We start from the raw sequence: 144,179 nt of genomic DNA on the forward strand, positions 1-144,179 counted from the left end.
CCATTTTACCACTTATTGAAAAGAGAAGAAAAAAAAAATTCTTCTCCTCTCACTAGGAGTTTTCCTTCTCACCTAGGGTGAGCCACCTTTCTTCACCACGACTCTTCCTTGTGGTTTTGTCTTTCTTTTTCTCTTTCTTCCTCCATTTTCTTTCTTCTACACCTCACTAGTCTTTGAAGGTACTAGACCAAGGGGCTGAAATCTCGAGCACTGAGATGGACATCGATGTTATTGATTGATTGTACTGGATTAAGTTAACTTTAGAGGAAGGCAAAGTTATCGTTGTAAGGCCAGACAGAAGGAATAAAACCCTAGAAGAGTGCTCCCTTAGCCTTCTCAGAAAATTCTTAGCACCACGTCCACTAAACCTGAGATTTGCCAAGAACCTCCTTCGATCAGTATGGAAGATGGGACTGAACCTAAAGATAATCGAGGTTGGTGACGGTTTGCTTCAGTTTAAGTTTGCATTGGAGAGCCAGGTATCATGGGTCATGAATAACGGACCCTGGAGCTTTGATAATAGGGTCTTGGTACTAAAGTGATGGGAACGGGGCATGACGGCACGGTTAGTCACTTTCACTGACTTGCCTATTTGGGTACAAATCTGGGGTCTGCCTTTTGATCTCATCAATGTAGAGGCGGGCTTGAAGATTAGAAATAGTTTGGGTCAAGTTGTCGAAGTCGAGGCACTTACTAGGGACCAAGCGCGCTTTCTCCGAGTCCGTGTGGTGACTCCATTGGACAAATCGATTCATAGAGGCAGCTTGATAGTCAACCCTGAGGGAGATAAGACCTGGATCGCGTTTCGATATGAGCGGCTGTGTGGGTTATGTTTCAAGTGTGGTAAAATCAGTCATGAGGCCAAAGAATGCAATGTCCAGGTTACCGAGGGGGAAGAACTACCCTATGGGGATTGGTTGAAAGCTGGGTTCCAACAGAGAGCTTCAGGAGACAGAAAATCGGACTGGGAATGACCTAACGGACACACCTTTTGCTTCAACTGGGGAGACCAATGATGATAGGGTCCCACCAAATAGCCACAAAGCCGTTGGGGTTTCGACGAACACCGACCAACACGTAGCATTGATCGAGGATAATGCTTCTTTTTATACAAATGATATCTTGGCAGATTTTTTGGCCATCACACGATTTTTGCAAGAGAATATGACTGAGCGGGATTCACAAGATCCCATTCCTACTGCACTGAAAGTTGACGTTACACCAAAGGAAACTAGCTCCACACTAGGGCCCGTAGACATAGGAAGAGTTATCAGTGAGATGACAGCTACGCATAGTGGCCTATTTAGTGTACCTATTTCTTACATGCAACCAGCTATAGACCCCATAGGATCGGATGGGACGATGCATGACAAAGGGAACTGTGCACCCATTACAAATTCCACATACACAAGAGGTATCCTATGCAAAAGATAGTAAGAAGGATAAGGGGAAAAAGCCTCTAAGGCCCATAACTATTTCCAGGCACACTAATGACTTGAACCATGATGTGATTGGCGTAAAAAGAGGAAGGCTAGAAACTGAATGTAGCACAGAGGTGGTAAGCACCAAGGAACCCAGAAAACGTCCTTGGTCTGAGGGACATGATTCGGACAAAATTGCATCAACGGTGGAGGCTGGTGGCCAGCCCCGCCGAGCACAATGATCATGATAAGCTGGAACTGCCGAGGGCTTGGGAACCAACTTGCAGTTAATGCCCTTACCTTTTTGGTAAAAGAGAAAGTGCCCAAACAAAGCAATTTGTTGAGGAGATGAAACACATTCAAGCTGACCTACGCTACCCTTCCATGTTGGCGGATTCGAGTGAAGGTCGAAGTGGTGGGCTAGCAATGCTCTGGACAGCTGAAACGAACTAACATATTCAAACCTACTCCCCTAACCATATTGATGCTCTTATTTTTTATAACAGTAGCACACCCTTAAGGTTGACTGGATTCTATAGTCAACCCGAATAGCATAGGCGGCACGAGACATGGCGGCTTTTACGCCACCTTTCTTCTAGATTCTCAGTCCCATGTTTATTTGTGGGGAATTACAATGAAATCTTGGTGTCCGAAGAAAAACAAGGTCGTATCCCAAAGCCCCTACACCTTATGCTTGACTTTCGGGAAGCTTTATCTGACTATTCTTTGATCGACTTAGGCTTTCAGGGTGAACTTTCACACATGGAGTAATGGACGGGAAAGTGACAACTTTGTTCAAGCATGCTTAGATTGGGCTTGTGCCATATTGGAATGGAGAGAACAGTTCCCACATGCTAAAGTCACGCATCTACACTCTTTTTACTCTGATCATGTCCCAATTATGGTTAGCACTCACAACCCAAGTACACTTACAAGAAAGAAGAAAATCTCACACAAGTTTGACGAAATGGGTGACCCACCCAGCATGTGAAACCACCATCCATGAGGCATGGGTGGGGTCAGTATGTGAGGGGAGCCCAATGTTTCAACATTTTGAAAAGATTAAGCAGTGTAGATAAGCCTTGGTGCGGTGAAGTCGTACCGCTTTTGGGAATGCTAAGGAGAGGCTCCAAGATAAGCATAAGCTTTTGGAAGAACTGGCCAACCAGAATAAGGTAGAGAACAATGAGGCCATTCGGGGTATACGGGCTGATATAAACTCATTACTGTACCATGAGGAGGTGGCATGGAGACAATGATCACAATCCATTTGGCTTCCTCTGACTGATAAGAGCACCAAATTCTTTCATCAACAGGCAAGCCAACAGAGACGAAAGAATCACATTGCTGGGACCTTTAATGCCAACGATGAGTGGTGTACCACGAATGATGAAATTGTAGATGCAACGAAGCAGTACTCCAAAGCCTTGTTTACTTCGGCTGAACCAACTAACATGGAGGCTGTTTTAGACCCCGTAAACAAGCTAGTAACCCTAGACATGAACCACCATGTAACGTCCCAGTCACAAAAAAAAAAAAAAAAAAAAAAAAAAAAGTAGAAAAGTCAGATTTTTATGGGTCTCACGTGCTCCCACCTACCCCACCCTTCCCCACCACTCATTTTTCACTCTATCTCTTTCTTTGACCAGCCAAAGCTCCTCACCTCACATTTCTTTCTTTTTCTTCTTTTTCATTTTCTGTCTAACACTCCTCTCTACTGCCTCACACTCTCCCACCAGTACCTCTATGCCACCATCTCCACCATCATTTTTTTGGCAATGTCACCAGAAAATCCTTAGGAACCTCTAAGCACCTTCACATCTTTTATTTGAGGTAAATATTTCTAGTCTTTTTGGTGGGTTTATATGATTTTACTTGAGGTTCTTTAGTCTAAGCTTTGATAATGATATCCATGTGATTTTTGAGCATTGGAAATGATATTTATGTGTTTATATAAATGAGTTTTGTATTGGTGGAATTATTTGATGAATGGGTTTATGGTTTGTGTTAATGATGACCATCTAAGGTTTATTTATGGTGGAAAATTTAGGGGTTTTGAGTTATAACATGCGATGGTTGGTAAATCTAATTTTTCCATTGCTATTGGGTTTATTTGAAGTTAGTTAAAGTTCTAAATTTCTTGTCTTGGAGGATATTTTGATTTTGCCTGCATGGGTCTCTTGATGATGTTGTGTAAATTTTATGGAAGCTAGTCATAATGTTGGAGATGATATTGAATGGGTTAACTTTATAAATTGGAGTCTATGCCTTGTGAATTAATTTGTTGAGAAACTTTGGAAGTGGAATATGTTATCGATGAGGTTAAATACTAGGCTTGCCTAATTAAGTGCTTATTTGGCAATTCCTAAATTGTAGCTAGATACAATTTCAAGCTCTATGCTTATTGTGATAGGTTTACTTGAAATTGTTTAGGTTCTAGCTAATCTCCTTAGAGCTTGGAGAATTAGGTTTTGCGGTTGCGAGGTAAGTAGCTTTTTAATAGGATTTTTGAAAAATAAACATGTTGCATAAATGATGTTTTTGGGTTATACACACTTTTGGAAACTACCTATGAAAATTATATTTTCCTAAAACTACTGTGTCATAACCTTAATATATGTATGATTATATATGAAAATGCATCATATTTGGTATTGTATTTTGGGAAATGCATGAATTGTTGATATGAAAAAAATGAGCATCTTTTATTTAATCTTTGATAAGGAAATCATGGATTTTATGGTATATTATAAAATTTGAAGATGTTTATCTTGTCTTGTTATGTGGGAAATTGATAGAAAATCTCTTGACAAGAATGAAGTTGATCACCCGATTTGGTTTCCGTAAACTTTGTGACAATGGAATCAAATCCAAGTCAATGCCTTTTCACTTTATATAATGCGTTCTTCCCTGCTGTCCATGGGAGGAAGAGGTTCCTTGATTGTGTGTGGGTGAGGCTGCTGCCCATGGGGCCAAGAGACCACATACAAGAGAGGTCTTATTTGATACACTCTCTCTGCTGCCCATGGGGGGAGAGAAAAACCTTGAGGATATGGGTGAGGCTACTGTCCATAGGGCCAAGAGTCTGCATACCAGAGAGGACAATATTATACCAGTTGTGAATGGGTGGATCCCCTGACCGGTTTATGTGGTAGTGTGGTATATTTGTGATAATTTACCTTATGTTAGATATTATGGCTTTGGAAATTATATTATTAGTGCCACAAATTATAGTATATAGTTTCAAGGTATTTACTTTGAGAAACTTTGTGTTTCATTATTTAATCATTCTTGTCATATTATTATTATTGAAAATGAAACTTGCATTTTCCCCCAGCCCCATTAATTATGCTACTTATTGGGCGTTAGCTCATCCCACCTTCTAACAGTTTTTTAGAATTATTAGCTATACCTTGGGTATGGAGCTTACTTCTTTGTTGATGATTAGAGTACTATGTTAAATTTGGAGACTCTTGTTGTAAATGGTTGGTGACTCGATCTTGCTATATTCAACGAGACCTTAATTAATTCTATTGGAGGTGGATTGCTTGAGGTTTGTTAGCCTTTGGCATGGTAGGCCTAGACTTGATGTTAAGGTCTTTATTCTTGATAAGATTGTGACTTTTTGTAATTTAATCAGAGTTTTGTAATATATTCATGTATTATGTGGTGGCACATGATTTTTAGTTATTATTCGTAAATGTGTTATAGTGCTCTGACTTATAATATGGAGATTTTAGTATGATTATATATTCTTATCCTGTGGAAAAGAAAGGAAAATAAAAATCTCCTATAGTTTTTTTTTTGCCAAAAAGGAAAAATCTACAGGTACCCTTAGGATGTTTTTCTCATGCTTTGGACCTTTTTGGGCTTGGGGCGTGACACACCAACTCTTACAACCATACACACCGGAGGAAATAAAGCGAGCTTTGTTCCAAAATGCATTCATCCAAGTCACCGGGCCCTGATGGTATGTCCCCGTTCTTTTTTCAAAAATATTGGCATATTGTAGGGAATGATGTGGTTAGGGCTGTCCTTTCTGTTCTGAACTCTAGCCACCTCCTACACAAGATGAACTATACCCACATTATTCTTATCCCCAAGAAGAAGGAGCCGCAATACATCTCAGATTATCGCCCCATCAACTTAGGCAATGTGATATCACGGTTATTTTCAAAAGTTTTGGCTAATCATATCAAATTAATATTGCCTAATATTATCTCCGATGCTCAAAGTGTCTTGCCTAATCACTGATAATACCACTGTAGTGTTTGAGTTGTTACACAAGATAAGAAATAAGAGGAAAGGGAAGCGAGGTCAAATGGTGGTGAAGTTGGATAGTAGCAAAGCCTACGATCAGGTTGAGTGGCTGTTTTTAAGAAATATGATGACTAAACTCGGCTTTGATAATACATGGATACAGCTGGCTATGGAAATGGTTTGCACCACTTCTTACTCGATCCTCATCAATGGAGAGCCTCGTGGTCTGGTCAAACCCACTCGTGGAATCTAGCAAGGCGATCCCCTCTCGCCATATTTGTTCCTTCTATGTGCTGAAGGCTTGTCCGCAATGCTTCGTAAGGTTGAAGCGAATCGGTCTTTTAAAGGAGTTTTATCTTGTCAGCATGGAGTGACCATTTCTCATTTGCTCTTTGTCGACGATAGCCTACTGTTCTATCAAGCCATGGTTCAAGAGTGCCAAGTGTTGCTCAACATACTATCACAATATGAATCGGCCTCTGGAAAAGCCATTAACCTGCAGAAAACGTTGTTGTTGTATTTTTTTTTTTTTTTTTTTTCAGTCGTAACACAAGACAAGACACGCGAGACTCAATAAAAAACTTTCTTGGAGCCAGAATCATGACTGATTACGAGAAGTATCTAGGCTTGCCAATGGTTGGGGGTAGAACTAAGACAACCACCTTTAGGGAAATCCAAGAACGTGTTACTAAGAGAGTATTAGGGTGGAAGGAGAAATTCATCTCCAAGGCTGGCCATGAGATACTTATAAAGTTAGTTGTGCAGTCTATACCGACTTACTCCATGAGCTTATTCAGGCTTCCAAAAGTAATGTGTGACGCCATCAACTCGACCTTGGCCAGATATTGGTGGGGTTAGAAATGCAATGAGAAAAAGATCTATTAGGTGAGTTGGCAGAAGCTGTGTACGAACAAGAATAGAGGTGGTATGGGGTTTCGAGACATCGATGCCTTTAACCTCTCAATGTTGGCCAAGCAAGCATGGTGACTGATTCATGGCACTCAATCTCTCTTCTATCGAGTGTACAAATCTCGATATTTCCCTAGTAGCACGTTCTTAAGGGCCCCACTAGGCCACAATCCTTCATTCATATGGCAGAGTCTTCTGTCTGCTAGGGACGTGATCGTTGCTAGTTCGAAATGGAAAATAGGCGATGGTGAGTGCATTGGTGTCACTACGCACAAGTGGTTGTCTCATGACCCTATCTTCAACGGTGAACCCGACCCTGAGTTAAAGGTTAGTGACTTGATAGATGTTGACACAAGACAGTGGGATCGAGGTGAGGTCCACGCACTATTCACGGCCAAAACTCGAAATGAGATTCTAGCATTACTTCTCAATGATACACATGCTAGGGACTCCCTTATATGGATGGAGAATAAGTCAAGGACCTTCTCAGTCAAGATCGCTTACCACATAGCGCTCCCGGCTGAAGCAGCAGCAAGTACTGGAGCACTTAAAGGCCCAGACAAACAAGCCAACCTGGAAGAAACTCTAGACACTAAATGTACCCCCAAAAGTCAGAACCTTCATGTGGAGGGCCTGCTCTAACAACCTACCCACTCGAGACAATTTGCGCAGAAGAAAGGTTCACGTTACGGAGGTGTGTAGGTTGTGTCAGCAAAAACCTGAGACAACTAGGCATATCCTGTGGGAGTGTCCCCTTGCCAGGAATGTGTGGGCCTTGGTGAAGGGAAAGATTCAAAAGTGTTCCAATTAGGCTCGCGACTTTTTCTTGCTGTTCGGTTTCATAGTGCAGAGGTTAGACCACCGCGATTTGGAACTTTGGGTAATAGGGGCGTGGGCTATTTGGAATGCCCGAAATAAGGTGTACTTTGAACAAAAACAAACTCATCCAAGGTATATTTTGAGTGGTGCAGAGGGTCTGCTGAATGAGTACCAAAAGTTGATGGCTTCTCGGATTTAAGTTTTTTTATAGGTGCCTTTTCATAGTTACGTTGTTGTAGCTGTAGTCTATGGCCGGATTTAATTTTTTATATAGGTGCCTTTTCCTTAGCTACGTGTGCTGTAGCTTTAGTCTATGGCCAGCTTTTTGTAGCTGGCTTTGGACTTTATAAGTTGTCTACTTTACGTGTATTCAGTTTACTAAAAGTTAAATAAGAATTTCTGACCAGTTATCAAAAAAGAAGAAAGAAAAGAGAAGTTGTGATAAGCAATGTTGATTTCTTTCCTACTAAAAAATTAATAGTTCATGCCAATAACCAAATAGTTACACACTTATACTAATCTTGTTCTATGGAATTTTCCCCCTAATGTGGGTGTCCAGGATTCTTAGATCACTTGACTAATTCCTTTAGATAGTATAGTCCCTATGTCCCAAATACATTATGTAATTAGAGGGATGAATCCCTTGGGGTAACCCAAGGTGTTGTGTGGCTAGCTCGGAGACATGAATTCAAGACCTTTATAAACCATGTGTCGCTAAAAAAGACATCAAACAATAAAATAGGAAGAACCATAAAACTTAACATTTACATCAAATATGTAGTTATATACCTTGCTTATTTATTTTGTAAAATTATCAACCTAACTTGAAACTTAGTACATACCATATATGTGCTCTTTGTGGTTGAAAATTTAATACATTTTTCCTTGAGTTGAATTGAAGTAATAATTTCAGAAAACTAGAACTGGATTTGTCCTCATCAGGCTACAGATGACAGTTAATTATTAGCCACTTTTTTACAAGTAGAATGTTTATCCTTTTTACATTGACTTTTGACTCACAATGCTATTATTTCTGGAAGCTAACCTAAAACTTCAGTGACTAGCACTACAAGAAATCTACCATTTTACCTTGCTTATTTATTTGTAAAACATCACAAAAACCTAAAAAAAGGTTGTTGTAGACACAAATGGTCTACGACTTTTTTGTGATGTTTGAAAACGTTGCAACAGAGCCATCGCTATAGGTCTATTGCAATGTTTTTAAAAACGTCGCCATGTGTAACTCTTTAACAACATTCAAAAACCTTTAGTGACGTTTTTGAAAATGTCACTAAATAATATAACATTTTTGTTTATAATGTAGGAAAATATATTTAGCGACCTTTTTAAAACTTTGCAAATAATTAAGATGTTTCAAAAACGTCACTATAGCATTTGTCCTCTTGCTTTTAGCAACGTTTTAAAACGTCACTATAGGGTTGATTATTTGTGGCGTTTTAAAAATGTCACTAAAGTCTAACTTTAGTTAGATTTTCTATGTAATTGTGAGTTACTAGGTAGAGTTAACCATTTGCAAGATGAGAGCCAAAAAAGAATAGAAAGGGAGAAGGGATTGGGGGCAATGAGAGAGGTGCAACTATAATTTTGTTCATAAGCATTGTAAAGCATGGTTATGAAAATAAAAACTTAAGGAGAGTTATAGACGGGAAACCTCTCCATCCACAATAATGAAGCTCATCCAGTTGCTGAACACAACATTTTTAATATTAATTTAACAAAGTTTGGTCAATCAGATGTCAAGGGGGGAAGTGTTTTTTTTTTTTCTTCAAGTTTGAGATGAAGTGTCATTTCCCCAAATCTTAAGGGAGAGGAATTTTATTACTTCTTTGTTTTTGTCTTTTGTTTTTTATCACACGCTTCTATTTGTTTTGTGTTTTGTGTTTTTGTTTTTATTTAGAGTGATGATAACATTTTTTTATAAAAAAAAAAAAAAAAAAAAAAAAAAAAAAAAAAAACACAATTTTAGTTAGATCCTATTTTCAAAATACACGTTTTCAAAATTCTTATTTCACAAGAAATGTGTATGAAAATGTATAATAAGGAATGCGTAGCACATGCTTCTATTCTCCTTTGGTTTTATATATATATATATATATATATATATATATATTTTTTCACATTTTTTCTCTTTTTATCAAACTTCTATACTTACTAAATAATTAAGTAAATGCTAGGTACAAAAAAACCCTCATGTTTTGTTGGAATAATTTAATTCAATAGGATTAAGTGTCCGTTTAGTATTTTGTAGTTTATGGTAACTTATTTGTTAAATATGAATTAATAAGTATAGTTTTTGATAGTTTTTATGTAAATGTGTGACTAAAAGATAAAATTTGTTTTAATTTTAAAGTTTATGTATTAATTTAATATTACTAAATTATTGTAGGGGTGAAAGGCCTAGGAGTACATATTTACATATGTATTGGGCCAGGGGCCTAATTCGAGAATAGTAAGTAGTCCGAGGACGGGCAGATGCTGTCACAAGGATCCATGTTAGTAGGTAAAAAGGTGAGGTCTGATCATGGTCGCCCATGAGGGCGGTCCGAGGAGGAATGCTACCTTGACTGTGCAAAGTTGAGGTCAGAAGGTGTGGTCTGCCATCAAGAGCAACGTTCTAGATCATTCCATGGATTAGGATAAGTATTAGGAAGGAACAAGACAGAGGAAATCTATGAAATATCCAAAGTTATGGATACCGTTCCGTTCCGGCCAAAATGGCCGGAAAATCTTGTACTGGCAAGCAAAATGGAACGGCAAGCCCCTCTATTCCACCTCGAATGAGATTTCGGCTTGTTCCGGCATGTTTTGGGAGATCCAAGCTGTTTTGGTTGATTTCGGTCGAAATACAAGATTCGGCCGATATGGGTTTGTTGCAGATAAAGTTGAACTTGGATCTTCTGAAGAATCTGAACAAACCAAAATCAATCCACCATTCCTTTGCTCAAAAACATTGTAGTCTTTTGCTTCATATGATGAGTTGTAGTAGCAGTAGCTTTACTAGAGGAATATTATGGCCCACACAGTCAAGCTTAACAATTTTGGATCTCCATCAAAGAGAGGGGGAAAATAAAGAAGGAAGACTGGGAGAGTTAAAGCTTATTAGCCTAGACAAAGTTGCTTGTGTGAGTAGAAGAAATAAAAAGAAATATAGAAAGCTATAATTATGAGTTAGTCAGTGTAGGTAAAGATGAAAAGTGATGTGATGAAGGGTGGAAATCGAGGAATTATAGACAGATATGAAGATATGTGGGGATAGAAAAAATTTATTTAAAAAAAAAAAAGGCTTGTGAGGAAAAAAGTAAGAATAATAAAAAAAATAAAATGTTGGACATAGGGTTGGTTTGGCTTGGGCAGTGTGCTTAGCTGAACTGCCCAGCCTTATTTTAATTTTGTTCTCACTTGGTTGCATTAAAAGAAATAATTAGTATTTTAATTAAGATAATAGTAGCTTAACTGTTAAAGTTAATTAATTAGATTAATTTTAAAATAACAAGTTTTATAGATGTATGAAAATATAAATTTTAATTTTTTTAAAAAGTAATAATATATATATATATATATACTATCTTTAAAAAATCTCGAAACACTCAGAAACGGTACGTCGAAATTGACTAGTACCGAAATATATCATTTCATTAGACAAACTGAAACGGGCTCCAAAACAGTATTCATAATAGTGGAAATATCTAAGGGAAAATTGCTATCACCGCATTAAATACTCTGCAGCTAATTCTCTGGCCGCATTAATGAGGAAGTGATACCTAAACAGTAGTTTTTAGTCTTACAGCTACTACCCAAAGACTTCAGGAAGGTGCTAATGGGACAAAGATCAACACCAACAATCTGATCTGCATGTAAAGGGTAAAGATGAAAGGGGAAGACAGTATAAAATAGAAGAGATACCCTGAGAGAAAGGGATCGGAAAATTAAGAGAGAAACATTGTAGCTATAAGAACTGTACTTGTAATCAACTTCAAGAGATATATACAAAAACTGATCTCCTTAAACTGTGCCGATGACGATTTTTATTAGATACAACCAGTCCATATTTACTTTACTGTCACTTGGATCTACTGTAATTGTTACCAAACTCATTAGAACCTAGTTTTCCGACCCTCTCTCTACAAATTCATTGTATAGGGCTTTTTGGGCCTAGATCCTTTTAACTTTTGGGGTAAGGACTCAAACTGTGACCTTACAATTATGATTTAGCTTCTCTCTACATTAAAAAAGAAAAAAGAAAAAAAAAAAAGGTTCTCTCAAACAAAAATTATGATTTAGCTTGCTTTCTTTCTTTCTTTTTTTTTTTTTTTTTTTTTTTTTTAATTTTAATTTTTATTGTCAAGGCTTTAGCTTGCAATTAGGAGCACCCATGGGCCATGTGGTAGATGATTAGTTAGTTTGGACTAGGCATAGACCAGCCCAATACTTATATAAGAAATCAAGTAGTGCGTCATTTTAATGGACCAAGAAGTGAGATTGTTTGGTTAAAGAAGAGATTGCAGGGCAAAAAGAAGCGTTTATTCACTCTTTTGGTTTGATAGAAGTGAAGTGGACCATATATATGTTTCGACATTAACATTTTCTTAAATGTGATTTTAAAAAAAATGTATTTTCTATAAAGTTATCTTATTTTACATTATTTTAACTTTCTTTAATTAATTTAGTATGAGATTGAGTTGTTTTCCACAAAAATGAAGTTAAGTTCTAGTTTTTTAACACATTTTAAGGGCACAATCAAATATAGGAAAATGAATTAGTTTTCTAGAAAATACTTTTGAAAAAAAAAATTTATTTTTTAGAAAATGTTAATAACGAAACAAACAAAATAGGAGGGAAAGCATGAGGAGGGCCATATTGATTATTTGGAGCTTTGATGTATTTGGTCATTTTAAAAGAAAAATGCTAAAGATATTTTGATATTTTAAAATTTTCAGTGATATTTTAAATAAATATTAACTAATACTAAATTTTGATCTATATTTAATTGTTTATGATATAATGTAATCCAATCTATTCATTGTAAAAAAGAAGAAGAATGAATATGATTTAGAAACTATTACAGAATAATTTTACAAACCCTAGAAATCTCTCCTAAAACCGTCTACTAAAAATATTTATAATAAAAAAAACTAAAACTGTTTTTAAAATCCTAGCAGATGAAAATTAGCCACTTTACCCATGCAACATGCCTTTCATACATGTTGAAATATAATAATGTGCTCTTTTTCAACCATCAAAATTTGAAGAAACCAAATTTTGATCTTATAAATCGTTTGGACAAAGCTTATTTTCACAATAAAAAAAGAATAAATGAGTTTTTTAATGCATAAATATATTTTTATCCAATAAACAAAATAAACTACAAACTTATCCACAATACACAGGCTTTACACGATTTAGTAACAAAATCTATCAGGTTTAGAGGGATCGCCCACATCTGATAATACATCCAAGGGAGAAAGCCAGAAAACAATAAAATCAACCTCCTTAGGAGAAAACAATCACAATAGGTTAGGACTTAGGATATTTCCTATTCTTCAATTTTTGTTACTACTGTATTATTAATTTGTGTTTGTCTTAACTTGGACAGACTAATTCTAGATTTTCCTATATTTTATGTCGTTGTGTCTTTGGCCTGGAAATGCTATCCTTTGTCAAAAGGCTAATGGGTTTGCTAATGTCAACAGACTAAGTTGAGGGATTAAATAAATTGGTAAACTATGTATTTGATATCCATCCTTTACACCAGATTTCAATTTGATATCTAATATTTCAATTATGTCAATTTAGTCCATATCATTATCTCACTACAAAAAAGAGAGCTATAGTGACGTTTTCAAACGCCACTGTAAGTCCTAAAAATGCCGCTATAGGTCCCTTTGGATTGTAGTGGCGTTTTCTATAATGCCACTACAAAACACCACTATTGTACTGTAAATATAGGCCTAAACCCTAAGCGACAATTTTAACGCCACTATTGTACTGTAACTATTGTACTGTAAAATATGCCACTATAGGTTCATACCCTATAACGGCAATTTTGGATGGAAATTGCAACGTTACAAATGGCCAAAATTAAAAATTATTTTCCATTGATGTGACAATAAACTACTTTTTTATTTTAGGCATTTGCTACTACAACAATTTCCATCCAAAGATGATGGTAGTGACTAAATTGACATGACATTGAAATGTTAGAAATCAAATTAACACAATTGAAAATTTAAAGACCAAATTAAAATATGTTGTTAATGATAGAGATCAAATAAATTATTTACCCTTAAATAAAATTAACACAGACTTTTTAAATAAGTTAAAAAAAGCTTGCACAACAGTTTCATTTTTTCTTTTAAATGAATGCATCCGAGTTTTCTTTGTTTTTGGATAACCATGCACTAAGTATGCACAATGCTAGTTTCTTTTGTTCATTATTAGTAAATTAATATTATAGATTGAAATTTGGCATGATTTAAAATGATAAAATCTCTTGTAGTTAAATAAATATATGTACTCCAAAAATTTGTGATCAAAGCAATCCCACCTATTTCAAAAAATAATAAATTTTTTTTTTTTTTGATGTCTTGATCTATAAGAAAAAGTAATTATTATGAAACTAATACCATATATAGTTAATCCTAATTTTTATATATACACAAAAATTAGACTCCTCTCTCTTGAAGTTTGGGGAAATGATATTCTACCCCAAACTCGAAGGGAAAAATAATTTTCCTTCAATTAACATCCGATTGACCAAACTTTATTAAATTAATATCTAAAATGTTGTGTATTAACATGCCCTTCGCTTGAGGGCATGTTTTCAAAATTATCTTACTTCATAATTAAATTCATTGTTTTAAAATTTTAATTATTAAAGTGTATTTAAAAATATTATGTGTGAATTTTACTTAGTATTTTTTTTCTTTTTTCAATGGGTTATGGAAAGATTTGCCATCACAAGTGTTTTGGTACTTGATAAATTTTACATTTTTATTCTAAATTTATCAGTTTTTTTTTTTTTTACTAACTATTGTTAAACTTTTGTATAGAAATTTTTATAAAAATTTAGAATAATTCATTACTAATATAAACTTGTCATTGTTGATTATCATGCCTTATTGTAGTCAATCTATATTAAAAGGACTTTTTGTGTTAAAAAATTCCATATAAACTAATAAATTTTTAATGTAGATTTAAGGTTATCCAGATAGTAACCTTCTTGAAATGTTCAATAAGAAAATCCAACATGCGTCTATATATATATATATATATATATATATATATTATGTCGAGGCCTTCCAAAAAGAAAAAAGAAAATAGCAAAGATTTATATTCAATGTATTACCAAGGTCTAATAAATAAAAAGTATTACCAAGGTTTTTAAATCATAATCGATTTAGTAATTAATTACGATTAAAGTATGAACAAATAAATAAATATATATATATATATATAATTTTTGTTGAGAATCAAAATAGGAATAAATATTTACTTCACTGCATAACATTGAGTCTGAGAATAATGAGTTCATTCTTAGACTTAGGATCACTGGTCAATCTGATCAGTTTCAAGAGACTGAAGTTATATGGAGCAGACAGAGTGCAGAAACTGAACATCAGCAGAATATAGTTGCTAATCTAATCCAACTTTTGGCAAACATAAGGCTTTCGGAGGCAGCCCAACAAAGGCCTCCGCAGCAGCCATGAAGACACTGGTATGGAACTGCAGGGGTCTCGGCAATACCTCTGCAGTTCAGCTCATCTCAAAAATTGCTGAAACTACTAACCCTTTCATCCTATTTCTAATGGAGACAAAGCAGAAGAAAGGAAGGGGAAAGTATTGGACCCATAGGTGGAATTTTGAAAACTTTTGTGAAGTAGAAAGAGTAGGATTATCTGGGGGGCTTTTGTTGTGTTGGAAAAATATCAGTTTGAATGTACTAGAAGCTACAAAAAATTTCATCCACACTAGAATGAAACATCCTACTTTTGGTTTGTGTTATTTTACTTTTGTATATGGCCATCCAAAAACCAGCAAAAGAAAGGCAGTGTGGGACCAACTTGCATCTTTCCAAGAACACATAAATGGCCCTTGGATATGGATTGGTGATTTTAACCAAGTGTTATCCAATGCAGAAAAACAATCCTCAACCTCTCAAAATTGTCCAGGAGCTTCATATTTACATGATTGTCTACGAGACACAGAAATGATACCATTACAATCTATGGGAGTCAAATACACATGGAAAAATAAAAGAGGTGGGGATGCGCTAGTCCTTGAAAAATTAGACAGAGCATTTATTAACAATGTATGGCTGCATACTTTTGAACATTGCACTCTTGAAGCCTGGCCTATCACGGTATCTGATCATGCACCACTAGTCCTAGACATCAACAACATCCCCCTATACAGAAAAAGGCCGTTTAGATTTGAAGCTATGTGGTTATTACACCCACGCTGTAGACAAGTAATCCAGCAGGAATGGCAGAAAAACATCTCGGGTTCCCCTGCTTATATCCTTAAATCCAAACTTTACAATGTCAAGCAGGCTTGCATCAGTTGGAACAGAAATGAATTTGGAAATTTGCACCAGAAACTGTCCAAAATAAAGGAGGAGCTTACGTATATCCAAAATAACAGTGATATTCCAGAAATTGCCCAACAAGAACAACAAAAACAAAAAGAACTCCAACAACTTCTGAATATGGAGGAAGTGTTTTGGGCACAAAAAGTAAGGAAAGATTGGACAAAAAAGGGGGATAGAAATACTAGATACTTTCATGCTATTGTTCGCAAAAGAAGAGCAGCTAATCGCATAACAAGACTTAAGAACCACTCAGATCAATGGATAGATGAGGATCAAAATCTAAGGGATCATATACAACAACATTTTCAAAGTATCTTCCATTCAGAATCAAGGGTAAATACTGCAACTATTATGAAGGTTTTGAATGAGTACACGCTACCAGGACTCTCGCACCTACATCAGCAAATCCTGGATAGAGAATTTAACATAGAAGAGATTAAAAAGGCGGCTTTCCAATTGGGTTCATGGAAAGCCCCAGGCCCTGATGGTATTCCAGCAATGCTTTTCCAGAAATGTTGGGACACAATGGGACAAACAGTGATACAAGCTACATTAAGTTTTCTCAGAACAGGCTACATACTCAAGGAACTAAACAACACGTTTATCACTTTGGTTCCTAAAAGCCTCAACCTAGAGAAAATTAGTGAGTACAGACCAATCAGCTTATGTAATGTGGCCTACAAAATTGCTGCCAAAGTTTTAGCAAATAGACTGAAACTAGTTATTGATGAGCTTATCACTTCTCACCAAAATGCATTTATCAAGGGTAGATTGATCACTGATAATATCATCTTGACTCATGAGTTACTCCACACAATTAAGAGGAAAAAAAAGGGAAGGGTTCGTTTCGCTGCACTAAAGTTGGATTTGAGCAAAGCCTATGATAGACTAAATTGGAATTTTCTTGAAGCCACACTCCAGAAGTTGGGTTTTAGCCAGCACTGGATTCAATTGGTAATGCAATGTGTCACCACAGTAACATACAGCGTTTTAGTCAATGGATCTCCCACAGAAAAATTCAAACCCAACTGTGGTATAAGGCAAGGTGACCCACTATCACCATACCTATTTATTATTTGCACAAATATTCTGTCATGTATGTTGCAGAAATTAGAAGATACAGGTATGCTAAAGGGAGTGGCAATAAACAAAGGAGGGCTTCCTATCTCACATCTCATGTTTGCGGATGACATTATCATCTTTTTCAAAATTGCCATACAGAATACAGACAAGCTCAGCCAAACCATACAAAGCTTTTGTGAAATGTCAGGCCAAAAAATAAATGGCACCAAATCAGTCATGGTGGTCAGTCCTAACTGTGATGATGTTATAAAAGAAGACTTAGTTAGAAAGTTCAAAGTAAATATTGCAGAGAAGATTGGAAAATATCTAGGGGTCCCAGTAGACCCGGGAACGACTAAAAGAGAAATTGGCAACCAAATCATTGATCGGCTCCAAAGTAAACTCCAAACTTGGAAAGGTAAGCTCTTATCACCTGCAGGGAAGCTAACTCTTATTAAATCAGTTATGCAAGCCATGCCAATCTATTCTATGTCGATCCATAGATTATCAAAAGATACCTGCAATAGAATTGACAGAATCATTAGAGATTTTTGGTGGGGAAACAATGCAGAAGTGAGGAAGTTACATACCATAGCTTGGGATACAATCTGCCTACCTAAGGAACTAGGAGGTGTCGGTATTAGGAAGACAGAACAATTTAATCAAGCACTCTTAGCCAAGCAATACTGGAGACTAACCCAGAATCCACAATCACTACTAGCTACTACTCTTAAAGGGAAGTACTTTCCAACAGCTCAAAACCTTTGGGATATGGAACGATGTCCAACCACTGCGTCCCAAATATGGAAAGGAATATGGAGGACAAAAGAAACACTACTGATAGGAGCAAAATGGCAAGTAGGTATGGGGGATGGCATCAAATTACGGGATCCACTATGGTATAGACCTCGGAATGAAACATCATTGGTGGAATATGGACTGGACCAAGGCACAGTTAGAGATCTTATGGATACTGAAACAGGCACTTGGAGGGCTGAAATCATTGCAAATATATATGAAACGAGGGTTGCACGGGAGATTTTAAACACTCCACACTCAAAGTTTGGAGCTCTGGATAAAATTTTATGATTGCAATCACAGAAGGGGACCTACAAAGTAAATGAAGGATACAAACTGATTACTAAGGGACAAGATGGGACAATTAATTATGGTATGAATAAACATGGCTGGAAACACCTTTGGAAACTAAAAATACCGTATAAAATATGTCTGTTCTTATGGAAATTATTACATAATGGGCTACCCACTAGAATGGAGCTCAACAGAAGACAAATTATTGTTAGCACCAATTGTGTAATGTGTGAACAAGAAGATGAAACATTGGACCATCTTTTCCTCAAATGCCCCTTCGCTAGAGCTTTATGGTTTGGCTCGCCACGGAACATTCGTTCTGATACTATCCCCTCTATCCGGCAATGGTTGATAAGCATTCTTGAAAAATATAAGGCAGGTAATGAACAGGAAGATAATGTTCTTACAGATATTAGTGCCACTCTTTGGGTGATTTGGACTTATCGAAATATGGTTCTATTTGAGAATAAAGCTGTTGACATCCAACAAGCCATTTCAAGCACCAGTTACTTCATGACAGAATGGAAAATAGAATTAGATGAATATCTCCAAATTGGTTCAACACCTACGGAAACTACTGGGAACCAGTCTACATGCAGAACTCAGAATTGGCAAGCAATAATTATAGTAGATATAAAAAAGCGTTCGCGCGAAGCGATTTGGAATGGAGGTGCCTTTGTGATCAAAAATCGTTTAGGCCAGTCCGTTCGTAAAGGTTGTTATTCCTGGCATTCCAGCAATGATGAAACCAACTTACTATCCACAATTAGAGAAGCTTTGTATGAGGCGTGGAAACAGGGTTTCAGGGAGGTAATTCTTTTTCTACAATCAAATCACGGAGTAAAGCTAATTCAAACACATTGCTTGACTAGCTTGGAGAATGTCCCGCTCATGGAAGATATTGCAACATTACAAAAGATGTTTAAACATATTCATGTCCAAGTTGCTCCTCTACTAGTGCTCCAAGAAGTTCAGGGATTGGCAGACATGGCGACAGTATGCTTTACAAGGCTCACCTGGATATGATTTGTTTGGTGGTAACAAAAAAAAAATAGGAATAAATATTAAATTTTTATAACATGGTAAAATTAAGTAAAGAAAAAACATTTAAACATCCTTAAAATATATTTTTACAAATTTTTGATACGTCAAGTAAAAGATAATAAGAAAAATAACATGGTACTAAATAAATTTTATATCACACCCCACGAATCACACCCTTCTTCTTTTTTTTTTTTTAAAAATTTTTTTTATATATATTTATCCCTCACCCTTTCGTTTTACTTCAAGACTTCAAACATCATAGTCATAGCGCATGTGGGGATATGATTACCACAATACCACATCAATAAACAGATTTGGTTTCTTTTACTTTTGTTTTTGGCAAAAATACTTTTGTGTGTGTGTGTGTGTGTGTGTGTGTTTGGGGAGAAAAGACGATAAGCAAAAATACATTTTGATACCTCTTAATTTGTGTTTGCTGTCTAGTCCCCAAGTTCAAAATGGTCAATTTACACCATTGATTTTGAGTGTAGACCCAATACATACATACTATTGTTGATGAAAAATTCTTCCAATATAAAAGTGAAAAAACAAAATAATTACTCTTATATACAGACAACGGCGATAACAAAATTGTATGAACCTCCAACCCCCTTACTAAATAGGAATTTTTGAAGAGTGTTATTTTTTGGAACTTGAAGGATTTAACTTTGTCTTAAATATTCCTTTAAAAAATTGTCTCCTTCCATTTGTTTTGACATTAAAATTTTCTAAAATATATCATTGTTCAAAAAGTTTTTTCTTGAAAATATCTCATTTTCCTATGTTTAATAGCAACTTTTATCTCATAAAAAAAATAGCAACTTTAAAATGAGTTGGAAACTATTTTTTGACTTTACTTATTTAGCTTAGGGTAAGATAAAGTCGTTTTTTAGAAAATTTTGCGGAAAAACAATTTTATTTCATGTCAAGCTATATAAAGAAAGTCAAGAGATAAATTTAATTTAAATTATTTTTTTCTGATATTACTAAACATAGAAAAACGCGAAAAATTATCTTCAAATAAGTTTTTCCATTAAAACAAACAAAAATTAACAAAAAAGTTATAAATTCGCCTCCAAATTGGTTTGGAAGAATATCATCTATCCTATTATGTGTTAATTTATAAATTCATCTACATTCCTCATTTTAATTATTGAATTAAAAAAAATTCTATATGTATTGTTTTAAATAAGTCACATAACTCATTAAATAGGTCATTAACTAAAATTACATAGGAATGATTTAAAAAAAAAAAAAAAAAAAACTAACACTTTAATTTGTTGAATTGGTCAACTGTAAGTTTGGAGGTTATAGTTTCATATAAAAAGTAAGATTAATATTATATCCATAATATTTTCATAACAAATTTTACATGTCAGATTATTACTAATAGACAAAAAAAAGTAATTTAAATAGTATATTTAAATTAAAATCAATAACAACATGTTATATTTAAATTTTTACCCAAAAAAAACTTGTGTACATAATGCTTCTTAAAAAAAGTAATGAACAAAAAAGTCATCTATTTCAGTTTATTTTTTATTTTAATTTTTTTTTTTTATGAGAATTGAGATTAAAAGTCATCCATGTAGTGAAATTTGGGGTGTTTCTAATTTACGGGTAAAAAAAAAAAAAAACCGGTCATAAAAAAAAAAGCAAGGAATAAGAAGACAGGAAAAAAAAATGGTAACCATAAAAATCTGTCATTGTAAAAAAAACGGTCAAAATCTGACTCTTACATAAGATTTTCAGACCAAGCAAACGCATCTGAGTCAGACTCAACAACTATTCGTCGAACTCTTTCTTTATCTGCACAACCAGTTCTTAGTTTCATCAGTCTGACAATTAAACTTCTCAGGTTAGAGAACGTATGGTTCATCCAATTTGTTTTGCATTTATGATTTATGTGTTGCATTGGACGATGTTAAATCTTTGCTTGTCTTAAGTTTGTTGGATTAATCACTTGGTTTGACCCACTTCATTTTTCATGGTCTAATTGAAAATTGACGTGAAAATTCGACACGCATATATTTATGTATGTGCTAGCGTTTGTGGGTATTTGTGTTCTGAAAGTCTGCATTTTTGTACATGTGTGTATGGTGATTTGGTGAGTTGTCATGAAGTTTCTGTGATGCAAATTAATCAGATGAATTTTGCTGAGAAATGGGTTATGGGAAAAATCGACATGCATATATGTATGTATGTGTTACTGTTTGTGGGTTTTTGTGTGTCTGAAAATGTGCATTTTTGTTCAAGTTTGTATGGTGATTGGTGAGTTGTCATGAAGTTTCTGTGATGCAGAATAATCAGATGAAATTTTGTTTGGAAATGGTTTATGGATAATTTATGAAGTTAATGGGTTATTGGATAGTATATGATGCTTGTGTGTGTGTGTGTGTGTGTTTTGGTGATTGGTGAGTTTTGATCTGATGAATTTTTCTGTGAAATGGGTTATGAATAGTATGTTTAATGGGTTATTTTGGATAATATATGATGGTTTTGTGGGTGTGTGACTGTAGGTGATTGGTGAGTAATGTAGTTGAATTTTATATGATGCAAAGTAATCAGATGAATTTTGCTATGAAATGGGTTATAATTCTTATGAATATGCAGCATGTGTGTGTGTGTGTGTGTGTGTGAGAGAGAGAGAGAGAGAGAGAGATCTGGTATGAATTTTACAGAAGTTGGAAGTTTTGATGTAGTTGCGATATTATTTTGGTGAATTGAAGGCTTAAAAAAAGTTGTAACCACTACACAAAGCTCCCACTTTTGTGGGATCTGTGAAAGGTGATTGTAGGTTGCCTTATCCTCAACATTATAAAAAATAAAAAAAAAAAAAATCTGTTTTAACACTTATTGTATTGATATATGCATTCATGGGAATGTGTAATTGAGAAACAGAATTGGAATTTATAACCTTTCACTCTTTGTGTAAATATGTTGCTAATGTGATTTCCAGTGCTGCGCATTCGGTATACTTAAATAATGTTGAGCATAACTTCAATTGAGCTCTGTTTATGATGGGTAGTGCGCTGTACAAAATCAAACTAGTTCACACGTATTATAATGATAGTTTAAAGTTTATAACTAGAGGCCATCCACAACTGTTCTGCCTATGAAATATTGTAGTAATTGATTTAGGAAAGAATGTATAATGCTATTTGTGGTTTATGAGACAATGGAGAAAGGAAAAGAGAATTGGAATTTTGTACATATGGGGTTAGAATGTTTTTAAGATTTCTATGTTTATACCCTTGTCTTCTGACTTCTTGGTAACCAAATGGGCTTCAAAAGAATGTGAACTATGTGATGAATTATATAAAATGCAAATGGCCTGATGTGGTTGTTCTTTGTTTAAAACAGGAAAAATGTTTGAGGGGAAGGTGTTGGGAAATGGTCTCGTTGAAGAAGAGAGGGAACTTTCTAAGTCTTCAACTAATAAGGTACTTGGTTATATACTGAGACAGCTTCTCCCTTTTACTTTCTAAGGACTACAATGGAACTTTCTCTATATGTTTGAAAGGTTTAAATGGTGTATACTGTTCTTGAAAAGGTGAAGTGATTTCTGTTTATAGTTGCCAAGCTTCTTAATTAGCTTTTCTGCCTACTTTCTAAACTGCTGCAACATTTAGATGTGTTGTACTCAGCAGTAGAAATTCCTTTCTTGTCTTTCTGCCTTTGGTTGTAAGCTAATGAGTATAGCTTATTCTATATTAGTAATGATGCTAGTTATGTTTATAGAGAGAGAAAACAGCAAACCTTAGGTATTTTTTCCATCATTTTGATTAGTTATTTCACTTTATTATCTGCTATCCATAATTCTGTAAGATTTCAGAACAAATGAGTATAGAATTACCCCTAGGCATGAATACTGTTAAGTAAACAACACTGAAATATACAGCTGGTAGCACATACTTTTAGTAACTTAACATAAAATTTTAACTACATTACAAGAGGCCGGATAATCAATCCCATCCTTTTTGTTGGCAGAGATATGGTTTATCCCATACTTGGCCAATTGTTGAATGATTTTTTTGCATACAATGTTTATATCTACCTTTTCTTTTGATTGGTAAATTACGCATGCTCCCGATGGGTCTTGAAGTTGAGGTAGAGCTCATTGTCTTTGTATTTACTTTTTGCTGCTGCTCCTCTATCCTTTCATCTTCACCTCTCTCTCTCTCTCTCTCTCTCTCTCTCGTTTTGGGGGTGGGGGGGGGGGGGGGATGCTATAAATCATCCACAACAGTGGAAATAACTACATCAACCCTGAAATTTAGGCTTTTAAATATGTGAGTAGCAAGTCATGGCTAAATCAAGTGCTTGGGCATCTACTCCATTGAATGAAGGGATGGGCAATTATAAATAGCAGAAGTAGATACAAGTACAAAACTGTATTTTACGTGGATTTTGCTGTGCAGATTACCATCTCTATCCTTAGTCAGCTTCATAGGGTTCTGGTTTGTCATATGCAATTTTATCCATAAAAGTTCAGCATTTTAGACATCAAAGATGTTTTTGTTGTCTCTGAAAGAGTTGCAAAGGTTCTCTGCAAATCTGTTTAAACCATACTATGGAGGTTTTATTTATTTAGAAATCTTTTATAAGTCACCGTGCAAAGGTTTTTTTATAAGAATTATAGTCTCCAAGCTGCAAATCCTTCTGGGGGATCATAGGTCTGTTCCAATTAATTCAGCTGCAAAATCTAACTGCTATGGGTTATGTTCTAGAGACGTATGTAAAGACATTGTTGCAATAGATAATGCGTTTATGGATGTAATTGGCATGATAGGTGAGCTTTGCCATCAAGTTATCATTTTCTAAGTTGATCTCTGAAATTTTTTTAGCATAATCATTGATGCAGCAGATGACACCACAGTTTTGAAACCTAGAGCATTCAAAGAACTGGAAAAGGGAGAGGTTCAAGGTTTTTAAGGTCGGATTAGGGTTCAACCGAGGTCAAACCATGACAAAATAAAAATTATTAATTCAATTACATAAAATAAATATAATAGATTGTGACATAAAGACACATTCGAGTTCCCACGGGTGCATTTTATCAATTTTTTTCCAAAACACACTCCCCTAAACTGGTTGAAAAAACTGGCTTGACCTCCGGTTTCTGGTGAACCCAGTCGAACCGGCTGGTCCAGCTATGAAAACTATGAATGACACAACTACTTTTAAGATTACAGAAAGTAGTCAAGTATTCTTTTTCAATATTTTGTGATATGACTCTAACTAATGATTTTTTTGAGCTCAATGTTTAAAACCCTTAATTGCTTGTCTAATATTTTTTTCTTTTGTTTGTCTAAGGTTGACCCTGGTAAACCTGCATTACTGACCTGGCATCGAAAGTTAAACAGTGAGGGAAGTGCCCTTTCTGAGTTCACTCTAAGTTTGAAAGAGATAGTTCAGATGGTACGCTTACAGATTTAGATTTAATACCTTTTCTCTTTGGACCATTAAAATCCTTTGCTTCCCTTATTTTATATAATCAAGCACATAGATGTATTAATTGCTTTTTTGAAAGGCCGAAGGACATATACACACACAAACATATACATGCAGATCTGTACATACATACATACATTACACATGCACACATATCTGTTGTGTATGCATGTGCTTATGCTTTCCTTCACAGATATTTTTAACTTGCTTATATTTCTGCATCCTTACCATGGTCTTGCTGATGCATCAGAATCACATGACAAATTCACGACCATTAGGACCTTAGCCCCTTTATTATGGTTTCATGGGTGCCAACTATATTGTTTGTTATATTTGGTAGGCTCCAATAGGATTTCGGCTATGGCGCCATGTCCGAGAAGAGGCTGCTAAAGGAAATGTAACTTTCTTTCCTTTTACCTATCCAGCTTGTATTGGTGCATTGGTTATGGTAAGGGATCCTTGAGCATCTTTCTGTTCTCTTTGCAGGGGGTTACTATCAATCCATTTGCTAAACGCCTTGTAACATCTTGTCATGGCATTCCCTTAGGTGGTATAGGGTATGTGTTCAATCTTAATCACTCATGATAGATGTTTATTACTATATAATGTAACATAAAAGCCATACATATTATACCATCTTTAATACATGTACTAGGCATTTGTGTTTCTAGTAGAAGATATTTATTATTGAACATTATACAACTTTATGTGAAGAAAATGCCAATGAGCTCTTGCTCAAATGGCACCTTCTCCCCTTGTAAAAGTAAGTTTGAGGGTGAGGTTATGGGTTTAAGAGCCACCAAGTGCATTTGTAGTTGACCAATTAAAAAGAATTTTATGTGAAAAAAATGTGAAGCTGAGAATATTTCCTCACATTGTTTGGCATTATCTTTACTGATTATAACCAGCTGAAAACTTTTGGATCTTACCCAAATTATTGTATATTGCTTCTTTTTTGTGAGTTTTAGAACATAATCATCTCTTGTAAAAATATAATGTTCAGCTCAGGAAGCATAGGAAGGAGTTACAGAGGTGAGTTTCAGCGCTGGCAACTATTCCCTAAAATATGTGAAGAGAAACCAGTTTTAGCAAATCAATTTTCGGTAAGTTCAATGAATATATTGTTGAAGCATTTTGTCATTGATATGTTGAAGGTGATATTATAAATATTCCTTTATCTAGGGCTATGTTTTTTCTAGGGTTAGAGACGTTGTGTAGCTGTCAAAATGCAATGCCTGTTTTCCCAATTTAACTAAAGGGGTGATATGTTGAGGCATTCCCTGGCCCTATCTGGTCCATTTATCCTGAAACAGCTATTATCATAATGCTTTTGAGGACAGATTCAACTGTTTAATCTGTTTTTGAACTCTTAAGAAATAGGTTTAAAGTTTTACTTTGTTCAAACTAGAGTGATTTATGCCGCAGAGAGAAAGAGTAAGTTGATTTAAGTTGACGGAACGAAAAGAGATAGAGGAAAACAAAAAATAACATTAATAGAAGTAGTAAAATAGGACACATAAATTAAGGAAGTAACGAAGAGTATGACACCGGATAGAATAGAATGGCAGTAAAGAGTTGTTGTGGTCAGTCTTTACTAGTTTGTTGAGGGTCCATAGGACCATAGGTGATACCAAAATTTTGGAACCAAGGCTTGATTGTTGTCGAAACAAAGAAATTAAAGGAGACTTTTAACACATATCTTTTTTTATGGATCTTTGGTTTGGTATTTAGTTCTGATATCATCATTAAATAAAATGCACATGGCTGATTTGGTCCTAGTTTACACGTTTTACAAAGAAAATATGAAGGATAATGTCATCCATGGCTATGAGAAATTTATACAATTTACAGGATATGTGACCTTAGATGGTGGGAAATGGTCAAAGACTTTCAATGGTTGATCAGAAAATGTTGGGATGAGTCTTTGATGAAAAGCTCATTGAAGCACTTAATGTTACTTAGATAAATTTTTGTTTCTATTTTTTATAGTTAATATTACAGTTGATCTTTCATTGGATGGAAATAAAATGAAGAACGGAACATCTGTTATCATTAGTATCTTTTCATTGGTTATTATCAAGTTTCTGCAAAATTTGGAATACAAATACTTGTGCAGGTTTTTGTTAAGCGCTCAAGTGGTGAAAAATATTCAACAGTGTTGTGTCCAGGGAGCCCAGAGGTGCTTAAGTAAGCAACTATTAACTGCACTGTTAATTTGAATGCTTAAGAAATTCTTGAGAGCTTCATTTCATTTGTGTTTGAACTTATTGAATACTATGTCTTCCACAGAGAAACTGCTGTTTCAGGGATTGGATCTTGGGACTGGAATCTGAATGGAGGAAACTCTACATATCATGCTTTATTCCCAAGGTCATGGACTGTTTATGAGGGTAATCGTTAAGCGGTATACTTCTGAGTCTACAATAATATTTATCAAGGATAATTTGTCTCATGCATCGGTCACCCGTTTCTTTTTAAATCCAGGAGAACCTGATCCGGAACTTAAAATGGTTTGTCGTCAAATTTCACCTGTTATCCCCCATAATTACAAGGAGAGCAGCTTCCCTGTATCAGTTTTTACTTACACGGTAGGAAAGGATCTATTAGATACATGGTTGTCTATTTCAGATATATAGTTAGCCTCAGTATTAAGTTGTGGTTTTAATTTTCTTCAGCTGTACAATTCTGGAAAGACTGCTGCAGATGTTACCTTGCTTTTCACATGGGCAGTATGTCTCCTTTTCCTGTGTTCATCACTTTCAAATTTATGTCCTTTGGTTCCATACTTATGTTAGTTGTATTTCTTTAAAGCTTTTTCCTTCTTGGAGTTACCAAGTATATTTTATGTAGATTCCTGAAAAGAATCTGATGTGCCCGAAGTCATTAAAACTAATGTAAAATCTTCTTGTCAATGCCATTTTAGAATTCTGTTGGGGGGCTTTCTGAATTTTCTGGTCAGCACTTCAATTCAAAAATAATGTAAGAAATTTGTCATTTGCTTGACTTCTTATCTATATATCTTACCTTTTCTTTTATTGATTTTCAAAATCATAATTAGATACATATGCGTGCTTGTGTTTGTTTGTGAAGGATTAGATACTTGTGCCAGCATACGTGTGTGTGAAGATTGCTTATCTATTTTATAGCACGCCAATTGTTTATGCTAACCCATAAGATTATTTATTCTGCTAGGATGAAGGATGGTGTGCATGGTGTACTACTACATCACAAGTACGCTCTTTTCAAATCTTCCCTTTGTTTGATCAGTTCAATCATTATATGGTATATGTTCTGATACTCTCCATGCAATACCCTCACATGCCACAACAGGACTGCAAATGAACGCCCACCTGTGACTTTTGCAATTGCAGCGGAGGAGACTGATGGTGTTCATGTCTCTGAGTGCCCTTACTTTGTGATATCCGGTAAATCTCAGGGTATCACTGCAAAAGACATGTGGCAGGAAATCAAGGAGGTTGGTAGACTTCCCAAATTTTACATGCACATTTCATTAGAAAGGTTCTGGTGAGTGTGGTCAGTTGTCCGTAGGTTTTACTGGCTAGAGACAAGTCTATAGGGCTCTTCTTTTGAAAGTTTCCCTTCCTTACCTAAATAAAAAATAAAATAAAATAAAAGACATCTCATCAGTTTCCTACATTTGCACATTCGTGCGAGGCTTTTAAGTTTTAATCCTAACGTGTATTCACAACTCAAGAAGGATTTTGGTTTCAGCAGATTGTAAACTGATTAATTAATATTGCCTGGCTTTTTCTTGGTGACAGATTGGCTGTCTTATCTTTTTTTTCTTTACCTGAACCAATCATCTTCTTTTCACCTTTTTATCTTAGATTATCATGAGCTTGAAGAAGAATAACATATCTTGATGATTTTGGTTGAGGAAAGTCTGGGAGACTGGGAATCAAGTGGGATTTGACTTTCTTTGAGGTAGCCAGCCTCCAAAGAAAATAGAGGAATTTGTATCAAGTGGGATTATCATGAGCCTAGAGAGAAAATAGAGGAATTTGTATCAATGTTCAATATAAGACCAATTGCATTGCTCCTAGTATTTATACTAGGAATCTTACACAGCAAGTTTCAAGAAAAAAGCTCAAGATTGTCCTTTTAACCAACTACTGAACAACTACTTTGTAACTATTTAGCTATCTTGGCTTTTGTCTTGCACTTTGGTCATATCCACACATGTCCTTAATTGGGTTGGACTAGACTTGTTGCACTTGGTTTGGATAAATTACAATTTCAGTCAAATCTGACAATTGGGTTCGTAGATCAGAAACTATAAGATTTGGCATTATGCCTTAAGAATATGAAACTGTTACTGCCTAAGTGAGATTTGATAAATAACATTGATCTCAAAATCTTAAGTTGGGTGTAGGTGAAGTAATCATTCAACAATTATTTTAAAAAGATTTTTTTTTTCTTTGTGTTTTCGCCTTTGGTAGTTTTGCCTCTCCTGTCCCACTGTCGAAGGGACATTTTCAGTCTTAACGGTTTTTTTTTTGGTTGTTGTTGTTGTTTTTGGGGGGGAGGGTGTTCGGGTACATGGTGATGTTTATATTTTGATGCTGGGAGCACAACCAAAATTATTTTTTATTTAAATTTTTTTTGAAATCTCAGATTTAATTTTTTTGAATTTCATATTTTCTAGAGTTTTACTATTGAATTTTGAATTTAATGTTGTTCATGATTTTATGGAATGTAACTGAGTCGTGATGTACTCCTTGATGCCTATTAAAGAGAGGCTCCAAGAATGGCTTGAAGCATTGAAATTTGAAATAATTTTTTTTTCATTTGAGATGTTTCTCTAAGTTTGTTGTTGATTGCAAGCAACATAGGTGCTGAAGTTAGGCAGATTCTAGGTAGTGAATAGTACAATTTGTCTTTTTTTTTTCCTTCTTTTCCCTTGTCTCTATTTTTCAACCTAGCCATCCGGCATCAAATTTCCTCAAAGGAATCTGACCCATCTTTATTTTTCTTCTGTTATGCATAAAAAGAAAAAGCTTTATCTTCATTTCTCACATAACTTGATATGCGTATTTCTTTTCTAACAGTATGGATCCTTTGACCGCCTTAGTTCCACAGAAACGTCAGTGCCTTCAGAACCAGGATCATCTATTGGGGCAGCCATTGCTGCTTCTCTTACAATTCCATCAAATGCAGTACGTTCTGTAACATTTTCATTGGCATGGGACTGCCCTGAAGTAAACTTTTCGAGTGGAAAAACTTATTACAGGTGGCTAGCCAAAATTTTGTTTGAGAAATATCACATTTTAAAAAGTTATCTATGTATTGAAAATTTTTATCAACAGGCGTTACACTAAATTCTATGGTACCCGTGGGGATGCTGCTGCAAAGATTGCACATGATGCTATTCTTGGTAATGTTCCAGATAGATGATTGCAAAGATTGCACACTAAATTCTATGTGTACATTGATGATTTGTTTCAACTCTAGGATTTTAAAGTTTTACTCCATGTTTGAAACCAAGAATATAAACTATAGTTCAACTCATATGTAATAAAGTTGGCCATAATGCCCATACATTCATAAGATTTTTGATTGCTAGGGAGTGCTAATACACAAAATAAATTGTTCTTATTGTGAAGAAATTGTTACTTCAATGCCCTTATTTTTGTTTTATTCTTTCTGAATATAGAGAATGGCCATTGGGAGTCCCAGATAGATGCATGGCAAAGACCTATTCTTGAAGACAAGAGGCTTCCTGAATGGTGAGTTTTGACGTGTTATTTGTTGTGCATGTATAGTCAGGTTCTAACTTATTCTGATGGTTTTCTACAGGTACCCTATTACTCTCTTCAATGAGCTCTATTATCTTAATTCAGGGGGGACAATTTGGACAGGTATTGTGGAGCTTCTCTTTATGTTTTAGGACAGCATTTTGTGCACATCCTGTTTACATGAGGTTTCCTCTCTATTCTAATAAAGCTTAGCCAACACCAAAGTTTTGGGACTATGACTTGGGTGGTGTTGTATCAAAAACGTTTTTGTGATTGTTGACTCAAGTAAGTAACCATGAGTTAGTTTTTATTTTTGCAGATGGATCACCACCAGTTCATAGTTTAGTAAGCATTGTACAAAAGAAGTTTTCCCTTGATAGTTCCAGGCCAGGTTTGAAAGACATAATTGATGTACCCCATCAAAATGATACCGCTGGTGATATTCTTGAAAGGATGACTTCAGTACTTGATCAAATCCACACCACAACTTCATCAAACTCTGCATTTGGGCCAAATCTTCTTCAGAAAGGAGAAGAAAACATTGGGCAATTCCTTTATTTTGAAGGGATTGAATATCACATGTGGAACACTTACGATGTCCATTTCTACTCATCTTTTGCATTAGTCATGCTTTTTCCAAAACTTGAACTTAGTATCCAAAGAGACTTTGCGGCGGCAGTAATGATGCATGATCCCAGTAAGATGAAACTTTTACACGATGGAGAGTGGGTCGGTAGAAAGGTGCTTGGAGCTGTTCCTCATGATATTGGAAAGAATGACCCATGGTTTGAAGTAAATGCTTATTGCCTTTATAACACTGACAGGTGGAAAGACTTGAATCCAAAATTTGTCCTCCAAGTTTATAGGGATGTGGTTGCCACAGGTGATAAGAATTTTGCACAAGCTGTTTGGCCTTCTGTTTATGTTGCAATGGCTTATATGGAACAATTTGACAAGGATGGAGATGGGATGATTGAGAACGAAGGCTTCCCTGATCAAACTTATGATACATGGTCTGTCACTGGTGTGAGTGCATACAGTGGAGGGTTGTGGGTGGCAGCCTTGCAGGCTGCATCTGCCATGGCACGTGAAGTAGGTGATAAGGCATCTGAGGATTACTTTTGGTTTAAGTTTCAGAAGGCAAAAGCTGTGTATGATAAATTATGGAATGGTTCTTACTTCAATTATGACAGCAGTGGCAGAAGTTCAAGTTCATCCATTCAAGCTGACCAATTAGCTGGACAATGGTATGTTGTGACTGAAGCAATTTTCTAGATATTTTTTTTAATATCATATTCTTTAAGTACATTAAGAATGGTTCTTTCAATTTATGCTTGCATATGCGTGTGCGTGTGCATGTGTGTGTGTGTGTGTGCGTGCGCGCGCGTGTGCATGCGTGTGCTTGCTTATCCAATTTTTGCTTTTAAAATCAGGATAAAATCCTCTGATTTTTCTTATCCAAGGCCAGGGAAAATATCTTTAGCATGTGTACCAAATGGTTTCTAGTATACATTATGCTTACAATAGTCTCCATGTGGGACAATTTCTGGATTTATCTAGAGCCTATGTTATATTTTGTATACAAATACATATACAGGTGCATAACTCCACCTATGTTAGTGCGTTGTGTCATATATTTAGTCACTTTATTATGAATAGAATCCTTACAGACACAACTTGGGGTATCCTCTACTAGCAGCCAACTCCAAAATTTTGGGACTATGGATTTATTGCTGTATTGTGTAAAAAAATAATTTTTGAATTTAAAAAAAAAAAAATGTGGGAGAACTAAAGTGTCCATACTCTTGACCTTAAAATGGTTTTTTTTTTTTTTTTTTTTGGTTAATATATATATTTTTTCTGTACTGTGTCATGTAGGGGCGGAGCTACATGTTAGGGTGGGAAAATTTTTGAAATTTTTCTTTACTATATAGAAGTATTTAATATTTTAATAATTAGCCCTCAAAAATGAGACTTGCCCCCCGCCCCCCCCAACTATTTGAGTTGGTCCAATAATGTTCTTAAAAAAAAATTGTCCAATTTGTCTAGTAGTTATAGAGAACGTATTGTTTCTCAAATTCATTTTTTATGGTAAAATGTGTTATCGTATTTTTTAAAGTTTTGGATCACCTATGTCTTTGAACACTTCATTAATTCAATTGAAATTTTTTTACTCACAACAGTAGACAATTTGGTAACTTATATTGAAAATGAAAATTGTAAGAATTTCACTATGGAAGATGGTGAAAGATTAATTTAATTCTATGAAATATTTAATTTTAAGAATTCATTATGAAAAATATTAACTCTGTAGGTTATTTTCTGGCTCCGCCCCTGGTCATGCATGGTTATTTTATTTCTTTCAGTAACAATGGTGGTGGATTAGAAGTTTCTGCGTATTAACTCTGTAGGTATGCTAGAGCGTGCGGTCTTTTACCAATTGTTGACGAAGACAAGGCCAAAAGTGCACTAGAAAAGGTCTTTAATTACAATGTCTCAAAGTTGAAGAATGGAAGGTGGGGAGCTGTCAATGGGATGTTACCTGATGGAAATGTTGACATGTCATCCATGCAATCAAGAGAAATATGGCCTGGAGTCACATATGCTGTTGCTGCAACAATGATCCACGAAGATATGATTGATATGGCATTTCAGACTGCAGTTGGAGTCTACGAAGCTGCATGGTCTAAAGAAGGACTTGGGTGAGTTAGCTCTTTGTTTGCCTTTTCTTCTAGAATTAGTTTGTTTTATTAACTCAAGCAGCTCAAGATTAATAACCAAAAGCTATTATGACTGTTTGTTGCATCGAACAGAAGTGAACTTTGCTCGTTTCGTTTTCCTTGTTTTTGATAAGGATGCTTGGTTAATCCTATATTCCTATTACTCCTCCCCCTCCTTGCAATATATATATAATTGTCAATCTTGTACAAATTTTCTTGCAAATCTATGTCGTTAACTGTTAGTAGATTCAATAGTTTGCCTAAATCAAATTGATATTTTCTTTGACTTTGTGGCCTGATAAAATCATATTACTTATGCAACTTTATATAACTATATCTTTATTTACAAGAGCCAAAAGCGTGAGGATATTTTCATCAAAAAAGAAGGGATGTGGATGTAGCATGCTATTAGCTTATTTTCTTGATAATATTTCTTTTGGCTTATGAGTTTCATTTTGAACCATTCGTCAGTAATAATTTTAATCCCATTATTCAAAACTAAAGCCCATATGATCTTTTTGATATAAATCGTGCTCTGTGCTGTCACCTTGAGGTCATGACATCTTATGTAGCAAGAAATTAATAGGCAAAAGTATAGAAGGCAAAAAATGAAAGGAAAGAAAAAAAAGAAACCTAAATGGTTGCTTGCACTTCACATCTCTGTTTATTAGAACCATATATTTTTTTTAGTTGCTCAAACCATTAGATCTTTTCTTGATTCTGAAATACAACACAAAACTGGATATTCATGATGTCATTCAAGACACTTTTTGCCCAGTTTATTCTTGGAAGAATTTTTTAGTTAACTGTTGGTTAATTCATTTAGGTGATACCTAAATTTCCTTCTTTTAGATTATTAACAAGTTACCATTTTTTGCACAGTTATTCTTTTCAAACTCCGGAAGCTTGGAACAAGGAGGACCAATACAGATCTTTATGTTACATGCGCCCTTTGGCCATATGGGCCATGCAGTGGGCACTAACGAGACCAAACCTTCTTGACGCAGAGGTGAGACAAGAAGTGAAGGAAGATTCTATGTTTGTGCACCATTACGGGTTCTCAAAAGTTGCTCGCCTTTTAAAGTTGCCTGAAGAGGGAAAGTCTAGAAGTCTTTTACAGGCTTTATATGAGTTCGCCTTGACTAGGGTCGGGATTTAAGTCAGGTTTCCACAACTATCCAGGGGCCTGTAAATCATTCTATTTGATTGTTGTATGTACTATATAGCACCCTGAATCTTAGTTGAGACAGCTATTAGATGTACTAGTAATAGGCCCATGCGATGTGTCGATAATTCTTTAAGCTGCTATGTGAGAAGATTATATAAAATATTCAAAATATTTTTAAGTAATAACATGATAATATGACGAGGTTTATTTTATTTTATTTTTGAGAAGAAGATGAGTTTTATTTTAAATTAATGATGTAATACAAAATTAAGGGGATGGAGAATTTGGACTATAGAATAAACTAGTCGCTAACCCGTGCGATGCACGGAAAAACTATTGAAAATAAGATTTTAAAAAGAGAATTTTATTAATTTTAGTTTATATCAAATATTTATTTATGGTAGTTTAAAATATTATTTTAAATCTTCATTTCATTTTATTTTAGTTGGAATAACTTATATAATTAATTGAAATGCTTATAAATAAGAGATGACATTAATAATATACTATATATAGTTAGTGATTATTCAAGATATCATTCAAATATGACAATTTTTTGGTTTTAAAAAAAGAAAAATATTAATGCATTTAAACACAAAATACTATATTGTCCAATAGATATTACAACTTTAAAACTAAAACATGAGTAGTAATTTTTAATGGATTGGTGTAATAGCACAACTTTTAATAGAAAAAAAAAATTTTGATTTAAAATTTTTTGGAGTATCACTATAGTAAAAATGCCGAAAGGAAGCAAGAAATTCCACTGAAAAATGCTACAAATACATTTGGGTTTTTTTTTTTTTTTTTTCAATGAGCAGGTACATTACTGTTTAGTAGAGTCTTAATACATGGGGGATACTCCTTCATCCAATACATCATTGTCTAGCAAACCCAGCTAGTTCTTTGCTTCAAATGCTATCTTCTCTGTTGGTCCGTTTGTTCAAGGAGCCACAAGAGAAAAATATATTCCTAATAGAAGAACCAACTACCAAGTAGTCTAACATCATTAAGGATGTGGCCAATGCTCAAATTGGTAGGTCCAGCTAACTTGCCTTTGGTTTCGATTTGACCATAATAGCCAACCTCCACCGCAACTAATACAATCAACTGGATTGGTTAAAACAATTATCAAATACTGGGAGTATAAAAATACAATCAACTGGATTGGTTAAAACAATATATCACATACTGGGAATATAAAAATACAAAACTTGGTATTATGTATATGATACTGTTGAAAGATTTAAATATCATTGCAGGCTTCTTGAATTCCACCCATCACAAAAGCCACGGCTTACATCAAATTGGCCTTTGAAATTTTGATCTCCTTCATCCCCGGAACCTGGAAAATCAAATTTCTGGACTAATTGAAAATTTGTAAATATTTCCAACTATCTTTTAACAATGAAATTATTATATCTTTTCAAGAACAAAAAGGAAAACAAAGACCAAACGTTCTATGTAGCAAATTTGAAACCTATCACCAAGAAAAAGAATTAAACCTATTGGAAATTCATTAATTGGTACCAATGCAAGTAATTGGTACGCTAAAATATATTGATGAGTAGATAATGGTGACGATGAGAGAATAAAACTTTATAGGAAAAAAATAATATGAATAAATTACTTGTGTATGCTTTGAAGTTACTACCATATCTATCAAAATTTTGAGGAGAAAAATAGAATGAAATATATTAATAAAAATAATATATAAATTTTATTATTGATGCAACGATTTCTCTAATGTTAAAGTGAAAAAATAATATTCACTCTCACAACAACTCAAAACATTTACTTAATATATTATATCATCCATACCATCTAGCCACCACTTCCATTCCGGGTGATCATCTCTAACCACCCTCTAAAATTTTGTGGTTGCCTATGTTTCCTGCCCAACACAAAATTCTACTCCCCACCTTTAAACAAAACTTCACAACTTCGCAAATAATTCTTGTCACATTTAGAGATCTCAAACCAACAATTTTCATTGTAGAAACCAAAATACACACTCAGTAGTTCCACCACTATAAATTATACAACAAATTGAGCTATAGCAAATATTGGTAACACAAAATCTCATAAAGGATTTAAAAGTATATTCCAAGAGGAAAAAAACAACAAATTTTTAATACAAATAGTTAGAGTCTACCTTTTAATTTGGAGTATGTACATGTTTTCTTAAAGAATATAATCGTGTGAAACTTGAAAGCAAGTTCAAAGAATAGGTGCAACACATAAAAGCCAGTCATTCATTTAAGTTGGAGAAAAAAAATCCATCCTAGTTCAATTGAAAAAGCATAAAAAAAAATGACAGTCATGTTTTTACATCACACAGAAAATGACATTGAGAAATAAGGCCAACAAATACATCTCACCCTGATTAAATCAACAACACATCATCACATTCCCTACTTATCTTCCTTCTTACCACTCTCCATGTATTATGACTTCTAGAACAACAACAAAAAATCACTTACAAATTTTATCAAACGGCTTGTGTACATGTAAGAAAAAAAAAACTTAATGAAAAGAGAGAATTTTAAAAAGAAAAGAGAGTACCATGTTGCAGCAACACCAGCATCTAAGCATTCTATCAAACACATGTTCAGCAATCTCAAACAACTATACTAACCAACCCCAACCTTCAAAAAAAATTCCCACGAAATCCAAAATAGTGGCAGCCCCAACATAACATTCCATAGGCTATCATATAATAAGATCCAGAGATTATAATAATTTATAAAAAGGGAAAACCAATGTAAATGAAGACGACAGTAACACTATATATCAAACCAAAACAAACCCAAAATTGAAATCAAATAGAAGAATCCCAGGAAACAAAAATCCAATAAAAATTGCATAACCAAAAAAAGGGAAAAAGAAAATCCAAACCAATGTAAAATGAAGATGAGAAAAACACTATATATCAACTAAAACAAACCCAGAATTAAAACCAAATAGAAGAATCCCAAGAAACCAAAAATCCAATAAAAATTGCATACAAAAAAAACGGAAAAAGAAAATCTAATTACAAAAATTTTGTGATTCTTCTTTGCCATAGATTTGACAACAAAGTAAGAAGAAGAAAACGTGGAAATCTGCAAAGAAAAAAAAAAAAAAAACTTAAATCCAGAGCAACCCGCAACCCACAACCACAAACCAACAAAAATTCCATGAAAACAAAAACAAAAAAACTTAAATCCAGAGCAACCCACAACCACAAACTAACAAAATTCCATGAACAATTGAAGTGGATAGAAAGAGAGCAATATATAGAAATTAAGGAGAGTAAAAAACATGTTTTAATTACCTCAAAATAAAACATGATGGGCTAGATTGAGCGATGATGGAGAGGCAAAGAGAAATCGATGTAGTGGCGGTGATCCATGGCGGCAGCGGCGGCGGGAGGATTGAGTTTTGGCATATATTAGAAAACAGAGAGGTTTTGGGGTTTAGACGTGAAGGCTGAAGAGGGAGTTGTAACTTGGATTAGGGTTATAATTTGATAATCTATATATATATATATATATATATATATATAACGTTAAGAAGAATTTAAAAAAAAAAAATCGTTAAGAAGAATTAAAAAAAAAAAAAAAAAAAGAAGAAGAGTGACGTGAAAGGATTAGGGTTATAATTGATAATCTATATAAATATATATATATATATATATATAAATATATAACGTTAAGAAGAATTTAAAAAAAAAAAGAAAAAAAAAGAAGAGGTGACGTGAAAGGATTAGGGTTATAATTGATAATCTATATATATATATATATATAATATATAGATTATTTAAGAAGAATTTAAAAAAAAAAAAAAAAAAAAGAGGTGACGTGGAAAATTGTGGAGCTAGCAGAGGCTTCGGTTTTATACATGTAAGAAAAAAAAACCTTAATGAAAAGAGAGAATTTTAAAAAGAAAAGAGAGTACCATGTTGCAGCAACACCAGCATCTAAGCATTCTATCAAACACATGTTCAGCAATCTCAAACAACTATACTAACCAACCCCAACCTTCAAAAAAAATTCCCACGAAATCCAAAATAGTGGCAGCCCCAACATAACATTCCATAGGCTATCATATAATAAGATCCAGACATTATAATAATTTATAAAAAGGGAAAACCAATGTAAATGAAGACGACAGTAACACTATATATCAAACCAAAACAAACCCAAAATTGAAATCAAATAGAAGAATCCCAGGAAACAAAAATCCAATAAAAATTGCATAACCAAAAAAAGGGAAAAAGAAAATCCAAACCAATGTAAAATGAAGATGAGAAAAACACTATATATCAACTAAAACAAACCCAGAATTAAAACCAAATAGAAGAATCCCAAGAAACCAAAAATCCAATAAAAATTGCATACAAAAAAAACGGAAAAAGAAAATCTAATTACAAAAATTTTGTGATTCTTCTTTGCCATAGATTTGACAACAAAGTAAGAAGAAGAAAACGTGGAAATCTGCAAAGAAAAAAAAAAAAAAAACTTAAATCCAGAGCAACCCGCAACCCACAACCACAAACCAACAAAAATTCCATGAAAACAAAAACAAAAAAACTTAAATCCAGAGCAACCCACAACCACAAACTAACAAAATTCCATGAACAATTGAAGTGGATAGAAAGAGAGCAATATATAGAAATTAAGGAGAGTAAAAAACATGTTTTAATTACCTCAAAATAAAACATGATGGGCTAGATTGAGCGATGATGGAGAGGCAAAGAGAAATCGATGTAGTGGCGGTGATCCATGGCGGCAGCGGCGGCGGGAGGATTGAGTTTTGGCATATATTAGAAAACAGAGAGGTTTTGGGGTTTAGACGTGAAGGCTGAAGAGGGAGTTGTAACTTGGATTAGGGTTATAATTTGATAATATATATATATATATAAACGTTAAGAAGAATTTAAAAAAAAAAAAAATCGTTAAGAAGAATTTAAAAAAAAAAAAAAAAAAGAAGAGGTGACGTGAAAGGATTAGGGTTATAATTTGATAATCTATATAAAATATATATATATATATATATAAATATATAACGTTAAGAAGAATTTAAAAAAAAAAAAAAAAAAAAGAAGAAGAGGTGACGTGAAAGGATTAGGGTTATAATTGATAATCTATATATATATATATATATATATAGATTATTTAAGAAGAATTAAAAAAAAAAAAAAAAAAGAGGTGACGTGGAAAATTGTGGAGCTAGCAGAGGTTTCGGTTTTATATATATATATAGATGTCATATAAATTAGAAATTAGTTATCATGTGATGTAACTGTGTAACTAATAAGTTGATTGTTTGTTTAATCATAGTTTTTGTTTTTTCAATGCATTGGAGTTAGTATTAATTTTTTGTAATATCATTCTTAAATTTTTTGTATGATGTCACATTTATATTATTGAAGTATGATAGTGATAGGTAAAACACTTAGTGAAAATAGTAATATTCTATTAAATGAATTTTATTATAATCCAAAATATGTAAAGAGGTAAAGAGTGGTGAGGTGGAAAGTTAAATGAAAAATTATTTTAACAAGGCACCACATGGCAGAATTGTATAATATTTTATATGAGGTTTTTGCTTTCTTATATAAAATATATATATATATATATATATATATATAAAATACGTGTGTGTGTATAAAATTAGTGCACACTTATAAATAATTAATGTGCATTTACTCATTGACATATTTAATGAATTAAAATTTTGACATAAATGCAAACTTTGATGAAGTGGAAACCTAAACAAAAGAGTTTCAAGGAATGTGCTTCTTAATAGAGTTTCATGGTCTCTCACATAAGGTCTGTTTTTTTTTTTTTTTTTGGACAAATAAGGTCTATGTTTTAATTCTTTGATGAGACAGAAACTTAAATGAGAGAGTTCCGAGAAATGTGCAACTTGGTAAAACCTCATGCTTTCTCACATGAGATCTTTGTTGTTACATATATAATATTAATATATATATATATATATATATATTTTTTTTTTTTTTTGATTCATTGATATGTATTATATTACAACTATGGGATCTATTGATTCTCACTGGTTTTATATATGAAAAAGAGCTAGTCACACACTTAACAGTATACCTCAAAAGGACTGGGATTTAAATCAAGTTCCACAACTATGCAGAGGCTTGTAAATTATTCTATTTAAAAATTAAAATCCCATCATTTATAAATTTCCTTGTTTGGCTCTGATATTTGATGATGGGAATTGTAAACAAAATCAAAACTAAAACTGAAAAATTATGTAAAGAGCAACCGTAACTATACCCGTCTTCCCATTCATGTGAGGCTTTGTCCATGTTAATCTTTTTGTGTAATTTCATCATTGTTCTACTTACTGCAATCCCACCTCACTCTCTTACTCATGCATATATGTTAGTCCTCTCCACATATGGAACTGCCACTATGTTCCAATTCAAAGAGATTATATGACACATATTCACCAATCTATATTCTATATGTTACGGTGGACCTTGCGAGCATCAAGCAATGCACCTGATATGCCTGTTTCAAGCTTTATAGACATGTGCCGAATGATCTTCAATGACACATATTCATTTTTTTTTTTTGGCTGGAAGTTATTTTCTACAAAACAAAAAGAGCTTTAGAATATCTTTTGATAGGATCAATTAAAATGTGAGACTGACTCCTTTAATTTTTGAGAAATGCTATGTCCAAAACATTTTTTCAACAAATTTTAGGTGATAAGTTATTATTATTATTATTTTTTTTTGCCAATCAATTACTATTAATAACAACTTATCATTTAAAATTTGTTGTAAAAGTATGATAACATGGCAGTTTTCTTAATTTTGTAATTACATGAAATTGGTATTTGAATTGAGAGGTGAAAAGTGGTCTTTGATTGAGTTACATTGATAGTTACCACTAAATCGCAATCTTATTGAAATTTTCTAACTTTTTTCTACCAAGGAAAAAAAAAAAATGTAATACTAATAACCAACTCAGGCCCATCTCTTTCGGAAATACAAGGACTACCATAACTCTTATCTTTATCTAGAATACCCTTCTTTCCAAAGGCGAAGTACAATATTACCAATCACACATTAAAACAACAGGAATGCCGCATGGCAGTCACCCATTACACCCTTATTCTTGGCATGTCCAAATCAGGTTCCAAAAGTCTAGGACTAGGATCACCAACCGTTTTTTCTTCCACTAAACTACCTCTATATAAGCTCAATCCCCACTTCAAAATTATTATTATCTTTTCCAACGAAAACATTTGTAAACAAACAAAATAACATAGACTCCTGCTGGTGAAAGAAGGGGGTTTACATATATTTATATTTTGCCCTCAGGGCGGTTTTCCGATTAATCGGAAACCGCTCAAAACGTTTGATTTTGTATTTTTATGTTTAAAATTGCAGCAGGGAACAAAGTAAGATTTCAAATCTTAGTGAATTGTGTTTGTGTTGAAGTCATAGAAATTGCATTTTTCTATTTGCTTTATCATAGTGAAAAGCATAACTTTGATATATAAGCTTTTTTGTCTTTTGCTTTTGTTAAATTGTCCTTGTTGTCACATTTCATTCTGGGTATTGGATAAAAGGTTTGATCAACCTGTTTCTTTCTGCTTGTCGTTTTTTGAATCCTCTGAAGATAATTTCTTCACATTTCTTTGTATTTAATTTTAAAGGGGGAAACTTTTTCAAATCTGTATGCATTTTGAAGGACTAAGAGATTCCTGCTTTGAGTTGGGTTTTGGAGCCCAATTCAATAGACACCACAATTTTCCACATCAAATTTCCCAAGAGGGAAATAGCAGAAAAAATGGCCAGAGATTGCCAATGTCAATGTGCCACTCTTCAGCCTGATGAATGGGTGAAGGGCAAGTTGGTTGGATCAGGATCTTTTGGCACTGTCCATTTGGCCATGAACAAGGCCACTGGAGGACTATTTGTTGTGAAGTCCGCGCAGTCTGGGGCTGGACTTAAGGCCCTAGAGAATGAAGCTAAAATCCTCCAGAGTTTGAATTCACAGTATGTTGTCCATTGTATAGGGAGGGATACGTTGAGTGGATCAAATGGTGGACACAAACTCAATGTCTTCATGGAGTACATGGGAGGAGGTAGTTTGTCGGATGTGGCAGAAAAATTTGGAGGGGTGCTAGAAGAGGAGGTGATTCGATTGTATACGAGAGAGATTCTTCATGGACTTAAGTATCTTCATGAGAATGAGATTGTGCATTGTGATATAAAGTGCAAGAATGTACTTTTAGGCTCATCAGGGAATGTCAAATTGGCTGATTTTGGTTGTGCAAAGAGAATCAAGGAAATCAAGGCTAATGACTGTATATCAGGTTTATGGAATTATATTGGTGGGACTCCATTGTGGATGGCTCCTGAAGTTTTGAGAAATGAAGGGCTGGACTTTGCTTCTGATATTTGGTCATTGGGATGCACAGTTATTGAAATGGCAACTGGCAGGCCTCCTTGGAGTGAAGAGATTTCAAATCCAAAAGCTGCAGTTTTGAAGATTGCATGTAGCAATGAGAGACCTCAGTTCCCAACTCAGCTCTCAAAGGATGGTGAGCATTTTTTGGCCAAGTGCTTGGAGAGAGACCCCCAAATAAGGTGGACATCTGTGGAATTGCTTAACCATCCCTTTGTTTCTGGGAATTCAATGAGGATGGATACAAGAAAGGAACATATATGCTCACCAGCAAGTATCTTGGACATTGGAAATTATGATTTGGATGTTTCGGAGAGTTCTAATTTAGATGAGTTCCCCAGCAAAAACCCATTTTCAAGGTGTTGTAGTGAAATCAACGAAACAACAAGAGGAGAGCTGGCAGAAAGTGACTTGGCTTCATCAGAGATTTGGGTTACTGTCAGGTCTGGTGGAAGCTTGTAAAATAGATACCACATTTGGATCAAATGTAGATTTAGAGACAGTGCAAATGTAGACAGAAAAGTTTGAAATGTACATAAGAGAGATATATTTGAATGTACAGCTTACAAGTAGAAAGAGAGAGGTTGTCAATTTTGTGAGTTTTCTTCTTTCTTATTTTTCTTTTCTTTAGAGAACCTTGTTTTCTAAGATCAAATATTTATAATAGATAAGTTAATAAAAAAAATGATGTGTAAAAATTGTGAAACTACCAAAATTTATGTGGCAAAATATTGGAAGGTTAACTAATAGTCAAACATTTTTCAGTTTTGTTTAAAACTCTCCATGTTGCCGAATAGTATTTTTTTTTTTTTTTTTTTTTCAGAAACTGCTGAATAGTAATTGGTTAAAACTCTTCAGTCGGTTTAAAACTCTCATTTTTACATAATAAATAAATTAATAAAAAATTATGTGTAAAATTGTGGGACTATCAAAATTTTTGTGGCAAAATATTAGAAAGTTCTTCGAATATATTATATAGGTATGATATATGATTTTGATTATATTAATGAAATAATATTGAAATTAGTTTTCCTTAAAAAAAAATGTTAAAATTAGTAATGCTACGTATTCAAATTCTTTTACAATATTTTTACAAACTGTTTATGTGACAAATTTTTACTAATTTTTATTTGAATTTACTATTGAAATTATATTTTTACTTATTAATAATCATCCACTACATCACTAGTTTGTAAAAAAAATTTGCAACAATTTTTTTGAGAAAATTTGTAAAAAAGTTTTCAACTTTTAGCATTCTCTTTTTAAAATTACACATATTTCTAAATTACCCCGTACAGGGAATAACCATAATACAAGTTCCATTATACTAAAAAAATAAAAAAATTAAAGAAATAAATTTGGAACACTTGGTGTGAAGCGGTGTAGCACAACTTGATGTTCCAGCCCACTCGAAATCAAAGCCCATGTTTGAGCTTCTCCTTTTTGATTTCATTCACTTCATGTTTTTTGTTTCAGTTTAAGACACAATCCCGTTTCCTTTGTGAACAGGTTCAGTCTCCCACCCACTGTTTCGAGCTTTGCCTCTAGACCCATCTTTAATTAAACGCTTATAACATATCCCTTTGATAAAAATGTACCCTTTTCCCATAACTCCCAAAATTTTATCTCAATGCATCTGTTTTTTCATACTGCACGTTAGGTGTTTGACAAAATGCTTGACTCACAATTTTTTGCATTTCTCTTTGTATAAAAATTATTGACCAATTATCTTTCCTTTCCTCATACCCTTTCCAATGTTATTTATCCGAAGAATGTTATTGGTTTTGGGTTCTAACATTAGTGTACAATTTCTGGGTTTATTGTGAAGCTTTTGGCAATTGTAATTTTTTGGTGATGTTCTTTTGTTTTTTATTTTTCAGGAGGATTTTATTGGAACTGAAATAATTTGTGATTATTAGAAAAGGGTGTTGGGTGATTGAAAACATGTTGAAGCATGTGCTTGGCAAAGTGTGTAACAGAGGGGTTAATGCGTATGGAGGAGACAAATTTAGGCCTTACTTGTATGTTCTCACGAGCGATGTTCATAATGGACAGGTATCTAATATACATGTATTCAATTTGTTTCCTTTTGTTGATTGCTGCCTGTTGTCAACATTGCTCGCACTAAAACTGGCTAAAAGTTGAAAGAAAAGTAATGTATAGATTGATAGTCAAAACTGCTTAATTCGATGTCTCTACTTAGCGTAGTCAAACAGTTGTTCTTTTTTGTGTTGTGGACTGGCACTACTTGTGGCTAGGTGGAATAACAAATGGTTGAAGTGTTAGGAGCACTTATAATGCGTTAGCATTAGTTAATTGGTATCCAATGAAGTTCAGGAACTGCAATGTTGAAACTTTTCAGATACTTAAAATTTAATATAATTGTTTGAGGCTAAACAATTTTATGCATTATGAGCTTAAATATACAGTGAATTCCTATTTAGTTATGTCTGCAGTCACCCCTACTAATTTGTTAATGGTTGATTTTATTTCTTTTCTCAAGGGATAAATTCATGGCCTCGGTCCACCATTAAGCAAAACTAAGAAAGGAATAGAAGGCATTCATAAGAAAGAGAGAAATAGGCACTGTATCAGACACCTCATCAATAAATGATCTATATAGCTGCACAAATGGAGCCTAGAATAGAGCAAAACATATCAGGTCTTTGTATGTTGCATTATTGGAGTTATTAAATTAAAGAAGCGTGGTTGATAGTAGTCATATAGACACTTTTAGGTCTACTTGGGACTTGTAGGGTTACGTTACTTGTATCCTAGCTCCTACTTGTATAAGATATCAAATTCTAAATAGGTTTCCCTCCATTGACTGAAATGATGAATGACAGTTTTGGAAACCACAATTGCTAAGTTGCTCATATTGGCATCATTTGAAGATTTTTCCAAAACTGTCACAATTGTGAAAGAACATTTTTCTAATATTGCACTTTTACAGGTTCATTGTGCACCAAGAAGCTTTTTTGGGGTAGAGGATTTCCTAGATGATGATAATAGCCGGCCATACACTTACCAGAAGGAGAAGAAGTCGAAAAATCCAAACAAGCACGTATCATTCAAACAACGCACTGTAGCGTACATGGAGCCATTTACACTTGATGTGTTCATATCAAAACGCTTTGTGTCAGCCTCACTCACCCACAGGGTGACAAGCAAGCAGGTTGCAGTTGCTGGTACCAACTCTAAGGACATTAAAGCTGCACTCAAGTCCCGATCAGATATACCTGCATGTTTGGCCATTGGTCGGATATTAGCTGATAGGGCAAGAGAGGCTGATGTCTACACTGCTTCCTATACTCCGAGGGATAGGGACAAGTTTGAAGGGAAGATCAGAGCAGTGGTTCAATCCCTTATTGATAATGGGATTGATGTAAAAGTATATCTTGACTAAATTCAGTGTTTTTTGTATGTTAAATAACTTTCATATGGATCCTTGGAAAATGGTGTCTGTAATTCTAGTTTATGACTTATGAAGGCATTATTTCCTTATTCTGCGAATCAAAGAATTGTGGAGTGGCTTGGTTTTCTTTCTCTTGGGGTTGGGTTGTCAGGGTAATGATGAATGCATAAGCTTTGGTTGTTTATTTGTGAGACCCAATTCTCGCTCTCTCACTCGCAGAATTCTATCTTGGTTGCATACCCACATCTAGTGCATATACTCGAGATGTAATGGCTTAATATGAGTAAGCGTTTGGCCCCATCAACTACTTGTTATGGCGGCCAAGATGTCACTGGGCTTTAATGCTTGAAACCTTACACACATACCACACGTGTCTTGACTCTTGATCTTGGTGCAATAAAATAAATTTAAAAAAAAAAAAAAAAAAATCACTATGCAGCTACTATAAATTTAGATCACGATTTCTATCCAAAAAAATTAAAGAGAAAAGTAAAGAATCTCATTGAGATTGAGTGCAACCCAACACTTTGATCCTTTCAGTTTTAAAACTCTCCAGCTTCTCCCTCAAATTTTGGTAATTACCTACACTTACCTCCTCTTAACAAATTGTTAGCCAACTATTTAGCCAAAAATTATTTTCCATATTCTAACCAATAATTTATGAAAATGTCCCATACTGATCTTAATGCATATTAAAATAAGCTCTATTGCTATTAAAATTACTGAGTCACCTGAAATCGTGATATGCATTCTAAAAGAAAGTATGAGGTTGGAGAACGAAATGAATTTCTAAAAAAAAGAGGGGGGGGGGGGGGGGGGGTTAAAAAGGATTAGAAAGGCCATGAAGGAGATGGCAAAACTCTTAAGTACAGTGTCTAAATCATCTAAACCAATGTAGTTACTTTCCACAGTGCATGAAGTCCGAGCCTGATTTTCATGGAAGTTGGTAAGAGAAGAGTTTTAAACCTGACTATTTCTCAGTAAATTGAATAGTTTCAAACCAACTTCTACTCAATAACATGGAGAGTTTTAAACCAAACAGACTTACTATTATATATATACAGCACCACTCTCTATTTGGTTTACCCTCTCTCTCTCTCTCTCTCTCATTTCTGCTATTTTGTTTTTACGAACTCTTCATCCTAAAGCCTCAAAGTAACTCTTCGTGGTTACTTTTGTTTTTCATAATTTTTCTTCTTTAATATTTTGTGTTTGTTCATCTTTTTTAGCATTTTTACTTCCATTACCCATGTGTTTATGTAATATTTTATTAAGAACCAAACTTCTAAACACCATGTTTGATTCTAAAGTTTTTACAAATGGAGTAAATGCTAAAAGAAAGCTAGAGGTAATGGATGCTACCAAAGTATCTTGATTTTTTTTATTCTCATGTTTGACATCTTAGTTTTGTTGGATGACTACTTTGTGCCATAGAATGTTATTTTTGTATCACTCTATTTTTTTTTCCCCATAAAAATCTCAACGGAAATTAGGAAAAAAAACTGGCAAAAATACATTGTTGGTCCCTTAAATTTACATACTAAGTGTTGTTGGATTTTTTTTCAAAAGAATACCAATTTTCAAACAATTTTGTTAGTTAGCATCATTTCCAAACTATTTAGGAAACTAACATCTTGAGCTTTTGAGACTCGAGTTCTCTGTAGCAAATCGAGTATCACAGACTCAATTTCAATGAAAATTCACATGGAAGTCGAGTCTGCAAGACTCGAGTTCCACAAAAGAAATCCCAGAAATCAAAACTTAAAACACACAAACGTACACAAGCAAAAGAGCAAAAAACAGAGAAAGATCAAACCACAAAACCCATGAAGACAAAAAAACAGAGAAAGATCAAACAGAGAAACCCAAAACATGGAGACAAAAAACAGAGAAAGATCAAACCCAGAAACCCGTGAAGACAAAAAACAGAGAGATCTTTCTAACAAAACCCAAACCACGAAGACAAAAATAACAAACCAGAGAGATCAAACCCAAGTGGCAGCGGCAGGGATTGAAATCAAGCTCTTAGGGTCTTTAGGTGGGTTTCTTCATTCTTGTTGTTGATTTTCTCTCTGGGTCTTGATCTATCACCAAAGTTGGCCAAGAAGGTGTACGGTGGCAATGGAGGGTCGTACCACGCTTGGGCTGTGTTTCAAATTTTGATTTTTGGGTTTTCATAGAAATCGAGTTTGTGATACTCAATTCACTATAGTGAACTTGAGTCTCAAATGCTTAAGATGTTAGTTTTCTAAATTGTTTGCGAACGATGCTAACTAACAAAATTGTTTGAAATTTTATGTTATTTTGAAAAAAAAAAAAAAAAAAAAAAAAAAAAAAAAAAAAAAAAGTGCTATTAGTCCCTTAAGTTTCAAATAAGCACTATTGATCTCTTAGGTTTAAAAAATGAGCTCAATTGGTCATTTTGTTAACAACAGTTAGTTTTAGTGCCTACCTGGCTAATGGAGTTATGATGTGGCAAATTTTAAGTGACATAGCATCCAATTTATTATTAAAAAATTAATATCCGATATCTAACTCATTAAAAAACCATTAATCTATTAGAACCCAACCTGATTTGGGTGACCCGCTTAGAAACAAATATTCTCAATTTCAAATGACATTACCCAGATGAGATATCCTTAACAACGCGTCCACCACTTAACTGCCTCCTCCTCCCTTGAGACATATTCCTCTAACATGCAAAGCCACTGGTGCCACATATCTACGTTGAAAAACATATGTTATTTTTTTTTAGCTTTATGAGTTAGCTACTAGCCTAGTAGACTACAAGTGCCAACTTCATTCACGGACTACGTGTTAGTTTGGATACAAACGCGCTTGCATTTGTGCTGGCAACTACGTATTTTGTGTGGGTCCCATGCACTGTTCACGGGACCCGCAAGTACAGATTTCAGCAAATTTTTTTATAAAATTGGGTCCCATGACACTATTCACATATTTAAAAATTATTTTGCTACAGTGTTTTCAGTTTTCAGCAATAAGTGGTATCTAAACAAATTACTTGCTCTTCTATACTGTTCTTTTCATCATTCTCTCATAACCACCACAAAATCGTCAGATATTATAATCAATTAATCATGCTTAGTTTTGATTTTAAAAGTAAAAGTAATATGTAGCTAAGTTGTTCGTCGCACTAGTGGCTATGTATTAGAGAGATGGGTCAAGATGGAGGAGGACGGCAATGAGGGCGGTGGACAAGGGTGTCGTTAGGGATCTCCTTCTCTAGTTTCAGATTTGGGCAATGTCATTTGAAATTAGGAATAGCCATTTCTAAATGGGTCACCCGATTAGATTGGGTTCTCCTACTGGGTTAATAGGTTTTTTTTATGTCATATTTGAATCTTGATTTTTTTAATATTAAATTTGATGACACGTAATTTAAAATTTGACACATCATAATTTTGTTAGCCATGTAGGCAATAAGACTTACAGATGTTATTAGATGGATCAATTGCGCTTATTTTTTAAACTTGAGGGACCAATAAAGCTCAATTCAAACTTAAGGGACTAATTGTGCTCTACAGGTAAATTTTAGGGACCAATAGTGTAGTTTTGCCAGAAAAATTTGTCATTAAGTTGTTGTATTTTGTTGTTTCATATTTTATAAAAGATTAAACATGGTATATACATAAGTAGTATCCTTTTGTTTCATCTTATAAAAAGACACAATATGATTATTTTTTCAAAATATTTATATCTGTTTTTCATAATATAAATATTAAATAGAAAGATATTTAACAATTGTTAACTATTCGAAGTATCACATGGGTTAGCAACTAGTACTATATATAATTGCAGGAGAAAAATCCACAATTCACTCTTGTTATGATATGACATGTGTCTTACTAACGTTTCATTTGTTTCAAAGTAAAATATTTTCAGATATAAAATATTTTTAGTAAAAACATTTTTAAGTGTTTGGTGTGTTTAAACACTTGAAAATGCAAGCACAAATCAGCCACCATCAACCACCACAAACACAGCCACTATCAACCACTAGAAACTCAGCTACCATCAACCACTACAAACCAATCCACCACCATAAACCCAGCCACCATTAACCACTAATCCACCACTATAAACCAAGCAACCACAAAACCTATTAACCAGAATAAATTAATCAAAACAAAACCCATTAACCTCAAAATCAAAACTCATTCATCTTAAAATAAAATCAAAACCCATCAACTAGAAAAGCTCCACCAAGAGTTGCCTGTATGTCAAGTATAGATCTTCAATGCACGAGACCCACCAAGAGTTGTATACATTACGAGAATGAGTTGATAAAAGTTATGCTCTTCAATTTCTCACTATATCAAAAAACAAAAAAAAAAAAAAAAAAACAATTTATGTAGCTCCTTTGAGAACCTCGAGGACTCTGTAGGGGCGGTAGCCCTCCCATGTTAGGTTTTGTTCGACTTATATGTACATCTGCAGTACCTGTATTTCATGTTTATTTTCATAGTAAGTAATATCTCAAACAAATTTCTTGAAAATTTTATTGCCAAAATTAAATGGATTCAGGTTTTTGGTTTTTCTATGTGGTCTTCTAAGGTTGTGAATGATCCCAGGCAGATAGGATTGACACAAAAGATTAACCTCAAGCTCAAGCTGAGCTATGATTATCGATGGCCGTTCAATGTAAAAATCAAAAAACAATGTTTGGGTTTTTTTTTTTTTTTTTAAATGCTATAGTTAAGTTCTTATAATAGTTTTTATTTTTAATTTACCATTTCAGGCCACAAACTGAGAACCCAAATATAGTTGTTATTTTGTTATGCATAATCATTATACTCACCTCACAAAATTGAAAATTAAAGCCAAAATTTAAATCAACACAAAGTCCGTCTCTGAACTGTAGAGGTGGGACAAAAGCTATCAAATTGTAAAGATTAGGATCGATAGAACTTATCAAATCTGGTCCTAATGCTATAATTTGTTTGTAATTTAAACTCTTCTCTATACAAATTAATTCAAGTTCAGATTTCATTTTATTTTCAAATTTTATGACCATGGACTGGACCAACAAAATTAGTGATGCAAGGCTTGCACCAGAGTTAGGCCTCAAATGTGGCAAAGATAGCAGGTGATGAAGAAGAATAGAGAGCTTCTTTTAACAAAGTTGAACCTTGACTTTTGGTATGGATGATGGTGATTTAATTCGGATTTTTAGTCATACTTTGAACTATTTAATTTTTTCTTTAATTAGGCTGAATGTTCAAGGGTTTCATTCTTAACGAAGATGGATGTTAGGTAGGTTTATTAATTTTAAACTAACTAGGTTTAATGGAAGAAATTTTTGTTTGAGGTATTGTAGACACTTCATTTTGTACTCCTTACAATTGGGCGTCTACGCCCATAGGTCTATAATATGATCTTTCATTATTTTATGCATTTATTTAGTAATTGTATGCCAAAAAAAAAAAAAAAATTGTTTAGTTTTTAAATGAAATATGTTATCCATAGAGAATCAACCTAAGATGTTATAATTAAATTTACTTCGATAAATCATTTTATCGTGGATATTATTTTTGCATAAAAATGAATTATTTCTACACCATCTTCTTTTATATAGTGAAATCTATAAAAAATAAATAAATAAACGGTTTATATGATGGAAACAATATTTCTCTCAATTTGTTTTTTGATTTAATTTCTAATGTAGAAGACTCTTGAGGCCAACAAATTATATGCCAAGTTGCCCACTCTCTTCAATGAAGGTAAAAGATAATTTTACACTTTAATTAGCCAAAATAATTAAATAATTATGAATTCATTTAGGCTACATGTATTCATATTCTTAATTATTTATATTCATAATAATTTTTGGTTCTTTTTATTTTCTTCCTGTTAATGATATGTATAATATAATTGAACATAAGATGAGTGTTATAGGTCCATAAAGAATAATTAGAAATTATTTCAAAATAAAAGTATAAAGCATCCGCGCATCACGCGGGACATCAACTAGTTGTTTATAACCGACAGGGTTTAGATTTTTGAAGAATGCTTTTCGATTTTTTTGTTTCTTTTAATTTTTATGGGCTATACCTCTTTTTGTTCATATTTATATCTGTATCATTCATTTAATTAGGTATTGGTAAGTTCTTATCTGAACAGTGTAAGTAGTTATAGCAATCATGCAGGAGAGAATGAGATTTTATCATGTGGTGCTTTGTATGAATAATTTTTCATTTAGCCTTTCACCTCGCCTCATCTTCTTATCATCTCCACTCCCTTTTCTAATTTCTCGAACTCTTCCACTTTTAATTTCATTAATTTCATAAATGAAAAGTTTTTCCCATTCAATATTAATATTAGTTTTTCATGTCATGAAACCTATTATTTTATATATAATGAAAAAAATATATTAGATTCCAAAAAAAAAAAAAGGGAAATCATTAAAGATGATTTCAAAGAAAAAAATAAGGCCATAAAAAGACAAAAACATTGATATTTGCGTAATTCTCCATGCTAAATGTTTGACGTTGACAAAGCATGGTGGTTGCTGCCAATTGTGGTGATGGTTCAGCAACAGAAGGAAAAGAGGATAAAAAAGAGCATACCTACGAAAGTCTAGGAGAAAGATAAACAAAATAAATAAAGAAAATAAGAAATACTAGTGTAAGCTAAAAGTCTTTGTCAACCAAGAAGAATATGAAATTGGCTTTGGTTTTGGGTGTATCTAATCTAAACTTCTTAGCAACACTGTCAAAGCTTGATATGGTGCTTCAACAGAATTTGGAGTTTTTAAAAGGTATGTTTGGGAAAGACACAGCTTTTATAGGTGTTATCAATAGTTTATTTATATTTTTTGAAAGTGGTTAATCTTTGCAAGTTATTGAGGTACTCAGATATATATAAAAGTAAACTTAGGATATGAAATAATAGAATTTTATATTTTTCTGTTCAATTATTGTTATTTTTTAAGTCTCTTCACATGTATATTTAGCTTTACAAAGTAAAAATTATAAACCTTAAATCTTAGAATTTTTTTAAAGAAATACTCCTATAAAAGTTCATGTGCTTTTTTTTTTTTTTAAGACACACTCCTATAAAAAAGAAAAAGAAATAACAAGAAGTTTATATTGAAAATGTCAAAAATTAATAGGCATGTGGTGGCATTTTCAGGATTTAATTAATTATGGTTACTTATGAATATATTATTAATTATGGTTACTTATGAATATATTAGATTGCAATTTTTTTCTTCATTATTTTAGTGACATATAATACATGATCAATTAATTTTCTAAACATTATAACACATATGAGTATTATTAAATAACTAATAATGAACACACACATCACGTGAAACATCCGCTAATTATCTTTATAATCAATGAATCACTTGAAAATCTTAATAAGAAAAAATTCTATAATTTAAGACATAATGATATATGCTGCCTAAGTGGGGGATTGTCTAGTATAAGTTGTGCTAAGCCAAATACCATTTTAACACACCAAAACTTACTTTATCTATTTTTAAAAATCATTGTACAATACACCTTACACCACATCTTCTATTTTAAGATTACATCACATTAAAATTATATAAGCAACCCATTAAAAATTTATTTTACTATGACTCTCTTCTCTCTTCGTTTGAACCCACAACCCATGAAATCAATAAAATTTTATTTCACAGCCCAAATCCACTCCTAAACAATGGCCACCTTGACCAAAACCCATACCCACCTAAATCTAATCAAATTTGTAACAAAATCATTGAAGACGATCTCAAAAACCAACCAAAATCACACAAAAAACAATGAAAATTTACTAAAACCCACAAAATCCTCCAAGAAAAAAAGCCCAGACAACTGAAAGAGGAAGATTATAAAAATAATTAAAAAAAAAAAAAAAAAAAAACCACCCTAGGAAGCAAAGGTGTGGATTCGGGTTCAAGTGCAGTGCGGCAACTCGACAATTTTTGAAAAAGTAGGGTGCAGGTGCGGTAGGATACGTTTATTAATAAATTATTAAATTTATTTTTATTTTTTTCTATATATTGCTAAGCATATTTTTTCATATAATGGTAAACATATACCAATTTAAGAACAACAGTAGATAATAAAGTGAATACTGAATACATAACCATTCCATGATGTTCAAAAATTAGAATACAAGATCGAAAGTTTGAAACTAAAACTAATACAAGAGAGAGTTTGAGATTAGTTTAGGGTTTTTTCTTTAAACTAAGATGCCAAAATGGTGTGTTTTGACAAAAAAAAATTTCATATTTTTTTTAAAACACTTATTTCAACCCATATCAGACCTACTCAAGGCCTGTTTCGGCCCATTTAGGACCGAATTAGACCGTATCGGGCTAAATTAGAAAAAAAAAAAAAAATGGTCACGAACGCACGTGCGGCCGCATCCACAGCCGCACAGCGCGTTCGTGCGTATCGGACTCAAGTGCACCAACCCAATTGGCATACCCATGCTTTCCAGACACCACTAGACCACAACTAAACCCAATTAACCCGCAAGAAAAACCTTGAAAACTAGCAAGCAAAACCCATGGTCTCTCCTCCTTTGACCACAACCCAGCAAACAAAACCCATGCTCGCCCAATTCGCAAGCCAAAACCCATGCTTGCGAATTCATGATGTGCCTTATAGGTGGCTTACGAATTGGAGGCCCATCCTAAGGTAAGTCTTACTGGCCTTCTTAGATGAACCTGAAGCCGTGGTGCCCTCTACAATCATCCTTATGTCCCTTATGGGTGGCTTGGGGCGCTTGTTATCCCTTCTAGCAACCTGATCCTGTGGTGGATCTACCCTTTCTTTACTAACGAATCGCTATAGTTTCCCTTGTCTAATAAGGGCTTTAATCTGCTGCTTTAGGTCATAGCATTCAGACGTGTCGTGACCGTGGTCCCGATGAAAATGACAATATTTGTCTCTGGACCTCTTGCTGGGATCTCCCTTTAACTTGCCAAGCCACGCCAAGGCTGTGTTGTCCTTGATCTGCATCAACACCTGATCAATCAGGGCAATCAGTGGGGTGAATTTAGGAACCTTCTAGTGGGGGGTTTGGAGTGCTTGTCCTTTTGTTGGTCTCCAGTTCTAGTCATCTTCCGCCCTTTTTCTTGCCGAGTATCTTCTTGCCTTTCCCTCTTCTTGGGTTTCTCCTCTTGGCTAGCAGCGCGTCCTCTGCGTTCATATACTTAGTAGCTTGGTAAAGCACATCTGTCATGGTCTTTAGGTTGTTCTTGAATAAGGAGAACAAAAACTTCCCCTTCTGCAAACCATTGGTGAATGCAGCAACAAGTATCTTGTCATTAATTTCATCTATCGAAAGAGCTTCCTTATTGAAGCGGGTTATGTAAGACCTCAGTGTCTCGTCCTTCCATTGCTTGATGCTCATCAGGCATGCAGTAGACTTCTTATACCTATGTCCCCCGATAAAGTGCGAGGCAAATTGCACGCTCAGCTCCTTGAAGGTACCGATGGAGTTGGGAGTCAATTTGCTAAACCACACCCTTACGGGACCCTTCAGCATAGTTGGGAAGGCTCAGCACATGATCTCATTTGCCACACCTTGTAAATGCATGAGAGTTTTGAATGACTCTAGGTGGTCCAAGGGATCCTTTAACCCATCATAGGCTTCTATCTAAAGCATACAGAACTTTACAGGTAAGGGGAACGAAGTGACGGGTGCTGTGAAACTTGAGTCCGTTTGATGGACCAACTCATTAAGGTCGTTTGACACCCACTCCTTGAGGGCGTTCATCATAAAGTCCATCCTTTCTTTCATCATCTGCATTTCTGTAACAACATGTGGTGGTGTCGTATCTATGACGGACGGACGGCTGGTATCTTGTCGCTCCTACCTACTTAGGGTATGGCTGCCTTCCGGTCCTTCTTTGTCCCTCTTTTGGGCGCTGGTGCCCTTTTACTCCTGCCCGTGATTGTTGGACCCAACATCCATTTGGCGCAGCTATTCTTCTAGGTCGTGGTTCTACTTGGTAAGGCGTTCCATAACTGTGGCTAGGGTCTGTACTTGTCTTTTAAGGGCAGCAATGCGTGGTTCTTCTCTAGTATGGTTATTGGTTGCCATCGAACGAGTGAGTACCATACAACTCTTTGTCTGAGAACTGGTAATATGGCTGTTACTGTTTTACTCTCTAAGTTGTCCCCACAGACGCCGCCAACTAATGATGCTAAAAATCGTCAATGAGCCACACGGTCCTTACGTGCTCTAGACAAAACCTACGAAATAGAAATAAAGAAGACCTTGCAGAGAGTACCGGTGTGGTACTGGCCAAATACCCTCCAAAGATTAAGTTAGAGAACTTTCATAACTCTAGAGTGCCAAAGTTGGGATAAATTATACGTACCTTGGTTTGTGAGGGTTTTGGGGTTTTTATAATAGTGTGGAGCTGGTATTCGTTTCTTGGCGGAGAAGGTCTTTTCTTGTAGGAAAGATTCTCATAAATACACGTAATTGGCAGGATCCTTTCCTTATAGGGATTCCCTTGATTAGGGTTAATCGTGGGGTGTAAGATATTTCATTGTATAGATATTCGTGGGGGTCAAGCAAATCCATGCTGGACTTGTCATTCTCTTTATTCCCGTTGGCTTCTTTTCCTCCCATCAACCTTTCTCTTTTCATCGGCCTAGGGGATTCCCATCGTTTTATGCAGATACCGTCGGGTATTGGGGTAATGTTGTCGGCTTATAGCATTGTCAATTTCGCTTTACCTCGCACATGCATGAAGCTGACGGGCTCAATTGAGTCGTCAACTTCTTTGTATGTAACGAGTTTATTTCTTCCTAAAAACACCCTTGTCATTTCACATGGTTTCTTTTCCTGTATCAGTGAAGAGCTTTTATTTGAAAAATCAATGGGAAAATGGCATGTCAACAAAGAGAACAAAACCCAAGAAATTTATCACCTCTCACAACTCCTGAAATTTCACTTGGGTTTTATTTTCTAGAACCACTAAAAGAGAGGGTCAAGAAGTGGGTTTTGAGGAGATAGAAAAAGTAAAGAGAGATGGTGCAGCAGATGAGAAACGAAAAGAGAAAAGAAGAGGGTGTGCAATGGTAACAAAGGAGTTTCTCTCTCTTCCAATAAAATAAATAGGGTAAGATTTAGGTACGGTACTTAGGTGCTGTTCCTTAAGTTCATCTTTTAAAATTTTGCCATATGAATTTTTCCTCATAGGATGAAAGTGTATTTTTTAGTTAAGTAGCTACATGACTTAATCTTAAGTGGGGAATCTAAGGAACAACACCTAAGTTTTGTTCAAATAAATATACTTTTACTGTATTTGTCAGTATTTAAAAAAAAACACACACATACACACAATATTTTTTTACATTTTAAAAATATGTTATTTAAAACACAGTACTAAATACATTTTTTACATTATAAATGCTTTAAACAAGTGTTTCACCAACACTTTTTACGTCACAGTTTTCATGTCATTTTAAACAAATCACCAACCAAACAGCCCTCTAGTATTCGTAAGAGTATCTCTAATAGGCTCTCTAAAGCCAAATATGGAGAGCAAACATACAAAAAAACCCCTCCAACAGCCTCTCCATCTCCAAATTTTTTTTTTAGATTTGCTACAGTGGCTCTCTTGACATGGAGAGCACTGTAGCAATTACTGTAGCACCTCTAAACAATATTCTCCCTTAAAATAATACCCGGTTGAATAAAAAAATAATTCTTTCTCTCTCATCCCTTTTCTCTTTCGTTCTTTACTCTCTTGTGCTTCTCTATCTCAACGGTTACAAACTAAAACATACCATAATCAAAACAAAAACACAAAACCCAATCGAAAGATTTGAAACACAAAAACAATCTTTCTCATAAGCCTAATGAATTCTAAACAATAAAATAAAACTAATTAAACTAGAACCAAAAAAAAAAAAAAACATGTAGGACGCCTATGTGACCAATATGGTGATTAAACTGCATGTTCTTAGAAGTGGGGAGGAGGATGAGTGGTGATGGAGCAAACCAAGTGGCGTGCATGAACGCGGATTTAAAAGGCCAACTCTCTCTAATCTTTGTTCTCTGTCGGTGATCTATGTGTGTGTGTATGAGAGATAATTTGTTTGTGTGAGATAGAGGGAGAGAAATTTGTGTGTGTGTTTGTGTAAGAGAAAGAGAAAGAAAGAGAGAGGGAGAAGTGGAGATATGTTTTGGAGATAACTAGAAAAACAAAAAGTCAAAAAAAGGGTGAAGATAGATATTGGGGTAGGTGAGAGGGAGAAGTGGAGATATGTTCTGGAGATAACTAGAAAAACAAAAAGTCAAAAAAAGAGTGAAGATAGATATAAGGGTAGGTGTACGTGTGTGGAGGAAAAAAAAACAAGAGAAAAAAAAGAAAGAAAAAAACGTATGGATGAAAAAAAACTAAAAAGAGGAAGGAAAAATAATATAAGGAATAAAAAATCAAAATTGAGTAACATTATAATGAAATTTTCACAATAAATTTTAAGTGATAGATTGTTATTAGTTAATATTGGTGAATAAAAAAATAATTTAAATAGTAAGTTCAAATTAGAACTAGTAACAACTTACTATATAAGATTTTATTGTGAAAGTATTAAGAAAAAAATGTTATAAATGCAATATTTCTCATTAAAAAAAATATAATTGTTAATGTTGTTTAGAATTTGAAAAATATAGATAAATGAAGAAATATTAAAAAAATAAAGAAATAATATTTTAATAGAATCGAGAAAAAGATAAAAAATATGTTAAAAAGTGAATTTAAAAAAAGTTACTAGATAAAAGGAAAAAGTTCTCTGGGAATTACAAAAATGTAGAGAGACAGGTGGAGATGCTCTAAGTCTTTATTTTTCTTGGAAGTCAATGGCTAGGTAGAGGTAGAGGGAACCGGAAGTTCCAGATCTCCCGTCTGGTGATTTCTTTGAGCCGCTCTAAGGTTAGTCTTCTTATCCATTCACACGATTCTCTTAGATTTATGCTTTGCTTTTGGAATGTTGTGCTTGAGTGTAAGAAAATACAACTTCAATAATAAGCTAACCAAATCTATAATCTATCTATAAATCTATAAAACCGAAGAAGTTTCACTGTTAGTTGACTTCATCGTATTATGCTAAACTCATTTCTATTTTTCTTTTTAATTTTTTATTACTTTATTTATAAAATCTAACCCTTCGACTACTATTCTCTCTTTGGAAAAAGCTTTTTTTCCACAATCCTCCTCAATTGAGCCACTCTTTTCCCCGGCGACGCTATTAGCCCTAAACGCCGACTCCTTCAAGAAGGTCAAGCTTTTCCTCTCTCCGACTAAATCCATATAGTACGAATCGCATCATATATTTGTGAATCGTTTTTAACTTTTATTTAGTACGCTTATGTTCAAATTGCTTTTAATTCGAGAATTGTTGGTTTCAAAGGTCAATTTGGATTATAAGAGTCTAATCAATTTGTTTAACTGATTGGGTTTGTTCGTTTTTTCAGATTTTAATTTCTTTCTTTTGGCATGTTTTCTGTTTTTTTTATTGTTGTGTTTGGCTGCAGAGAAAAAGCTCAGATATATTCAGCATTATAATTTGATTTTTTTTTTTTTTTGATTTGTAGGTGCTTGACAACTTTCATCTGATACACGAAAGGTTCTTAGAGAGCAACTTGGCCATTGTTGGCGGCAGTGTATGGTTAGTGAGGAAGGATGTGAGGAGATTGGAACAGCAGTATTCCATATTACCCTTCTGATAACATGACTGATAAAATGCCTCAATGAAGGAGGAGTACTGGTACGTATATATAGATTAAAAAGGATTCGCTTTTGCCATGAAATACCAAACATACTTCACCACTAATCTGTTATGAGCATATCTGTGGATTAATGTTCATATATTTGGTCAGTTTGCAAAACTGAGATATTAGAGCTGTAATACAGGGGATAATGTACTATTTAGGGCCTTTGCTACCATAGCCTGTGCTGCTATGCAGAGTGCCGCCTTTGGATTTCAGAGCATAGGTATGTGCCATTTCATATTCAGATTTACTTTGGTTTCCTTTATTTTAATTTTTGTTTGTTAGCCCCCCAAGGATGTTAAATTTAATTTCAAACCATTGATGTTGAACCATACTTTTATATTGTTATTTTGTTGTAAAAGTTTAATGTGTAGAACAAGCTTTTTTTAAGGGGTAATTACACATTGCTCTACGATGTTCACTATATCCACCGGCACTGCATGCAAATCTTTTCTTTCAATTACTAAAAGCTATTCCTTTTTTTATCCATAACATAGTTTCAGCTATATGCTGTTACAAATGTTATTGATTGTATTGATTGTTATTGATTGTATTGAAGAGTTGAAACAAATTCGTAAGGTACAATCAATGATCTGATAATTCATTTGTAGATTAGATTTACACAATCGCAGAAACCACACTGTAAACTTTCATTGTGATCATCTGTATTAGAGAACTGAAACTATGGGTGGTTCCATTTTCTTTTTTCTCGAATCCAAATCGTTTGAATTTTCTGTGGAAGAGGGTGGTACTTTCTTCTTGTTATGCATTTTTGAAAGATATAAGGATTCTCTCCGATCGGTTTTCATGGGAAAAGAGAGTGCTTTACGGTTGCTTACGTATATTGAGGATCACTTGTCAAATACCCGTCCTGAAAACTTTGCTAGAACCTTCAGGGATGGTAATAAGGTTTTGATTTTGCAAATGGGATTCAATGCACATGGAAGCTTTCTTATGATCTCTGAGCTTCTTCATGGTCGTCGGAAGGGCCTCATCATTGTACCAGAAGGAAAGCTGGGTAGTGGGTGGAGAGGTTTTGGCTTTCATCTTCGCAAGGCCATTGCTCCCGTCTCTCCTGGCGTCAAATCGCCATCTCATTCTGCCCTGTTTCCGTCAATGCAAAAGTTCAGAAATCATAAGTCCTTTCTGGCGGTAGCGGTGGAAGGTGACCGGAAAACCTATGGTGGTAGTGGAACAGGAAAGCTTGCAATGCCCAATATTCAAAATTCTATCAAATCAAATCTAGCTCCCAAGTCTAGATTGAGCAGTCAGAAGTCTCAGAGCCTGGATTTGCGCGATAGGGGTGCTGGGTAGGTAAGCGCGGTTCCTGAGGCTGAAGTCACGCTTAAACTTCAGGATGACGCTCTTAAAGTTGCTGATTCTCCTTTCTCGCTAGAAGTTTCTTTACATTTGGTACGTGGGCTGAATGGTAAGTGGGACATTAAGTGTTCAAACATTAAGGAAGTGGGTTGTTCTGGTGTTGGGCCCTTGAAAGATGTCTTTAAGCCCAATGCTCTTGCTGAAGCCCCCCCACTTAACCCACCTTATGTTCCTAAACTTAAGCCTAAGCCCTCGTTGGTCTGGCAACCCAAAAGATCAGCTTGTAAAGAACTTAGTCGTCTGACCACCAGGAGTTGCCCGTCGCGAGAGACCCATTCTCCAGGTTTGTTACGTCCAGGCGCGAGATCCTTCCAGTCTTCGTCGTGCCCTTCGACTTTGCCTCTGAGGTCGTCGATGGTCTCCGATGTCACCGCTGCCCATTCTCTCAAAACCGACAAGTCCGTCGAAGCCAGGTTTGAGTCACCGGCGCCGACTGACTCGAATCTAGTTTCTGATATAGTCGAGTCTGAGCTTCTCGCCTCCGACGAGTCCGAGGAGGCCAGGAATGGGTCGGCTTGCTCCACAGTTCACGATGAGAGCTTAGTGCTTGACCCCCGACTGTTTCTCCAGGAGCATTCCGGCAATTTTGACAAGAAATGGGGAAACTCGGAGCAATGGGTTCTTGAATTACGTGATGGGAGGAGGGTTGCGGTTCCGGTGTAGATTGCTTTGCCTCCTTGTGAAGCTACAGAGGTTTTGGAAAATCAACAACAGCTTGTTACGTTGGAATCTTCTGAAGTCACGAACATGTCATTGGCTCTTTTCGAAGAAGATGATGTATTGGTGGAGGATTGGGCTTCGGATTCCTTCTCGGAGGAAGCTAATCAGCCCCTAGTTGTTGATCCAATTGCTTTTTCTCTACCCTTGGCCAAGGAGAAGCAGTCTCTTGTAGATGAGGATAGTGTTGTGGGTGTGGACACTTCAAGGAGTCAGGAACCTTACTCCGATTGGTTTCAAAAGAGATTCAATAACTTTGATAGCTTCCTTGGCACGTCACTTGTGGGTTTAGAAGATCAAGCAACAGAATTTTTATTGGCTGTTGAAGCTGAATTATATCGGAGGGCTGAGGTGAACAAGAAATCGTGTGGTTCAAAAGGTTCGGGGGTGAAAGGTTTAAAAGAGTTGAAAGGGTTGTTTAGTTCCATTAATTATGGCTCTTCATCTGCTAGGCGATGTGGAATTAATAGGAATCGGGTTCTTTCTGTTGCTCAATGAATTTTAAAGCTTATTTCCTGGAATGTCAGAGGTCTGAATGAAGTTCACAAGAGGCTTTAGATTCGTAACTTGTTGCGATCCTGGAAGGCTGATATTGTGTGTTTGCAAGAGACCAAACTAGAGTGGATTACTAGAGGTACTGTTCGAAGTATTTGGAGTTGTCCTTATGTCAATTGGTTGTACCTGGGCTCTGATGGTGCTTCTGGAGGAATTTTATTGATGTGGGATAGCCGGGTTGTGGAAAAGGTGGAGGAAGCGGTGGGGCATTTTTCAGTTTCTTGCAAGTTTAAAAATGTAGGCGACCAATTTGAGTGGGCTTTCACAGGTGTATATGGGCCTAATTTGAACAATAGGCGTAGGTTGATGTGGGAGGAACTAACCAGGCTGATCAGTTGGTGGGATTTGCCTTGGTGCCTTGGAGGGGACTTTAATATTATCCGCTTCCCTTCTGAGCGTTTGGGGGCTGCCAGCTTCTCCAGGGCTATGTTTGGATTTTCTGACTTTGTTTCTTTGCATGAGTTGTTGGATATTCATATGGAAGGGGGCCTTTATACCTGGTCCAATACTTCCTCAGCTTCTAGGCTAGACCGGTTCCTTTTCTCCCCTCTTTTGGCTGATCACTTCTGTCAGTTCACCCAAAAAAGGATGCCTAGAGTTCTTTCTGACCATTTTCCTATTTCGTTGGAGGGTGGGTGTCAGCGAAGAGGCAGAATTCCCTTCCGTTTTGAAAATATGTGGTTAAGGGTGGATAACTTTGTAGACAAAGTGAAGGAGTGGTGGGCTTCCTATTTGTTCCATGGAACCCCTAGTTTATTCTTGCTAAGAAGTTGGCTGCATTGAAGTCAGACTTAAAAAAGTGGAATGAAACTGAGTTTGGCAATGTCACTTTTAAGAAACAGGCTCTTTGGAGTAAGTTGATTGATTTGGATGCTAAAGAGGAGATTCATAGTCTATCTGCTGAGGAGAAGTTAGCTCAAACTAATCTTCGTTCAGATATTGAAAAGTTGACTCTTATGGAAGAGACTAGTTGGAGACAAAAGTCCAGGGTGTTGCATTTGAAAGAAGGGGATGCCAATACCAGATTCTTTCATAGAATGGCTAATTCCAACAGGAAAAATAATGCCATCGAAAGCCTTATGGTTAATGGTACTTTGTCGTCGGATCAGGGTATAATTGCAGACTACGTTTCTCATTTCTTCATGAATTTGTACTCTGAGCAGCAGGTTGAGCGGCCCTTTCCGGATTCGTTGGTTTTTCCAATGATATTTGGTGAGAATGCGGATTGGTTAGAAAGGCCTTTTGAAGAGGCGGAAATCTTTGATGTTATTCAAAGTTTTCATGGTGATAAATCAACTGGTCCTGATGGCTTCCCTTTGGCTTTTTTCCAAGCTTGTTGGGGGATTGTTAAGCCGGATCTCATGGCTGTTTTTCATCATTTTTTTGCCAATGGTCAGTTTGAGAAAAGCTTAAACACAACTTTTGTTACTCTTATTCCTAAAAAACATGCAGCTAATGAGATTGGAGATTTTCGGCCCATTAGCTTGGTTGGGGGGGGTTTACAAAATTATTGCTAAAGTTTTGGCTAATCGTCTCCGCTTGGTGATGGGGGATATAATCTCAGCATCTCAGAATGCTTTTGTGAGGGGCAGACAAATCCTTGACCCTGTTCTTATTGCTAATGAATGCCTTGACAGTAGATTGAAGTCCGGGTTGCCGGGGCTGATTTGTAAGCTGGATGTTGAGAAGGCTTTTGACCATGTAAACTGGAATTTTCTGCTGCAGATGTTAGAAAGAAGTGGCTTCTCTGCCAAATGGAGACAATGGATTCGCTTTTGTCTTTCTTCTGTCCGCTTCTCCATCTTGATCAATGGCTCTCCTTGTGGTTTTTTTGGTAGCACCAGAGGCTTGAGGCAAGGTGATCCGTTGTCTCCTTTGTTGTTTGTTTTGGTGATGGAAGCTCTTGGTCGAATGTTGGACAAAGCAGTTCTTGAAGGTCGCATGTCGGGCTTTAGTGTAGGTAACTTGGAGGGAAGATCCATGGCGGTGTCTCATCTCCTCTTTGCAGATGACACGCTTATTTTTTGTAAGGCTGATTTAGATCAGATTTTGATCCTTCGCATGATTCTTATTTGGTTTGAGGCGGTGTCTGGCCTTAAGATCAACCTGGGCAAGTCAGAATTGGTTCCGGTTGGGGTAGTCAATGATTTTGACCTTTTCTTGGTTGTTCTTGGCTGCAAGCAGGGCTCTCTCCCTATGAAATATCTAGGTCTTCCTTTGGGTGCTAAATTCAAGGATAAGTCTATATGGAATCCTATTCTAAAGAAAATGGAGAGGAGATTGGCGGGTTGGAAACGTTTATACTTATCTAAGGGAGGTAGAGTCACCCTTATCAAAAGCACCCTATCTAATCTACCCACTTATTTTCTTTCTTTGTTTCCTATTCCTGCTAGTGTGGCTAATCGAATTGAGAAGCTCCAGCGGAATTTCTTGTGGGGCTGTCTTGGAGATGATCCTAAAATTCATTTGGTTAAATGGGCTACTGTTTGTTCTCCTATTTCTTCGGGTGGCTTAGGGATAAGGAAGATTAGACTTTTCAATGAAGCTTTACTTGGGAAGTGGCTTTGGAGATTTGGGGTTGAGGAAGATGCCCTTTGGAGGCAAGTGATAGAGACAAAGTATGGTTGTATGTGGGGGGGCTGGTGTTCCAGAGCTGTGATTGGCCCTTATGGTGTTGGTTTATGGAAAAATATCAGTCAGGGATGGCCTTCTTTCTCTCGCCATATTCTGTATGATATTGGTGATGGGTCTAGAGTGAAGTTTTGGCAAGACCGGTGGTGTGGAGAGACTTCTCTTGTTGTTAGATTTCCAGACTTGTTCAGATTTTGCAGGAATAAGGATGCCAGTGTGGCTGAGCTTATGATGTCCGCTCATGGTGTCCTCTTTTGGGATGTGAGATTCATTAGGAGTGTGCATGCTCGGGATCTAGAGGCTATGTCCGTCTTCATGGCATCTATTTATGGTTCGCATATAAGGGGGCGAGGTGAGGATAAAATGTGTTGGATTCCTAACAAAGTTAAGGGTTTCTTGGTTAGTGGTTATTATAGAATTTTAGCTAGCACCGCTTCCATTGGGTTTCCTTGGAAAAGTATTTGGAAGCAAAAGATTCCCTCTAGAGTAGCTTTCTTTGTTTGGACTGCTGCTTTAGGGAAATGCTTGACGATTGATAATTTACGTAAAAGGAAGGTGTGGATTCTGGATTGGTGCTACATGTGTAAGAGAAATGGTGAATCGGTTGACCATCTATTTCTTCATTGTCCTTTTGCTTCGGATCTATGGTCTATGGTTTTGGGCCTTTTTGGAGTTTCTTGGGTTATGCCGCACTCTGTTCTGGGGCTGTTCTGGTGTTGGCAAGGCAGCTTTGGTCGTCATCGAAATGGTTATATTTGGTCCATCATTCCTCATTGCTTATTGTGGTGTCTTTGGAGGGAGAGGAATAGTAGATGTTTTGAAGATACTGAGAAATCTATTCCTGACCTCAAGCTTCTCTTTTTTAGAACTTTAAGGGATTGGTTGTTTGCTTTGCAAGATAAATCTTTCCCCTCTTTTATTGATTTCCTAGACTCTTGTAATTTTTGTATTTGATTTCTTTTCCCTTGTGCACTCCCTGTGCACTAGGGTGTCCCCTTTTTTATCAATATATCTTTTACTTATAAAAAAAAAAGGGGTAATTACGCTAATCCCACCTGTGGTTTGGCCCGAAATCATTTTACCTATCCGTGGTTTAAAAAGTGTTACTTTACCCACCTGAAGTATGTTCCGTTTGTTTTCCATAACCCACCTTTGTTAAAATTAGGGGTAAATTGGTATTTTGCTTAAATTTTTTGTCTCTCTCCTCCCAAAACAAAAAATAGCACAAAAATGCAAGAGAAATAAGATCAAAAAGTGGTATTTGTTTCTCTCTCCATTCACACAAATTTTGAACATGAACAACATACCAAAAAAATAAAACCCAGATCATGAAGAACATACCACTTTTTGGGTATGTTCTTGAGAGTCTGGTAATCAAGCATCACCGACCACCCAACCCCATCTTCGGACTCTTTGACCTTCACCTTGTTGTAGAACCTCTTCCCCACTATCGAACTAGTCATAAACGACATCGGCATCGTCACGGACGACGACGACGTTGTCTGGGAACTGGAGCTCGACGCCTTAACGTAAATGTTGCTGTTGTTGTCGTTTTTGCGGGTTTTACCATCGAATGAGAATGTGAAGGTCGAGGAAGATGGGTCCTGGGATTGGGGCTCTTGGGCGTTGGCAATGGAAGTGAAGAGACGAGTTTGGATTTGGGATTGGGATGAGAATGTTGTGAAAAATTTTGGGTTTCTTTTGATGGAGTTTAAGGTTTTGATAATCAGTGAATTCGCCATTGAATTGAGATTTTGTTTTCTGTGCTCTGGGTTTTGCTGGAAATGTGTTTGGGGTTTTGACTATTTTTACTTCCCAAAAACACTTTTGCATTTGCAAAGGAATTTTGCTCTTGGAAAAGCTTTGGGCTGGTCGGTCAGTTCGGGGTTTGGGCCTGTGTTGGATATTATTTTTGGGTTTAACTTCTTGTAATTTTTCAGATTTTTGGGCATGTTCTTCATGTTCAAGATTTGTGTGAATGGAGAGAGAGAGACATACCACTTTTTGATCTTCTTTCTCTTGCATTTTTGTGCTATTTTTTGTTTTGGGAGGAGAAAGACATAAAATTTGAGCAAAAATACCTATTTACCCTTGATTTTAATAGAGATGGGTTACGGAAAACAAACGGAACATACCTCAGGTGGGTAAAGTAACACTTTTTAAACCACGGTTAGACAAAGTGATTTCGGGCCAAACCACAGGTGGGTTTAGTGTAATTACCCTTTTTTTTTTTTTGTTGTTGCATGTTATCCCATTTGGTTATAAAATCTACTAAAAGTTGAAACTATCTGTGCTTTGTATACATTATAAAGATAGAGTCAATAGAGATAAAGCATATTGGTGTGGGCCTAGATATGCTTGCTGTGGGGCATTAACTTTTTGAAAAAACATAAAACAGAGAGAAATGTACGTGTCATCGATGATGGAATTTATATTGCAATATCTATGGTTTGAATTAATAAGTAAATAACCAGTGGCTGCTCGTTTCCATTATTGTGGCAACCAAAGATAGAATTCTATTGGTACTTTCTTCTTATTCTTTTTACATTCATATGTGGTGTTTACAAATTACTTGATTCCAAATTTGTCCTTTCCAAATTTCATCCCATCTAGTAATTAGTGATTAATGATTGTTAGCTTATTAGGTTATTTGCTTATATATAGTTTTTTAAAACCTTACTTACATCTGTATTTTTTGTCAGCCTCAGCAAATAAGTTTTTCTTAATTAAATTCATAAAAACCACTGTTTGTTTCATTTTTATATGTTGTTTATAAAGTTCATCCACAAACATTTCTACAAGTGATTTAATAGAGAGATTGGAGAATGAATTGAAGCTTATGCAAACATATGACCCAAAATTTAGCTTTTATTAAACTTATCTGTTTTACCTATATTTAATAAAATAGAGGATTATAAGCATCATAAAAGATTTGATAGGATTATCAAATAGTCAAAAGATTATGTACCGCAAATTTGGTTATGTACAATCCATTTATTATTATTATTATAATGTTGTTGTTGTTGTTGTTGAACTAAATTACTTATTTTTGTTCATTTTCAAGTTACTGTCCCATCATGCAAAATAAATATTTAATTTTTATTAAGCTGTTAGCAACTAGTTAACCTTTAAAACCATTAAAACTAATTTGCATTGGATCGTTCTAAAGTCTAAATAATCTCCTATTTCTTATCAAAAAAAAAAAAAAAAAAAAAAAATCCTATTTAGATAAGCATATGCATGTTTGAGTCTAAGAAAAACTGAGAACTGAAACTCGGATTTTTTTGCCCTTTAGGCAGTTTATTCAAACAATTTCGTTATGTGGCCCAAAAGCAAACTATTTAGTTAAGTAGCATCTCGAGTTTTTAAGACTCGAGTTCCAAGATATGGCAAAAACTGACGTGGAAAAAGAATCCATGTGGAACTCAAGTCTTAGCCTTTAAGAAAATCAAGTCTAGAGACTTGAGTTTCTTAGAGACTCGAGTTCCTTTTGAAATAAACTCAACATCTCAGTCTCTCAACTTTATTAAAAAGAGAAACAATTCGATGGAGAACAACATCAGTTTAAAATGCGGCTAAAAAGAAGTTACTGCAAAATTTCCCTAATGGGAAAAAAAATTAATACCACATGCATTGTGCAGAAACATTAAGTTTGATTTCTGGAATACAAATTCTAAATCTGATTATTTTACTATTTCTAAAATCAAACAGTTAACTATCAAAATAATGATAATTACTTATTCCTGAAAATTACATAATCTTACACTAAGAGGAAAGGGGGAAGAACAACATAGCTGATCTACACTAACAATATCATAGCCACATCAATGAGAAAAAATTCACATAACCCATATCTACATGTGCTTCCCTAGGCAATGTGGGATTCCATGGACTGCAATACCCTCTTTTGGGTCTCTACACAAATGGCTTCTCTATGGCATTTTCCCACCATTGTTGGAGAGTTGTGGAAAGAGATGTCTTAGCGGTTTTTGAGGAGTTTTATCAACACAGCAAGTTTGAAAAATCTCTTAATGCTACCTTTATAGCCTTAATCCCTAAGAAGAATGATGCTTCTAATAATTGAGACTTGAGACTTCAGACCTATTAGCTTGGTGGGGAGTGTTTACAATTTGAAAGTGGTTTTAGATTAGTTGATATATGAATCTCAGAATAGTTTTATGGGTGGTAGAAAAATCCTTGATTCAGTCCTTATTGCCAATGAGTGTGTTGATAGTTGAGGGATGAGTAAGATTCCGAGGGTGATTTGTAAGCTAGATATTGAGAAAGCTTATGACCATGTGAATTGGGAGGCTCTTTTAGATTTGTTGAAGAGAATGGGCTTTGGGGAGAAGTGGTGTAGATGGATTCGTATTTGTTTTTTTTTTTTTTTTTTTTTATAAGTAAGAAGAGAATATTATTAATAAAAGAAGAGCAAGAAAAACAGCAAAGAGTTCATGGTAGTGAACAAAAAAATAGAAGGAACAAAAAGACAGAAGTAGCCCCTAATCTATTCTAATAGACGAAAGAAAATTCATAAAGGTAAAACAATTGGAGAAACCCCAACATTGAGACCAATCAAAGAGGGTCCGCTGGCAAAGCTCTAATAACTGAACCACAGTTTTCCCCTCATCCTCAAAAGACCGCCGATTTAGTTCAGTCCAAATAGTCCACATTAAACAACCTAGAGCCAGATTCCAAATATCAGAACTATGCTTCCCAAGCCAAAGATACCAACAAAAAAATAAGTCCACGATTGAACCTGGCATGACTCAATTGATCCCAAACAACCGAAGCATATACATCCACAAAGAATGAGTTATCGGACAAAAAAGTAGAAGGTGATCCACAGATTCCGCATTACAACAGCACATACAACAACGATTCACCAAAGGGCGATCACGAAGCATAAGGTTATCCAAGGTTAGAATCTGACCATGAGCTGTTGTCCACATAAAAAAAGCCACCCTTTTAGGAACCTTAAATCTTATGATAAAAAGACCGAGTATCAAACTTTCCATTTCCATTAAGATCCCAACAAAGCCTGTCACACCCTCCACCCCTAGAAATTCGGGTTTGGATGAAATGAAGTAGGGAGTAGGAATCCGCTAACTCCCAATCATTAAATTCCCTATAAAATCTTATAAAATCAAACTCCACACTCTGTCATTATCACTCACTAAAGGGCTTAACACATCATAAAAGCAAGCCTCCTTATTGACTGAACACAAAAATAACTGAGGATAAAGAATTTTAAGAGGAACATCCCCAGTCCACTTATCACACCAAAAAAGAATACGTGAACCATCCCCCACCACAAAAGAGAAATGCTTAGCGAAAGTTTCCCACCCTTTGCTAATACTCCACCATAACCCACAACCATGAGCCCTACTACGAGCTCTAGTGCACCAACCCCTTTTTCTCTCCCCATATTTCATGGCAATGACCCTTCGCCACAGATGAGTGGTTTCTTGGCCATACCTCCAAAGCCATTTCCCTAATAGGGCCTGATTAAAAGACACCAAATTCCGAATTCCCAAACCACCCAACTCATGCGGTAAGCAAACCTTTTCCCAAGCCCCAAAGGATATTTGAAACACTCAACTGATGAACCCCACAAGAAGTTCCCCTGAATGCATTCCAATCTAGTCGCCACAACTTTGGGGATAGTAAAAAGGGAAAGGTAATAAGTCGGAAGGCTTGAAAGGGTACTTTTCAGCAAGGTGAGTCTACCACCCTTTGACAAATAAAGTTGCTACTATCCTGAAGGCTTCTTTTCCATCCTCTCAAGGATTGGATTCCAAATAGAGGCTGTTTTATACAAAGTTCCTAATGGCATACCCAAGTAAATCATAGGCAAACTACCCACCTTGCATTGAAGAATATTAGCCAAAAACTGAATGTTACGCACCTTCTCAATAGGGACAATTTCACTTTTCCCCACATTCACCTTCAAACCAGTAAAAACTTGAAAACAAGTCAACACCAGTCTAATAGAAAGAATTTGCTCTCTAGAGGCATCACAGAAAAGAATGGTATCATCAGCAAATAACAGGTGAGAAACACGGATACCAGTAGAGTTACTAGGACCCGCTTGAAAACCCTAAATGAAATCACCTTTCTCAGTTTTCTTCAGGATACGACTTAAAACTTCCATGATCAAAAGAAAGAGAAGGGGAGACAAAGGATCACCTTGTCTAAGGCCTCTGGAGCTACCAAAGAAACCAACAGGAAATCCATTAACCAGAACTGAGAAGCGAACAGTAGAGATACAAGTCTTTAGCCATCTTCTCCATCTATCCCCAAAGCCCATCCTCTCCAACAGATAAAACAAAGTGTCCCCATTCACATGATCATACGTTTTCTCAATGTCTAACTTACACACCACCCCCAGATTACGACACTTCAGTCTATTGTCTAAACATTCATTAGTAATAAGCACTGCGTCCAAAATCTGTCTGCCACCTACAAAAGAATTCTGTGATTCTGAAATAAGTTTATCCAGCACCTGCCTCAATCTGTTAGCCAAAACCTTAGACAAAAGTTTATACACACTGTCCACTAAGTTGATGGGCCTAAAATCTTTGATATTCAATGCATTATTTTTCTTGGGAATCAGAGATAGAAAAGAAGCATTCAGAGACCGTTCAAACTCTGAGCTCCTATGGAAATGATCAAAAAAGGCCATGACATCTATTTGTATTTGGATTCGTGTTTGTATTTCCACAGTTCAGTTTTTTGTCTTGGTCAATAGGTCTCCAATTGATTTTTTTGGTGCTTCAAGGGGTTTGAGACAAGGGGACCCGCTGCCTCCCATATAATTTTGGTTATGGTTATGGTGGAGGTGTTCAGTAGGATGTTGAAGAGAGTGGAGAAGATAGGTTTACTTTGTGGTTTTAGGGCTGATGGTAGGCGAGGTGGAGGGGAATGTGTTTCGCATCTTTTGTTTGCATATGATACAATTCTATTCTATGATGCAGATGTGGAGTAGATCCTACTTGTTTAGATGTTTCTACTTTGTTTTTTGGCTGTGACAGGCTTGAAGGTGAACATGCTTTAGAGTTAAATGGTTCCTATAAGGGAGGTGAATAATGTGCATGCTTTGGTAGAGATTTTGGGTTGTAGGGTTAGGGCTTTGCCTATGTTTTATCTTGGCATGCCATTGGGGGCGTCCTATAAGTCACCTTCAATTTGGTATCCTATATTGGAAAAAATTGAGTGGAAGTTAGCTAGGTGGAAGAAGCTGTATTTATCAAAAGGTGGTAGATTGACATTGCTTAAGAGTACGTTATTTAGTCTCCCTACTTGTGTGGCTAACAAAATTGAGAAGTTGCAAAGGAATTTCCAGTGGGGTGATTCCAAGACACATTTGTTAGGATGGGATAAGGTGTGTATGCCTATTGCACAATGGTGGTTTAGGAGTAAGGAAATTGACTACCTTCAATAAAGCCTTACTAGGGAAATGGCTATGGCGTTTTAGGATTGAGGAGACACAGCTTTGGAGGAGGGTGGTAGCTTTGAAATTTGGGGAAGAGTGGGGGTGGGGGGGGGGGTTAGACTTCCAAGTTGGGTAGGGGTGTTCATGGGTGTGGCTTGTGGAGAAGTATTCGGATGGGTTGGGAAGTTTTTAGCAAAAACATCCAGTTTAAGGTTGGGGTGGGGAATAGAGTGAAATTTTGGACAGATCAGTGGTGTGAGGATTTACCTCTCCAATTGACTTTCTCGGTTTTGTATGAAATTGCTACTAACATAGTGGCCTCAAAAACATCCAGTTTAAGGTTGGGGTGGGGAATAGAGTGAAATTTTGGACAGATCAGTGGTGTGAGGATTTACCTCTCCAACTGTCTTTCTCGGTTTTGTATGAAATTGCTACTAACAGAGTGGCCTCTGTAGACTCTTCTTTGATATGGCAAGGGGTGGGGGACATGAGAAGTTGAGATGTTCGTTTCGTTTAAGGCCCTAATGATTGGGAGGTGGATGTAGTGGATGATTTCCTTTGGTTCTTGGCATCCAATTTACCTTAAGCAGATGATGGTGATCATATGAGATGGAAGTTGACAAAAAATGAGGATTTTAACATTCGTTTGTTTTATCATAAGTTGCGTGGTTCTTCTTTCGTTGTCTTTCCTTGGAAAGGTATTTGGAAGGTTAAGGAACCCTGACATGTTTCTTTCTTTTTTTGGATAGTAGCTTGGGATAAAGATTCTTATGGGTGATAACTTGCAGAGTAGGGGTTTTGTTTGTTTGTTTGTTTTGTTTGTACGTTCGTTCGTTCGTTCAAGTACACTGGGAGTGTACATGGAAAGGATTACATCAAGATCGGAAATTACAATGATCAAGCATAACAAAAAAAAATTAGAGCAAGAAAAAGAAGTGAAAACAGAACACCAAGCAAATAAAGAGTGGAGGAGGAGAGATTTAATCTCATGAATCGACTGTTTCATCCCCTCAAAGCATCTACTGTTCCTTTCCCACCAAAGACACCATAACACACAATGTGGGACAGCCCGCCATAGGCTTATGTTGCGTTGTCTACCAAATGGACCCTGCCAAGAAGCAAATAAATCTGCAACACTTTGAGGCATCACCCAAATCACACCAAAAAGGCTCCAAACCATAGACCAAAGCTCAAAAGCAATGGGACAATGAAGAAGAAGATGGTTTACCGACTCCCCACTTCTTTTACACATATAACACCAATCCATGACGGGTACATCCTTATTCCACAATCTATCAAGGGTCAAAATCTTGCCTAAGGCAGCAGTCTAAGAAAAGAAAGCAACTCTAGGAGTGATGTTTGAGCGCCACACAGGTTTCCATGGAAAGAGGTTGTCAGTGGTCAAGAAGAGGGATAAATAGAACTCACTAACCTTAAAGCCCTTATTCTTTGTCGACTTCCAGCAAAGTTTGTCTTGCCCCTCACCAGTGTAAAGGTCATAGAGTGTATAAGATTCCAAAAAATATCAAATTGTTCCATCTTTCAATTTTGGGGCTCTCTATAGAATCGAAGATCCCAAAGTAGTCGCTGATTAGGAAAAGACATGACATCTGCAAGATAGGAATCCTTGTTACAACTAAAGCTATAAAGTTCTGGAAATGCCTCCCGAAGAGTACAACCCCTACACCACAAGTGATGCCAAAGTTTAATTCTACTAACATTGCCAACTTTGAAGATGATGGATTTATAGCTCTCCACAGACTAACACCATAAGCACCTGTTACTTCTTTTGTACACCACCCACCCCAAATATTCCCATACTTGATCTCGATATCCCGCCGCCAAAGGTGGTTTGTCTCTATGCCGTACCTCCACAACCATTTACCAAGCAGAGCTTAGTTAAATTTTCTCAAATTCCGCACACCCAATCCACCAGACTTCAAGGGGCTACACACCTAGGCCCAATTAACCAGATTGAATTTGTGGGACTCGTCAATACCACCCCATAAAAAATCCCGCTGGAGTTTCTCAATGCGATTTGCAACATCCACCGGAATAGGAAAGAGAGATAGGTAATAAGTAGGCAAAGTTGAGAGAGTGCTTTTAAGTAGAGTAAACTTACCACCTTTTGATAGATACAAACACTTCCAACTTGCTAATCTTCTCTCCATTTTTTCAAAAATAGGGTTCCAAATTACCCTATCCTTAAATTTAGCTCCCAACGGAAGTCCTAAATAAGTCATTGGTAGTGAGGACTACCTACACCCTAAAATGGCCACCAGCTCACCAATATTTAACCCATCACCAACTAGCACCAATTCGGATTTAGCCAGATTAATATGCAACCCTGACACAACATCAAATGAAGATAAAATGTCTCTCAATTTGCCAATCTGAGTAGGTAAAGCATCACATAAAATTAGGGTATCATCTGCAAAGAGGAGATAAGTCACCATTAAGGGGGTATGAGATCTGGGATCCATAGAGAATCCTGAGATATGACCAGCCAGAACAGAAATCTATGACGAATATTCAGAAAATGTTCTTCCCAATCTGAAGATAGTAGAAATCTGTCAAGCCTAGAGTGCGAAGCTACCTCTCTAGAATTAGACCAAGTAAATGTACCCCCTTCCAAAGGCAAATCTATAAGATCTTGTTCAAAAATAAAATCTGAAAAATCAATCATAGCAGATGTGAAGGGACCTGAACCAGAACGCTCTAATGGAAATCGCACTACATTAAAATCACCACCCAAGCACCAAGGCATACTCCACCAACTACGAATTCCAGCCAGCTCCTCCCAAAGTAATCTCCGATCATGAGCAGAGTTTGGACCATAAATACCAGTAAAAGCCCATTCAAACTGACCCTCTACATTTTTGAATTTACATGAAACAGAAAGTCGACCCATTGCTTCATCGATTTTTCTACAGTCCTTCTATCCCACATCACCAAGACTCCCCCAGAAGCACCAATAGAGCCCAAATAAAGCAGTGGCAGCCCCACAAACTTCGTATCTCTCTTTTGGATATGAATTCCATTTTTGTTTTTTGAAGACAAATAATATCAGCACCCCTAGCTTCTGATCATATTTCGAACCCGAAGTTTTTTGTCTCTATCATTCAGCCCCCTAACATTCCAAGAGATTATTTTTACATTCATTGAGGCACCACTAAATCTCGATCCCTAACTACACTGCTTGAAGCAGAGTCCTCAAAATTCCTAGAGCTTAGTAAACTCTTCAAATCCCTACTGCCTTTTGGTACCCAGTTTGTTACCTTTCCTTCGAGAGCTCTCTCCCTGCACAATAGATTTCTTCTTGGCCTCTACGACTAAAAACAACCCAGTAATTTCCGCTTTGAAACCTTCCAAGGAACTCCCCACAGATTTCCTGAACGCTTTAATTCGGTTGAGAACCCAAGGTGATAGGTTTGTGGAAGCATCCTCCACCTCCAAATGGACATCAGGGTTGGCCACGGCCAAAGGTTGGACAAATAGGGGCTCCTCCATTGCTACCCCTTAAATTATATTCTCCTCAGTGTCCCACAGCTCACACTCCAAACCTGAGACTATAGAGACAGATGAAAAAGGTAAAGAATTTGTTATGGGAGTGGAAGTGTGATGTAGTTTGCTTATAAGAGACGAAGATTGCTAGCATGGATAGACAGATGGTTTGTAGTTTGTGGAGCTGCTCGTACGTGGATTGGGTTGCTTTGGAGGCAGATCGGACTATTGGTGGGGTATTGATTGTGTGGGATAAGAGGGTCTTGGAAAAGATGGAGGCTATGGTTGGTACTTTTTCAGTATCAGTTAAGTGGCTAGGGGTGGTGGATGATTTTATATGGGCATGCTCAGGGGTTTATGGCCCAAATGACAACAATGAGAGGGGTCACACGTGGGATGAGTTGGTTGGTATTCGGCAGTACTAGAGGGTACCATGTGTTGCTTTGGGGATTTTAATATTGCGCATTTTCCAAGTGAACGTATGGGTGGGACACGTATGACCTTGGCTATGGAAAAATTCTCTGAATTTATCGAGGATCTTAATAAAATTGACTTGCCTTTGGAAGGAAGTAGCTATACTTGGTCAAGTGGTAAAGATCAACCGTTGATGTCTAAGATTGATAGAGCTTTGGTAACTCCTAACTGGGAGGAACACTACCTGGATGTTATTCAAAGGATTTTACCTCGTCTTATTTCAGATCACAGTCCAATTCTCTTGGAGGCAAGGTGAATGGTGAGGGGGAAAAGTCCATTCTGGTTTGAGAACATGTGGTTGAAGACAGATGGGTTTGTGGATAAAGTTCAATCCTGGTGGAGTTGGCATTCTTTTGTAGGTACATCTAGTTTTGTGCTTGCCAAAAAATTAAAGACTTTGAAGTAGGACATTGTGCAGTGGAATCGTAGAGAGTTTGGTAATGTAGATTGTCAGAAGAAACAATTACTGGAGAAGTTGAAAAATTTAGATGCTAAGGAAGGGAATCTTGGACTTACTGATGGGGAGAAATGTCATAGGGTAGATTTGAGGTCCTAGGTGGAGCATCTTCTTTCTTTAAAAGAAATTTCCTGGAGACAAAAATCTAGGATGTTATATATCAAGGAAGGAGATAATAATACTAAGTTCTTCCACAAGGGGAGATAAATGATGTGCATGTTGAAATTTTGGGTTGCAAGGTTGGAACTTTTCCTATGTCTTATCTTGACATGCCGTTGGGGGCTTCTCACAAATCCCCTTCAATTTGGAATCCTATTCTAGAAAAATTTGAGCGAAAGTTGGCCGGGTGGAAGAAGCTGTATTTGTCTAAGAGGGGTAGATTGACATTGTTTAAGAGCACGTTATCTAGTCTTCCGACTTATTTTCTTTGGCTATTCACTATTCCTACTCATGTGGCTAATAGAATTGAAAAGTTGCAAAGGGACTATCTGTAGGGTGATAGCAAGACACATTTGGTAGGATGGGATAAAGTATGTGTGCCTATGGCTAATGGTGGTTTAGGTGTAGGGAAACTAACTACTTTTAATAAGGCTTTATTAGGGAAATGGCTTTGGTGGTTGTGGAATGAGGAGACTTAACTTTGGAGAAGGGTGTTAGTTTTAAAGTTCAGGGAAGAGTGGGGGGATGGACTTCTAAGTTGGGCAGGGGAGTTCATGGGTGTGGTTTATGGAGAGGTATTCGTATGGGTTGGGAGGATTTTAGAAAAAACACTCAGTTTGTTGTTGGGACGGGAACTAGAGTGAGATTTTGGTGGGATGGGTGGTGTGGGGATCAACCTTTCTAGTTGGCTTACTCGAGGCTATATGGTATTTCTAGAGATAAGGAGGCCTTTGTTGAATCTTTTTTGACAAGGGTGGGGGAGGGGGAAAGATGAAGTTGGAATGTTTGTTTCACTTGGGGAAATTAATGATTGGGAGATGGAGGAAGGGGTGAACTTTATTCATTTCTTGGGAGCAAATGTTCCTTTAATGGATGTTGGAGATCGGATGATTTTAAGCAATCAATTATTAAATGATTTTCTAGACCAAAACATTCACAAGGATAATATTGATGTCCAAGGTCCATCAACCGGATAATTTGTTTTAATATGCCTCCTCATTGAGTCATTGCCAATGAAAAGTAATGAAAATCCATGTAACCTACGCTTAGAACATTTTTAAACAATAAGAATTCATCCATATGAATCCCAATAGGTATTGTATGCTTGTAGCATATAAAAGAGTGCAAAACCATATAAAAAGTGATAACATATAAACATGTTTCAATGAAACTAACTACTTTCAATAAGGCCTTATTAGGGATGGCGGTTTGGGAACTAGGAGACTCAGCTATGGGGGAGGGTGGTAGCTTCAAAGTTTGGGGAAGAGTGGGGGGGATGGACTTCTAAGTTGGGTACGGGAGTTCATGGGTGTGGATTAAGGAGAGGTGTTTGTATTGGTTGGGAGGATTTTAGCAAAAATACTTAGTTTGTTGTTGGGATGGGGAATAGAGTGAGATTTTGGCAGGATGGGTGGAGTGGGGATCAACCTTTGCAATTGGCTTTCCTAGGCTGTACGGTATTGCTATTGACAAGGTGGCCTCTGCTGAATTTTTCTTTGACAAGGATAGGGGTGGGGGAGAGAAGAAGTTGGGATGTTCATTTCATCCGGGACTTTAATGATTGGGAGATGGTTGAAGGGGTGAACTTTCTTCATATCTTGGGAGCCAATATTCCTTTAATGGATGTTGGAGACCAGATGAGATGGAAGTTGAAGCCTAATGGGGATTTTGACATATGGTCGTTTTATAACAAGTTGCGAGGTTCTCTTTTTGTTGCCTTTCCTTGGAAAGGTATTTGGAGAGTTAAGGTCCCTCGGCGTGTTTCCTTTTTCGTTTGGTCTGTAGCTTGGAATAAGATCCTCATGGGTGATAACCTGAGATTGAGGGGTTTTGATTTTGTAGATTGGTGCATTATGTGTTGTCGTTGTGGGGAGACGGTGGATCACGTACTACTTTATTGTGAGATGGCTTATCAGTTATGGAGCTTTGTTTTTACAACTTTTGGATTTTCATGGGTCATACCTAGATCGGTTCTAGATTTGTTTTTTGGTTGGTGGAACTGGTTGGGGAAGCATTTGTCTCATATCTAGAATTTAGTTTTGTTGGGCTTACTATGGTGTCTTTGGAAGGAGCAAAATCGGCAGACTTTTGAGGACTTGGATAGTTCCGGAGATCAGATGCTTGCTTCTTTTAGTGGAACTCTATTTGATTGGTCTCAGGCTTGGGGGCTCACGACTAGTGATTTTCTCCCTTCTTTTCTTAGCTCTCTTATCTTTTGTAATTAATTTGCTGCCTGGTTTTCTTTTGTTTCTTTTCTCTTTTTTCCTTTTCTTGTAATTTTTGGTTTGCTCTATGCTTTTCCTGCATAGAGTAGCCTTTCGTATATATATCATTCTTACTTATAAAAAAAAAAAAATACCGCTTGGTGTTCACATGACAGATTTTTTAGTGTCCAGATAAATCTCAAGTATGGTAAATTAAGTTTCAATTAGTTTTAGTTATATATTTTTTAACTTTAATTTAAATTCTATTTTCAAGAAAAAATTACTTTTAGTTATTGTGACTCACGCCATTCAAAATAATTTAATTCAAATTTTCTAATTCTTAGTTTTTAAGATAAAACTACCTGTAACCTATGGGGAGTTATAGCTTTTTCCTTTTTTTAATCTCTCATGTCAAATATTCTAGGGAATGCTTATCGTGTCATGTATATGGTTTTTTTCTTAATGGAAAATATATATGGTTACTTTTTTGTTTTTAGGAAATATATTTTTACTCATCTAACTATGCCTTTAGATGACTATGGTTTGACTTCATTAATTCGATTTTGTTAGAGAAGTATTTAAAAGAGAATCCAATAAATAAAATTGAAAACGAGGAGCTCAAAATCTGGTTTAACCCTCATACACTATATTCCATATATATAAGAATAAGAGAGTAAGTACAAGAAATAGGGAACATTCTCAACAATGATAGCTGGTGAGGGACAATGCAGTGTTACTAATCATGCAATAATAACTCTCTAACAATCCCCCTAAAGTTGGAGTATGTATATATCATATAAGCCCAACTTTGAAGAAATATATTCAAATCGACTCCTACATAATGACTTTGTAAAGATGTGCACAAGTTGATCTTCAAGCAAAGTTGAGGTGTATTTCAAGCAAATTTACCAGAGCAAATTGAGGTGTATTCTTTTTGATAATGTAGATTCAAAACAAATACTTAGTCTTGTGGAGAAAAATGTTGTTGATTTATAACATGATAGTATTTTATATGTTTTTTTATTTATTTTCAAAGTATTATTCTAATGTTTTATAGGTACTGCAATTTAGGTTCTTATGAATGTAGATATTAATGCAGACACATCAATGTTGCACGCAAAGAAGATATAATTCAATGAGTGGCCAGTTTGGAGGTATTATTCAACCCAAAACACAAGATTAATTTCTTCATTTGATTATCCGAGCTATCTTTTCAATGGCATAGCATGGCTATTTACACTACAAAAAGTTAGTAATGATAATATCATCGTATCTAACTACTCCTAATCATACGTATAATTAAATTAGTCACATGCTAAAATAATTACAAAGTAGCTCTAATACAACACTTATTCCACATGTCTAACCAACTTCTAAATCAATTAAGCACATGTGGCATGCCTAAAATATTTGATCACATGTTCTAAAGATAGCCTTGCTCGGCCATGTGAATTTTCTTGCTTCAAATGCATTGCATCAGATATTTGTAACTTATTTTCATCATGGGAGCTTATGTGCAATTAATTGTGAAATTTAATCTAGTCTCTTTCCAGCATGGTAGCGTAGGAATGTCCAGAAATATTTTTTTTTGAGGAATGTCAGGAAATGCAACTACAATGAAAGTCAATAAATATAACTAAATTCTTGTCAGTAATTATTGTCATAAGATCAAATATTTATACAATAGGGTCTCTTGATGTTAACAGCTTAAACCATTGTTGAATGTATATTTTCTATTAAATTATTTTTCTAAGCCAAATAAGACACAAAAAGTCATTATAAACAGTAAAATGTGAGATTATGTTTGTCAAAATTAACAAATTTGGGTGCTTATAAATGTTACAAGTTAAAAAAAATATTTACATGGCCTCATAGCCCCACTTTTATTGCAAGTCTGAGCCTATTACAGTGATTTAAAGGAGACAGCCTTTGTATTATTTGTATTTTTTATTTTTTATATTTGGTTATTAACTAAGGGTCCGTTTGGATACAGCTGAAAACTGAAAAACACTGTAGTAAAATAATTTTTAAATGTGTGAATAGTACCGTGTGATCCATTTTTAATGAAAAAGTTGCTGAAAAGTGTAGTTTGTGGGACTCATGAACAGTGCACGAGAGCACTGTTCACAGGAGAAAAGTCAAAAAGTTACGGCTGGGAAAAAAAAAAAAAAAAAAATATGAAACCTCAATCGGGCATACACTGGGTTGATCTGGGTTTTATTAGTGACCACAAGAAACCTCAATTGTGACTAGTCTTTTTGGGGTATAAGTTAGATGTGGCTAACGTTTTTTCTTGAGTCTTTATAAGGGTATTCCCATATCATTGGTCATAATTCAAGACTACCTTTTAAGAAGGTAATATTTACATGCTATGGTTCACATCTTTGAGCATTTCTAGGCAATCGTCTTAAGTTTTACTCTCTCCATCTCAATTTATTTGTCCTGTTTGAAAAGTAAAATTTTTTAAGAGATCATTTATTGTCTTGTTTGCCTTATAAGAATATATAAGTTTACAAAACTACCTTTAAATAAATTTATCAGCTTTTTTTTAAAAAGAGTTATTCTTAATGAGGCAACTAAAAAGGTGCCCCAATTAGATTGATTTTTTAAATATTTGTTAGTTTTCTTTTCAAATAGTTTTGAAAATAAAGTAGGGGTATAATAGGAATATTAGTAAATTAATGACTTTTATTTTTAGAAGCAGGACAATATTTTGGGATATTCCAAAATGAAATAGAGGACAAACAAATTGGGACGGAGGGAGTAGCATTTAGGATCGAAGATTGGGTAGTAATTTCCAAATTTTGAACATTTTTTCTCTAAAATATACATCAATTATGGATAGTGTCTTTATAAAATATTCACATTTAAAATTTACATATTGAATTTTGCAAATTAACTAGGTGCAAATACCAATTAGATAAAACTTAACAAATGTGGATTCAAGGAACCTTAGTGGATTCAAGGTTATCTTTTTGAAACAAATTTGTTTTGTTTTTTGCGTGCTTCTGCCTACATCATATACCATGTAGTACTAGAAACCAACCAAAATCAGGGATTTCTGGCACAAATCTAGACACATATCAACCAAAGGAAAGCTTACCCAATCATAGAATAGAGACAAATCATACCAAATAAGGACGATTTTAAGCCATGATAGATCAAATTGGCACCCAAGATGGGAGGTCTCATGGTGTTGTGAGAATTGGAGTTACAGAAGGGGACTACCATGTGTTGTTGTGTGTTACTAGAGGACGAATAGACCCACAGGTGAATTGTGGTTAGGTAGCATCGTCATAATGTCACGTTGACCACGAAAAAGTTGCCTGAGCTACTTGACTCTCCTAGCTAGTAAATCTCGGTTGGTTGTGGTTGTCAGTGTGGGGGGTTTGAACTATCAATGAGAGACGACTATGGTGATGGTCTCTAGCAGTGAAAATCTAGTAGGTTGTGGTTGCCTGGGTTTGTGGCGTGGGATGGATGGCTCTGATACCTTGTTATTTCAGCAAGTTTGTTTAGTGTTTAATTAGTTAATTACCCTAACACACATAAACATTATTTGTATATAAACATGTTGTTAAAATTGGATTATTATTTTGTCTCTGACTTATGCTAACTTAACACTATTATAATGTTCTGAGGTGATTCCACATGCCACTCTTTTCCATGAAAGAGTATCTAGGGTGCTAGAGTACCTCGAAGGTGGTGTTTTTTGTGGCCTGTAGCTTTATGAAAATTTTTGACAATTGATAGTCTTCATAAGAGGCACCTATTGATAGTTTATTGGTGTTGTATGTGTAAAAGGTGTGGGGAGTTGATTGATCATTTGTTGCTTCATTGCTCTTTGCAGCAAGTAATTTCATTTGTTTTTTCATTTTTTGGAATAGTTTGAGTCAGGCCAAAATCTGTCATTGAGCTCTAGCTATGTTGGTAAGGACGATTCCATTGCCATGGCAAATCATAAGTTTATGTGCTATGTGGAAGCTTTGGTGTGAAAGAAGCATGAGTACTTTTGGTGGTGTTGAGCAATCTAATTTTGTAATCGAAGAGTTTCTTTTGAGGTTCCTTGTATATGATTAGATGACTGCCTTGGATACCATTCCCTTGTTGTCTTTCATTAATGTTGTAGATGTTCTCTTTGTGATTGTACTCTTTGCAAATGGATTTGAATGTGACCCTCCCTTTACTTTTCTTTTCTTTAAAAAAAAACAAAACTCCAATTAAGATTTAAAGAGCTCAAAGACACTCCAATTAAGATTAACAACGGGTTCCAACTCATTTGGTTAGTATTTATCAGTGACAGAGCTCAAAGTAGGCGGACGGAGGAGATCTAGGGCCTTTGGGATTGAATTAAGAAGAACGTTGGAACCTTCCCAATATGCATTGGGTGGGCCTTTGGGATTGAATTAAGAAGAATGTTGGAACCTTCCCAATATGTGTTGGGTGGTCCGAAATTTTTATTGTCCAAGTCTAATCAGTTTTCAGGGATTCATTCTTCTTGGTTTTTTGTAGAAATGGTGAAAGCTCCTGTGCAGGCAAGGTTGAATCACTCACAGTAGCCCTTCATCAGAGAAGCGGAGAAGAATCGAGTAGTGGAGAAAAAAGCACACAGGTGGTGGTTTTTGAAGATCAGGCTGGAAAATCTTTCTCGTCAACCATGGGTGGTGTGGAGCGTAGAGAGCATGGTATTAATGGGGAGAATAAAATTGAGGCAAAATTTCTGGAAGGAAATAGAGTCAGATTCCCTTTGAGTTTTAATTTGAATTCAAAAGATGTTGATACTGGGAAGGAGCGAGAAATTAGGTCATGGTTAGGGAAAGGTCCTGATTGTGGAAGTGAATGAGAATGGAAAGAGGCGGGTATCCTAGGATTGTTATAACTGTGGTGCACAAGCTGTTAATTGGGTAGCAAGGGGACTAAATCTACTTAGTTAGATACTATGGGGATGGGCCCTTTGACTTCAAAAGCCCACTTACCCCTAATGGGTATTAATAAGACTTATTCTGGCCCGTGTTTGTCAAGCCTTAGTGTTTATGAGGATGGTGATTGTTCCATGACAAACTTGGCCTAGCAATTACGAGCCCAAATGTTTGAGAAGGGGTTAAGACGTCATGTTTTCTTGGCCTGAGCTTAGATGTGAGTGTTATGAACTCTACGATGCAACCCACGAGCTCTGTGGTCTCTCCTCCGCCAGCAGGTCGACTTGAAGTGAGTCTGATGGTTCCATTGGTCATGAAATCTGCCTTATTGGTGCTGGAAGTTCCAGGCAGTAGTGACTACAGTGGTCAGTTGATTCCGAGCTGGCTTACAAAGACATCCACCGTGCTGATCTTGCCAATGGAGGTGGCTAAGGCATCATTCAAGCAGATATCAGCAATGGTGTTGTCTCAGGCATCTAGCAATCCGATGGTGGCAGCAGTGGTGACTTCGTCATCTCAGGTGGTGTCGAATGATGGGGGTGAGGAAATTGTGGGTTCGGAAGTTATGGTTAATGTTCCCGAGTCTTCTAATCTTGATATTGAGGGGGTCCATCACTCTTACCCTGCAATTAGGGAATTGGTTGAAGACTTGGATAAATCATGGGGTAATTCCAATGATTGGATGTTACAATTGTGTGATGGACAGAGATAGTGCTTCAATTGTTGCTTTATTGGTCAATAGAGAGCGATTCAGATTGTTCAGTCATGGAGGGACAAGCTGTAATAGGTAATAATTCTGTTGTCAATGAAGGGCATATGGTTAGCTGGGCAGATGAGTGCAATGGGTTAGTAGATTCTTTGTCTGTTGTTACTGGGTCAGAAGATGAGATGTGGGAATTTGATGAAAGGTCGATGACTTGGGAGAGAGGTGGTGAGCCTCTAGTTTTGGTACCTTTGGCCGTAATAGTCCCATTGGAGATGGAGTATAGTTCTGTGAAGGAGCTTGGGTGTAAGGAGAATGTTGATAGCAATCAGCTATCACAATGGGTAATCAATCGGATTAAGGCATTGAGGAAATCTGCAGGGACTTCTTTGGAAGGTTTTGAGGAGCAAATTATGAGATTGTTTTTAGCTCTAGAGGCCATGAAAAAAAATAAACAGCAACATGTGGTAGGTGATCAGGCGAAGCTGGTCAAGTTGGCGCAGAAAGGTTAGCGGGAATTGAAAAACTTAATGTCCTCTTTGAATGTTGAGTATGGTCAACTAAACTAAGGAATGCAAGTAGTGAGCAGGTTGTTGTGGTTCATAAATGAATTTGAAGATTATTTCTTGGAATGTTAGAGGGTTGAATGAGCATGGATAAAAGACTTCGAGTTAGAAATTTGATTAGGAAATGGGGGCCAGATGTTGTTTGTCTCAAGAAACTAAAACGGAGTTGATAACCAGAGCTGTGTTGCATAGTTTGTGGGGTGGTTAACATGTTGATTGGTCATACTTAGGCTTGCGGAGCTTCTGGAGGGGGGTAATTGATGTGGGACACACGAGTTGTGAATAAGGCAGAGGAAGCGGTGGGACGATTTTCAGTGTCTTGTAAATTTACAAGTGTGGCAGATCAGTTCGTTTGGGCGTTTACTAGTGTTTATGGTCCTAACACACTGAGAGACAGGAGGTTCTTATGGGAGGAATTATTTGGGTTGAGTAGTTGGTGGAATGTTCCATGGTGGGTGAGTGGTGACTCTAATGTGGTAAGGTTTCCTTCTGAACGTTTTGGTTCTACCTTTTTTATTGCTACTATGCGGGAGCTCTCCAATTTTATTTTGGAGCAAGGTCTCATTGATCTCCTGGTGCAAGGGGGAACTTTTACTTGGTCGAGTTCTTGAGAAGTTGCTTTGAAGGCTAGGCTGGACAGATTTTTGTTCTCTGCCAATTGGGAGGATAAGTTCCCAACTGTTTCTCAATGACGGATGTCTAGGTTGTTATTGGATCACTTTCCGATTGTTCTTGAGGGTGGTTCTTTTCAGAGGTAGGAGGCCATTTAGATTTGAGAATACGTGGCTTAAGGATGATGGTTTTGTGGAGAGGGTGCGATTATTATTATTTCCAAGGTGGTCCAAGTTTTTTTCTGGCTAATAAACTAGAACTCTTGAAAAATGAATTGAAAAGATGGAATGTAGAGGTTTTGGGAAATGTTGAAGAATGGGTGAAAAAAATTGTGGAAGGATCTTAGTAATCTGGAGATGATTGAGGAAAATCGTGGTCTAATGGAGTAGGGAAAGTTGGATTTGGAAAGAGTCCGTGGTGAGTTAGAAAAAGTTACTCTGATGGAAGAAATTTGTTGGAGGTAGAAATCTAGAGTCCTTTGTATTAGAGAAGGTGACAAGACTAAATTCTTTCATCGTATAGCTAACTCACAGGAGATTTAATTCCATTGATAGGCTTATGGTGGATGGAGAATTGTCTTCGGATTCGGAGGTTATAGCGGAATGTATTTCTTGTTTTTATAGGTAGCTCTATTATGAAAATGTGGCTCAGAGACCTGTCTTTGATGATGTGGAATTCTCTAGTTTTTTTGAGGAAGATGCCTTTTGGTTAGATAGGCCATTTGATGAGGAAGAGGTGTTTGGGGTGATTGATGATTTAATGGTGATAAGGCTCCTAGCACGGATGGTTTTTCCATGGCATTCTTCTAGTCTTGCTAGTGTGTTATGAAGACAGAAATTATGGAAGTGTTTCAAAACTTTCATACTTAGGTTGTGTTTGAGAAGAGTTTTAATGCTTTTTTTCTTGCCCTTATTCCCAAAAAGGTGGATGCTGTGGAGGTCAAGGATTTTTGGCCAATTAGCTTAGTTGGTGGGATCTATAAGATTATTTCTAAGGTGTTGGCTAACCGATTTTGAAGGGTGGCACATGGGCTTATTTCAAATTCACAGAATGCTTTTGTGAAAGGTAGAAAATTTTGGACTCCGTTCTAATTGCTTCAGAATGTATTGATAGTAGATTGAAGACAGGAATTTCAATGGTGTTGTGTTAGTTGGATGTGGAGAAAGTGTATGATCATGTGAGTTGAGATTTTCTAATGTATATGCTTCAGTGTTGTGGTTTTTTTAGGGTAATGGAGAAAATGGATAATGTGTTCCATTTCGACCGTCAAATTTTCCATTTTACTCAATGTAGCCCATCTGATTTCTTTGGAATCTCTAGGGGGATTTGGCAAAGGGATCCTTTATCTCCGTTTACTCTTTGATATTGTTATAGAGGCATTGAGTCGTATGTTGGATGTAGCTGCTATTGATGTACAGTTCTCGAGCTTTTCTGTAGGCAATACAGCCGGTACATTGTTGAAGGTGTCTCATCTTTTATTTTTGGATGACACTCTTATTTATTGTGATGCTGACCCTACTCAGATAGCTAGTTTGAGGGCAATTCTGGCTAGATTTGAGGAGCTATTAGCTTTAATTATTAACTTGGGGAAATTTGAGTTGGTTCCTGTTGGTGTGGTGCACAGTCTAGATGTTTTGGTGGAGCTGTTGGCTTGTAGGCAATCTTCTCTTCCTTTGAAATATTTGGGTCTTCCTTTAGCTTCTAAATTTAAGGAGTTGTCAATCTCGAATCCTATTTTAGAGAAGATGGAGCGAAGATTAGCAGGTTGGAAGAGGATGTATTTATCTAAGGGGGGGTAAGGTAACTCCTATTAAAAGTACTCTTTCCTCTTTACCTACATACTTTCTTTCCCTTCTACCTATACCTGGGAAGGTGGCAAATCGTATGGAGAAATTACAAAGATATTTTCTTTGGAGTGGAATTAGTGGTGAATCTAAATTACACTTGGTTAAATGGGGTAAGTTTTGTAAGCCTTTACAGGTTGGGGGGCTAGGTATAAGATGGTCAAGGAGCTTTAATTTTGCTTTGTTAGGAAAATGGTTATGGAGGTATGGCATGGAGACAGATGCTCTATAGAGGAGGGTTATAGAGGCAAAATATGGGAATGTTTGGGGTGGTTGGTGCACGAAAAAGGTGACACGTGCTTATAGTGTTAGCCTGTGGAGATTTATTAGAAGTAGCTAGTTGAGTTTATCTAAACTCCTTTTGTTTGATGTGGGGGATGGTACTAGAGTTAAGTTTTGAAAGCATGTGTGGTGTGGGGATTGCACCCTCCAAGAGGCTTTTTTGGATAATTAGTAGGACTAAGGATTCTTCAGTGGCGGAGGTTATGTGTTGGTCTCCTAGGAGGATTCATTGGAATGTTAAATTTCGTCATCCACCACAAGATTGGGAATAAAAATCTGTTGATCTGTTTATGGATATGGTCTGCTCTTTGACTGTGTGGGGGTTTGGTCCTGATAAGGTTTGTTGGAAGCTAGCAAGGAGTAGAAGTTTTGAGGTTAGAGGACTCTGTCGTTCTTTCTACCCTTCTACCCTCTTGTCCTACCCTTGGAGAATGATATGGCAATTGAAGGTTCTTCCAAGGGTAGCTTTCTTCTCTTGGTCTGCTTCCTTAGGTAAGATTTTAAAAATAGAAAACCTTCGCAATAGACGTGTGCTAGTTCTTGAATGGTATTATATGCGTAAGAGTTGTGGGGAGTCAGTGGAACATCTTCTGCTTCATTGCCCTATAGTTTGTGAGTTGTGGTTGTTGGTGTTTTGCTTGTTTGGAATCCACTGGGTTATGCGTTATAAGGTTATTGAGTTGTTTGAGTCTTGGCAGGGTAAATTTGGGTGTCATCGCAATATGGATTTTTGGAGACTTGTGTCTCATTGCTTGATATGGTGTATTTGGCGTGAAAGAAATGCTAGAAGCTTTAAGGGATGTGAATGTTCTACGTTAGAGATTAAGTCTATCTTCTTGCACATTCTCCATGATTGGAGTGTGGCGTTGTCTTATTTTTCTGGTTTTTCATTCCTGTTTTACTTGGTTGTTGTAATTATGGTTCATGATTTGTGCCCCCATAGTACATCCCCAATGTACTCGGGTTGCCTTTTTTATTAATAATATTTTACATTACCTATCCAAAAAAAAAAAAAGTTTCGTTAGGAATAGGTATTAGTCATCTATATAAATAGAAGTAATATTTTCTATGAAACTTAATTTGAAGTTCATGTGATATGACCTTCTCTAAAGTGTGATACCATGGAAATCCTAGGTGGCATGCTTAGAATTTTTCTCCCCTTCTCTGTACTTAAAATTTCAACAACTTGAAACCGTGCAAACACATATTGATTCGTCACCTTTTAAATCCTAAAATCAAATACTTTAAAACCCTAAATCACCCATCCATGAAATCTACCCAAACATCCAAGTGCTTTGCTCTAGTTATTCACAACCTTGGAATGGCAAACCATTCCTTTTTCTCTTTAGAAACCCTATATTCCTTACATTTGTCTAGACATTTTTGTGAAAAACCCTTACTCTAATTCTTAAGGATTTTAGATGTCCATAACTTCCAAGTTTGATTTGGCTTGTTCCCCTTTGTCGTACATTAGTTTAGGTAGGCTGGATTTTTGTTGATCCTTTAATTTTGGCTTTGTTCTGGTTTGAATGTGTGTGGTGGGAACTGAGCTATGTGATCTGGGTTTGGGTGTTGTTTGGTCTAGGTTGAAGCTATGCCTTAGGTGTTGGGTGTTGTTTGGTCTAGGTTGAAGCTATGCCTTAGGTGTTGAGGTTGTGATTGCGGTCTTATCCAACTAACAATTCCTTGTGAGATCACATTGGATGCCTTGTTAAAGAGGTCTTCTTTGAGCAGCAATTTTTTTTTTTTTTTTTGGTCTTAGCTAGGGCTGTCCAAACCCAATCGAGACCCAATGGAACCATCTAACCCTAAGCCACCCAAACTGGAACCAACTCGTTCCGAGCAGGGAGGCAATTGGCGGTGGGTCTGAGGCAGAAAGAATTGACTTCGGCAGGTCCAAAACCTGATCTACCCAAATTGACCAACGAAATCCTTGAAATAAGGTCAGATCTACCTAGATCCATTCAGATCGGGCGACGATATGGTTGTTTGTGGTCAGATCTGATGAAGATCTGGTAGTTTTCAGTCAGATATGGATGGAGGTTTTCATTCAAATTTGGGCACGATGTGGGGTTTTTGCAAAAATCCAGCGAAGATTTGGTGTTCACTCATATCCGATCAAAAATATACAGATTTCTGCCCAAAGATTGAGAAAAACCTCTGCTGGTCTCAACTTAAGACCGATCCGAATCGACCCGTGGTTGTTTGCAGTTGGTGGTGGGTCTTTCAGCCTTCCACCCGATGTTGTTGGTTCTAGTGCGGGTTGAGCACAATCCCAACCTGTGGACACCCCTAGTCGCAGCTCTTGTTGGCCAAAAATCAACATTGAAGTCGCCACCACTTTTGGAGATTGGGTCATCACTATCGGCTAAGTCCTGTCACTCATGATTATTTTATTTTTATTTTTTCTAGCAGAATATAGAATAATCAATTAAGAACATGTCATGGCTAAATATAGATTGTTACCTCTATATGTGAAAATTTTCAGTAAAATTGGTGATTCCCCTTAGACCACTCTTTGTATAATGCCCTATTGCTTATGTTACTCTTACTATAATAAACCTCTTGCTTATATTAGGATTGATTAATTTGCCATGGTGACTTGATATCAAAGTCATAGAGTGATGTATTGGTATAATACTTTTTGGCTAGTTATTTAGCCAAATAGACCCCATTTCAAACTATTTTGGGCGGTAACCTTCATTTGAAACTTGAATTTCTAAATGTCAGATTGTGCCTACATCTCAATTTCACTATCCTAGAGTTCTAGGCCACATTGGCTGAGGTGGCAGTGATATATGTGGTGATTACTAAAAAATAGCTGCCTAGTTGGAACTTGAGTTTACAATGGAAAAAAAATTAATAATAAAAGAACTTGAGTTCCTTAAACTCGAGTTTGTTGAAGAGCAACTCGATGACATTAAAATTGAGTTTGTTTTAAATTATGTGCCAGACCTGAACTCATTAGAAATTGAGTTCATAAAAACAAACTCAATATCTTGAAAATTGAGTTTTGTTTAAAATCTTAGTATTCGTGCCTAGAGCAGGTCAACTCAGTTTGCCTATCCACAGATCTTAATTGCAGTAGCCCTGTTTTGAAGAGCTCTCTGTTCCTTCCTCTTCATTTTCACTTTTATTAATCAAAGCCTTAAAGTCCTATTCTTACTCCTATGAGTTCTGATATAGTTGAAGGTAAATATCTCTAGGTTTTTAGATTGTTTTAGATCTAGTTTATTTAATTTTTGTTTTCTTAGATCTAGATGATATACATTTTCTTTTCTTGGTATTTGTTCATATTTAGTGTTTATATTTTATTCAATAACTGTATTAGGTTGAAGTGTTGAATATGTGCATGAGTTTTTCGAGGGGTTTTATATGCATGTAAGAGGCTTTGTATGGGTTTTGGTTGTATGTAATGAGTTTTGTTTGAATGGTATGTTGAAATGTGCATGGATTTTGCATGGGGTGTTGTTATTTGTTATAGGTAATGTGGCGATGTTGGGGTTGGATGGATGAGGTTGTAAACAAATTATACATTGGGGTTAATCTTTGTTTTTTTTAATATAAAACAAAGATACCCATGATTAAAAAAAATGCTTTGAAGTTGGGATCATTTGTGGGTGGGGAAAACTTTGTTTTGTTTTCAAAATTATAACCAGACTAATAAAAATGCATATAAATTGGTTGTGTGTTGTTTGGTAATTGTTACTACTTTGTTTGAATATAAATGTCTGTATTTTTAATGGAAGGACATGATGTTTTTTTTTTTTTTTTAATTTCTTGCCAACCATTTGTAAACTGCATTTAACTTGAATAGGTTTGTGATGGATCAAATTTATATCTATGTTTACTATGATGGAGAGTCATATGATGATAAGATATATGGATTCTTATATCATGACCTTGATAAAAACACGAGGTTATTGAAGTAAAACTTGGATCCACCTTAAGATATTGCAAAGGAAAATCCTTAAGATATAGCAAAGGAAAATAATGAACGCTTCGGGCTTGGACTATCATTCGCATGGCATATCAATTACATATCATACTTGGAACATCATTCAAAAGTTGCATGCATGTGCGACGACCCATGGGATGCACGTGCAATTTCCCAATTAAAAAATAAAAAATCCATGAACCAGTTACATGGTCATTTTGAAAAGTATAGCCTTCTAACTGTCCAAAAATAATAATAAATCCACTAAATTAAAGATGATCACTTCAATTCCATGGGGATTTACATCTTCAATGTGGAAATTGAAGCTCTTAGCCTGTAAAATCTTACAGACCCTGACCTGCCATATCTATTTCTGTACAAAATAAACCGACCTAGAAAACAATCTTTTTACTTGAATGAACCAAATCGGTAACTAAAAACACTTGAAATTAAGAAAAAATAATAAGTATAAAAAAAAGGGTAAAATGCAAGACTGACTCTCTACGTTTCTTCAAATTTCATTTCAGTTATCTAACTTTGCTTTTGTTCATTTTAGTCCTCTAACTTTCAAGTTTATTTAATTAAGGCTTTTCCATTAACTTTTGTTATATGTTGTGGTTAATTTTTCAATTTTATAAAATTTTTTTTCAAATTTTTTAATTAAAAAAATTCAATTAATGATTGAAAAATATTTTCCAGATTTTTTTATCAAAAAATTTTAACAAAAGTTAACGGAAAAGCTTTAATTGAATAAATCTGAAACTTAGAGGACTGAAATGAACGAAAGTAAAATTAGAGGACTGAAATGAAATGTGCGTTTGGGAAGTGCGTTTTGCGCTTCCCACGTTTGCGTCTACGTTTCTTTTTTTTTTTTTTTTTTTAAGACCAGCGCCTGGTGCACTGTTCATGTCCCATGAACAGTGCACCAAGGCATATGAACAGTAAAGAAAGAGTGAACAGTAAATTTTTTATTTATTTTTTATTGTTTTTAATTTTTAGCAAAATAAGCGGTATTCAAACAGACTTGAAATTTGAAGAAAGCTAGAGGGTCAATTTTGTATTTTAGCCAAAAAAAAAAAAAAAAGAACCAAGGAGATAGAGCACGAGTCTGTACCTTAGGGTCTCAAAGCCTGCTTTCAAATTGTGGGAAATAGCAAAAGGAGACGAGGATGAGAGGGGCAACAATGATTGAAAAAGTGTTAGGGATTTTAAGTGAGAATGAATCGAGAGTGAGAGGGATTTTGAGAAACAAAATGTGTGAGAGCTTGAGAGATTAAGGTGATTGCGATTTTTTTGAGATATCAAGAGAGACGAGAGAGAGAGTGAGAAGAGATTTAGGGATTAGAGAGATTGTGGGTGATTGCCTTTTATTAGGAATATGAAATAATTGTTGTAATCCCTTTAGTTAGGTAATTAGTTAGTTGAGATTAAGATGAGTTAGTTAGGATTTGAGCACATGTAGCTCTTTTAACACATGGCTTAATTCAAAGAGCACATGTTGAGTTAACTAGCCAATTATCTTGTGCTATGTTGGCCAATGAGATTAGAGCTAGTTTCTTACATATACATAATTGTAATTCAACATTAGATATCATTGAAGAATAAATCAATCTCTTGCTTAGTGCATTTCCCCTCTCTCTTACTATTTCTCTATAGAGGGTAACTACCTCGAATTAAGACAATTTTCCCACCATTCCCATACTCTTCCCTACAATTCCTATCTATTCCCATTAGGAACCACTAGGTTCCTAACATTTGGTATTAGAGCCGACGATCTTGAGACGAGCGAATGTGACCAAAGAGATCTTTGGAAAGAAATACGGCAAATTGTGAACAAAGTTTCAGAGGATGTCAAGGATGTTTTAGAAAAGGTTAAGGCCTTGGCCGAGTCTAAACAGGCCATGAAAGAAGAGCTCTCAAGATTGCAACAGGATCTTGAGAACATGATTGAAGAGGAGTTAAAAGTGTCTTGATTCAATGGAACTCAAAGAACAAGTCAAGTTCCAAGAATCTATTGCTGTTGTTGCAAGCTGGGATGTTGATTTTTGTGCCAAAGTGGATGATGATATCCATGTACATGCTGCCCTTGAAGTTCAGTCCAAAGAACCAACAAAGAAGGTGATGATGATCCAAGAATCCACAATGCATGAAGTTGTTGTTGTTGGCATGGATACCAGTGATCCAATGGTGTTTAACTATGGCCAAACTCATGCTTCAGCAAATGGGGCTGCTCATGTAATCAAGAATGAAGTCATGAAATTAATAGCCACGCACATTGGTGGTAATGCAATTGAATTTAAAGTAGATGATCTTTTCTTGGTGGCTACAGTGGGATAAATGATGGGTTTAATAAACATGATGATCATAATTTTTGTAAGGACTTGGGTGTGTGTTGGGATCTTAAAGGTTGTGAAGATATAGAAATTGCTCTCAATGCTCTTTGGCGTCAAGTGATAGAGGTAAAGTATGGTTGTGATTGGGGTGGTTGGTGTTCTAGCTCTTCCTCTGGTCCTTACGGTGTTAGTTTGTTGAAAAATATTAGCAGGGGGTGGCACTCTTTATCTCGGTTTATTATGTATGATATTGGAGATGGTTCAAAAGTGCAGTTTTGGCTAGATCGTTGGTGTGGGACTTCCTCTCTTGCTGTCCGCTATCCCGAATTATATAGGATCAGCTGTAGCAAAGAGGCAAGTGTGGCGGATCTAATGAGGTTCTCCAATGGAGTCTTCCATTGGGAGATTCAGTTTTGTAGGGAGGTGCATAATCGTGAATTGGAAGCTTTCAGGAGCTTCATCAATTCCATTTATAGCACTCCTGTAAGGGGAATCGAGGAGGATAAGAGATATTGGCTGCCTTGTAAGAGTAAGGGGTTCACGGTTAGTGCATACTACCATCTTCTTGTTGGCCATAGTGAGTAATTTTTCCCTTGGAAAAGCATTTGGAAGCAGAAGATCCCCTCTAGAGTGGCTTTTTTTGTCTGGACCGCAGCCTTGGGGAAATGTTTGACTATTGACAATCTAAGGAAAAGAAAGGTTTGCATTTTGGATTGGTGTTATATGTGCAAGTGTAATAGTGAAAGTGTTGACCATCTTTTCATTCATTGCCCGGTTGCTTCGGAGTTATGGGATATGGTTTTTGGTTTATTTGGAGTGTGTTGGGTCATGCCTTTGTCTGTTGTTGGGCTCTTTGCTTGCTGGCAAGGTCGCTTTGGTCGCCACCGCCATGGAGTTATTTGGAAGGTCGTTCCTCTTTGTTTGATGTGGTGTATTTGGAAGGAGAGGAATAGTAGATGCTTTGAAGACTTTGAGCGTGCTATGCCTGACTTCAAGCTTCTTTTCATCCGAACCTTACTTGAATGGTTCTCTGTGTGGAGAAACCATCCTTTTTCTATTTTGGATTTACTTGACTTTTGTAATTTTCGTTCTTGACTTGTTCACCCCTGTATACTCCCTGTGTGCTTGGGTGTCTCTATTTTTATTATCAATGAATTCTTATTACTTATAAAAAAAAAAAAAAAATTGCTCTCAAGAAACTCTTTATCCTCAATATCGGCTTCATGGGAATGTGATCAGTTGGATCCATTTACTACATTATTTGCAGTTTGTGGACAATCATCTCCTTACTCATGTGAGTTGCATGGGTGGTCATTTGTTTGAAAGTTTATGGTTAGAGGTTTGGTATTTGATAGAAAGAAAGGCCACGTCGTAAAGATTTCTTGGTGCTCCTTTGTTGATCTAGTTAAGGATGGGATCTACTTGCTCAAGTTATGGGCAGTGGCAAAGTGCTTGGAAGTAGTTGGTGTGTTCAATGTTCAAGATGCTTTGGAGTATTGAAATGTGGCTGGTTTCCCCTAATGAAGGTGTCATTTCACAACACCACCTTGTGGGCAAGGTGTTTTCAAGGGGAGGGATATGTTAGGAATATGAAATAATTGTAATCTCTTTTATTAGTTAGTTAGTTAGTTGGTTGAGATAATGATGAGTTTGTTAGGATTTGAGCACATGTAGCTCATTTAATACATGGCTTAATTTATAGAGCACATGTTGAATTAACTAGCCAATTATCTTGAGCGTTGTGGGCTAATGAGATTAGAGTTAGTCTCCTATAAATACATAATTGTAATTCAACATTAGATATCATTGAAGAATAAATCAATCTCTTGCTTAGTGTATTTCTTCTCTCTCTCTCTCTCTATTGAAAGTGACTAATTCGAATTAAGTCAATTTCCCCACCATTCCCATACACTCTCCTACAATTCCTATTTGTCCCCCATTAAGAACCACTAGGTTCCTAACACCTTTTTTGGGTTTTCTAAGAGATTGAGAGAGATGAGAGTGAGAGTGAGTGAGAACAAAGAGTGAGAAACGAGATGAGAGATTTGGGTCGGAAATGGTAAAAGGAACTTGATGTTTGATAAATCAAATTCCACGTGGGCAAATACTTTTGAAAAACACTTTTGAAAAATGGAACCAGGTGCTCCTAATTTAAACAAAACTCGAGGTTTAAAATATCGAGTTGCTTATCAAGAAACTAGAGTTTTGTTATTAGTTTTTTCTCCATTGAACTCGATTTTTTGAAACTTGAGTTTTAAATTGGGCAATTTTTTTTTTTTTTTTTTTTTTAACAAATCAACACATAAGTCGCTGTCAACTCAGTCGCTGTGGCATAGAACTCAAGGATAGCGAAATTGAGATGTACTACTGAAGTTTCAAAAAATTGTGTTTCAAATGCTATGGCCCTAAATAATTTGGAACAAGGTCTGTTTAACTAAATAACTTGCCAAATGACAAAATTGGCCTAATATAAATTTCTAAAGTTGGGTTATTGATGTATATACCAACTTGATGTGGAATGCATATGTTCTTCAAGACAACTAAACCACAAGAAATAACAAGGGTCATAAAATTATTTCTATTTTATATTTAAAACAATAGTACAAATAAATTATGAGTGAAAATGCTCCATGAGCAAAGTATGTGTTTTAATATTAGGTTTTAAGGAAAAATAAATTTACAAAAAGGGGCATTAGCCCATGAATGAATAAATCTTCATTAATTAAAAGTGTCACTTGAGATAGTTTGATCATGTTCAGAGGAGAGTGATTAATGTACTAATGAGAAAAAGATTCAAGAGGAATGAAAAAGGTAGAGGAATGCCAAAAATAACATTAATAAAATTAGTAAAAATGACATGTCAATCAAGTAAGTAATAGAGCGAAACGACTTCGGATAGAATAGAATGACCGAAAAAAAAAAAAACATTTGGTTGACCCTGACAAGTGTGTTCAAATCCTTAATTGACTCAAAATTTTTGGAACTAAGGCTTGGTTGTTGTTGATTAAAAATAACCTCCATCTAAAGATCTTTCATGAGAATGTGAAAACTGTTGCTTTGATTATGTAATTTAACCATGTGAGTGCGTCTAGTAACATGATTGCGAATTAAGTTAGCATCTTTTGACTTATTACATCCTTGTTTGTGTTATATATTTTTATTATTACTTCTCTAAACTGAAAATTCACTCTTCATTTTTCATTTTTGTTAATGTCTTAAATTCCTTTTTGTTGTGACACAGATATGTTGGAGGCATCAGTTTCTAAAATATGTTCGAGTGCGGCTTCTGCTATAGGTTCTGCAGTGGGGAAGGAGTTCTACGACCGTGGGAAACAGATTTTCACTCAATTGAGGCGCAAAGCTGATAATGAAGCTGAAAATGATCTAGAAGACAACCATGAAAGGTTAAGAAAACAAGCAAAGAAGCTGTATGCCAGAAGGGATGATATATTGGCTCTAACAAAGACAAAGCTAGTCACTCAAGCATGTGAAGCTTGGATTTCTAGGGTCATGAAGAGTGAAAAAGAGGTGAGAGAACTTGAAATCAAGTACGATATTGAAAAAAGTAATAAAAAGAGACGGAGTGGGGATGGGTCAAGTGAGTTACACACAGATCTTAGCAAAAGAATGGCAGAGAAGTGCAATGAACTGTGTAATCTTTGCTTAGAGGAAAATTCTAAGATACGAATGCTGGTTGAGAAATTGCCAGAGCGTGTGATAATTATGCGTGGACCCAAACCAGAAGACAAGCAATTTCTCCACTCAACTGTTGAAGAAATATTGGGCCATTTAAGAGATAAGGATGCAAAAAGAATCGGACTTTGGGGAATGCCGGGAATCGGGAAAACAACCATAATGAAGTGCTTAAATAACAATGAAGATACTGCTAAAATGTTTGATATTGTTATTTGGGTAACTGTATCAGAGCATTTGAGTTTAGAAAAGTTTCTACACAAAATTGCAGATCGGTTAAAATTGAATGTGGAAGGCATCACTGATCCTGATGAAATTTCTCAACAAATATGGAGAGAGTTAAAAGGAAAAAGGTATCTACTTCTTTTGGATGAAGTTTGGGAATGTCTTGATCTATCTCTGATAGGAATTTATGAAAGTGAAAATAGCAAGGTGGTCTTGGCAACTAGATATTCACATGTTTGTAGTGATATGGGTACTGATATTGAAATTAAAGTGCAACCATTGTCTAAACTTGACGCATGGGAAATGTTCAAGGCAAAGGTGGGTCGAAATTTTAATATTCCAGATGTTGAAGAAATAGCCCTTAAAGTCGTCAAACAATGTGTTGGTTTGCCGCTCTTGATAGACAAGGTAGCAAGTAATTTTAGAAGAATGGATAGTATTCAACTCTGGAGAGAGGGATTAAGTCGTTTTCAAAAAAATTGGCCAAGTATCAGAATCGAAGGCATTGATGAATTGATTGAGTTCTTAAAGGTTTGTTATAAATTATTAAATAAGGATGAAAAGGATTGCTTTCTGTATTGTGCATTATATATTGAAGACTATGAGATCTGTATAGATCCTCTGTTGGAATGCTGGACAGTTGAAGGTTTCATTTGTGATGCAAATGGTTTTAGAGTTGCACGTGATAAAGGGCATTCAATATTGAAGGAACTTATCAACGTGTCTTTGCTAGAGAAGTGTGAAAAGATGAACTTTGTAAGGATGAACAAATTAATAAGGAATATGGCACTTGACATTTCTTATAAAACACGTAAATTTAATATTTTCGTGAAATCCCATGAAGGGTTGCAAGAGCCCAGTGAGGTGGAATGGAAACAAGCAAATCGAATCTCCTTGATGGATAGTAAATTGTGCACTTTACCGGAAATGCCATATTGCAGTAAGCTTTCAACTTTGTTATTACAGAAAAATCCGGAACTAAGAGTGATTCCTGATTCATTCTTTGGATACATGAAAAGTCTATTAGTTCTAGATTTACATGACACTGGAATTAAGTTATTACCACCTTCTATATCTTTGTTAAGGCGTCTCAAAGCATTGTATCTGCATTCTTGCGTCAGTCTAATGAAAATCCACTTAGATGGACTTATGCATCTTGAGGTGCTTGATATTCGAGGCACTCAGCTTAATCATTTTCCATTTGATATTAAACATTTGGTTCAGTTGAAGTGTTTACGTATGTCATGGTTGAATTTTGGCTTTAGAGATTCAAGTGATGTAGAATATTGTCAAAATGTCTTTTCAAGTCTTACTTTATTGGAAGAGCTACAAATAGATGTGGATCCAAATAGTCAAAGTTGGGAGCATACTGCAAAGGTTATTTCTGAGGAAGTGGCTAGCTTGACACATTTGACTTCGCTTTCAATTTGCTTCCCTACAGTAGCTTGTCTTGATGTTTTTATCTCAATGAGCCCAACGTGGAAAGATTGCCCCTTCACATTTCAATTTTCTGTTGGTTGTCATGACACGGGCCTTTATAAAATTCTTGATTGCTTTGAATATCAAAATATGAATTGTTTGAAGTTTGCAAATGGTGAACTTGTAGATCCAATAATTTCAGGTGTTCTTTTGAAGACTCATGCATTCGAATGGATCGGCCACAAGGGATCTTCAAGACTATCAGATTTTGGTATTGATAGTATCAACAAGATGCGAGGTTGTTTGATTGAAGGATGCAATGAAATTGAAACGATTGTTGATGGTAACCGTATAGATGGAAGGGCATTAATATGCTTGGAAAAGATGGTCATAAATAATGTTCTAGAATTGAAAACCATTTGGGAAGGTCCTATACATAGTGAAAGCCTATCACAGCTAACAACTTTAACTTTAAGCAAATGTTTGAAGTTGAAGATGATATTCTCTAGTGGCATGATTAAAGTACTCTCTAAACTTCAACACTTAGAAGTTGAAGAGTGCCTTGAACTTGAAGAGATAATTACAGTGTCTGAGAATAATGGGATGGAACCTGACGTGCTTCCAAAATTAAAGATGTTAGTACTTTCTAATCTTCCAAAAGTGACAAGCATTTGGATAGACGACTCATTAAAATGGTCATCTTTAGAGAAGATTAAGATATGCATGTGCAAAATGTTGACAAAATTGCCTTTCAACAATGAGAATGCAATCAACTTGAGATGTATTGAAGCACATGAATCATGGTGGAGTGAATTGGAATGGGAAGATGATGCTATTAAAGAAAGATTAAGTTCTATATGGTTTCAATCTCCTTCACAGTAGTTCTTCTGGATGAGGTAATGGTAAAAATATCAGCTCAAACTCTGAATTTGTAATATTTAAATGGCTAAAGTGCAAACTACACTCTTTTAGTGTGGGAGTCTTTGGATTTTACGCCCTGAAGTTTCAAAATTTAGATTTACCTCTGAATGTTATATTTTGTTTGCATCAGTCACCCTCTATCTATATTTTCCGTTAAATGCCACATAAATTTTTCATGCATGTTTAATTCGTCCAATAAAATGATGCTACATCATTTTGTAGCCTTAAAATACTTTATAAAATTAAAATAACTTACAGTTTTTGTTAGTTACAAAAATAAAGTGGCATAATGAAAATGATATAGCATCATTTAATTTGGACGAACTAAACACGCATAGCAAGCTTTAGGGGTGTAGTATGCACTTTAGCCTATTTAAATTTGATGTTGTTTCCTTTTCAAGATATCGTCTGGATGCGATGAATGTTGGGTTGAAACCTTCCTTATATTTGGTCATGATTGTATTAAATCTTTAATGAAAACTTTTCAACAAAGTTATACCATGTAAGATGTCAATTTTTCTTCACTCTTACATGGGTATTTCATGAATTTTTGTTTGATTTGTTAATAACAGAAACTTTTGTGTACATACGAACAGTATTGCTTCCAGAAAGCATTTAGAAATGTACTGTATATACTAGAAGTCTAGCTTGACTAACAAGCTTAAATATGTGCAGATGTTTGAAGTTGAAGGCATTCTCCAATGACATGATTGAACAACTCTTTGAACTTCAACACTTAAGAGTTGAAAAGTGACTTGGAATTAAAGTGATAATTATGGTTGGAATTTGGAAATGCATTTGGTTTGATGACTCGTTGAAGTGGCTATATTTAGAGAGGATTTCAATATTTATTTGCTCAATGTTGACAAAATTGCCCTTAAAATGAGAATGTAGTTAATTTGGGACATATTGAAGGCAATGGTGTTAATTTTTATGGTGAGAAGATGCTATTGAACAATTATTACAATCTATATACATTTTAAACTAGCGCATTTGGTTTCATTCTTGTTCACAACTTTCCCGTGTAAGGGGGGGAGAATGTTTGCTCCAAACGTTTGGTTTGTAAGATTTAAAACTTTCATGTTTTTATACATTTTAAAATAACATGAATGTGAGTTTCTACTATTTTGACATGTGATTGTTTAGTGTCTGATTTAAATAAATGGACTGAAACCCTTCCATATGGTTGGTCCTGATTTTCTAAAATTTCTAATGAAGTTATACCATTTAATATGCAATCTTGCTAATTTACTCGAGTTTTTTGGTAGCCAAATTGATTTTTTTCATATATCTACAACTTTTAATTTTTTGTTTGGAAAAGCTCGAATTGGCTCATGATCATATTTCCCAAATCTTTGTCTTGCTTGATATATGATGAATATGATTTAAACCTGGAAAGTCAATATTGTACTGGTACTGGTGATATACATGCTATCCATTAAGTCAGTACTAGTATTCTTCTAAAATGTATCAAAAAAAATACTGAGTTGTACTGGTCTATACTGGCTTTGCCAGGCATATTTCGAGTGTTTTGACCAATACAATAAAAAAAATTTAAAATATTAAAATTTTGAATTTTGTTTTTGGTTTTTTAAAAAGAAACATGTTATTTGAGCTAATATATTGGTTAATGTACTTAGGCTAATATTTAGACTTATAAAATATGTGAATTTTAAATTGGTTAAATTACAAAGTTGGTCAATATTCTTTAAACCATATCTCAATTTGGTTTTTAATCTTTTAATTGTGTCAATTTGGTTTATAACTTATTAATACTGTGTCAATTTGACTCTAGCTGTTATCCATTGGATGGAAAAGTTTGACGCGTTAAACAGATAAATATAAAATGGATGGATAAATTACAAAGTTGGTTCTTAACTTTTACATCATATCTCAATTTGGTTTATAACTTTTTAATTGTGTTAATTTAGTCCCTAACTTTTTAGTGCAATTTTAACTTGGTTCATGTTGTTCTTCCTTGGATGGAAAAGTTTGACATGTTAATTAGAATAATATAAAATTGATTTACCTACCACATCAGTGGCCAACTTTGCACCCATTTCATATATAAAAAAATAAAAATAAAAATAAAAACCAAATTTCAATTCTCTCTCTTGTCAGTTCTCACCATCCTCACCGCTTTGTGATTCTTGATCTGAGAATTAAAGCCATATCTTTCACTTCGATTTCACGGACTAATATTTTAATATCTTGAATCTTGGTGGCTATTTCATGATGTGATTTTACTTTTTTCTGTAAGCTAACCTAATTTGTGAAGGAAAGCAGCAAATCCTTTCTCGTGACAATGTTGTGTAACATGAAGAATGTATTTGTCTATAACATCGTCAATATGATAGGCTGCCTCTCCGGTTCATCTCTAATACCCAAAATTTCCATTCCAGAGGAACACCACAACAAATAATAGAGCAACCAACCAAAAACGGAGAGAAACTGACCCAATTAAAGCCAGCAAATCAAGAGAAGAAAATAGACAAGCAATATCAGAATACTCATTTAATCTCTTAGTATTTTCATCAAATATTTTGCTCTACATACCACATACTCATTCACATCATATTCTCCCCACATTCAAACACACAATATTTCAACTAATACACAATGTACAAGCTAGAGTCCCATCCGCGTATACACCAAAAAATACACACCCACACATACTACAAACCCATATACACAGGCCTACCTCTACACAACCAACACAGACCCAAATGTGAATTAATAAACCCACACCCGTGTTCATGATGACCTCCAAATATCCACGTGCAGCCACATTATCACCAACTCCAATCTTCGATTGTTAGACCTCCACCTTCATAAAACTCTTTTCCACGTGCCATATAGATCCTTCATGGGCCTCGGATCGAAGAGTGAAAGTTTGAAGTTATGGGTTTAAGGGGTTTGAGCTTAGAGGTTATGGGTTATGGGTTTATGTATGATTAAAATTATATTTTTTATTATTATAAAAGAATTAAAATTTTCTTTAAATAGTGTATATTTTTAGGGGTAAATAGGACTTTCCATGATCAATGTTCCCTATTAGATTAAAATGTAGTAATATCTTCTCTTTATCTTTCAATAACGTACACTTTTTCCCCTTCCCTGAAATTTTTCATCAAATTAACAATAATTTTATTTTTATTTTTAAAAAATGGCTGGTCCAATTATGCCAAAAATTTAGGCTTTAAGGAAATTATAAATTTAATCATTTATCTATAATTCTAACGATGGTGGCCTATGCAAATTGATCCTAATGTAGTTACAAAGCTTCAAACCATGTCCCTAACTGACAATGAGGAGGAAGACAATAAGATCGCTAACGAAATACGATGAAGGAAATTGAGGAATCCCGTTTGAGTTTGATGGGGAGTTTCCTCGCCAAAAAACCCTACAACAGACGAGCGGTAAAAGCAACTACTAGCAGAGCATGGAGCCAGAAACAACGCTCAAGAAAATCATTGAAGTGGGGGACAGTCTATTCTTGTTCAAGTTCTGGTAGCTGAGAGAGCTGTCACAGGATTGCAACGGGGTCTGTGGAATTTTGATAATAAACTTCTCAGCGAATGGGAGAAGGGGATTGATTTTGGTTTCTTCGGCAGTGCCATAATAAATCCCCATGAAGTTTTTAGAGGGTAAAAAAATAGGGAAGTGATTCAAAGAAGTTGGAGTTTAGAGAATTTTGTTCTAAATTTTTTTTTCCCTTTTTGTTATTACACAGTACACATCAAAAGAGAAAAAAGGAGAGGTAACGAGAAGTAGACAATTGGAGAAGATAGAGACAAGACATTTTTGTGACTAACAATAGATATATGAGTGAGTTTGAGAAATACCATGTTGGAGAATAATACATGTAGCAAAGAGTAGTATTTATTACACAAATTATTTAACACAGTGGGTAGGAGCAATGACGGGCTATATCAGATTTCCTTCTTAGGTGAAGATAAGAAAAAATTATTTTGTATCAAATAATATTATGTCATCCATAACAAAATTCAATAAATAAGAAACATGTGTACAAAAATAACTACCTACTAACACGTCTTTCATTTGTTAGTAAGGTAGTTATTTTTTGATGACATGTCTCATACTTATTGGATTTTGATACTGCTGATATGGTATCATTTGATACCAAATACGTTCTCGAAGATAAGAGGGAAAAGGAAATTAGTTAACCATGAGATGGCCTACTAAACTGGTTGGAGAAAGATACATCCACACTACATATTTTTCACAAATACAGGAGAAAGATACATCAGGCAGGAGCGACTATATTCAATGAAAGATACGTACATAGCTGATAGCTGCTACTAGAGTACGAGCAGAGAAAATAGAAAGTGGTCCATGGATGCCCCAGCTTACAATATATCATTAACATAGAACCAATGAGCTTGCATAATGAAATGACCAGACTAATTTTGATTAGGTAATATATCGAGTGCTCAGCAATCCCATATGTCAATTGGAACAAAAATTTCATCCAAATAGCCAGGACAACCGTTGCCCCAGTACTCCAATCCTTCCTACCAACTCTTCTCACCCTTTATCTTCTTCAAATCATGACTAGATTTTTCATCAAGTAATGGATTCTTAAGATTTGGACAATTATAAAAACTCAACCATTCTAACTTCGGAGCAATGTGTAAACCACTAGAGATGCTAACTAATCCAGGCATGTAATGAAGTGAAATCTTCTTCAACTTTGGGAGAAAATTATAGGTTCTATGCTCGGCAGAGATTTCACAGCTCACTACGCTATTGATGGCGGGGAAGTCTTCAACTTTAAGCTCTTTTAAGTTGTTTGTCCATCATGATTATGTAGTCCTTCGTAGAGAAATGCCCATCAGTAATTGAACCCTTAAACTATAAGCTTTTAGATTTCTTTAGGCATGCATCAAAGAAAAAAAAAACACTCAATCCCACAAAGTCAATAGTTGTGTTTCTAACTAGATTTTCTTGTAAAGAAAAAAAAAAACACTCAATCCCACAAAGTCAATAGTTGTGTTTCTAACTAGATTTTCTTGTTCTTGGAATCTAATTCTATCAATGGAAGTTTAAGATTCTGACTTTAATTACTTTTCTTATGCTTTTTGTCAACAATTAAAAAGGGATGCTCATAATTTCTCACTAAATTCTATTCTTTAATCATCACTAGCATTATTAAAAAAAGAACTGGTAGTTTAATAAGTAAACAAACTAAACAAACATTTTGCTTAGGAAATATAAAAAAATTATTTGATAAAAAATGAATCTATGTCTATATAATATATAATATCGTAACATTTATTGTTACTAAACTTCTGTTGAGCTACATTATATCAAATGAGACTCTACAAATATAGATCATTTTTAATTTCATTTTTGGATAAAGTTACGTTGATAACAACTTATTCTTCTTTGTGTTTTTATTTTAGTTTTTAATTTCTACAATGATAATTAGGTTTTAAGAAAAAATTCTATCTTGTTTCCTTACCACCATCAATCATCAATCATGTTTTTTTTTTTTTTTTTTTTTTTTTTATGTTACATTCATATCAAATTTTTTTTTCCTTTCATACTATTCATATGACTTTTTTTTTTTTTTTAAATTCAAATTGCAGTAATTATTTTTAGCTAAAAAAAAAAATGGTAAATAAATCATCTTCTTTGTTCTTATCAACTTTTCTTCTATGACTTTATTGCTTTTTTGGATAAAGTTATCTTGAGTTTAACTTCTTCTTCTTTAAATAACTTTAAATTTCTAAACTGATTATAACTTAAAATAAAAAAAAATAAAAAATCTATCCTATTTTCTTATTAGCATCATTCACATTTACATACTTTTTTTATTTTTTATTTTTTTTACATTACGTTCATGTCATTGATGTCAACATTTTATTCTTATATATTCTTAGGCACAACAACTTCTTTTTCTTTTCTCTCCCCCATTATCAATAATTCTCATTCTCTTACCATTTCTATGTTATTTAGAAATCTAACTCTCTCTCTCTCTCTCTCTCTCTCTCTCTCTTTTTCTTATTACTTAGGCAATTTGATGTTTGTGAAATCCATAGTAGAAGTCTTTATCAAACCTACATAGGCAATTTAACTCTCCTTTTTTTTCTTCTTATTACAGGTATGTATTTCTCTTCTTTGTTTTAAAGTTTTTTTAAGGTTGTGTTTATGAGTCATAAATGCAGTTTTGAATCCATGAAATCCATTATATAAACCTCTATAAATATTGACTCTTTACCTATTAATTTGATAATCCATCAAATTATAAAGATTTCTACACGTGTATTCTTGAATTATTAGTTTTAATTTTAAAATAATATCAAGATTATATTAATTCTGGACTTATCAATTCCTTAGTACATTTTTTTTAAAGAATTATCAATTTAAAATTTAATTTGGAATTATCAATTTAATTTAATTCTAGGAAGAAATCTTACCCCTTATTTTAGTGAGATAATTAATTACATTTTATTAATTTTTCTATAATCTTACTGAATCTTTAACTCTTTTAGGCAACTTTTACAAGCATTATGTTGATTCTTTATCTTAAAGATGAGGCTTTCATTGCTATTGCAGCAATGGTGGACAGCTACGTATCTCATGCAAGCATACATGAACTTAAATTGCCTTTCAATATTTTGAATGCTTTATTATTTGCTAGATGTGATTAGGCTCAAAAGTATATGCTTTATTATTTTTTTGGATCATTTAAATACACCACTATTAAGTTAATAAGATTTTTTTATATAATTTTTTTAAACAAAAATGAAATATATTTTTGTCAAATCAGATTTATTCATGTTGTTCCTTTTTATTTTTTATTTTTTATTTTTTTATGTTTATATTTTAAATATAATCACTTAATACTTATTTATGTAAAGTGTTCATAGAATTATGTATCAGTTTGCAACATTAATTAATATTTTTTGCTAATTATTAGTATAATTTTTTTATTCCCAACAAATTTTCATTAATCATTTATTTTTTCGTTTTAAATTGCAAAATTTTGGAAATTTAATTCCTGAATTTTCATAATCTTTAAAAAGTCATCATTCTTCCAATATCAATTTTTTTGTGCATTGATTATTTTTACTCTTGAGCCATCATCACTATAAAATAGGGTTTTTATCCTTTACAATAATCAAACTTATTTGACTAAAATAGTAAAATCAAAGTTGAAATGATAGCTATTTAAATTTTTTTTTTTAAAGCAGTCATAGACTCATATGCAATTTTACAATCTATATTTTTTTTTTTTTTTTTTTTTTTTTTTTTTTTTTTTTTAATTCAGTTTAATTTTCTTCTTGATTTTTTTATTTCAGGTTTGTCAAAAAAGATTTCAAGCTATCCTAAGAAAGGTTTGTAATCTATATGTAGATCCATCAAATGTGAAATTTATATGCGAATAGTTTGATACATGTAACAACAAATGACATTATAGCAGAACTAGTATGCTAGAAGATATTTTTGTATTGAGGTGTTATCACTATTATACCAATACAATTTATTCCTTTCGTTATAAGAATTATTTATTTTGTTATAATAATTATTAAAATATAATAATTATTTTTACATATATTCTATAAATTTTATCATAAAACCGTGCAACGCACAGGCTTTTAACTAGTATATAGATAAAACCGAAACCTCTGAAACTTTTGCAATTTTCCACATCAGCACATTATTTAAATAAAATTATTTTTGTTTAATCCAAAATTAAAAACCAAAGCGTCTGAAGCTCTCACAATTTTCCATGTCAACACAATATTTAAATAAAATTATCATTTTATTTAAATAAAATTATTTTTGTTTAGTCCAAACTTAACAAGGAGTGAAACTTTATCTCTCTAACAAGTCAACTTAAACTCAAACTTATCGTTATCATTTTTTTTAACGAAATTATTTTTGTTTAATCAAAACTTAAGAAGGAGTGAAGCTCTATCTCTTTAATAAGTCTAACTTAAATTCAAACTCAAACGTTGATAATCTACATAAAAAAAAAAATTCTGATAGGACTAAAAGAAAAAACATAGAAAAAAAGAGACTCACATTGAAAATAGGACTTAAAAAAAAAAAAAAGACTCACGTTGAAAAAAAAAAGACTCGCATTAGATTAAGAAAAAGAGAGAAAGAGAGAGAGAGACTCCTGTTAGGACTCTCTCTCCCCTCCTCAAAGTCCTAACAATTACCACCTCAAAACTTTAAACTTAACTTCACTTAAGAATTAAAAAAAGAAAAAGAAAAAAAAGAGACTCACATAAAAAAAAGTTAGGATTAAGAAAAAAAAAAAGAGATGGATTCCTGTTAGGAGCAAGGTTGTCAAAATCGGGATCCTATGTAAAATCGTTGAATGTAGGTGGGATCATAGATCATAGGATCAAATTGTGAATCGTAAGATCCTACATATTTTTAGATTTAAAGTAAAAAACACATTGATAATGGCTTTTTATGTTGAATAATCATGTAAAATATAAATTCATTCATAAAAAATCTAAGATTTGCATCATATGATATAATTTGCATGTCATACATCACTAAGTCTATACTAACAAAACAAATATATTTAAGTTTCGACCCAAAGTATCTAAAAAATTCAATAAATGTTTAATTAGCAACCAAATACCAAAATATTTATCAAAACATATGGAAAATATTTTCCAAGTTCTAAGTTCCAAGTTTGAAATCCAAAATAAATTAGCAAATGGAAACAAGCTAACTACAATATGAAATTCAAAAGTAAGATAAATATTAAGGTAAAGTGAATGTTTAATTTTTCTCATTCTAAGGTTCTTATAACTACCGTCCTAAATTCCTAATCATCATCTTCCATTTCATCATCTATATAGACATTATATATTTGTATAATAGAGTTGCAAAAGACATCAAGATACAATTTCACACTCAACTATTCGAGTTATACCACTCAACAACAATTAAAGAGCATGCCAAAAAAAATCAATCAATATACAAATACAAGCATAACTGATAAAATTATATATAAAAAATATTTTAGTAATATTAGAATACAAATTAGTATATTGATCAAACAAATTTAACAATGTTATAGCTTAAAAGGTAGCAAAGCCAACTTCAAATTCTTCATTTAGAAATGATGAAGCATTCCTTCATTTTGATTACAAGTGCACTAGAAACTAAAAAACATTTGCTTAGGTTAACATAATTTTATAAAAATAAAAGAAAAATTCATACCACCCCAACATGAAAAAATAAAAACCCTTAAAGCTTCATCAAAACAAAAAATTTATCCCATAAAAAAAAAAATTATGTTTTTGGTAGGATTTGTAGGATCCCATACAATCCTATGATCCTATACGATCCTACACGATCCTACCATTTTTACAATCCTAGTGCGATCCTAAATGTTTTGGTGAGATGAGATCATAAAATTGTGCGATCCTACGATCCAGATCGCGATTTTGACAACCTTAGCAATTACCACCTTAAAACCCTAAACTTAGCTTCACTTTAGGATTAAATAAAAAAAAAAAGGAGACTAATGTAAAATTAAAAAAATAAAAGCGCAAGCAATTTGATTCAACTTTCTTCTTTGATTAATGAATTTTATGTCGAATTTGTTTATATTGTTATTATTAGTAAAATTTCAATTCAACATATGTGGATATTTGTTTATATTGTTATTTATGAAATTTATCTTTTATGTCAAATTTTTTATTTGCTTTCATATGTGCCTGAGATTTTCTTTCTATCTTATTCTTTTGTTATGTTTAGAATTGATTTTCTTTTGAGTATTTGGGTTAATCTCCATCATTATATTGACATTTTTTTCGTGGGTTTGGTTTTTGGGTTGAAATTTTTACTTATTATTTTTTTATATTGCATATGGTAGATAAAACATCTCTATTTTTTTGGAGAAAAATCAAAGCTACAACCTATGTCTTCCAGCCTAGAGAACGATAAATTTTTATTTGGCATGTTATATATAAATTTGTTGAATTTGGTTTGGTTTTGAGGTAGAATTTGGGGATTCTATAAATTTTGAAGTTTTAAGTCTTAGGGTTTTTGGTATTTGCGTCTCAGTAGGTTGATCTTAACTCTTCACCTTAAATGCTTTTTATTTAGGTTCCTGTGATTTTTTGTTTTCTTATTAAAAGCTATGATTTTTTGGTTGATTAATTATTTGTTTGGATTAATTTCAATTAATTATTTGTTTGGATTCAACATAAAAGATAATGGAATTAGGTATTATAATTTTGATATTGTTCCATGTTTTGAATTGTCTATATTGTTATTACTACAAGAAAGTCATATTACTACTCAAATTTGAAACATGGTGTGTCTTCCTCATATCATGGTCTTTGTTTATATATTTGCATTTTTCTATTAGTTTTGAGTGTGTGTGTATATAACTATTGAGAGTTTTGCTTTATTAATTTAAGAATTGTAAATTACTTTGTAGGTTTCGGTAACTATGCACTTGCAACTTAATAATGTTCAATATTAGACAATACTTCTAAACTATGAAAAAGTATAGAAGTTAAATATTTCATTATTTTTTTTTAGAGTCAATAGCTTTTTTTTTTTTTGGGAGAGAAAAGACAACTTACTGATTTTATTGATTATTCCACAATGTGGATATCAGCAGTTACAAAATCGATAATGTCTGACGGAACAAACTCCATCCAAGCAGAAAAAGGAAAAGATAATCTTGCTCTTTGGCCTAAAGCATGTGCTACCACATTACTTTGCCTTACAACATGAGCAAAAGAAAAACTCTGCATGGAGCTGACATGAAATAAAATGTCTCTAAACAAATGCCCTATAGATGAGGATTGCAAACACCCTCCCCCCCCCCCCCCCCCCCCCCCAAAACAGCCCTTTGATGACTGTTTCTGAATCACCTTCGAAGTGGGATTGTTATAACACATTTTCTTTTGCAAAAATCACCACACGCCTTGTTGCTAGCGCCTCCAGACACTCCATAGAATGCGGCTTGATTATTTTTTCTGCCATTGCTGCCACAACTAATCCTCCTGAGTCATGTACCACAACGCCCAAACTTGCTTCCCCACTTTCATTAAACAATGCTCCATCAAAATTAGGGGTGGCAAAGTAAGCCCATTTGCCCACCCAAACCCACCCACTCTAATTGAACCCAAACCCACCCAATTATTAGTTGGGTTAAATGGGCATCAACCTAATTAGACCCAATAATTATTGGGTTTTAACTAAAAACCCATTGAGAAACATTTAACCCAAAAACAATTCACCCAAATTCAACCCAGCCCTTCTCATTAAAAAAAAAAAAGAAGCCCTCAGACGTTTAGTGTTTCTGGTTTCTCATTTTCCTTCGTTTTCTAGGCATCCAAACACTTTTCTCTCTCTAAATTTAGGCAAAGCAAAGCAAAGAAAAGCAAAGCAAATCAAACCTCTCTCTCTCTCTTTCTTTCTTTGTAGATGCTCTTTGAAACTCGTAACTCACCAATGTGACTCACCACGACTAGGCCGAGTCCGACTCAGGCTGTTCCACCTCATGGCTAATAATCCGTCAAAGGCCACTAACGACGATTTCCTCGAGCAAATTCTCGGCCTACCCAGCTTCGCTTCAATTGAGGCTGGCTTGACCGGCATTGATGGAGGCTTGGGCGGTTCGGGGACCGATCCGCTTCCGATGATGCTTCAGCTAAGCTCCGGTGACCTTAGCAGTGGAGGTGGTGGCTCTGGTGGTTTTCATGGACAGGTGTTTCCGTTAAGGTTGAGCTTGGAGCAAGGGAAAGGAGGGTTCTTAAAGCCCGATGAGGCCTCTGGTAGCGGCAAATGTAAGTTGGAAACTTTTTCTCTATTCTCTGTTTGGTTAGTTAGAAAGTGACGGAATTTGAAGGAATATGATAGTTTTTTTAACCAAAAAAAAACTTCAAAATGGTCATTTTCACTTTAATGGCATTTTGGTAATTTTGATAATTGGTTAATTGGGTGAGTTGGGGTTTACCCATAATAATTGGGTTGGGTTGGATTTGGGTTAAAAGTAATTAGTTAAATGAGTTTTAATGGATAAATGAGTTTTATATACCCAACTCAATAATGTCTACCCCAAACCCACCCAAACCCACCCAAACTCACCCATTTGACACTATTCAAAATTGACTTTATACTCACCTGGCTTTGGAGGTATCCAGTTGCGTCGTCTCTGCTTCTTATTACTAACAGGTGGTTCACGGCAAGACTGAAACAGTTGCAGAAAATTTCGTATTGCCTCTCTAATACCATTGAGTGGAGTTGTTTTTTCATTCAGTCTAGACTTGTTTCTATGTGCCCATACAAACCATGCTGTTGTTGCAAAGTCCTCACGCACTCTTGGTTTTGATAGGACCTTCTCTACCAAGTCTTGAAATGAGCCATGTGCGGCTTCAAAACTATTCTCCCAGTTGAAGTCACGATCCCATACCTGCTTGACAGCCTCACAGCCCCACAATGCATGGAGCGTATCTTCATCAGCTCGACCACACAGATGGCAGACCGGATCACTTAGAATTTTCCTCTTCATCAAATTAATTCTGGTTGGCAAGCTATCTGTACAAGCTCTCCAAAGAAAATGCTTAACTTTCCCCGGCACCCCCAGCTTCCATAATTTCGACCAAAACCCAGCTACCAGCCCCGAATTTGAACTTGTGGCTTCAGCAGTCCTTTCTTCCTCACATAGAGCACGGTACCCAGATTTGACTGAATAAGCTCCATTACTTTCAAAAGCCCAATATAACATATCCGGTTGTGGTAAGTTAGATGGTGGAATTGCCTTAATCCTTGTTGCAACCGAAGGCATAAAGCATGAATCAATTAAACGATTTTTCCAACATCCCAGTCTAGCATCAATCAAGTCAGCCACCTTCATGCTTTCATCCACTCCTTGTACCGTACCAATCCTAGGTTGCACCGACACGCCATTTTTGGCGACGTGTCAGTGTCTGACACGTGTTGGACACGGATACCGGCACGACTCACCGGACTCCGGTGTCCGAGCGGTGTCCTTTTTTTTTTTTTTTTTTTTTTTTTTTTTTTTTTTTTTTCGACACTGCACCGACGCAGCTCCAACATGGCGCTGACGTGTCTCTGACACAGTGGACACACCAGCAGTGAAAAAAAAGAAAAGAAAACAGAAAATCACAGATCAACCCTCCCTCTGGTGTCTGTCCCGCTGCCCTCTGTCCCTCGCCGGTGCTAGATCGGGCCGATCGACGAGCTCCATAGACAGTCGCTGTCGACGCCATGCCTTCCGATCTCTCTCTCGCTCTTGGTGTGGACAGGACCGACAAGCGACAGGTCCGACCTCTTCTCTTCTCTCTCTCCCTGTTTGTTTGTTTGTTTGTTTTTTTTTTTTTTTTTTTTTTCCCGCTTTGGCCAACCTTACCTCACTGTCATTGCGTTACTTATAACGCCTTTTTTTTTAATCCCACTCTCTCTGGCACTGTGTTATATTGTGTATATATATATATATATTTTGTTTCTTTAACTTTTGGTTTGTACTCTAAATATTTTGTGTATTATTGTACTACTTTAGGTGTTAGTTTACTTATTTGTAGTTCTTATATAATTTAAATTCTAGACATAAACGTATTTTATGTCTAAAAATATTAAAAAATATGCCTAAATATAAAATTTAATTAATTATTTAATTGCCGTGTCCACGCCGTGTCGTGTCCTTATTTTTCAAAAATTGCCGTATCCCCGTATCCGTGTCCATGTCGTACCGTGTCCATGTCCGTGTCCGTGTAACTTAGTACCAATCACTCTCCCACCCAAGGCATCAGGTAACCACTTGTCTTTGAAAACGCTTATGGACAGACCATCCCCAACTCTCCATTTTGCACACATGGAAATTACTTTTCTAGACTTCAAGATACTCTTCCAAGCAAATGACCTTGAGGATTGTTTGGCATAAAAAATGGTACCATTTGGGAAGTATTTTGACTTAAACACATGATAAAATAAGGAATTTTATCATAGATAAGTCTCCATACCTGTTTTGACTTACCAATTTCATGTATTAAATGTTTCCATAAAAATAAATTCATGTATTAAATGTAGACAACTTGACATACATATTAAAAAGAAAAATGCAAAAATACTGTAAATTTTAATGCTCATCACTACATAAATAAGTATTTTAATTGTTTTTTATGATTAATGTAGTAAAATTTATAGTACTTAGTAAAGCTTTTTATAGATATGGTATATATATATATATATATTTTTTTTTTCTTTCATAATTGTAAAGTTGAAATATTAATATTGTAATGACCCAAGGAATCGTACTAGTCACATATATACTTATACCTCAAAAGAACTAATCTAGTCATAATTAAGGCCTTTTGTAGATGTTATTAAAACCCAGATCTAGCAATTATATGCTTGACTAGTTATAGGCTCGTGCGTTGCACGGTTTTATGAAAAAACTTATAAAATAAATGTATAAATAATTATATATTTTAATAGATTTAATAAAGATAAAAGAAAAAATTATCAAGTGTAAATAATTATCTCACTAAAATAAGGGGTAAGATTTCTTCCTAAAACTAAATTAAAATGATAATTCCAAATTGAATTTTAAATTGATAATTATTTAAAAAAAACGTACTAAAAAATTGATAAATCTAAATTAATAGAATCTTGATAATATTATAAATTAAAAATAAAAGTTGATAATTCAAGAATACATGTGTAGAACATCTTGATAATTTGATGTAACATAAAAATCAAATAAGAAAATTGTTAAAATTAATATATTAATTCTAACCATATTTAATCATTAATTCTAAGACCCTAACCCTAAGCATATAAATTAGATCAAAGCTAAGAAAATTAGTTTATACAAAAGGCAACCAATACACAAAACCTAATCAATTTAATAAAAACAAAATACAAAAACAAAGAAGAAGCCTTTAGAAACTTGACAATGTTTTCAAATGTTTTGAATTCATTAATTAAAATCACATGAAGTCAAAAAACCAATAATAACACTAAAGAAAATAAACAAAATGAAAATAATAATAATAAAAGAAGAAAGAATGCATACCTGCATTGTCGTGAGATTTAGGCATTCACATATTTAAATAATTCAATAAAATATAATTATTGAGAACAATTAGACACTACTAAGCTGAGTCGGCTTCGAATGTGTTTTTTTTTTTTTTTAGTGTAAATTTTGTCAAGCCACCAAATGGTCATGTCAAGTGGTAGTGGTGTTTTTAAATTTTTTTTTTCAATAAATTGACCAACTACCGCCATGTCCATGTGTATGCTCCAGGCTCCAGTGGATCTGCTTGACTCTCTTTCTGTTACAAACATCAAATACAACGAAACTGGATGGAAGGAGATTGAGAGAGATCTAGATACCGCAGAGAAAAGGCTTGGATGGAAGTGATTGGGAGTAGGTTTTATTGTTCTAGGTTTAGGGTTTTGTGTGAATGGGAGGCTTGGATGCGTGTTCTTTTTTTTATAATATATAAATGTTTTCTTTTTAGGTGTAGTATAGTACAATAATTAAATAAGGATTAGATAGATCAAGTGAAAAATTTGAATACAATCTCAAAAAAAAAAAAAAAAAAGGTGAAGAATATGAATTGTAATTAAATTAAGATTTTTATTAACTTATAAATTATAGGAGAAGAAATTTTTTATCTATATCTATATCTATATTTATATATATATTTAAAATCTAAAAATCTAAACATATATATTAAAAATTATTTTAAAAATTCTACAATTTTTTTACGTGTAATAAAAAATTTATGGAAGTGTGAAGCTAAATTTTGTTTTAAGTGTTCTACTTATCGACTTATATATTATAATAAGATAATAAGATAATAAGATAAGGAATAGTTGAAGAATTTGGATTGTAATCAAATCAAAAATTTTATCAACTTAGAAATTATAGGAGAAGAAGATAAGAACAAATATATTTATAATATGAATTTGGATTGTGCTTATCCCTTAATAATAAAGTTTTGTAGCTTGACATTCTGATAAAATAATATTAATTTAATAATATTAAAATTTTGAAAATTTAGATGATAAATATTATCTAAATTAAATTTTTGTATGTTAAATATTATCGCCTAATTTAAGAAATATATCCTAAAAAATAAAAAAATAATGCTAATTAGATGATAAATATTATCTAAATTAAATTTTTGTATGTTCAATGTTATCCCTTAATTTAAGAAATATATCCTAACAAATAAAAAATAATGTTAATCTAATTTTATTTAATGATAAGAATAAATTAGAGTTCTGGTAGTATACTATTCTTTTTTAGTTCTTTAAAAATCTAAAAATTTAATAAAATTTTATGTTCAATATTATCCCTTAATTTAAGAAATATATCCTAAAAAATAAAAAATAATGTTAATCTAATTTTATTTAATGATAAGAATAAATTAGAGTCCTGGTAATATACTATTCTTTTTTAGTTCTTTAAAAATCTAAAAATTTAATAAAATTTCTGCAATTTGGTGAAGCCACGTGGCACAACCACGACGTCTAAGCCAAACTTTTATTATATATAATATGATATGATAATATGATATATATTTAAAATCTAAAAATCTAAATATATATATATATATATTAAAAAGTTTTAAAAAAATTCTACAATTTTTTACGTGTAATAAAAAATTTATGGAAGTGTGAAGCTGAATTTTGTTTTAAGTGTTCTACTTATCGACTTATATATTATAATAAGATAATAAGATAAGGAATAGTTGAAGAATTTGGATTGTAATCAAATCAAAATTTTTTATCAACTTAGAAATTATAGGAGAAGAAGATGAGAACAAATATATTTATAATATGAATTTGGATTGTGCTTATCCCTTAATAATAAAGTTTTGTAGCTTGATATTCTGACAAAATAATATTAATTTAATAATATTAAAATTTTGAAAATTTAGATGATAAATATTATCTAAATTAAATTTTTGTATGTTAAATATTATCGCCTAATTTAAGAAATATATCCTAAAAAATAAAAAAAATAATGTTAATTATATGATAAATATTATCTAAATTAAATTTTTGTATGTTCAATATTATCCCTTAATTTAAGAAATATATCCTAACAAATAAAAAATAATGTTAATCTAATTTTATTTAATGATAAGAATAAATGAGAGTCCTAGTAGTATACTATTCTTTTTAGTTCTTTAAAAAGCTAAAAATTTAATAAAATTTATGCAATTTGGTGAAGACATGTGAACCACGGTGTCTAAGTCCAACTTTTATTATATATAATATGATATGGGACTTAAAACACATATACACAACACACATTCAATCAATATTCAATCAATTTGGGACATCATTATCTCTCCCACATAAATCCTTAACATCCTTGTCAGGGCTCAAAGAAGAGCACAAGCCACACCTGCATTTACTCCTTAAAATTACTAGTCTAGTCATAATTGAGATGCCTTGTAAATGTTTATAAAGCCATGATCTACCTCTACCCAATATATGCCTAATTTTGGACTCATAACAAAACTACACAACATACACTCAATTAAAAATCCAATCAACTAGTTGTCTGTTGGTACTCTTTATATCCCATCTCCATCCCAAACAGTCGACCTAACTAGGGCATCACAATTATTATTAAAAAGAAATTGCATTATTAAAACTATGAGGACAAAATTTTCAATAGCTAAGGAAGATCATTTACAATGAACTCAACGAAAATTTTACAACAATTTTTTTCTTTTCATTTTTTAGTTTAGTTATGTACTAGGACTGCACCAAAAAAAAAAAAAAATATATATATATATATATATATACTAGTGGACATAATAAATTGATAAAAAAAGCCTGACCCAAATCGGTTTGGCCGTTTTTTCCAGTTCGATTTTGTAGTTTGTGGAGAAGAAAATTTCAGTTTTGATATAAGAATTGTGTAGAGAAAGAGAGAAAGAATTGTATGTTGATGAAATTAAAAATTGGAAGGAAAAAAAGAAAAGAAAAAGAAAAAGCAAAGCTAGAGTACCTCAATACAAGAGAGAGTTGTTGGCGGATAAAATTAAAAATTGAAGAGAAAATACGCAGAAAAGCTTCGCAATATTTTATTAAGGGGCTATTGATCTTGTTGGAGGGAAAGTAAAATTGCTTAGCTAACTAAATTCTGAAAAATGAAAAGAGGATATCTATTGAGCTCATTGTGAATGCTTTAAGGGAAATGAAGGTTACAGATCTCTTTCCCGGTACTCAACAAAGAGTAATGATTATCACATAATACTCATACACACAATGTCATGTGGACTCAAAACATGATTTTAAAGGTATATAGAATATGCTACCAGCCAAGAGTGTAGCCTAGCAGTAGGAGCCCTAGTTCCATCATGCCTGTGAGTCCGGACATTGTAATTCAAGTAGTAGCACCGACATTCCCTTGCTTGTCCAGTTTGGAGGTGAGGTGTCCGAGTAGTTCCGTGATAGCTTAGGTGGTATCCATTGACTGGTTACAACAACTCGTGGGGTGTGGGGTCAGTGAATCCACACTGAAGACTCCATTTTTCGGCCTTAAAAAAAAGAAAAAAAAGAAAAAAAAAGAAAAAAAAGAAGAAGGTAAATAGAATATGCATGTAATAAGGAGAAAAAATATGATAAAGAAAAGTAAAGAGAAAGCAAATGTCTTCCCTTGTTATTTTTTTTATTTTTATGGGAACTCTAAAAGTTCACTTAGTGTGTAAAACACTAATGAATGTTTAGACCCTCAATTTCAAATTTAACCAACGCAAGCTTATACTCAAACAATAGATGTGCGGAATGATAAGTACAAGCAAAACCCAAATAAATAAACAACTCTAAACCATAATTAATCACAACACAACAACAATTAAAAGGTAAGAGTAAGGGTTAGAGAGATGCAAACACAAAGATAACACCGGCATGTGTTATCGAAGAGGAAATCGAAGAACTCGGCGAAAAACCTCTCTGCCGCCCTCCAAGTGGTGAAATGATCCGCTAAAGAATAAAGTTGGGATACACGAATAGCAATAGACCCTCCGAGCCTAATCTACCCAATGCACCTAAGCCCTGTATGCTTTTTGCTCCAACAAGGTTAAGCCTAACCGTGTCTTCTTTAGTTTTTTGAATCCCGCAATAAGCCCATTGTATCAACCAAATAAATTGGTCATCTCTAAACTGCTTCCCAAGCACCAAAATACCTTCTCATTGATAAGGGTATGGTGAAAGAAGGATTTGGCTAATGAACCTCTCAAGGGTATGTTAATGGAGAAGGTGAGAGTAGAGGAATTTGGAAAATCAAATGTCTAAGATTGTGGATGAGTCAATCTTGTTTTTCTCTAAGGTTTCTCTCTCAAAATTCTCTCTAGAAACTCTATACATTTCGTAGGTATAAGGGTATTTATAGTAAGGTATGTGAGGAATGTGAAAAGTCATTTTTTCTGCAAAACAGGGCATTTTGGCAACTCACTCATGAGTAGGATGAGTCGCAAGAAAACTGCCAGGCCAGACTATACTTTTTGTCTTGTAGTGCTCCAGCTGTCGTGACCCTTCAGCTTCCTGCATGCTTCACACATGTGGCATTTTGGCGAGTTGCCAATTGCGAGTCACTTGTGAGATACAGTCGCGAGAAACACTTTGAATGCTCACACACTTGAATTCTTCACACTCTCTCACACATAACCCTTACATAATTACCACCTAAATACAAGGTATCTAATTGCTGAAATACAAGCAAATTTGGCACGGAATAAAGCCAACACATGGTTGAATAAATTCAACCTTACAATCTCCCCCTTGGGCTATTTCATGACAAAATCCTAAAATAGACTCTAGACTTAAAATGTGAGTTGGGAACAGTTGCCAAAACTCACTCACATCTAACTCTAGATTTTTTGAAGCTCTTGAACATACAGATAAGTTTTCCTGAAAACAATAACATAAGAAGATCACTATAAGTAGAAATCTTGAAATGCATATGGAGCAAGCACAATGCGATCAAGCAATAATGAATATAACAATAAAGCATGGCTTGACCAAACAAGAACAATCACTATAAATAGTGACCACAATGATCATTCACACAATGAATGAACATCCAGACATGCAAGCTAATAAGTTCAATGTAAAGTATCATTTGCATGCCCAACACTTAACCGATGCAAAACACTAATGTTAGTTACATCAAGGATACAAGATCCAACAAGGGCACAAGGCTACTAAAGATAATGCAAACATAATCTAAAAGTACTAAAAAGCTACAAAGCAAAGGTACATAATAAAGCATAGTTTAGATAGCTAAAACATTCAAGCATTCATAACACACCATATCCAAATATTTTAAAAACCAAGTACCAAAGTCATAGAGTACTTAAAAACCAAAGTACTAAAACCATAAAATACTAAAATAAGTGCTATGAAATCCCATAATAAAAACTAAAACCATAAAAGCTATAAAAACTTGTAATAGTTCTCCCTCTTAAGGTAAGGCTCCCCCTCAAGAGCTACTCCATACTACTTCACTTTTTTGATCGGAATGTCCAAAGGGCTAAGACTGGTTCTTGAAGCTATCAAACTTGGCTATGAGCAAGTTGATTTGGTCTTGAATGGTGGTTAGCCTGTCGGAGTGCTCAGTTTGGACTTCTCTCAAGAGCCATCAATCCTCTCAAGAATGATCTGAAAAACATCTGGAGGCACTGCTGAAGATGATAAGGCTCTGCTACTTCCTCTACCACCAACTCTTCGTGAAGATGATGGTCGTCCTTCCACTTCAGTCTTGGTGTCCATAGGCTGTTCTTGTTTAGGATCAATCTCCTCCTCATCACCCGAAAGACGAACTTTGCTCCCTGTAATTGTTAGAGCATTAATAGCAGGAGGTATAGGCATGAGGCTGATGTCTTGGGGAGTCTCTATACCTTTTTTATGAAGGATCCTTATGATTAGACTAGGGAGAATAAGCTTTGGCCTTGAGGTTGTCCTTGTTGCATCAGCAATGATGGAGAATGCATGAGCACCGATGTCAATGTAGATATTCTCCAGCAGCTCCATGAGGAAGATGGCTTTAGCATTGTTTATGGTGGTCATCTTCCTTATCGGGAATAGGTTGAACATCATGATGTATGTAAGGCATCGCAAATCCGGTTGGAAGGCAGTTGTGTTGAGACATCTTCCTTCTCTAACACCACCAATATGGGGTTGAACTGTCTCTATGGAGAGCATTCTGTCCTTGAAAGGAGTGAAGTCATGATCCATGTCTCCATGTCCAAGAACATCATCAATGTCCCCCACTTCAAGATTGAATTCATGGCCTTTAACCTAATAGTCTAGGTAATCCTCTCGTAGGATGACATTGGCGTAGAATTCCTGAATTAGTGGTTCACAAACCCCAGGGAGATCCCTAAGAAGCTTTTCCCAACCTCTTTCTTCAAAATAGCTTGGGATGAAGTAGTCCTTGAGATCAACAAGATCCACAAAACGCTCTTGAATGATTGGAGCTTTCTCAAAGTACTAGTTGTATCACTCAAAATGTTGGGTGGAGCGAAACCGAGTCTCATCCATGCATTTCCTCTTGTCAGCATGTTGTGCAGTGTTTTTCCTTGGAGCCATCTGTAAAATAGAGCAGTAAATACCACAAAATAGAACACAAAATTTGATAACAAACTTGATTAGTAACAAGTTAGTACCAACATAATGGACATTGAATTAAAACCCTAAAAACTGAAATTTAAAGAGTAATTAAAAAAAAAAATTGACATGTGAAGACATAAAACATCAAAACATAATAGAATCATGGCATTAAGCACTTAACATGTCAAAGATTGTGTGTGTGTGTGTGTGTGTGTGTGTGCCACATATGCAAAAGTTTGCAAACTAGGGCAAAGTGTAAAAACACATAATCATTTGATATTTCAAAATCAAAGAAACATGATTATCCCTCTAACCTTTGTATTCAATGGAATCCAAAGAGACACACAAAAACATCTAAGAGACATTTTACCATGAACATGGTATGCACAACACAACACAAAACATAGAAAAATGCATAAAAATGAAAACCAAACATGTAAACATGTAGAATAAGCATTATACCAACAATACCAACAAAACCAACAAAATCCATATATCAAACTCATCAAAACATCAACAAAACCATATTCAACAACCATATTTTCATATCTCAACAAATGCACAAAATTCAAGAAAACTAGGGCTAAAAACTTGAAATACTTTGAAAATAAGAGAAAACCCATACCTTTTCTTGAAGATTGATGAAGGATTGATGAAGAAAATGGAGGTTTTATGAGTGAAAATGAAGGTTTTGGGAGAGGGAGAGGGAGAGGCGGACAAGACACTGTGGGTGCACATGGTGTGAGGGAAAACTGAAAAGTTTTTGAAAACTGTCTTAGATTTAACTCTATTGGTGCAAAACACACGATTTTCGCGACTGGACTGATCTGCGAGCAAGTTGCCAAAATCCCTTGAACAAAATTTTGTCTAAGTATTTTTTGCAACTGGAAGGTCCACTCACGAGTAAGTCGTGAAGGGAGTCGCGAATCCTTCTGTGTAAGCCTGCGAATGGAGCTTCCACTTGTGACCAAGTCGCCAAACTGAGTCGCAAAAATGCCAAAAACCCAAAAATTTTGAAAAATTTTCTAAGTGTTTTTCGCGACTGGGGAACTCACTCACCAGGAAGTCGCGAGAGTTTCTGAGTAAGCTTACGACTGGGGTCTTGCGATTGGCTTGACTCGCGAGTGAGTCGCCAAAACGGTGTTGCAAAAAATTTTGGTTTTTCTGAAAATTTTCAAAATAGAACACTTTCCAAAAATAACTAAAAATACTCAAAAATATTTTTGTGTTTGATTAAAATATGGTTGAGTATGTACAACACATTTAATCAAGTACAATCACACAAATGAATATGGCATTCATTGAACATAGACATGTGTGATGTGTATGGGTACCAAATGAGAGATAATCCTTAGTCTAATGTGAAGTTTCAATGATCAATTCAACCAAGACATACACAATTAGCACGAGGAAGAGTGACCAATCTCAATTATAGAAATATGCATATATGACCTCCCATAAAACTTGATTACATAACTTTGAAGCTTTTCATTTGGCTTTTTACATTTTATAACATTTGATCATTTCAGAACAAAAACATCTCATTTTGAGATTGATGCCTGAAATTTTTTATATTTCAATTTGATGATTAAGCCTTTGGCTTTTGGGCACCATACATTTTCATTACAAGTCGCTTTCCTTTTTTCCTAATCAAATACTAGTATTTGCGACGGTTTTTGCAGCTCATTATCTCTTTCCAAGATTTGATAATGGTTGAGCTCTTTAAGCAAAAACATAAAAGAGTGGGAAGATATATAGGCACAAGTCTATGCATGTCTTAAGATCAACAAAACCATTGGCTAATCATTCATGACAAGTTTGAAGATCTATTTACAACAATCACATAGATGTCAAGATTTTTCCCAAAGAGATATGAGTGCATAAAGAACAAGCCAAGCTCGTAAATGCACAAAGCCGTTTGTACGAAGATACAAGGCAAAACATGCATGTGACAAAACACAATAATGCCGATCAAACTTTTTGGATTTTCTACTTTTTATGTGTTTTTGGATTTTTGACGCAAAACAAGTAAAGATTGATCAAAAAGAACAAACATTCAAAGCTATTAAAAAAAAAAATAGTAAAAACATGCTAGAATGAAAAACATTAGGAAACAACCAAACAATGTCACAACATATCGAAAGAATTGATGCATGGACATGTTCTAATGCTTATGCATATGTAGCCTTCTTCACCCACACGACATGTGCAGCCTTCTTCACCCACACGACATGTGCGTTTGGGGTGATATCCTTAGAGGATTGGGTACTTGAATTGCAATTCTCAAACCTTAGGGTGAAGTTTGCCAAACAAGAAGTGATGGTGTCTATCATCTTCATCACATCACCAATACCGGGATTGACTTCTTGCCCTTTTAATTGCTTGTGGTTCCCCTTGCCATTTCCTTGTTCTCGTGGCCTTTGAGAGCCCGCATTCTTCAATGCATGAAGCTTATGGCAATTAGGTCTAGTGTGTCCTCGGATTCTATAGTGGTGGCAAAAATGTTGAGTTTGAGGACCTCTTTGTGACTTCGGTAGAGACTTCCCTTTAGCATTGGGTCTGGCCATAAATGGATTTGAACTTTTTGTCAAAACCTTTTGAGCAATCACATTTGGCTTCTTCTCAACCTTCACATTTTCAACAATTGGAGCTGCTACCGTTGGTTCCTTGGCTTTAACAAACTTCATCTCCTCAAACACATTGGCGCTTGAGCAACTTTCTCCGATGTATCCCAAACCACTTCTATCAAAAGAGGGCTTTTGATATGCAAGCACCTTATCAAGTTTCTTTAAAGCTACCTGCTCTACTTCTGCATTAGCTTGAATGACCTCAAGCTTAAGAAACTTGATCCGTGAGTAGGCACTAGTTAACTCTTCATTCATCGCCTCAACTTCGCATTTCGGTTAAGGGGAGTGTTGATATTTTTTAGGGATGTAGTGAGGATTACATGTATCTTTTTCTTTTCTCTATTTTAGATACATTTATTCTTGTACATGGGTCTTGTGACCATTTTTGACATACATTGTACTTATTTTCTTTATATATGAGGATGTATGTTTCTTTCACCTATTCTTGCATGTGTTGTTTCTTTTCTTTCTTTATACACATGGTTCTTATTACTTGTATGCAATCTATTATTTCTGCTTCACACAAAGATGCCTTGATGAGTTTTGTTTAAAGTGTTTCAGAAATACAGGTTGTCAAAGTCTACTTGCCATAAACTCTCTTCTTGCAAAGTTTTTCAAGAGTTTGTGTTAGGATAGATTTTATTGTATTCAACAAGTGAATATGAGTTGAGTGATTTATGACTTCTCTCATATGTTCATTTGTTTGTTATGGTTTTGTCACGGATTGCCAAATGGGGAGATTGTTAGGATATATGTGATTCACTTGTTAGGAACATATGTCACTATTTTATGTAATTGGCTAATCCTTTAACAAAACGCACTTTACTTGTATTTGGGTAGATCTAGGATGTGTTTAATACTTCAAGAAACTGTGTTTCAAGATCAAGTGTTGAAGACATGCAAGTCTGTCCAAGAAACAAGCTGAAGAAGTGTTGTTCATTAAAGCTCGACAGCTAGCTATCCATCGAGCTTAAGAAGCTGTTCCAGCCCCGTGGCTCGATAGCTACTCGATAGCATCTCGACAGACAAGTATCTGTCGAGCTTTTTGAAAAACAGAATTCCAATTCTGTTTTGACTCTAATCCGGTTTTATGTGTTTGGGCTTTCTTTTCTCACAACCCTAGACATATAAAAGGATTATTTTAAGGGCTGTCAAAGTGTTCAAGAGTTGCACAAGTGTTAAGCAAAGTTTGTTCAAGTAAATTGTGACCGGAGACAGAATTTGCCCTAGTTCATCGTTCTTGAAGAAGTTGCTGTGTGTGTGCATCGTAGGGTTTTATGACCAAGCATCTTCTTGATCTTCATCGTTGGGATGAACTGAAGAACTTTGTAACAAACAACCTTCTCTAGTTGGTGATTGAAGTCGCGTACTGGGATCCGCGTAATTGGTTAGTCACGTACTTGGGAGCCGTGTATCGAAAAGAGAAATTGTCACTATAAAACAAGTTCAATTGGGTATTGGGGTAAGGGTTCAACTGTAGGTTGGTATAAGGTACTACGATTCCAAATACCTGTTTGCCATATATGCTAATGTAACTTGCCCATTTTGAAATGATAGGGGGTAGGTACAGTCAAGATTAAGTGTCCTGATCTCAAATGTGCACTCTTTAGTCACCATTAAGGCATAACACCTCCATCCACAGTTATTCTTACAATGTATAGAAATCTTTTTCTTCTCATTCAACTTTCACATGATATCAATGTGATGCTGAATCAAATACTCCCTCAAAACCTTCCTAAAAACCTTGAAGTTTGAAAAAAACCATCCCTTTTACCAACTTAACATTGGTCATATCAGTCCTCTCATTGAATTATGGGTTGCCAGGCCTCTGCTCATCATCAGAACCATCCATACTTACAATATCATCCTCTAGAGCTGGTTCAACCCACTCCTTATCTAAATCTATGTTTGGAGGTGGAACAGTGCTTGGCCAAGATGTATTTGTGTTTGACTGAGGTGTATCAGTGGTTGGTTGAGGTGGATCATTGTTAGGCTCGGTGGATCACTGTGAGGTGGAGAAGACTCACCAAAAACATCATCACCAAAGTCTTCTCCTTCTAGACCTTCATTCAACCAATTAAACTCCTCTTCTACCCCCACACTAGCATCACCCCCTCTAGCAACCCCTCCACCAAACCCTTGGCCAACCCCTCCATCTATCCCTCCACCAAACCCTTCAAGAACTTCAACTGCAAGTGGAGCATGACCACTTTCCATATATAGTATGACGGTGTCTCTTGGCCCTCTTTTATGAAGCTTACACATAGACACCACATCTGTATCATCATGTATAAGCCTCAAGTCTTGCCCCAAGTTGCCCCCAGGAACTAAATAATGAAACCTAAACGGTTTAGCAATTCCCAATTCCTTACATATACCTTCTATTTCAAAATAACTAAGCCTATCAGGATCCTTATACACTATTTCAACTTTCCCACCAAAGTATTCTAAACTTGGGTTCCATAGAAAAGTACCCCCATAATGAACCTCGAATTTCACTTCCTCATCAGCCATCTGCAATAAAAAATTACCAAATTTACACGTAGACAATTAAAGAATTGTAAACAACAGACACATAAAGAATAAACACTTGTATGTAACATTGACTAATCACTCAAAAAAATTATAAAACCCAAACAAACCCAAATAAAAATAGTTCGAAAACTCAAACAGCGACTGATTTATTACTTGGATTTGAGTCCTTTGAACAATCTATTGCTTGTCTCGGTTTATTCTTGAAGCACGATTTCAGTATCAAATGTAGATGGGGATTTTCGTGATTCTAGGGCTCATGAGGAAAGATTTCAAAGGGTTCGTGGTTTTGATTCGTGTTATGTTGTGATTTGTATTAAAAAGGTGTTTTTTTAATGTTTGAGGGTGAGGAGGGTAGCGAAGAGCAAATGGATTGAAGCTCAGGTGGGGAAAGAGTCAAGTTTTAAATCACAAGTAGGCAAAGTAAAAACAGGCCAAACAACAAGTGGGTTTACTGTAATTTCCCTTAAAAATAATGGTTAAAAGATATTTTAATTTTTTTTAAATGGAGTATTTAAGTCACCTTATTAAATGAGAAAATGTTTTAAAAAATATATAGGAAAAATTAGAAACAAAAAAGGATAATGATGTGGCTGCTGAGATGGCTCAACCGAGCATAGTAACAATAAATGCTACGCTTCAGCTTTTAAATATATATATATAGATATAGATTAAAGTACACAATTATAATATATGATGTAAATAATTAAAAATTTTATTTTGAATTTCTTAAAACTTTTTGTATAGAATTTTAGTTGGAATAATATTTTATATTTCTTAAAACTTAGTATTAGAGTTTTATCTTAAATAAACTATTTTAACAATTAATAAGCTACTTGATATAGTAATATAGGCTTTTTTTTTTTTTTTTTTTTGGAGTTTGTAATATAGTTTCATATAAAATAAACTATTTCAATAATAAATGAGACACATAATAAAAAATCATTATACAAAGTGTAATACAATACGTTAAGTCATTTGGTGCAACTATGACTTATCCAACTTTTATTTATTATATAATGTATAGTGTATAAAAATGACAATAGAAGTCTATGACAAACCAATGTAAAATTAGCTTTTCTCAAATCTGCATTGAATCCCTTTACAAACTAATGGATGTAAACAAATAACGCTCCCTTCCACTAAAATGTGGTGGAATGCCTGTATGCCTAATCTATGCAATGTAGGTGCTCTATTTAGCAATATAGGGTGCCCTTGCATAACTTCCTGAAGGCAAGACAATTATTTAAAAAGAACATTATATCGGTCTTTCTTTCTCAAATGTACGAAATGACCTCTTATGCCTCTATTTTGGAGTTTATACACCAAAAGGGAAAGCAATGGTTGCCAAGTATAATGTGACCCCATAGAGTCAAATATGCATTCAACAAAAACAACAAATTGTTTTCAGGAACTGATCTCAATTAGTTCGAGAAAACGATCAAAAATGTAAAATTAGCTAATTGCAAATAAACTTTTTCTAACAGTAACAATTAGTTAAGAGGAGGGATGTTTCACTAAGCATGAGAACTTGAAGGAGAAGTCAGGGGGTTTGAAATAAGGACAAAACTTATATACAATATCTTAGGTGCTATTCCTTAGGTTTCTCTCTTAAGATTTAGCTACGTGTCTACTTAACTAAAAAATCCACTTCCATCTCATGAGAAAAAATCCACATGGCTGAATTTTAAAAGAGGAACCTAAAAAAACAACACCTAAGTATTGTAGCTAAGTCTTGCCCTTGAAATAATAAACATCAAAGTGTGTTTCACTAATTATGATTTGTGTTAGAAAGACTAAGCATATACTAAACGTGATGATTTTAATTTCCTTTACTTTTTGTTTAAAATAATGATTGAGGTGAACTCAAGGATAATATCCGCATAGTGACTATTCCAACTCCAAGGTCAAGGTACCTATGTTACTGGTATGTGTTTTTCGTTACAAATCTTAAGGCCTAGTGACATCCAAGAAACTAGGAGCAAAGTGGACGGGGTTGATAAGAAATTTTTTTGGTGAAAGGCCTAGTGACATCCAAGAAACTGACATCCTTGAAACAAAACAAAGACGTTATCATCCATAAAATTTCCTCATGTTAGGTCATTACTTTGTACGTACAATAGTTTTGGGCTTTTTGGCTATGAAACTGTAGAGAGGGAAAATTCCCGACCTATCACAAGCTGACACGTCACATTACAAAGTCTACAAAATACAGTCAATTACAAAGCACCATGTATTGTTGCTAGGTTTTGTTATCACTATTTAGAAACCAACAGAAATTTGCCAAGTGTCATGCAGAAACCAATCACACATCAGCACGTGTAAGTGATGACACAAGCAGTCCAGCATGTGTAAGCGATGACATAAGCGGACCAATCAGACTGTGACATGTGTCACCAATCAGACTCCGCCACGTGTCGCTCACCCACCCCCAAACTCCTATAAATAGAGGCCTTCCTAAGACATTTAAGGGGACCAAGGATTCAGAAGTGAAAAAACTCTGCAAGAATCAAGCCTTAAAGCCTTCAAGAACTTCAAGAACTTCAACCCCAAAATCGGAGAACATTCGAAGCAGAATCATCCAAACTATCTACCTAGATCCTAAAGAAAGTGTCCGAAAACATCAACAAATCACAAATCAGTGAAGCTCTACTGATCCAAGCTTCTAAAGCCCCGAAGACCTTCCACCACAAACCTTTGAAGACGAAGAACATACGAAGAACATGAAGAACGTGAAGAACAAAGATTTCTAAGGAGCTCATAGCCAGAGATTCATTGTAATTCCGTTTCAGCAATCTTCGATCCATCCCTCAACCAAATTGAAGGATATTTTGTGTTCAAGTCAAAATCACATTACCACAAATCCAATCAATAAGTCTTGCAAGGAGATCGAATCAAAGGATCACTCTTTTGTAATTTTAGAAAATTGTATCACACAATCATCAATACAAATTCGCATTTGTGAAACTATTTTACTTGTTTGATTTATTTCAAACTAGAAATTTAGTCGTTTACAGCAACCAAGATAGAATTGTGGCTCCAAAAAAAAAAAAAAAAAAAAACTCACAATCACAAATAGAATACCAACACAAATGGCCTACGTTAGTAGAGCATTACAGTCTGTACTTTGTGGGATTCCAGGAAATATTTTCACACATATTCAAGAACTTGGATTTCATTAGCATTGTGTTTAGAGGATCAGAAACCTAATAACACTACATTTTTCACAAATAGCATGAGAAAGATACATCGGGCTAGAGGGACTATATTCAATGTAGTGTCTCACCGCCAAAGCAGCTGCAAGAGTATAAACACAGCAAACAGAAAGTGGTCGAAGGATGCCTCAGCTAACAATTATACAGTGAGGAAGCAGGGGCCGCGGTAGCTGCTGAATCTTCCACTGGGACATGGACAACTGCGTGGACTGACGGGCTTACCGGTCTTGATCGTTACAAAGGACGATGCTCCACTCTAATGCTTCCCACCAACGCCTCTCACCCTTTATCTTTTTCAAATCTTGACTAGATACTTCATCAATCAATGGATTCTTAAGATTTGGGCAATTATAAAAACTCAACCATTCTAACGTCGGTGCAATGTGTAAACCATTAGAGATGCTAACTAATCCAGGCACACAATGAAGTGAAATCTTCTTCAAATTTGGGAGAAAATAAGAGGTACCATGCTCAGCAGAGATTTCGCAGCTTACAACGCTTTTGACGGAGTGGCAGTATTCCACTTTAAGCTCTCCTAAATTGCATAGGTTATCAAGCAACCCTTGCGTGAAAGTAGTGGTCAATTGGGGACATGTGCACAATGTCAAGGACTTACGAAGAAATAAAGAATTTTGCTGTACTGGCCCCTCCCATATGCTCCTTAAACTCTTCATATAATGTTCAAGTGATCCAAGAACAATTCTTTCAGCACCATACGATTCAGATACTATTTCACTTATACCATCTTCCCCATAAGCATCTGCTGCATCTATAATCACTTGAAGCTCATTACATTCCCCCACGATACAGCATTTTAGTTGCTTCATATTTCTAGTCCCAAAATCAGATAGCTTCTTAATAGTCGCATGCCTGTCCAAGAAAAATGCAGTCACATGTTAGAGTAATTTCTTAATATCCCTATGGACACCCACACCTTTTATGTATTTCAAGCATCTCTCCCATCGTTCCAGCTCAAAATCAGCATCAGGAGGGACTCGAGACATAATGCGCTTGACATGGTGACCAACAGTAAATCTGAAATTAGGAAGTAATAGGCTATTCCACAGGGAGTGACTCAAAAGTTCCACCCTTGGAAAAAAGAATTTAAGAGTTTCCAACCTCTTTAAGGTACATACTTCATTAACAATATCTTCCACACATGCATCCCACCGCTCGTCATCTGGATTTACATCAATATTCAGCTCCTCTAACTGAGACAATGCAGAAATTACCCCACAAGGAACCACAGCATTTGATTGCATGGTTCTCCTACCATTACTCGTAAATCCATAACATGAAACTTCCAAGCATGTCAGATTAGTTAAATTCTTAATCTCCTTAGGTAAATCCATAATATTTGCCCCTTCAAGATCAAGAACCTCAAGTTGCTTGAGATCTCCAACTTTTGGCGACAAAATCATGAGACGGTGACAATTATTTAGAAACAATCTTTTGAGGCTTACCAATCTGATAAGAGAATCAGGCAGAGACTTGATACCAGTCCTGGATAAGTTCAGGATTTGAAGGGCTGGCATGAAATTAAAAAATGGCTGAGGAATCATTCTTAATTTGTAGTTTCTTGGAAGGAACAGAGCTGACAGATTGGGGCACCTTGGATTCTCAGGTAAATCGGACAACTCATTGTCCATCAAGTAAATCTCTTTGGCATTCTTCCAATCCTCATCCTTTGGCGGCTTAGTTAATCCTAAATCACCCTGCATGAGAAATAATCCATGTTGCTCACTTGCTTCTGGTTCCATCTCACTAGATTTAAGGATCTTAACTGCTTCAACATCGAACACCACTCCTTGAGGTTTTAGAGTACTTGATGCTTGCAGTTGCATTTCCTCAACCTGTATACCCTCTGGTTGTCTTAATTGTGAAGAAGCTTTATTCCCAATTTCTTCAATTTCAAATTTCTTTTGTCCACTTGAATTAGTCATCTTAACTTCTTTAACATCAATCACCATACCATGAGGCTCTGACGCTACTTCATCTTCAGTTTTTTCTTCTGCAAAAAAAAGCTTCCAAGTAAACTTATACTCCCGTTTAGAAACAACCCCAAAAAATAGGTAAAAAAATATATTCAAAAGATCTGCGCATGCTTAGAGGCTCTTCTATTTTTTTGGGAAAAAATTAATAATTTGCATCCATTATAATTTGGGATTAATATATATTTCAATCACAAAAAAACCTAGGGGTGTGATGAGTGTTAAGCATTTGTGGGTGAAATAATTTTTTAATCACACCCCTAGGTTTTTTTTGTGATTGGAAAATATAGTAATTCCAAATTATAATGGATGCAAAGTATTCACTTTTTCCCAAAAAAATAAAAGAGCCTCTGAACACGCGTGTGAGCGCATGCTCAGAGGCTAGTACTTACTTAAAAAGTTATTACTTGCATTTTTCTTTTAAATAATTGTAGTTAAATAATAAATGACAAAACTTATGTACAGTACCTAAGTATTGCACCTAAGTCTTGTCTAATAATAAATGTTCTACATGTCACCAATTAAATTACACTAGTCGTTAACCCGTGCGATGCACAGAAAAGCTATTGTGTACGAATATTTAAACAATTCTTTGTTTTTTCATCTTTGATTTCACATTAGGATTCCTATCCTTGATATGAAACATTAAATTACAAAATGGAAAATATAAATCAAACTTAAATTAAAATTAAAATTAGGATTTCAATCCTTTACATCCTCAACTATCCAATAAATGCTAAAATATCAATTTCCAATAAATTGAAAGACAACTTTAAAGTACTTTTTGTATCTTCTTCCATTGTTGTTCTTACATTCATTTGAAGTACCACTAACATAAGCTTATCAATAAAATACGTTGAGAAATGTATTACGACATGTAGAAGTTAGATATCAAATTTGTAATTTTGCTATATTAAAAAAAAATTCACTTCTCAAGCTAAATTTTTTTGTTAGTTTCTATAACAGAGTCAAAAAATTTCTTAATTATGTAGAATTCCCATCTAAACTTGAGATTATATTCATTTAATTATATTTGGAAAACAAATGTTTTTCCATTCAGCTTCCATCAACTTCTATATACTTGAGAATCCCATCATGTGCTCTACTTCCTCCGAGCCTGATCTTAGTGGTCTGCTTGGGCTTCTGCTTCTCTGTAGCTTGTTGGGCTACAATCTTCGGTGTTTCCTTAAGCCTCTTGAGTTTGATACGATCCTTCCACATTCGCCTTATCCGCTATGTTGTCACACTTTAATTAAGTCATCAACTTCTAAATCCAAACTGTTGCCCAATGTGTCACCAACTAGCATAAGGTGGTTCATTGAATCAAATTACAACAACCCTCTGGTTGATGAGAAAAGCGCTTGGAAAAAAAACAAAACAAAATCTTTAATCTTACTAATTTTGTTTCAGTCCCCAAGCTATACAGCCACACTAGGACTAAAACGAAAAGTTGTACCAAGCTCCCTAATAGCACAAGGTTCTATTACATTGAACATCAAAATCAATCCATAGTCAAAAACCCAAATTAATTTTCTATTTCTACCTTATCTCGAAAACCAAACAAAACATAATTATTGTTGAAAGCTAATGAATTCACAAATATTGTGCCAAATAGCCCCTTTTCTTTATTCAATCAAACCCATCTTCCCGATGACCACAAACCTATAAAAATCCCTAAAAAGTCTTAGATTACAACAATTCAAATATTAATATACAAGACCCAGCATCCTATAATAGATTTATAAACAAACCCACATCTCAAAATATATAAATATATAAATATATGTATATATATATATATATATATATAAAACCCCAATTCTCAGAATTTCCAAAAACTGAATCTTTTAAACAGATAGAAATGAATCAAAATTATTAAATTACACGTAAAATAGGTCTACAACGAAATCAATTCAAAGGACCAGATTAAGTTATACAACAATTTCAGTAGCCATAAAACAAAGTGGTTGACAAATGACAACAAAAGTTATACTCTTACACTACATGTTCGTTGAAATCACACAGGATAAGACCCAACCCAAATATTTACACACAAAAATGACAGAAAATACTTACACATACCTACACACATAGTCATTGAAATCACACAGGAGATGACCCAACCCAAAAATCTAGGCTCACATGATGCATGCAATGTAAATAAAATCAAAATCTTTAAATTAATCCCTATCTAACCAAAAAAAAAAAAAAAAACACTGGCGTAAGCGAAAAAACCAAACAGCAGAGCAAGTTATGCATCATTCTGTATAGCATATTGCTGCAACCTCCAACCTCCATATACAACACAAAGACTGATATTGTTACAGCAAAGTAGAACCCAAATTATAGCAAAATCACTTGTACAAAACTATACAGATGAATCCAGTCCATTCCATTACTTGGACTTAAGGGATATTAGAATTGAGACTCCAATTCCTACATAAGACTCTATCAAGAATTGAGTCATCATAAATGGGGTCACTCTCCACTCTATTAAGTAGAGTAGATGGAAAAATGAAATAGTAAAACAGTGGATTTAGAGACTTTTTTTTTTTTTTTTTTTTTTTTGCTTTTGATAAACGGAATTACAGACATTACTTATCATGCGAAATGAACAAATCCAAGACAGGAAAAGGAAAAAAGAATAAGATACTTCCTACTTAACTTAGTCAAGGCAGCTAGGATAGGGAAAAGTTTGTTTTCTTTATTATAACAAAATCCTTGCCCTGCAGAATTTTAAGCAGATTTTGGTGTTCTTTTATTATGCATACTTTATACCAAGAATAGCTTATTGCATCAGGAATTTATAAAAAAAATATTTTTTGTAGTCTATGAAACTTAGATTGTATGAGGTGTTTTTGAGTGTTTGAGTTTGGGAAATGAAAATTTTACAAATCTACAAAATTATGCATATGTTTCCTAAAACTTCCTAAGGATCTAAGTAGACCCTTAATATTGTCCAAGATTGTTTCACATAAATTCTCCCAATAATCTAAGCTAGAAAAATATATCATTGCATTAGTCTTGCATTGTGTTATGCTGAGAAAGAAAATAATGACTTGGGCAGAAGGAGAAATTTAAATACCTGAACTTGTTTGCAGGTAAAAAAATTTCTTACCTCTCCCCAACTGGATAATCATTAAATAACCCTACAGGCACATTCAAAATTTGGGAATTACACTTGGAAATAACACAGAGAAAAAAAAAATCTATAAAAGAAAAGAGAGAGTAGAAGATGGACTAACCACATTGTTTTTGTATTACCATTGCACAAACAAATCTGGAGCTTCTCTTATTTGGTTTGTCATCACATGTAGCTTTTGAATTTCGATCATTTGCAGCTGAAGAGAATAGAACATTCCATTTTATTGTTGCTTCTTAAAGTATAACTAGAAATTTAAGAGAGAAAAAAAAAAAATTGAAAGGGAATTTGGCAATCTTTGATAATTGTTTAGTTGATTCAATATGAGAAAACTTACAGTTGGGATCTATCTTGGACCAATCTGCGTAGCTGGGGATGAATTTTAATAGCGTCATTACCAAAACATCGAATATGGGAAATTTTGGATAATAGGCCAAAAACGAATTGACCCCTTGTGATGAATTAATTGATTAATTAGCCAAATTTATTAATTAATCAAATTAACATACAAACGTGGTAGCACAAACAAATCACCAATTAAACTAAGTGCAACGGAAATTAAATTGACACGGTGATTTGTTTACAAATGGGGAAAACCAACACGGTAAAAACCCCACCGGGTGATTTTAAGGTCACCACTCCCGAGAATCCAATATTATCAAAACAAACGGTTACAAGTAAAGGAATCCCAATACCTTATACCAACCTACAGTTGAACCCTTACCCCAATATCCAATTGGACTTGTTCTGTAGTGAAAATCTCTCCTTGTAATGCATGGCTACGAGTACGTGACTAACCAATCGCACGGATCCCAGTACGCGATTTCAATCAGCAACTAGAGAAGGTTGTTGGCTGTAAAGTTTTTCAGTTCATCCAAACGATGAAGATCAAGAAGATGCTTGGTCACAAAACCCTACGGTGCACAAACACAGCAACTTCTTCACAAGAACGATGAATTAGGGCAAATTCTGTCTCCGGTCACAATTTGCTTGAACAAACTTTGCTCAACACTTGTGCAACTTGTTCCACCTTTGACAACCCTTAAAATAATCCTTTTATATGTCTAGGGTTGTGAGAAAAGAAAGCCCAAACACATAATCACGAATTAGAGTCAAAACAGATCTGAAATTCTATTTTTCATAAACCTCAACAGATACCCTATCTGTCGAGCTGCTGTCGAGCCACGGGGTTGGAATAGCTCTTTAAGCTCGATAGATGGCTATCTGTCGAGCTTTAATGATAGACACTTTTCAAACTTGAATCTTGGACAGACTTGCATGGCTTCAACACTTGATCTTGAAATAAAGTTTTTTGAAGTATTAAACACATCCTAATTCTACTCAAATACAAGTAAAGTGTGTTTTGTCAAAGGATTAGCCAATTACATAAAATAGTGACATATGTTTCTAACAAGTGAAACACATATGTCCTAACACTGGACCACTCTGATTCACTTTTTATTAATTTGGGGCAACCCCTCATATCATATGGGAAATAAGTCTACATGAATTGTTTAGCCTCTCTCATTACACAATATCTACATAAACCTATATATGACCCACAACACAAAAGAGTTAGAACTCCAATTAAAACACCCAGTTGGCGTATCCCTAGCAAGAGCTATCCCATATGTTAACCAAACCAAATTGTTGAGGTATCCACACAATAGCACTACACGATGAAATCAGAATCACACTGACCCATATACGACCCACAATACAAAAGAGGTAGAGCTCCAATTAAAAAACACAGCAATCAAAAATTCAACATCCTTAAAAAAATCAAATACAAAGAAAAATCAACATAACAATCATCCATATTATAGCATGAAAGAGGCAGTAACAAATTTTTAAAAGAAAAAAAAAATTCTATCAAAATAATCTAATCCTTACATTGAATTATTATGTGGGGCAGTCACAAGAATAGAGCACAAATACCTGAATTGAATCATCCACCTTTTGTTAGTATTAATATATTGTGAGGAGAGGAAGAGACAAAGGAGGGAAGACAGAGAGACTGCTGTTATAGGTTGGCGTTAGCAAAAGATAAAGGGTTGCCATTAAGGAATTGAAACCGCTGAAAAATTAACACTGATGAAGGGTTTTCGTTTAAAAGGTGGGGAGATAGAAATCGTGAAACACAGTAAACCAAAAGGTGAGGAGACAAAAGGGCATTTGAAACCGTGACACAAGCTAGGGCTTGGGCTTGGGCTTGGGCTTGAGCTTTATTGTGAAATTAAAGCTATAAAGATTGGGCTTTATAGTGGAGATAAGACAGAATTATTTTCATTAAGGAATTAAAGCTATGACTGTTGGCATGGCTCAATGTGAGCGTAGCAACATTAATTGCTACGCTTCAACTTTTAGTATTATATAGAATATAGATTTACAAAATGAAAGGGGGATTTTGATATTAGATAATAGATGGTAATAGAAATCACAAAAAATTGATTTGTGTGTGTATTTTTTTCCCATTTTCCCTGTAAGTTACAAAAATTATATTTTTATCCTCATGAAAATTGGGTGGCATAGATTTCAGACGAAAAAAATTACTAAAAAAATTGCAAACAATCTGAATGCTTGTAGAGTAAAAAATAAAAATAAAACCATGAATACATTAGTTAGCTCAGATTTACACGATTTTGACTTTTGATAAAAGATGAAACTCACTCCTACTATGCTTGAAAACAAACAAAATCACTTTCCAACAACTCAATGGCCATGTTTCAGAATAACCTCAAGATCAAGATCTCCACAGATAGAGAGAGTGAAAAAGTAGTGAATTTTGATAATGGGGATCTGTACATAGATCATTGAGATCGGCCTATGAGAATGCCTCACCTCCATAAATTCAACCACAAATCCAATCCAAAATCCAATCCTATCTTCATCTCTCTCTTCAATTTACATATCACCACAAACTTCATCCTCTAGAACCAAAATACATTCGTCTTCACCGTTTTCTTGAAAGAAAAATCACAGTGTTTGATTTTGACAAAATTACATATAACCATATGTATTGGTCACTTATTCTATATATAAAACAAAAGATGAAGAAAAATTCAAGAAATTAAAGAATTAAAAAAATTCGTAACTTTAGTGTATATGAAGAGAATTACAATTTATTGATAATTTCATGTCAAGTATTTGGGGATCACAACCACAGAAATCACAACACATGATAATAATTCAAATGTCAATAACAAAAAGAAAGATTTGAGTAGTCTACCTTTTTTTAAATTCTAATTTGATCGTTGGCCTCCTTTGCAGTCCTATCTTGCCTGTCTCTTAATGTAGCAATTTTTTTTAATAAGTTTTTTTTTTATTTTTTATTTTGTGAGGATTGAGATGGATGGAATTCAAATAATATTGTAACTACCAGATGATGATAGGAAACTGATTGGAGGTGTGAAACGTGTATACAATCATAGATGAAACTGTTTTTTTTTTTTTTTTTTTTTTTTTTTTTTTTTTTTAATTTAACTAAAACTTAGGAGTTTTTTCATTAGGTTTTTTGTTTTTAATTTTTAAAAAGAAGTTAAAAATAGTTTAAATAAATTGTAATATATATATATATATATCTTTTTCTTTTTTTTTTTGGATAAACTTGAGGATGTTTTTTAAAAAATAAAATTTGATTTGAAGATAGCGTGAGGATGATTTATTTTTTTAAAGGAAAAAAAATAACAACAAACGTATAGTTGCTTTGAAGAAGTGGGTTAGTGAGAGAGTGATCCTACTTTGTAGGAAATGTTTTAGGTGAGAGTTAGAGATATCCATTTACTGTGTTATCCCAAGTTTTGCCCCTACTTAAACGTAGACTGCAGGGGTATTTTGGAACAAAAAAAATCCGGTCCAAACCGGGAAACCCTTAAATCGTATTATAGATAAAGTAAATGTGAGTATCATCCAGTATTCCTAAACTAATTGATTAAGTTTTTTGTCCATTTCAAAATTATAAAGAAATATGATAATAGAATTCAAAGAATTTTTTTTCAAAGGAAAGTGCCAATCACCAAAGGACACATAAAATTCTAATTTTCAAAGAAAATAAACTCAATGCAGAGAAAAATACCAAGTGATGATAACTAACTGCACTGGCAACATGCTTAGCAGTTAATTTTTCACAAAGCCAGTTCCAACCCCAAAAATAGGATTACTAAGGTCAATGTTTGGATTGTGCACAGGTCATTTCTAAGAGGGAGGGGAGAATATAGTTAACTGAACCAACCTTAGTAGGTTGGAAAAAATCCCAAACCGCCACCTAACCACCAGCTGGTTGTCATAATAGCAAAAAAATAGGTAATTTTTATAGAACAATTTTAAGATTCTGTCATAAACAAGTGTTGGAAATGGCCTCAAATTTTTATTTTGGCTTGGTTACCTATTTGAGTTTTCTTGGTGTGTAAGAAAATTTTTTATTCCTAGTCAAAAAAGTAATTGGTACTGCTTGTCAAAGAAGTAATGTTGTATTTTTTGTCTACCAAAGGATAGATTTTGAAACTTCATACACAGAAAGTATTTCAAAAAGTTTGTGTGTTTTTTTTTTTTTTTTTTTTTTTTTTTTTTTTTTTTTTTTTTTTTTTTTTTTTTTTTTTTTTTTCTGAAAATGCTTTCATTGATTTCGCGTATTAGTGCAGTGTAAAACCTTGGTTGAATTGAAAATATTTTTGTTGTTTTTCATTCCCAACCCCTTGACCCACTCCCATCCCCTACAATGACCAACCCATCAACCCAACTCACCCCACTGTTGTTGCCACCCAAAACAATCCATCTCTCGCTCTCTTTGGTGCAACCATGGAAGAAGGATATTTTACAAATTCACCTATTGGCTATTCAAGAATTATTTTATGGGGTTCGCGTGAGAGTCCAATTGAAGTAAAAGTCATGTGGTTTTAAACGTCTAAGTATGAGTCTTTTAGGTTTAAAACAGTTTTTTATTTGGATCTTTATTTCATTAGCTATGGTCAATTTTGTAGTTAGGGACAAATCTATAGTTTCTGCAATTCTTGCGAATTAAGGGTATTTTGGGTAATTTAGTTGAGTCTAGAATTTTCTATGAGATCCTAAGTATTTTAGGTTTTTTTTCGTTGGGCCCAAAGCAGGGCTATAAATGAATCAAGCTATTCATGAACAACTTGAGCCTGGCTCATGAAAAAGCTTGTTTATATTTGTTTGCTTAGCAAGCAAGCCAAGCTCAACTTCAAGTTTAGGCTCTAAACATAAGGCCCGATTTAATTATAAATAATCATTATATTTTTATATGTACACTTGTCTAAATATATACTCATATAGATTTGAGATTGAAATGTCTAAGTGTGTAAATAGGTTCATATCATGTAATATAATATAATATACTCATATAGAATTGAGTTGAAATGTCTAATTGTGTAAATAGGTTCATATGATATAAAATAATTATTTGTAGTGCATTGATATAAACAAACCATTCGTAATAAAAATTTATAGATTTGTGATGGGATAAAAAATTTTAATTATGGTTTTATTATATATGGGAAAAGAATAAATTAACCAAGCAATGACCTTATAGGTTCAATTACCAACTTGGCTCATTTACAGCCATAGGCCCAAGTTGGTATTTTATTAGGTTTTAGTTTACTAATTAAATTAGTAGTCCTGATAGGAGTCCTAATGTATTAGTACAAGAAAGTGCCTTTATATATATATATATATATATATATATACACATATATAAATATATATTTTGCTCAATGTATTCAAAAGAGATGGAATTGATTAATAAAATTATTGAATGTTTTGAGCATAGAGACAACAACCTATTTGTTTCTTTCTCCCTTCTTCCTCCTCCTCCTCTTATGGTATAGTTCATGGATACTATTCATATAGCCTCTAAACACCATAAAAACTACCCGTTTCCTTCTTACTTACAACCCCAAATCAAGCCCTTTCTTTTAGCTATCAAAACCCTAAATCCTCAAATACTTACTTCTTCCAAATGGCCATCGAAAAACTCATTAAGCCACCAGTAAACTCTAGAAGCGCTGATTCTAGAGAAGGAAACAAAGCCAGGAAGATTCCCAAGACTATTTGGTCCTCCACGAACGAACACCTACCACCAAACAGCAATGGAGAATTCCGCTTCCTCAGCAAGTTAAGAAATGAAATGGGCAATATGTTTGAAGGGAAAGATTGTGGAAATCCCAACTGTGGTGATCGAAAAGATCAAAGCAAATCCCACCCATACAATGGGGTGGTTCAATCACGAGCTAAAGGAGGCATGGAGATGGATTTTCCCACTAACACCTCAGAGTGCAACGTTGGGTAGCCTTCCACTCTCGGACCCAGCGTGGGGAGCAATGAAGAACCCACGGTGGTCTCATCTGTTCGACGATCCAGAGACAAAGGAGGAGAAGAAGTTAATGTGGGAGAACGATCCTCAGCCTTCGCCAACTCCAACGCTGTGTGTAATCGATCTAGAGATGCCTCTCTTAGTAAGGAGAATGCTGGTCAAACAACCAATTGCAACCAGCTTCTTGGGCAACCGGTATGCTGTAAAGATCTTACAAGTGTTCCAACCAACCACAATTTTCAACTTGTACGTGAGAGCAGAGGAGAAGCAGTTGGGGGTGTTGGAGCACTGCATAACGATGATGCTTGGAAAAGGGTAGACAATGGATCTTGTGAGGAAGATAGGATGGAATTTGATAAAGGTGAAGCTTCTGCCTCCCTTCGATGAATGCTCCACACCCAGTCATTGGTTAATCATGAATATCATTGTGTAAAACTGTAGGGGTGCTCTGAAGCCTAAATTTCAGAACCATGTCAGGGAGTTGGTTCAAAACCATAACTCAGCTATGCTTATTGTAATGGAGACCTGTGTTGGTGGGGGCAAAGCCAAGGAAATCAGAGATAGGCTTCCATTCGATGAGGTTATCCACATGGAAACCATAGGGTACGCAGGTGGGCTGTGGCTGCTGTGGAACTCAGACAGGGTCATAGTGGCATCGCTTGCCACCACTGAGCAAGAAATTCATGTCTCAGTCAAGGTGAGACCCTCTAACTCTGAATGTATTCTTTCCACTGTCTATGCTAGTCCTAGATTTAATGAACGTTGTGTGTTGTGGATTAATCTTGTTAATGTGGCTAGTTTGCATAGTAGTCCATGGATAATTGCAGGGGATTTTAACGAAGTTTTGGTAGATGATGAGAAATATAGGGGCAGGGTAGTGAATGCTAATCGGTCCCTTCTTTTTAAGGATTGCCTGGATGCGTGTAATATGATGGACTTGGGTTTCTCAGGACCAAGATTCACCTGGTCTAATCAGCGAGGCTTTAGGAACCTCATCCAAGAAAGATTGGACAGATTCTTTGTGAATCTTGGTTGGTGCACCCTGTATCCTAATGCAAGGGTGCCTCATTTAACACGCGTTCATTCGGATCACTGCCCAATCTTGTTGGATTTCGAGCTGTGGGCCAACATCAGGCTAAACAGGTCTTTTAAATTCCAAAGCTTCTGGCTTAATGACCTGTCCTTTCCTAATATAGTAAGGGATGCTTGGGGTCAGTCAAACCGACTTAATGAAGCTGTGGAAAAATTTAAAAGGGATGCTACTGCTTGGAACCGAAATCATTTTGGCAATATTTTTGCGAAGAAGAGACGTGCTATGGCCAGACTAGACGGTGTCCAGAAAGCATTAGCTGAAAGGCCTTCAGACTCACTAGTGGAATTATAAAAAGCTCTCCAAAGAGAGTTAAATGAGGTTCTGAATCAAGAGCAGGAACTATGGGCACTGAAATCTAGAATGAGTTGGATGCTTCTTGGAGATAGAAACACGTCTTTCTTCCATGTGTCCACCATTGTCAGAAGAAGGAGGAACTAGATCTCTTGTTTGAAGAACAGTGTTGGTGAATGGATTCATGAGGAGGCTCAGATCATGAGTTTCATTCGAGAGGGGTTTGCTAAGTTGTACACCACAAGCCACCTTGAAGCAAAACTTCAGCCGGGTCCCACCTCCCCTTGGCAAGCGGCCTTTTCTGATATGGAGAGAGACAGTTTGTATGATCCTGTATTTGTGAAAGAAATCAAATCAGCTCTCTAGTCTATCGAGGCCTTTAAGGCCCCGGGGCCGAACAGTCTCCACGCTGGATTTTTTCAGTGCT

General features: G+C 35.0%; 6 protein-coding genes across 15 annotated transcripts; 5 read left to right on the forward strand and 1 right to left on the reverse strand.

Moving 5' to 3' along the window:
* The first annotated feature begins 3,886 nt into the window (after window positions 1–3,886).
* Window positions 3,887–34,530, forward strand: LOC115977620 (non-lysosomal glucosylceramidase-like). 5 transcript variants are annotated; one of them, XM_031099581.1, is made up of 20 exons: window positions 3,887–3,905; window positions 22,579–22,658; window positions 24,532–24,636; window positions 25,010–25,066; window positions 25,156–25,226; window positions 25,673–25,772; window positions 26,786–26,856; window positions 26,959–27,059; window positions 27,154–27,257; window positions 27,345–27,398; window positions 27,593–27,648; window positions 27,862–27,900; window positions 28,000–28,144; window positions 29,739–29,920; window positions 29,997–30,064; window positions 30,344–30,416; window positions 30,487–30,548; window positions 30,745–31,672; window positions 32,837–33,127; window positions 34,028–34,530. In XM_031099581.1, the coding sequence occupies exons 2-20, from the start codon at window positions 22,584–22,586 to the stop codon at window positions 34,302–34,304; spliced, it is 2,859 nt and encodes a 952-aa protein (XP_030955441.1). In that variant the 5' UTR covers window positions 3,887–3,905; window positions 22,579–22,583; the 3' UTR covers window positions 34,305–34,530. The 5 variants fall into 5 exon arrangements, with proteins under 5 accessions (XP_030955441.1, XP_030955440.1, XP_030955439.1 ...); XM_031099580.1 differs by lacking the exon at window positions 3,887–3,905 and adding an exon at window positions 20,915–21,083; XM_031099579.1 differs by lacking the exon at window positions 3,887–3,905 and adding an exon at window positions 20,915–21,073.
* On the forward strand, window positions 18,352–19,197 carry LOC115974093. Its single transcript, XM_031094309.1, has one exon. It carries the CDS (start codon window positions 18,352–18,354, stop codon window positions 19,195–19,197), a length of 846 nt encoding a protein of 281 aa, XP_030950169.1.
* Window positions 34,531–41,562: 7,032 nt separating the features above from the next.
* LOC115977621 (mitogen-activated protein kinase kinase kinase 17-like) lies at window positions 41,563–43,342 on the forward strand. Its single transcript, XM_031099585.1, has one exon. The coding sequence runs from the start codon at window positions 42,131–42,133 to the stop codon at window positions 43,211–43,213; it is 1,083 nt and encodes a 360-aa protein (XP_030955445.1). The 5' UTR covers window positions 41,563–42,130; the 3' UTR covers window positions 43,214–43,342.
* An 808-nt stretch (window positions 43,343–44,150) lies between these two features.
* Window positions 44,151–46,194, forward strand: LOC115977622 (50S ribosomal protein L18-like). Its single transcript, XM_031099586.1, has 3 exons — window positions 44,151–44,260; window positions 44,632–44,806; window positions 45,705–46,194. The coding sequence occupies exons 2-3, from the start codon at window positions 44,696–44,698 to the stop codon at window positions 46,155–46,157; spliced, it is 564 nt and encodes a 187-aa protein (XP_030955446.1). The 5' UTR covers window positions 44,151–44,260; window positions 44,632–44,695; the 3' UTR covers window positions 46,158–46,194.
* Window positions 46,195–58,994: 12,800 nt separating this feature from the next.
* LOC115977623 (disease resistance protein At4g27190-like) lies at window positions 58,995–101,962 on the forward strand. 6 transcript variants are annotated; one of them, XM_031099590.1, is made up of 7 exons: window positions 58,995–59,100; window positions 59,364–59,481; window positions 59,763–59,935; window positions 60,082–60,162; window positions 80,527–80,609; window positions 97,893–100,884; window positions 101,585–101,962. In XM_031099590.1, the coding sequence occupies exons 5-6, from the start codon at window positions 80,549–80,551 to the stop codon at window positions 100,868–100,870; spliced, it is 3,039 nt and encodes a 1,012-aa protein (XP_030955450.1). In that variant the 5' UTR covers window positions 58,995–59,100; window positions 59,364–59,481; window positions 59,763–59,935; window positions 60,082–60,162; window positions 80,527–80,548; the 3' UTR covers window positions 100,871–100,884; window positions 101,585–101,962. The 6 variants fall into 6 exon arrangements, with proteins under 6 accessions (XP_030955450.1, XP_030955449.1, XP_030955447.1 ...); XM_031099589.1 differs by having other exon boundaries at window positions 59,364–59,446; window positions 80,513–80,609; XM_031099587.1 differs by having other exon boundaries at window positions 59,364–59,446.
* A 29,487-nt stretch (window positions 101,963–131,449) lies between these two features.
* Window positions 131,450–132,920, reverse strand: LOC115965076 (disease resistance protein SUMM2-like). Its single transcript, XM_031084282.1, has one exon. The coding sequence runs from the start codon at window positions 132,872–132,874 to the stop codon at window positions 131,801–131,803; it is 1,074 nt and encodes a 357-aa protein (XP_030940142.1). The 5' UTR covers window positions 132,875–132,920; the 3' UTR covers window positions 131,450–131,800.
* Between the last annotated feature and the right edge of the window lie 11,259 nt (window positions 132,921–144,179).

Source organism: Quercus lobata, chromosome 2 (assembly GCF_001633185.2).
Source record: "Quercus lobata isolate SW786 chromosome 2, ValleyOak3.0 Primary Assembly, whole genome shotgun sequence".
NCBI classification, from domain to species: Eukaryota; Viridiplantae; Streptophyta; class Magnoliopsida; order Fagales; family Fagaceae; genus Quercus; species Quercus lobata.

Bases quoted from the DNA above. Each gene is read 5' to 3' on its own strand.
- LOC115977623 (XM_031099590.1), top strand. From the start codon at position 80,549: ATGCAGACACATCAATGTTGCACGCAAAGAAGATATAATTCAATGAGT. The intron at 80,610-97,892 runs GTATTATTCAAC...GTTGTGACACAG, and splicing joins AATGAGTGGCCAGTTTGGAG to ATATGTTGGAGGCATCAGTT.
- LOC115974093 (XM_031094309.1), top strand. From the start codon at position 18,352: ATGGAGCTCAACAGAAGACAAATTATTGTTAGCACCAATTGTGTAATG.
- LOC115977622 (XM_031099586.1), top strand. From the start codon at position 44,696: ATGTTGAAGCATGTGCTTGGCAAAGTGTGTAACAGAGGGGTTAATGCG. The intron at 44,807-45,704 runs GTATCTAATATA...GCACTTTTACAG, and splicing joins GCGATGTTCATAATGGACAG to GTTCATTGTGCACCAAGAAG.
- LOC115965076 (XM_031084282.1), bottom strand. From the start codon at position 132,874: ATGGTGATTGATGTTAAAGAAGTTAAGATGACTAATTCAAGTGGACAA.
- LOC115977620 (XM_031099581.1), top strand. From the start codon at position 22,584: ATGTTTGAGGGGAAGGTGTTGGGAAATGGTCTCGTTGAAGAAGAGAGG. The intron at 27,258-27,344 runs GTAGGAAAGGAT...AATTTTCTTCAG, and splicing joins TATCAGTTTTTACTTACACG to CTGTACAATTCTGGAAAGAC. The intron at 29,921-29,996 runs GTGGCTAGCCAA...TTTTATCAACAG, and splicing joins AGTGGAAAAACTTATTACAG to GCGTTACACTAAATTCTATG.
- LOC115977621 (XM_031099585.1), top strand. From the start codon at position 42,131: ATGGCCAGAGATTGCCAATGTCAATGTGCCACTCTTCAGCCTGATGAA.